Genomic DNA, 144,179 nt, shown 5'->3' on the forward strand with positions numbered 1-144,179 from the left:
ATGCTTCACGTCGTAGTTTCAACTCTTTCCTCACATTACATGTCTTTTACATGGATGCATGCATGCAAGCATGGTAATCTATTTCTTCACTTGCACGGTTACACTTGAACAATGCTGGACTAAAGCTTCATCACCTAATAAACTCTTTCTAATTGATAAATAAATCTTCTATTATTGATAAAAACTAGGTCAAAAATTGAAACCCAAGGCCAATGTTTAAAACAATTGGCTTATACCACATTTTTTTCAATTCCTTCCTGGTTTCAATTATCCTCGAACTACGACCTCCTGTGCATCTGGAAAAATAATTATAAAATGCCATGTCCAACAGAATCTTTATGCGGCTTTTCATGCAAAGGTGGAAACTTCAAAAATGTTCATCTTTTTTTATGTCCAAGATTGCCATGGTTCTATTGAGAAGCTAATAGAAAACTAACAATGCATAAATGCAAATCAAAGCCCACAACGGCTAGCACACCCATAGAAGCAAATCTAGAAATACATCAATGATCAAACTAAACCTAGAGCTTAATCCAGTTGGTGTAAGCAACCACCGGTAATAGGTGGTATTTCGCAGGGTCTGGAAATCGGACCCTGGAAATTGGGACACCTTTACCTATTCTCAGGCTGTGGCCTCGTACCAAAAAGAAATACAAGAAACTCTAGAGAGTAGTCTCAGCTATCAGTTACACTAAACATAACAACTCAACTCAGTTTCAATTATGTGAGAGAACATTTAGCAATCAGTGCAACAACATACTGAATCTTTATTTTCTCAGTAAAAATACCTACTTCTTTCTCGATCTCTATCTCGTTCCCTATCCTGCCCATAATCTCTATCTCGGTCGTAATCATAATCACGGCTGCGGTCCTTTCTCCTGTCCCTCTCTTTGCTTTGACTACGGCATCTTTCCCTATCTTCACGATCTCTGTTCTTGCTACTTTCTCTATCATCCCGTTCCCGTCCTCTATCTCTGCTTCTTTCTCTTCCATCCCTGTCAAACACACCTGCCAGGTAACCGCTTTTATCAAAACATGGAACACCAATATTATATCAGAGCATCAAAATAGAAATACGTTCCTCTATTCATCTAGTCATTTATTCAAGGTGTAAAACTAGCAAAAACATGCATATAATTTTCCTTCTATGCTCTTATTTACAATCTCATACTCATCTACACTGGTTAAAGCTAATTTATAAGATGCACAAAACAAAAGGCCAAGACATGATCGCTAAAACTAATACAGAGTCTCGCAACCCAAACTGAAGGGCCACATATCTTTCACATTCTATTTGATTAACTATGAAGCATAGCAACCCAAGTTGTGTTTACTTCCTTTATTTTGTTTGTAGGACATGATCACTAACACTAATATGGAGCCTAGCAATCCAAACAGAAGGGTCATATATATTTCACATTCTCTTTGAGAAAATAACCTAGACATGTATACCAATCAGTATCTTAAAACACATAATGCTTATATGAACCAGTTGTCAACATAATGATCCAAATACCTAGTTCCTCAACCTCCCAGCCAGCACGGCCTGAGCCTGGTAGAGGTCGTCCAGCTTCAGCTTGCTTTGTTTTTGCTCGGAACTTTTTCTTGAGATTTCCAAACTCATCATACATCTCACCATCATCCTGAAATTAAAGCATAATTACTAATCAAAAGTAAGATTCATGGTTAAGCTTCTAGTTATAATAATGGAGGTATATTTTACTTCTGCCTCTCGTCGACGTCGTCTCGTTTGCTCTATCTCTTCTTCATCAAGTTCCTTGTAACCACCACCACGTCCTCCTCTGTTAAGCACAAGTTTAACGTAAATTAAGAAGTATTGCGCAAAACCATAAGAATCGGAGAAAACATGGTCCAAAAGTTTGAGAACTGCAGTAAAATGGCATAAGCATCAAGCATTTCACTCCACCTTTTCATTAAAAAAAGCACAGTAAATGAGTCAAATCAATAGAACCGAGGAAACAAATCTAATGCATTGACAACAGAATTAATTTACTTGCTCAAGATTACTGTTGCAGCTATTAACAAGAATGAATATTCAGTACCAGTACCTACTCCAAAATGTCGATAGAGAATCAGTAAATACAGTTTACAAGGATTAGAATACACGATATGGAAGGATAGATGCAATTCAGATCGTAATAGAATAGGTAATCAGTTTTCTCTCCAAGTAGGCGAATGTGTATGTTACTAAATCTAAGAATCTTTCTGCTCCACATCCTGATATTAGGCTTAGGTAGCCAATCGCACTGCATGCATATTCTAGCATGATCAAATAATGGAAACTGATAGACAACCGCATAAAACAATTACTTTCCGCAAACAAAATTTTCAGTGGCACAGTTAATATATATAGGTTGTTTTCCAGACCATTGTTTGTTGTCCTGTAATCTTGAATAAAATTGTTAACCATAAAAAGGATGAACTACAGACAAATATAGGGATTAGGTGTAATGCAATTTCCTTTTATTATCCTCCTTCCAGTAAAGGGATTACTGTAGATTTTTTTGCCCTAAAAAAGGATCAGTAGGAAAAGGTAAAAATGTATTTCATTGAAAGCATAGCAACATTATAGCAACTTTACTTGAGGTGGACTGGCCGGATCAGATGGAAATGTTTCATAACTGATTAATAGTAACCCCGGCAACAACATCTATAATGTCTATGAAACATGGTTTGAATTTTCTTCAATAACAACTAAGACTCAAAAAAGTAACAACAACAACAACAACAAAACCCAATTCCCATATGTATGGGGTAAGGGGGAGGTAGGGTAGTAGGCTGCTCCCAACGCCAGGTTGAGAGTAGCTTCCGTGGAAGACCTCCGGCAGTCAGAAAATTAAAAATATAGATAAAATGCAGTGCATATATAAATAAATACATAGCTAAACAATATTCATATGCAGTCATTAAAATCATATGTGCGTCTGTAAAAGGATAACATATAGAAATCATGTTTTTGAGAGAGGAAAAAAATACGAGAAATGACTACCCAAAAACTAAAACAGAAAATGGCAAGATTATAAGAAAATGAATCGTTCGTACATAAATTAAAGGTCAAAATCACAGCAAGGGTTATCTCATAATAGACTGAAATGTAGACCACAAAAAAATGTAGAAAGCAAATTAACTGCAAAAAAAAATGAATATCATATTTTCAATCAAAATATCCCGAAGATTTTAACTTGATTTAAGATTAGCTAACGTCAAAATATTTATAACATACCTCACACCACCCTCATTGTGACCAGGTTTATTTGTGTTGCATATATTGCATTTTGTGTGCTTAGCCCAGTTGATATTGCCACACCTGTGAAACAAAACTTGAGACTGAAGTGAATAACACTGCATAAGATGGCTTTGCATTCAAATATATAAGAACACAGTTTTTTTTTTCTAAACACCAAACACTTAACCAGAAGGTGCAGGTTTGAGCCATTCTGGTCTCCATAGTATCTATGAGTTTCCATGTAAAATCCAAAATTCCTATTCAAATTCTCTGGTAACTAACCACTGCTGCACCCCAACAAAGATATAGGGAAGGGACATGTGCAGAGATAGACAAACCTGGAAAAGCATGTGCTCAAACATAATATTGAACCTAGCTAAAGCAGAAGTCAATAGAGTACAAATCTGCACTTTGCTATATTATTGCAAGGCGTTACAAAAGCTAGAGTTTCAGCTTGGAATGAATTGTATAACAAAACAGACGAACATAATCGGGATTGTGAAGGATTAACAAGGAGAGCTGGAAATCTAACACACAAGGATTAGGAGAATAGTCACTTAAGCATTAGAAATCATACATAGGGCAAGGCCAATCATTTGGGCCAAAAAGTGCACCAGTGGAACCTGCTCCTTGACCTTGACTTCCAGAGTCAGGGGCAGCATGACCCCTCCCACGACCACCGGCCCCTCCACCACCACCGGATGCACCAGCAGGTCGAGCAGTTCCGCAGCGGTTGCACACACCACGGAAGGCAAAATTGACATTGGAGCAACTGCAATCAAAAAAGTTAAACGATGTACATAGCAATAAAAATTAAAAACATTGAAAGATGTTCGAAAAAGTGCAAGAAGTAGCTGCTCACCAATATTATATCACAGACCTTGTATTTGGACAGAGCCAGTCTCCCTCCTGTTGCCATGTTTTCCCTGAAGCATCACCCCGACCTCTACCCCTTCCACCACCCCCATTCATATCCTTAGCCACATCTAAGTGCAAGAAGTAGCTGCTCACCAATATTATATCACAGACCTTGTATTTGGACAGAGCCAGTCTCCCTCCTGTTGCCATGTTTTCCCTGAAGCATCACCCCGACCTCTACCCCTTCCACCACCCCCATTCATATCCTTAGCCACATCTTCCTCCAATCCACCACCATCACCAACCACAGTTGAAGGATCTACAACAGCATTGCTACTCTTACTCTCTGCTATAAAAACACCAATTATACTCCCATGAAAATCCTTGTTGTTGAACCACTCAACAGCAGCCAATGCAGCATGTGGATCCTCATAAGTAACTGTAGCATCCCCTTTCGGCTCATTTGTCACCTTATCTCGGTATAACCATATCTTAGGTCGACCAGTTCGCTTATCTTTCTAGAAAATCATCAAAAAGAACTACAATAATCAACTAAAAACACAGCTGCATATATTATATATTCTCAAATTAGAAGTTCATACCTTTAGCAAGCCAATTGTTCCGAAGTATTCGGCTAACATAGTTTCATCAGTTCCCTCCGGTAAATTGCAAACATAGACGGAACCATTTGAAAGAGCTCCTTTTCCTGAATTGCTTGCCATCGTTTCTCCAAATTCATCAAAAGCCTTCAAGGAAATCCTAAAGAAATCAAAAGCTTAGCTAAAGTGATAACTAACAACAGGCACGCACACACACACATACACACACACACACAGAGAGAGAGAGAGAGAGAGAGCTTAATCGACGCTATATCGTTGCATCAACAGAAATTGTGAGAACATTTATTATTATCGAAACTAAATGAGAGATAGATCGCAACTTTTCTTTTGGAAAAAAAATCTTTAATTAATTTATATTTGAGAGAAGGAAAAATAATCAAAATCGCAAAAATAAAAGTTAGGGTAATTATGAACAGGAAATACAAGGTAAGCGGTCTAAACCTAAGAATTAAAATCGAGAGAAGGGAGACATAGTATTCTTACTGGGTGACGAAGGCAGCGGTGCCGGAAGATGGAAATGCAAATGTTATGACGTCGCAGAGTTTGTAGATAACGACACCGTATGCTCTTATTTTTCCTCGTACGACTTACGAAAGGATAGAAACGAGGGCTTATTATTTTTATTATTTATATTATTATTACGAGCCCCGGGTTAATTTAATTAATGGGTAAACTATCTATTTGATCATCCACCTATTACTTATTTTCTGTTTTTGTCACAAAATTATTAATATTTTTAAAATCATACCTAATGTTAAGTTTTAGTTTTGTTTTAGTCACCTGCCGTTAAAAAAATAACAGTGAAGCTGATGTGTCATAAAGTAATGTAAAGTCAGCATTGAAAAATAAAAATAAAAATAAAAAATCACAGCAGCATCATCATTAAAAAAGTAATGATCGGTGACTAAAACATAATCAAAATATAATATTAGATATGATTTAAAAAATAATAATAATTGAGTGATCAAAATAGAAACTAAACAATAGGTGGATGATCAAATAAGTAGTTTACCCAATATATATTTGGGGTTAATATTTTACCAAAATTTTCAATTTATTATTTTTTTCTTTAATTTATCTTTTACTATAATTAAGTTTATCACTTTATCACGTAGTTTTCAAATAACCTAATAAGAAATTATCATATAATAAAATTAAGGTTCAATGATTATTAAGGCCTTCGAACTTTTGAAAAGAAAAATCAATTCACTCTATAATCTTTTTGTTGCACTCAATTGTGATCTTAAACTAAAAAAATAATAATTATGACCCTTTAATTAATGAGAATTATTATTAACCATTTTAGTACTAATGTAATAGTACATGTATAAATAATAACATGACAAATGAATTTAATTGATTTTTTTTTAAAAATTAAAGCTTAATTGATTTTTTTCAAAAATTTAAAGTTATAATAACTTGTACCCAATTCAAATGAATCGAATATGTCACCAATCGATTCATTTCACTTACTTCCAACCTATAGTGATATTTACAATTCTTTATACTAATCATTCATTTAAACATTATTGATAACACATCAAACGATGATTTTAGTGATACAAGTGAGTGTTATTTTATTTGGAGATCTCAATTCAAACAGTTGTATTTATAAAGTATATGTGCATTATCGATGACTAAGAAAATTTCTAAACAAATTATACCTTATAATCCATAAAACTGAACTGACAATTCGTATTCATCATGGTAGTTATTTAAAGCAAATTATGTTATTTAACTTATAGTTCATCATAAAAATCATCATATAACATGTTTAAATATGGAAACTAACCATCATAGTGGTTTTTATTAGTATGAGGTGATTAAAAGATATTATTTGTTTGAAAGACTCTCAATCATTTGATATGAACACTCGTACATCCCTATAAACGTCAACTCTAGAAATAATAATCGTCCCTTTAACCATTGAAATCGTTTGATTTGTGCCAAAAACTTTAGGATATTAACATACCTTATATGTACATAAAACATACATTGCATGCTTGCTAACAACCGAGGACTGATACAATATTTTATATTAGGGAAGAACTTATAAAGTTACATGGAACAAAAACAAATTATTAATAAAAATACAAAACAAAAATCTAAAATATATAAGAAATTAAAATTTTTAAAGGGCAAACTGCCCCCACTCACTTTTTCAGTTTATCCCTACGAACAACTGCACTTAATGGAGGGTAAATCCCAAATCCTAAAACGCATAAACATAGTAAATAACATTTATATCACATGCCAATAAGCAACAAAAAAATATAAAAATTTAGACTTCAATGATTCAATCTCGAGTTCTAGTTTTTTCTTTAGAAGTTTTAACACAAAGTTCTTCCTTAATGAAAAAAATGAATATATTTATTATCTAATTTTAAAATATATACTTAACCTTTTTGTAACACCCCAAATTTAATCAAAAGATTAAATCGAAAAAAAATAAAGTCAATTGAAAGACATTTGGGGACCAAATTGCTAAATTTATGAAATTTGGAGCCGTTTTACAAATTTTGAATCAGTCCAGTGACCTAATCCGAATTTACGCTTGTGGGTAAAAGGAATTGAACCCGTGACCTAGGGCCAACCATGCCTCTGCAATAGGTTAGGTTACCATTAGCTTTTAAAATAATAAAACAAATATTTAACCCAATCATACTAGATTTAATTTCCAAAATCTAAATCCACCCTTAAACCAACCCAAATCCGTAAAGGTGTGTTTGGTTCACGGAATGTAAGATTATCAGTGAGAATAAAATATTATCAGAGAATAAGATTACTGGGAATGTTGTATTTTGTATTTGGTTGGTTTAGCAGGAATGCAAGATTACCGTGTTTGATTAAAGGAATAAAATATTATTAGAATGTATATTTGACCAAATTGTCGTTATTATATATTTGTTTTTTTAACAAGTTGGAAAATATTTATATATTTTTTTAAAAATTTAAATTCATAAAATTTATATATTTTTTTTACAAAATTGAAAATATAAAAAGGTTTAATGAAAAGGTAAAATTTTATTTTAACCCCTTAACTTCATATAAAATTTTAATTATAGATTTTTTTGTAAATCTAAAATAGTTTAAGGATAAATTTGTAATTTAACCTTCGTAGAATTTTTATTATTCGATGACAGAAGAATGATATTTTTGAGAAAAAAATTTAAGAGCATTTTAGTCCAAAACGCCTGTAATCCAACAATACATAAGGGAAGGGAGGTAATGACATTCCCAGTAATGTACCAAAAAAAAATCCACTATTGGTAATAAAACATTACCGGGAATGACACTCCCGGCCAACCAAATAGGGGAATGTGAATTCCATTCCCATGGGAATCCCACATTCCCCGAACCAAACAGCCCCTAAATGTCTCAAGCCTCCACCGCCGCCCTCTCATTGCCATTAACCAGTTTTCGGTCTGTTGTGGCTTGCACTGCCCATACCAACAGCTCCGCCATCGTCGTGCGACCTCAACCCCAACCGTCATTTTCCTAATAAGCCAACCATTCATCGTAGATCAGAGGAAAATCGTTCGACCTCCTCCTCCGCCCGTCTCCACCACTGTCAGTCGTGTTCGTCACCGCTCCTTCCACTAAAAGTATCTTGCTCGTTCAATGAAAACCTTGGTGGTCGATTGACGTAAGATGTCGCCATTTGTCGTGGAAAACACCTTGAAGTTGTCGAAAACCTAAACCATCATCGTTGGATTTCTCTCTTTCGACCGATCAAACAGTCTACTCCTCTCACCGCTACCACCTCCGTGCTCCCCAACAATTTGCAACCAAAATTGTCCCTTTGGAATGTCGTCGTCGTCGTCAATCGCGCTACCATCATCGCCAATACCCTCATTCATCACATCGTCGTTAGTAGGAGGGTTTGGGAACCTATTTTTTAAGCTTGTATGAATAGGGGTTTGAGTTTGGGCTAAAGCGTTGGTGTGACCCGAACCCATTAGCTAAATTGGTGGACCTAATCTAGTAGATCTGGGCCAGCATTCCCAAACTAAGTTTACTCGAGCTAAGTCGACTCGAAACATGTTGACTCGATTGACCGTTGACTTTTGGGTTGACTTTGACCAAAAAGTCATTTTTTTAAAAGACATATTTTATGCTTTTGAGGTCCGTTTTGCCAAATTCGAACTCGGTAAGTTGTTTTTCAGCGTTTTATCTTCCAATTCGATCCGTTTTTTGCAATTAAGTTCTTCTTCTAATGTAATTCATTTTGTTTATATCTGAGACATTTTTGGGCTTTGGATTCAACTTCAAGAGCGATCGAGTGGAGTTTAAGTGATCGATCGAAATGGCTCAAAAATCGAGGTAATACATTACTACTTTATGCATGCTTTATGGAACATGTTGGTATTAGTTAGTGCATGGATGAATATGTTTGGTTACATGTGCATAGTTAATATTTCTAAACTCAATCCGTATACGATATAAAGTAATTAAACTGAATAAGACTCAGTTACACGTATAAGACACTAGAAAACTGATAAGAAATAATTTCAAGTTCAGTGATTATCCAGAAAATAAATTAACCTCAGAACCTCTAAATTTTATTTATGCTCATTAAAAGTTTTAATATTGAAAGTACCTCGTTAAGAATTTTGAAATTACCCCTTGGAGGTAAAAATGGCCCGAACTAACCCTGATAGTGAAGGTACCCTGAGAATTCGTTTAATTTGATAAACTACTAATTCACCTGTTAAATTTTTGATTTATTCAGAAAATTTCCTAATAATCAGTTCATAATATCTGAAGAGGTATTAATCCTAGAATTCCTGATTTATGAGAAAACACATGAATATTAATTTACCGAAAGCACTCTTATGGGCAGCAATGTTCGAAATGGTTGAAATAAATGACAAGTTCTAGTTAAAGGGTGAGACTGAATTGAATGAAATGACCGAAATACTCTTAAACCCTAAAATGACCAAAATACCCATAAATTGTAAAATGATCAAAATACCCCTCAAGCTCTAGGATGACTGAAATACCCCCAAGCTCTCAACTGGCTAAACTAACCTTGTGTACCAAAATGACCTGAATTAAACAATTGCGTTTGGATAAGTTATGAGAATACATGTAAAGCTTTAATTGTTGTAACGCCCTTAAGGTTCATAGGGTACGACCTAAGTAAGCCGACCATCCTTGATATTGTTACAATATGAGAATAAAATAATTATAGCTTGATTACCTATTTGTCTCTGCAAAATCCGTCCAATGATAGCTTTGAAGGTGATCAATTCGATTGGATTTGGAAGTCTGATAAGATGCTTGAAATTTGAAATTCTGTAAATCGCCGGTTACCCTTATTAAACTAAATTACCAAAATTCTCAGGAATCAAATGAATAGAATGCAATTGTGAGTTTGATTGATGGAATCACCTCAGGAATATATGAATCTTAAATAATTTTGATGCAACAGTTCCTGAATACCCTGCAATTATATTTAAATACTTGATAATCCCGATGCATCTCTTTCGGAATGAGTGATTAATTCGTTAGTTATCGACCCCTTTTTAATAAGGATCTCGTTTATGATATTCAATCAGTTTGCAGAAGTTTCATGGTTCCCTACCTGATAAACACCAAGTACCTTCGGAAAATAACTGGAACCTCTAGTGTGTTCCCTATGTGCCATATGAATTTTTATCTTTTCTGAAATATGGTTTATCGAAGTTATTGATTTATTGTTTATAAACTATGGCTACATGATATATGATTTTTGGTTACCTATTTTCACTGAAAAATATAATTATGTTTGATTTATGGATCGTGGAATTTACTGTTTACTGTATGAATCGATTTATTGAGATATTGTCTGGGTAGGATTTTGGAGTATGAAGGTTCAACTCTGATCAAGCTGGTAAATCCTTATGGACATAAGGTGACCCTTGGGTAAGTTCCTACGCTTCGGCAAGGGTAAGTTCTTACTGTAGGCTTCATTGCTTTGTGCATGGAGTAAAACTTTAATGTATGCTCCTATGCTTTATGCATAGGGGAAAATATTACTATATGCTCCTATGCTTTGTGCATAGAGGAAGACCTTACTGCAGTCTCCATTGTTTTGTGCATGAGGAAAGACTTTACTGTATGCTCATTTGCTTTGTGCATAGGAGAAATCTGTATGGACTCAATGTGCTACCTTAGGTTGGCTCCTACACCCAATTGACTTAGGGTAAGTCCTTATGGATGTAGTTCTCGGGAACTACATATCAGTGTTCTGTTTGAGGGTATTACTATGGTTTTAAAAATATGGTTTTAAACTACAATTGTTTCTAAAAGATCTATACACATTTCTCTGATTTTGTTGGAACCACTAGACTCCCCGACTCAGTCTCATGAATTTGTTTCTCTCAACGTTCCCTTTAGAATGTAAGCTTCTCGACTGTTACCTGAAAGATTAATTAATGAATTATGAACTCACCGCCAAAACCTATGGTTATCGGTACCACTAAGAAAATTTATGCTTTACCTTGTACCTGATGACCTATTACATTTATTTGGTAGTTATGTATTGTTGAACTTCCCAAAGCTCACTCTGTTATTTACCATTTCAGGTTAAATAGTTTGATATGTGCTTTTATCGATATTAGTAAAGGAGTTCCAGCGGCGTTACTTACAGAATATGGTGCATGTAATTAGGAGGCATGTCAGTTGTATTTTATTTTTACATTCAAGTCTGAAATTTGTTTTAAATATTAGATATGATTGAATCTTGTTTTTAATATATGAATGATTTTCTAAACTTCTATTTTTATTTATAAATTGTTTTACTATTTTAAATGGTTTATCAAAAATTTAAAAAAAAATAGATTTTCAGTATGGGTCGCTCCGGTGACTCTAATGTATCACCTCGGATCAGATCGGTTCACCCGTATCTATCTCGGGGTGTTACACTTTTCTTCTATACTTCAATGAGTTCTTAATTTCGAGTACAGTGTTGTAAATGAAAAACTTAAAACTTTGAAATCGATTTATTAGAATATATATAACAGAGATAATTGATTATAGTTAGATTATTTTATATATCTAAAAGTACAAAGCAGAAATGCAATATATAATTCAATTATGCTTAAAATCATAGTTTTCTTACTCTTTATTTGACTAACTATTTTTTATTAGAATTTTAAAATAAACCGTTAATGTTTTTAGTCTAATAATGACATCTTTTATTTAAAATAATGTAATAGTTATTTCTAACAAATGTCAAAATTTTAACTTAAAAACACAATTAAATGAACCAATAGAGTTAAACTTAGAAATCAAATATCAATTTTTAAATTTATTAATAGGAGAGAAGGAATTGTGGTGGTTTTTGATGATTTCCAATTTAGATGAAGAGTCACAAACAATTATTCAGTAAAAAAAGAAAGAAAGAATAAACGAGTTGAAGAAGATGATAAACAATAGATAAAGATTTACAGAGTTAGGGGCTCTTTGTTTGCCTCTTAATGGAATCATTCAGCGCTGAATGTTGAACCGTTCAACATTTAGCGCGTTTGTTTCGTACCTCTGAATGATTCAGTGCTGACTGATTCAGTAAATCACTGTTGAATGATTCATCACAAAAGTACATTCTGAATGATTCAGAGTCATTATCAAACAGCATATCACATTTAGAGCTAATTCATACAAAGCCTTTAAATCATTCAGCATTTGAATCATTCAACGCTTAATCATTTTGAAGTAAACAAACAACCTCTTAATCCATCTTTCTCTAACCTTATGTGGTAGGCTTAAGGGGTAAATAGATATGATTATCTTATAATAAATTTATTTTATAAATTATATGAGTCTGGTATTAATCATGTCAAGATACTACCATGTCAAGATACTGTAGTTAGTTGAAATGACAGTGAAGGTATAGCGAGAAGTCCAAAGAAGATACAACAAAGTTCAAATTTTGGCAGAAAATATGAACCCTACGCCTTAAGATGCCAAGAATTTTGTGCTCTAAAAAATGAAATAGAACAAACAAGAAAACATCAACCTTTTGGCAGATTGAAATATAATATGATATATATATATATATATATATATATGGGATAAGGTAATTAGTTGAATGACATGATATTTCTTTCAAAGAAAGGTCCTAAACTTAACACAAAATATAATCGGATTAGGGGTGTATTAATGACAGCAACCTTGACTGATTGAAGGTTTAAGCTTAACACCTTCAATGGCAGCCACAGTGTTAACCAATATCGATCATGTTGAAATACTTGAATGAGTTTTGAGTTAAAGCAAACACTTGATGGCCGGTAAATTTTGGGGTCGGAGGATCAATCAACCTTCCAACGGGGGAACTTCGACATCTTGGATAGCTCTCAGGTTCGCCTTGCCACCGTACTCGACCGGCACAGCTTCTTCACCTATCTCCTCTATGAAGGTTTTCTTCTCATCTTCATTGGTCAGAATCACAATCTGCATTCACTGTGTTGTCAACCTATTGCATTTTAACATACTGTGTTTACTATTAACATTAAAAGATTACTATGAACTAATGCAACCGTAGCTCGACATGAATCAATCGAACTAAGATTCAATTTAAAAGGATAGCAAATTCCGGGATTCAAATGTCATACCTGCTAAATGCAAGCATTTAAAAATGAATGTATGAACCACGTAAGCTATGTTCTGGATTCCCTAAAGACGATACAATAGCAAGTACCTTTTCAAGTGTTGCTTTCTCAATGAAGCGAGAAACCATCTTCCAAACACTAACGAAAAACCGCGGCATGTTCAAAATGTAGCACTTTGCCAAGCGCTCCGGGAAATATGCCTGCATTAGGTGAAGATCAGAACCAACGAAGCAGCGAAGAAAAACGCAGTGAAGATTACCATGTCGAACAAGCGTATCAGGAACATTTTCAAACATGATATCGAAATATGATCTTCCAACTTCTAACGACTCTCCAAATGTATTGAAAAACTTTAAAAAGAAGATGAACATAACCATGTCTGAAAAATACACATATCCCACACTAGGTGCAGTAACATATGTTAAAAGTAAAATAAGTTTCCATGGAGTCTAAACTCAGATTGCTTATGCATTTCTTAAGGATATGCAATATTGTTGAATACATTTTGATGTTTCGATATAACAAATTAAGTATAAATGAATTTTAAGATTTTACAAATGATTTTCTAAGTAAATTCGATTTAATTACTCGAATATCAAAATATTACTCCAAGTCTTTCAAAGATCAATTTCAGTCCTTACTAAAGTGTAAAATTGTGTTTTAATCTTAAAATATTTTTGAAACAATTTTCACAAAATATTTCGAACAAAAAACGAGCCTAAAATCAATTTTTCAAAAGAGTGTACCGATGCACCAATCCATGCATCGATGCACCATTGAATAAATTGAAAATCGAATTCATTTTATGCATCGATGCACATACCATGCATCGATGCACTCAGGTTTTTATGAAAACATCGAATGCATTTTATGCATCGATGCACTCAGGCTATTTTAAAACATCGAATGCATTTTATACATTGATGCACTCTTAGTGCACTGATGCACTAAGGGTCCAACGATTGAAATATTTGAATTTTACACATAGTGTACCGATGCACTAGCCCTATGCATCGATGCACACACGCTCCCAACTGATTTTATTAATTGTTTTCACACTTAAACGACTCTAATTACTTCATTAATGATCCCTAACATTCAGAAATGATTCAAGGAGTATTTAAACAAGCTTAGAAGCCATTGATCAACAACAAGAATTAAGAATTAAGAGATAATCAAAGAGAAAGCATCAAATCTCAAATTTGAGCATTTCAAGCCTATTTTTCATTCAATATTCATTTTGCTTTCAAGAACACTACTTGTACTCAATTGTATTTATTCTTGAGTGTTCTTTTCTTTGTTCTAGAATTGTGCAAACACGTTTACCTTGTGAGGTTTTTCATTAAGTTTGCAAATTTGTAATCTTCTCTTTGAGAAAGAGTGTTCTCAAGAATTGGGATATATTCTTGAGGGAATTGTAAGGTTATCTCTTTGGCCTCAAAAGAAAGAACAAATTAGTGAATTTGTTGGAAAATACTTAGTGTGGATAGCTAAGGTAGTGGACGTAGACTTTGGTTAAGAAAGTCGAACCACTCTAAATCGCTGTGCAAATCTTTTCAATTTTCTGCAAAAGTTTCCACCGAATTTTTAATTGCCAATTCACCCCCTCTTGGCCGATTCCATCGATCGATTAACTCAACAATTGGTATCAGAGCCTCTCTCATTTGAAGGTTTAATTACCTCTTGAGTCGATTCGGGAATAGTTACATCGATTATCAAGTCATCAATGGCCTCTACTTCAAACTTCGACTCCGGTCTCGATTCGATGCCCGTCAACAAGCCTCATTTCTTCAATGGAGCTAATTATGCCTATTGGAAGAATAGGATGATGTATTTCATTCAAGCAAGTGACATGGGAGCATAGAATGTTGTAGAAGACGAATATATCAAGCCTCTCACTCATCCAAGATTGTGGAGTGAAAGAGAGACAAGAATGTTCCAGCTCAACTCCAAAGCTATCCATATCATATTTTGTGCTCTTGGACCAGATGAATACGAAAGAGTTTCATCTTGTACAACCGCCAAAGAAATATGGGATAAACTACAAGTCACTCATGAAGGCACGGACGAGGTAAAAGAATCTAAAATTAGTCTTCTAATACATAGCTATTAAAATTTCATGATGAAACCAAATGAAGATATCAAAGCTATGACGGATAGATTCTCAATGATTGTCAATTGTCTCAAATCATATGGAGAGATCATTCCAAACGAAAAGCTTATGAGGAAGTTAGTTTACTCACTTCCAAAATTATGACAATCAAAGAAGGCGACAATCATCGAGGCTAAGAACCTAAAGTCCTTAACTCTTGAAGAGCTAATCGGTTCCCTCCTCACTCATGAAATGATGCTTGAAAATAAGGTGGACCTGGATAAGATTGACAATACACCAAAGGAGAATGAGAGGAAGAAGAACGTGGGAGTTTCTCTCAAATAAACAAAAAAATGAGAGTGATTCGGATGAAGATGACGATGATGAGGAGATGTCTTTGTTTGCCAAACGGTTCAGAAAAATGATGAGGCCAAACTGAGGAAGAAAATTCAAACGAAATGAAGGCTTCAAGAATGAACCAAAAGAAAAGGACTCGATCATTTGCTATGAATGAAAAAAACCGGGGCATGTCAAATATGATTGCTCACAATTGAAGAGAAAGTGTCAATCAAAGAATAAACACAAGGCTCACGTGGCTACATGGTGCGATGAAGAAGGTTCCGATGAAGAGGAATAAGAAGTAGCAAACTTGTGCTTGATGGTATTGGGGAGAGATTCTAAGGTAACCTCTAACTCATTTGATTTAGATGATTTATCTTATGATGAGTTATTAGATGAATATAATGGGTTGACTTTGGATTATGAGAAATTGTTTTTAAAATACAAAAATGATATTTCAAAATGGAAAATGAAAATAATCTCATATCCAAGACCAACAATGATCTTGAAAGTAAAATCAAAGATTTACAAATCAAACTAGAAGAGTTTGAAAAGAAAAATTCTGATTTGCAAAATTTACTTTCAAGAGTCAATGATGATCATCAAAAGGAAATTGATGATCTTAAAGCTTCTTTTGATAGTGTTGGATCAAAACGTTTTGAAAATGGAGAAAATTCAAAAACCAACTTTGTTAGAAAAAGTTTTAGAAACTACAATCATAGAGGTCCCCAAAGAACCTCTAATAGAAAAATCGTTAGAAGTATATGGGTTCATAAAGAACTCATTACTACTAAAGATAAGGTTATCCTACACAAATGGATACCTAAGGGGACTAGGATTTTGGAAACTAATGAATATGTACCCAAAAGAATTTGGGTACCAAAAATAAAAAATTAATCTATGTTTGTAGGAAAATGAGCATTGCTACAAAGCACGGGAAACAAATTCAAACTCATGGTACCTTGATAGTGGATGCTCAAGACACATGACCGGTGACAAAAGTCGGTTCATAGAGCTCAACGCCAAAAATGGAGGAGATATGACTTTTGGTGATAACTCAAAAGGTCACATTAAAGGTATAGGCACTATAAGTAATACCTCTTCCATACAAATTAAGAATGTTTTATATGTGAATGGATTAAAGCATAATCTATTGAGTATTAGTCAATTGTGCGCTAAAGGATTCAATGTCATGTTTAATATTAATGGTTGTAAGGTCATTGACATTGCATCTAATCGGATTATGCTTGTTGGTCATAGAATAGGAAACATTTACATGGTTCATTTAGATTCCATAGATATGACTCATTTATGCCTAGTTGCTAAAGATGAGCATGATAGTTGGTTATGGCATAGGAGACTAGGACATGCTAGTTTGAGTGTTTTGCAATGGTTAATTCAAGGAGATTTAGTTCGAGGGTTGCCTAAACTAAAATTTGATAATGATAAAATCTGTAATGCTTGTGCTAAAGGAAAACAAAAGTGAATTTCTTTTAAATCCATTAACGACGTATCCACTAGTAGAGTATTACAATTGATCCATTTAGATCTTTTTGGGCCATCTAGAACTACTAGCTTGGGTGGAAAACAATATGCATTTGTATTGGTAGATGACTATTTTAGATATACTTGAGTTCTATTTTTAAGTACTAAAGATGAAGCATTAGAACATTTTATCACATTTTCAAAAATAATCCATAACGAAAAAGGTTACTCTATCACTAGTGTTAGAAGTGATCATGGCACTGAATTTGAAAACCTTGGATTTACGAGTTTTGTAATTCTAATGGTATTAGCCATAATTTTTCAGCACCTAGAACCCCTCAACAAAATGGAGTTGTTGAGAGGAAAAATCGAACTTTAGAAGAAATGGCTAGAACCATGCTTTGTGAAAATAATTTGCCAAAATATTTTTGGGCGAAAGCCACAAATACCGCTTGTTATGTTGTAAATCGAGTAATGATTAGGCCAATTTTAAAGAAAACTCCATATGAAATTTTCAAAAATAAAAAGCCTAACATTAGTTATTTTCATCCTTTTGGATGTAAATGTTTTGTTTTAAACAACGGTGAATAAAACCTTGGCAAATTTGATGCTAAAAGTGATGAATGAATTTTTCTGGGTTATTTCTTAAATTCTAAAGCTTATCGAGTATTTAATAAAAGAACTTTAGTTGTAGAAGAGTCTATACATGTTATTTTCGATGATAATCCCCATCCGTGGAAGGATTCTTGTGTTGATGATGATGTAGGTATTATGCAAGCAAATGATGTTAGGCATGACGTTGGAGAATCATCATCAAAAGAAGAAACAAAAGATGAGGAAACTCATGATCCTCTCGAGAATCCAACCATTGAAGAAAGGGAAATATCTTATCCAAGAGAGTACAACTATGTCAAGGATGGTGAAATTATAGGTGATCCATCCAAAGGGGTAACTACTCGATCTTCTCTTAGAAATATTTGTAATTATGTTGCATTTATTTCATGCATAGAGCCTAAGAACATTAAAGAAGCATTAAAAGATGAACATTGGATTATGGCTATGCAAGAAGAGTTAAATCAATTTGAGAGAAGTAAAGTATGGACATTAGTTGAAAGACATAGTAATAAATCTACTGTAGGTACTAGATGGGTATTTAGGAATAAGCTTGATGAAAGTAGTAATATAGTAAGGAACAAGGCTATACTCAAGAATAAGGTATAGATTTTGGTGAAACATATGCTCCCGTAGCTAGGATGGAAGCAATTAGAATGTTATTAGCATTTTCATGTTTCAATGAATTCAAATTATACCAAATGGATGTTAAAAGTGCATTTTTAAATGGTTTTATAAAAGAAGAAGTGTACGTAGAATAACCTCCAAGTTTTGAAGATTCAAAATTTCTTAATCATGTTTTTAAATTGATTAAAGCTCTTTATGACTTAAAACAAGCTCCTAGAGCTTGGTATGAAAGATTGTCAAATTTTTTAATTAAAAAAGGTTTTTCAAAAGGGAATGTTGACACTACATTATTTTTAAAGAGAAAAGGTAAAGATTTATTAGTAGTTCAAATTTATGTTGATGATATAATTTTTAGTTCTACTAATGATATTCTTTGCCAAGAATTTTCTAAGCTAATGCAGGGTGAATTTGAGATGAGCATGATGGGGGAGTTCTCATATTTCTTGGGACTCCAAATAAAGCAAAGAAATGATGGCATCTTCATCAACCAAGCTAAGTACGTCAAGGATATGCTCAAGAAATTTGGATAGGAAAATGGGAAACCTTATGTCACTCCAATGAGTTCCTCTACAAAGTTTGACATAGATGAAGGAGGTAAATGTGTGGATGTTAAATTATATAGATCCATGATTGGTTCATTGCTTTATCTAACCGCAAGTAGACCGGACATTATGTTTAGTGTCTGCTTATGTGCTAGATTTCAATCATGTTCTAAGGAATCACATTTACTAGCTGTTAAGAGAATCTTTAGATACCTTAAGGACACTCCTAGTTTAGGACTTTGGTATCCTAGAGACTTTAGCTTTAGCTTGCATGCCTTCTCTGAAACGGATTATGGAGGATGCAAATTAGATAGGAAAAGCACCTCCGATACTTGCCAATTCCTTGGAAATATGCTAATTTCTTGGTTTTCAAAGAAACAAAATTGTGTTGCATTATCCACCACTGAAGAGGAATACATTTCAACCGGTAGTTGTTGTGCACAAGTTTTATGGATGAAACAACAACTTTTTGATTATGTAATTGAAGTAGGTACCACTCCTATCAAGTGTGACAATACTAGTGCTATTTGTCTCACTAAAAATCACATCCAACACTCTAGAACTAAGCACATTGAAATTAGATATCACTACATTAGAGACCATGTCGCTAAGGAATATATAGTTCTAGAATTTGTTGATACTTTGTACCAATTAGAGATATCTTTACAAAACCTTTAGACAAAGAAAGATTTTAGACACTTAGAAGAGAATTAGGTTTAACTGACCTATCTTCACTTAGTGTTTAAAATAATTTTAGCACTTTTAAAAATAAATGAAAAATGCTTATAATAATAATTTTTTATTGCATTCTTTGCTATTAGTTAGGGGGAGTTTATATTCTTTGGTGAAAATTAATTTTATGTTCAAATGTAGTTTAAGAATTAAATTAATTGATTGAGTATGATTAATTTTCAATATATGAGTTGCCAATACCACTAGAGCTAATTAATTTAGCATGTTAAGTGTTTAAAACGGATTTTTGACATTTTTGTGCATAATGCATCGATACACTGAATAGTGCATCGATGCATCCCTTTGAGTGTGCATCGATGCATCCCTTTGAGTGTACATCGATACATCATGAAGATGCACCGATGCACTCCTTGAATGTGCATCGATGCACAAGGCCATGCATCGATGCATCCATCGGGTTTTTGGATAAAAACCCTATTTTTCTTCATTTTCTCTAAACCCTTTCAAACTCTCTTAGCCGCCGTTCGACCCTTTCTCTCCCTAATCTCAAATTTGCTTCAAAAATCAACATTCTAAGGTTATAATCCTCTTTTCTTCAACCTCTAATCATGTCTATATCATTAAAATCGTGCAAAACATCACTACATTCCATTCAATACGAATTTTTCAAGGTAATATTTCAAAAACCTCTATTTTATTGATCTTTTGAATTTAGGACTAGTTTTGATTAGTTTTAGGTTGAACAAAATATCGGGTATTGCTTATATGATGTTTCTAAACTAGATTTTACAACTAATTTCATCAAAATCTCACAAATTTTCAATGAATTTTTGAAATAAAAAATCAAAAATCCTAATTTAATTTTAAATTTGATGTTTTTTATTCAATTATGTTGCTTTCATGAAAAACTATACATATTATATTTTTCAAACATTGTTTTCTAACTAGTTTTTCAAAAACTTTGCCCATTAGGACTCGGTTTAGATAACCTTGAATTATTGCGGACTTAATTGAGTTTTGGGATTGATTATATAGCATACATGTGTTTTATATTTACAGGTTACTCATCTTATTACATTCCTTAAACCATGTCTAATCCAAAACGACCTAGGTCTTCTTCATCGAGTCATTCAAATCGACCTCTCATTGCTCATCAACCTTCAAATTCAAACTATCCCAATATGACCATTATAAGTTCCTGTTTTAATATTCGTGAACGTCGTAGAGAAGAACTCTACCATAGGTACATGAATTCTTTCCAATCTTATAAAATCTGGGAAGAGTGTATTCCTTCTGTTCAAGCCATGATAGATATCAACTTCGAATACCTTCCAACTCTCAAATCCTGGAAGTTTGATAAATTGCTTCACCTAAAACCAATCGTCTATCATCAGTTAGTCCACATTTTCTATTCTAAAGCGGTATGTATTCAAAACCAGACTCAATGTGGGACTATAGGAATTAGATCCTACCTTTTAGGATAATATATTCATATTGACTCTGAGTCTATCGCTAAACAGTTTGGGCTAGATGACAATGGCTTATATAATGAAAAAGAAACTGTGGCATATCCATATCTTCCTAATGCTAGTGTTAGTACTCTACGATCTCATCACGATCGATTTCTCTATTTGATTATCTCTTGGTGGTTTAGATTATCCAGAGGTAGGTACTACACTCTTAGTATTAGGGATTTATGGTGGATACATTGTATCCAACATAATAGGAAAATCAATTTGCCACAAATCATTTTTAGTGAACTAGTAGATACCATAAATGATGTCCCTTCTAAACATGTCGAAACTTTAGTTTATGGGTGTCTACTTAGTAATCTTTTTATCAAACTCAGTCTTAACGTCTCTCTTGACAATCTCATTCCTCTTCAAAACCAAATCGATCTCACCTCCTTGAAGAAAGCTGATTGGAAACAGGATGAGGAAAATGGTCAATGGGTTTATCGACCCTCTAAGCAAACACTGGGAGCAAGTTCTTCACGAGCACCTCCTGCTCCTAGCTGCTCTCGTACTCCACCTCCATCGGCTGCAGACGATGATCCCGAGCTTCAAGGGCTATTTCAAGATATTGACGATCCCGACAATGCGTCGACACAACAAGAGGATCAAGTGCCTCCATATTTCCGTTCGTTTTTTGAGACATTTGATCTACGGTTTGCTTCCATCGAATCTCATTTAACTGCAAACAACGAAGCGGTGAATCATCGCTTAGACACTTTGGAAGCTCAAAAAATGGAGTTTCAAAGGGAGATGCTTGCACGTATGGATGCTCTTACTCTTGAGATGCAAGCACAATTTCCTCCTCTTCCCGATCCTTCTATGGACGAGTAGACCTTACTTTGTTTTTGTTTTGGATCAACTTACAATTTTACTTGTTAAAACATTTTGAATGCTTTTGGATTATTTTACTTTGATTGTTGGATGTTTGAATTTGTTTAGATTTATATTTTGGTTGCTTTGGATATTAGATTTTAATATATATATGTTTGGTTTGAATTTTCTTTTTGATATTAATACTTATTTTTGCATCATTAGACATATATGACCAATTATCCATTACATGTTTATGAATATTGATTATGAAAACTAATGGCTAATCTCTCTTTTATTTCTGATCTTAGCAGCTTAAGCTTTAATTTTATAAAGAACAATTGGCTTAGTTTTTTTAAAAATCTTGTTTAAAAACGTTTTAGAGTCTTTTTTATTTAACAAAAAGGGGGAGAATATAGTAAGGGGGAGTAAATTAAATTTTCAAAATTGTTTACAAAAATTATGTTCAAAGAAAATCTTAAAATTACTTGAATGTTTTGTTATATCAAAAAGGGGTAGATTGTTGAATACATTTTGATGTTTCGATATAACAAATTAAGTATAAATGAATTTTAAGATTTTACAAATGATTTTCTAAGTATATTCGATTTAATTACTCGAATATCAAAATATTACTCCAAGTCTTTCAAAGATCAATTTCAATACTCACTAAAGTGTAAAATTGTGTTTTAATCTTAAAATATATTTGAAACAATTTTCACAAAGTATTTCGAACAAAAAACGAGCCTAAAATCAATTTTTCAAAAGAGTGTACCGATGCACCAATCCATGCATCGATGCGCCATTGAATGAATTGAACATCGAATGCATTTTATGCATCGATGCACATACCATACATCGATGCACTCAGGTTTTTATGAAAGCATCGAATGCATTTTATGCATCGATGCACAAGCCATGCATCGATGCACTAAGGCTATTTTAAAACATCGAATGCATTTTATGCATCGATGCACTCTTAGTGCACCGATGCACTAAGGGTCCAACGGTCGAAATATTTGAATTTTACACGTAGTGTACCGATGCACTAGCCCTATGCATCGATGCACACACGCTCCCAACTGATTTTATTAATTGTTTTCACACTTAAACGGCTCTACTTCATTAATGATCCCTAACATTCAGAAATGATTCAAGGAGTATTTAAACAAGCTTAGAAGTCATTGATCAACAACAAGAATTAAGAATTAAGAGAGAATCAAAGAGAAAGCATCAAATCTCAAATTTGAGTATTTTAAGCCTATTTTTCATTCAATATTCATCTTTGCTTTCAAGAACACTACTTGTACTCAATTGTATTCATCTTTGAGTGTTCTTTTCTTTGTTCTAGAATTGTGCAAACATCTTTTCTTGTGAGGATTTCCTTGTAAGTTTGCAAATTTGTAATATTCTCTTTGAGAAAGAGTGTTCTCAAGAATTGGGGTAAATTCTTGAGGGAGTTGTAAGGTTATCTCTTTGGCCTCAAAAGAAAGAACAAATTAGTGAATTTGTTGGAAAATCCTTAGTGTGGATAGCTAAGGTAGTGGACGTAGACTTTGGTTAAGAAAGTCAAACCACTCTAAATCGTTGTGCAAATCTTTTTAATTTTCTGCAAAAGTTTTCACCGAATTTTTAATTGCCAATTCACCCCTCTTGGCCGATTCCATCAATCGATTAACTCAGCAAATATTCTGTCAGATTAAGTGATGAGAGGGATAAAAAACAAAACTGTTAAAACAATTATATAAATTGCCATTGCCTTCAGCAAAACTTGACAAGCTATTCTCTTTTAATGTTTACCATGCATTACCCTGGTTCTATTTCTCTCATATAAGCCACATAAAGCAAATAAGCAATGTTCTTTTGGACATGTTTCAGAAAGCATACATTACCTGTAAGAACTGAAATCCAGTTATTAGTCCACGTGCATCAACATTTTTGTATGTAATGTTTTGAAAATCAAGAACTCCGATCAACTTCTCGTTTCCGGTTTCTCTTCCTTTCACACTACTGAAATCGGGACAACTCAACGAGTCAATAATATAATAATAAAAGAAGCTAAACAACATCAAACATGTGTAAACATGAGTCTTTGGATCTTGTATACTAAAACAAATCCATTTGTTTTGGGTTTTCTTTACTGTCAGAACACTACCTTGCTATGGTTTTGTCTAGCAGATACACCACGAACTCTGCAACAAGAGATACACAAAAAGACATGTAAAGAGTAAATTTTGCATGATAAAAAGGAAACTTGCTTGCAAAAAACAGGTGTAGTATCTCCTAATTTAATAATAATTCATGAAGTTCATGTGCAAATATAAAATACTTTAAAGCACTACAGATTCAACTGCGACATTCATGAGCTGCCTAATTATAAAAATAAATAAATAATAAACAAGATTAAAATAGTTTTCAGACTCCAGATTTATGTGGCTTCCCCATCATGTCCCACCTTAATTTTAGGCAAGGTTCATCATAATTCTACATGGACAAAGGTAAGACTTTATGTTAGGGGACTGACTTTTAAAATGTTAGGAGAGAAAACAGATAATGAATACACAAAAAATTATATCTAAAATATATAATAATTTGAAATTTTTACGGACCTCTCTCTATCCTTCCCTGATTCTACCTTACGTATGAATTATAGGCAATTTTTTTCTTTCATAATTGAAAAAAGTACAATAAATTATAAGGAAAATTGAACAATCATGATAAAGAACAGTGAAAGCAGTGAGATTAGGCTAACAAATTACTCTTGAACTGGAGATGGTCCTTTGGTGGATAATGTTTGCAAGCTTGGACAATCATCACTGGATATCCTGCTCTTGAAAGACCTTGCAAATAAATCTTTCTAGCTTCTAATTGATCAGGCACTTCAGATTCTGCAATGAACCCATTAGGAACTAAAGAAGACCTCCATTTCAGCCACTGGACAAACATCTTCGAAGCTTTATCTGTATCCATTGATCTTGCGATCAAGAACCTCATGAACGTGGGATCCCCATATCTCTAAAACAAAAAAAAGGTGTCAAAAAACACTGAATCGAAGCATATAAATATTATCATTTCAGTCAAAAAAGGGTAGCTTTTATGCACCTCTGTTGAAAACCCAAGTTTCTCAACTAATTTCCTCATCTGGGTCAGCTCAAGCTCATGGCTTTTCTCCATGTTAGATCAAAAGCAACCTGCTTTGGCTTGATGGAGAGAAAAAGAAAGGGAAAAAGAGAAGTTGATGATACAATGGAAGAAACAGGTGAGAAGAAGATGAAAAAGGAAGAAGGTGACAAAGAGAATAGGCTGTGGTCCGTGGAGTTGGCAGTGACAAGTGATATAAGGAAATGGTTGGCTGTTGCTTCTGGAGTTTGGGTTCCATTTTCAAGCAACTTTTATCTGAGTTTTTAATAGGATTAATATAAAAATAAGTAATCAAAATAGGACTCGAAAAACGTTGTAGTATTTTAAAAAATCATTAAAAATCGGTGTCTAACATTTTTTTGTTATCGTTTTATGTGTTTGGATATTAATTGCATTTAAAAATCTTCGTTGCCACCGTTGGCCGTCACCAACGCCATTAATTGGCCGAGCAACCAACGAATTGTGACTGACTAAACACCCACGACCAAAATACTCATATTTTCGCAACCGACCGAACACCCAAAAATTGTATAAATGAAAGATTCTATTTTTAGGGTTTTGAAGGATTTATATTTAAGAATTTATATATTTAAGGAAATTTGGTATTCGATCGATTGCGAAAGTATGAGAATTTTCATCATGGGTGGGTTGTCGGTCACATGTCGTTGGGTGTTCGACCGATTAAGGGTGTTGGTGGTGGTCTGCGGTGGTAAAAGGATTAAAATTAAGATTTTAAAAGTTTTGAGTTTTCTTTTTTAAGATTTGAAAAAAATTAGTTTTTTCAAAAATATATTTTTTATTTTAAATAAAAATTCTCAAAATTACTGGATCATGACATGTGTCATTTATTGAAGATTTTTAATGACGATTAATGCTCGGACACCTAAAATGATAACGGAGAAAATATTAGACAACTATTTTTAACAAAAAAAATCTTTAGGCACTAAAAACATAATTTAAGCATAAGTATTTTTAATAAATAAATAAATTCTGCCCCTAGAAGAATGGAAAATAATCTTAACTAATTATTTACCTTAAAAAATAATATTAACTAATTATTTTGTTTAATGTTTATTTTAAAATAAAAACAATGTTTAATGATTCACATATCCGTCAAGATAAGGATGAGAGATTTAAATTCGATAAGTTTTGATTCGATCTAATTTTTTAAAATTAATACTTTTATAAATTTAAGTTAGATATATTCGAGTTTTGAATTGGATTAGAAATTAAGGTGAAAAATATATGATGTGAAAGAACTATAATTATCATTTATATGTTTAAGGATAATCGTAATAATGCACATCTCTTTATATTTTTTTCAACTAAATTCTTATTTTATCGAATAAGATGTAATCTATATATATTTATGTTCGATTGTGTATAGTAGCGAGGCTATAGCTGGTTGAGGGTGGACATGTGATCACCATAAAATCTGAATTTTCTTCAATTAGCTACTTATTTTACTAATAATACTAACTCTGAAATATTATTTATGTCCATCCCATTTAAAAATTTTATGTTGTTAATATATGCATAACCACCCAAAAAAATATTTCAGAATCCACCATTGATTGAGTGAAGATTTTATCCCAAAAAGCGAATTAAATTTCAAGTCAGGTGAAGTTTCTCATAATTGGAAGTGGGTTGAGTTTTGGATGAAAGATATAATTTTTTGTTGATCATGTCATATTAACTGGAAATTTGATCCAATTTAACTCTTGTTTATCATTAACAAGTATAAAACATTAATATATATTTTATAATTAAATTTTAAAAAAATGTCTATTAACATTTTTATTTTTATATTAAATTGATATTAATTTAAGGGTAAAGTACATGTTTAGTACCCAATTATCATTTTTGTTCTATATTGGTCACTCAATTATTTTTTGTTTCAAAATCATACTAAACATTACATTTTAGTTTTATTTTAATCATCTATTATTAAAAAAAAGTAAATGAACTATTGATATAGCATTTTATTTACCATTCAATCTGATGGTGACAAAGAGGACTGAGACTCAAACATATGTCATTTGGGTTATATATCAAAGCTCAAACCACTAAGCTAGACCCATTACTTGATTATGAAATGCATCATTTAAAATTTAACATATTGATTGTAATGAATTACAAAAAAAAGGTAATAATTTTATCATTTTTCAATAATTTCATATATATATATATATATATATATATATATATATATATTAACTCGATTTATTTTTATTAACAAGTATATGAAATTATTTGATAAAATTAACAACAATTTTTATATATAACCATTACATTATTTTTTTAACTTAAGCAATAATTTTAATTTTTTACATATATATATTAACTCAATTTATTTTTATTAACAAGTATATGAAATTATTTGATAAAATTAACAACAATTTTTATATATAATCATTACATTATTTTTTTAACTTAAGCAATAATTTTAATTTTTTAATAATAATTTCACACACACACGTATATTTATATAAATCAATTTATTTTTATTAAAAATATATGAAATTATTTGATAAAGTTAACAATAATTTATATTATATATAATCATTAAATTAAATTTTTTACCTTAAATAATAATTTTAATTTTTTTAATTAATAATTATATATGTGTGTGTGTATATATATATATATCATCCTCAAATTATGACTCTATCTCTAAATTAGTCCTCAAACTTTTGAATACCATCCTCAAATTCAACCAAATATGTCATTAGTTTCAACCCTAATTTAACCTAATTTTTTTCAAACATATGATAATATAACTTGACTTACGATTTTATTAACAAGGGATGTGATTAGTGTATACATATAGTTTGTGATAAAAGTGGAATGATAAAAAAAATTTGGGGACCGATTTAGAATGAAAGTCATAGTTTGAAGATGAAATTAAAATGTTCAAAAGTTTAAGGAGTAATTTAGAATAACAGTCATAATTTAGTGATGAAATTAGAATATTTAAAAATTTAAAGATCAATTTAAAATAAAGAACATACGGATGCGTTTAACTCCATTGGAGCTAATCTCATTTAATGAATTATTAAAATACAGATAGATGTTGGGGAAGTTCGTTCGTGAATTAAATTGAGAAGGTCGGCGGCCCCTTCAAAATTTCGGCAACCTCTAATTCAAACCAAAAGTCAAAAGTCCTATAAAAAATGGCAATATTTCCTTCTAGAGATAATAAATACAAGTCCTAGAGTTTAAATTCTAACAATTATCGAATATATTTAAAAAAACAATTATCGGATATATATTTTTATTTTGTATTAAATAAAGTTTTAACTTTTAATCTATATTTAAATAATATCTTATTAAATATAATTGATAATATTCAATTGAATCTTATTTGTTAGAAAAAAATGTAATTATTAAGTATGAAAAATTCTAGAATGGATGTTACATGGATAAATAACATTAATATTGTAGGGTAAAATTTTGAAATGATCACTAAATTATGTTAAAAGAATTTTTTTAGATATTAACTTTTCAAAAGTTATATAATTGATATTAAACTCTATATTTTATATAAAATTAATATTTTATTATTTTATGATAGTAAAAGAAAATCAAAGATATTAAAGTACGTTAATTTTCAAAAGATATCATCTCTTATTATGAACATGATTAATTCTTTTATCATGTCTTTATCTTATTTTAGTTATATTTCTGTTTTTTTTAAGTTTTCTATCTTTTATTTGAAATAAAATTACTTAATATAAATAAAAATAAAGACACGTTTTAATACATTAAATATAATATTTTTAAAAAAATTTAATAAATATTTTATAAAAAATATTAGATCTAATCCAAAATAAATTAAGTTTGATGTATATTTTTATAAACTGACTGATAATAATAATAATAATAATAATAATAATAATAATAATAATAATAATTCAATATTTGACATAGCACATTTTTATTATTCTAAACCCTAAAAGCGACAAAAGCAACATTTTTGGTAGCAAAATAACAAAATTTAGCTTGCTATTAGACGACGATTATTCTTTGTAGGGTAAATTATTACCCAACGCTAATTTTTGATACCCAAAAGTATATAAAATTATTTGAAAATAAAATAATATACTAATCAATTAATTTGAATTAGATACTACAACGATATATTACAGGGATGATCCTCACAATTCAATTTATTCCATTTATAATGTCAAAATTTGAATACCTAACTTTTTTTAAGGAATTGGCAATCAACAGTGTTGATTGTAACGTCAGCACAATAAACTGTTACGTCAACCTCGTAACAGTCAACAATGAAAATTGTTGATCAAAGGGTCACATTAGTTTGATGATCATGTTGAGAGCAAAAATAATTTGATGGTCATATTAATTTTTTTAAATGTTTAAGGGCGTCTGATACCATTAAGTTAGGAAAATAAAAAGCGCTTGGATTTGTTTGGATGTTTAATGAGTGAGATATATTAAATTATTTTTATAAAAAAAATTAAAATTTTGTGGGATTAAAATGTAAAACTTAAACATATAATTTGTGTTTGTAAAAAACAATGTTTCCATTTTGTGGGTTCAATGGACCCACAATCCCATATATGGCTTCACCATTGTTCAATCCTCAAGTTATGTTGTCAGTTGTTTTATGTCTATATTATATAAAAGTATGAAAAAAGAAAAATATTATTATAATAACATTAATCATAATTAATAAAAATATTTTTTTAATAATTTTTAAATTAAATTAGTGTTGAATTGACTCTGACATTAACTTAATCAAGAGTTTAATATATAGTATAAGTTATTATTGTAATGAATATATTAGTTGTTCTTTTCTGTTCAAAAAATATATTAATTGTTCTTTACAAAATATTTAAACTCAAACTCGACTAACCTACGCATTACTTTTTTTTAAAAAAAAATAAATAATATCTAGTTTTATTGAATAAATAAAGAAAAAATACAATAAAGTTCATAACCTTAAAAAAAGAATACTATACAAAATCCAAACCAGACTAAAACATTAACCTATCATTCTCTTAGAACTATTAAATAACAAAAACTAGCTGCTGAATAAAAAAATATGATCATACGATTACAGAGTTAATAAAATTAACAAAACAATTCAAAACAAATAAAATATATAAATATTTGTCGACGGTGAACAATCAACACTAATATAATAATAGAACATGACAACACATTGACAGATGACTTTATCATAACTCAAGTCTGATAAATCCAAGATGATTGTGAACACTTATCAGTATGAAAGAATCGACCTAAGTGACCAAAATAGTGGTAGATTGTCAAAATAATCAAATAATTGTTAATTGTACTTCAAGAACAAACGGAAACATGTTATTTTTTTATAAGAAAAGAAAAAATATTTATTAAATAAAATAAAATAAGATAAAGAATTTAGATCTGCAAAATAAATTTGTAAAATAAAACCTAAAATGAAAAAGGAAAAGGAAAAAAAAAACAAGAGAAAAGAAAAGAATATGAAAATAATGAAATGAGTCCACAATTAATCTTCAAACGGTCACATGTGATAGTTAATTATTATTAATTTTGATCAATGAAAGAAGTTTAGAGTGAGAAAATTTTAAAGGTTTTATCGACCTTAATATATTAACTAGTTTTATTTTGTGTGTATTTTTTTATTTTAAAAAGTATACTATTTGTATGAATCAAGCAAGATTAGTTGATAATGAATTGTTGTTATACCTAGAAATCGAGTATCACATTTGTAGAAGTATGTGAATATTCATTATCAAATTATTAAATCTTTCGAACAAATACTACCTTATATTCACACCAGATTAATAAAAAAAAGTTGTACCATATTTGGGAGAGATTTGTTTTATGTTCAATCGGCTTATTTAATTGTTTTCGTTAGCTGCAACTAATTTAGTTATTAATATGATTAAGACATAGTTTAATCTAATATTTTATTTTTAAAAGCAAATTATTAATGGATCACAGATTCTCAAGTATATTTTGTCTTGTATATTTACAAGGTAAATTACTTATAAGTCACCCTATTAGTAGGTTTTTAATTGGATCACACAGCTTTAAAAAGTTTTAAAGAATATCAATGAATTTTTTTATTTTATTTCGTATTCACTGATAAATAATTTATAAACAAAAAACGTAATATAATAACAAATTTTATTGACGCTTATGTATCATTTTAATTTAAGCTTCAATATAAAAAATAATCATCCAAGTTTAAATACCTAATCTAAATATTGTAGCTAGGGGTGCTTAATGAGTTGAGCAACTCGTGAGCAACTTGAATTCAACTCAATCAATGTTCGACTCGGATTAATTTGATTTGAACTCGAACTCGACTCGAAACCTTAACGAGTTGATTCGAATGAAGTCAAACTCAACTCAATAAATTCACGAGCAAATCATAATTTTTTTATAATTAAGTAATTGTGGATTGTTACTTTGGTTTTAATATCTTTCAAGTTCAGATTTTGAATTTGTTTCATACACTCTTTTAATAATTTTTTGGGTTAATTTTGTTAATTTATGTTTATATTAAGCTCTATGTAATATCAGTAGATTTTACCTATAGTGAGTTTAACGAGCAATGAGTCAAGCAATAAGCTTTTTTACGAGCACGATTCAAACAAAATCTTAACAAAAAAGGAATCGAGCAACAAAATTTTTTAACGAGCACGAATCGAATATTGTCCAACTCGTGATTGACTCGCTCGAATAAGCACCCCTAATTGTAGCAATTTAATCCTAGCACTAAAAATTAAAATATACACAGAAAATTTAGAAATTTACATTAAATAAAATTGCTTTGAAAAAAATATTTTTTAAAATTAAATTTTCATTAATTAATAAACATTATAAATGAATTTTATAAAAATCTTAAACATCAAATTTGTAATCACCGCTTTGAATTGCAGCTCGCAAGTCACAACCACCTCTCAAAGTAGACGAAGACTCCATAGCTAACCCATAAAAACCACCTCATCTCCTCCACAAAGCCAACAGTTCACATGAGCTCCACCAAACCACCCCCTCACAACCCTAAACCTCACCCTTCAACCTAACTTCCACCACAACCCCACACATTGCCTAAATCAAATACATTAAGCCATTCCAATAACCGTTTTCCTACCATGAACCACTAAATATACCCAACAGATCAAAATTGAGAGCCAAACCCTACACCCACAACCTGCAACAAGGAAGAAGAAAAATAAAAACCATGAAGGGCAGAGATCCGATGAAGCTTTGGTCGGAACTTCATGGTTAGATTTGAGAAGACTTTGAGAAATCGTTGGAAAATCGTTAAATCGTTTGACACCACTCTGCACAATAATGCTGGCAAGATGCTATCATATTTGAACATAAATACATACAAGCTATCTGTTTTACACCACTTATTTTTCCTGCAGACTAATTACCACATAATCGTTCTAGAGTAATGCCTACGTTGTCACCCGAAATGTACAAAAAGAGCTGAATACAGTTCCTGCTCTTTTGGAATTTCCATTTACCAAGTAGCTTCACAGGAATTACTGTCTATAGTAAAAATTTAGACTTCAACTGTAAACTTTCCCAGCACCTGGCTCTGCAAGATCATCTCTAACGACACAGAAAACTAAGATAAGGTATTTGTTCTCACCACACAAAGCAAACATGTATTAGAAGAGCACCAGCACTGGATTCAGTAAATTCTCAAATACTAAACATTGTCTAAATGCATGCCATTAGTGTTCTAAAAAGAAGCAGGATAACGACTCTTACTTATGGGAGGCTTCAAAAAATACTAACCACAAGATGAACACCCATTTTTCATAGTGCTCCGGGAAATTATACTTATGTTGCTCGGACTTAGATGCGAGTGCCAAACACAGTTGTGTCCAAGACATGTTTATTTTTCAATTTTGTTTTCCAAGATTTCCATAAATATGGAAAATATCCCATCCCACACTTAAACCTGATGTTTGTTGAAATAAGCATTTAAAAAAAAATAAAGATTCAGAACAGCATAGTGTTGTAGATCAGATAAAATAGCTTCGATGTTTACTTTTTTCCGACGATTTCCGGCGTCTTTTGGTTTCCTCGCGCCGTGTTCCTCCCCGCCTAGTAGCCTTCGACGAAAAGTTTGAATTTTTATGATGGTTTTTTCAAACGTTTTCTTTTTGTTACTTGGCTTGGTTTGCTTCGATTTATTGTGTATGCTTCCTTGTGGTTTAATCTTGTGTGGTTGTTGTCTCCGTTGTAGGCATTTATAGGGGGGGCCGTCGGGGCCGTTTTCGGTTGTTTCGGGGTCGTTCCCCCGTTCCGATTTAACCGGGCTGTTGTGGGTTGTTGTAATCCTGTTTTCAACGGGATTTCATGCTCTCATGCACTACGCCGGCCGTTTCGCCGGTTGTTCCTTGTTTGACCGGTGTGACTCGCGGCTCTCTTGTCCTATTGCTTCAGGGTTCACAAAACCCTAATCTTTACTGGGTTGGATCAAGCCCAAATCGGGCTTGCTTGGCTGGGTTAGGCTGGCATGACTCGGTTGTGCTTCATTGGACCTGAAAAACAAAAATCAAAAAAATTAATAATAATAATAATAAAATAAAAAAATAAATAATGTTAATGTAATATATAATAAAAACTAAAAATAATATGTTTTCAAAAATTATATATTATATATGTTTTCAAAAAATCATTTTTAAAACTATATATTATATATGCTTTCAAAAAGTGTTTTCAAAACTATATAATATATATATTTTCAAAAATGTATTTTCAAAACTATATAATATATGTTTTTAAATCGTATTTTCAAAACCATATTATATATTTTCAAACCGATTTTTAAAATTATATATTATATGCTTTAAAAACGTTTAAATTGTATGTTTTCAAAAACTACATTATATTATTATATATGTACAAAATAAACTCCAGATGAAAAGGAGTGAATACACGTAGTTTGATGTGATACTCATAAATAGTCAAAAGTTGATTACTAGCTTTCCCATGCAAAGACACAGTAGTGTCGCCTTCAAAATTAAGTCAAACAAAGCAAACGGTAAATTTTCATTGCAGAATGAATGAAGTGGCAAATTACTTTTAGTGAAAGACACGCCACACAAAAGCAAACTAAAGACCAAATCAACTTATGCACATGCATGCTGTTAGGCAAATAAAATTTATTAAAGACCAAATTAAAATACCTATTCAGTGGAAACACTCAAGAGATCATGTGGAGGAAAATGTTGTAGCATTTGTATTCCCACTTTCGCTTTATCCCCAAGCTCCATATTCGGCTCCTGCTTCACTCTGGTACCAATATTCTCACAAAGAACCTTTCCATGGCTAGAGCTACTCAAAGATGACTGAAACCCATCAACAGCAAACCGGGCAGGGAGGCAAGTCCCTTTATTAATATATCCAAGATTATTAAAAGGTGCTTGATCAAGCAAATCTCCAGGCTTGGTAGAACCGTTGGGATCGTGGACATTACTCGTGCTACGTACAAATCCTGGCAAATTCCTGGATGCTTTAAATGTCATGCTTGAGGTTTGAACTTGCTGACTGGCACAATTGTCAGCATTTACCGAGCAGGATGAAACAGAAGGAGAAACAGAAGCAGGGGGTATATACCCACTAAGAACACCAGTAGATTGGACATTCACATTAGAGACTTGTCCAGTAATCAATGAAGAACAATTTGATTGATACGGAAGAAGATTGTAATCAATAACAGCAGTTCTACTAAAGCTTCCATTCTGTGTCACAGAAACAGGATTATTTACTGCCTGAAAACTAGCAGACGACTGAGAGGGTGCAACATGGCAAGATGGCTGCACATTGATCGAACAGCGAAGCTCGGGAACAGTAGATTGCTGCTGTGGTTTCTGGAGTTGTTGCTGCAACAAATCAATAAGCATGTTACCATTCTGGGAACTTAACCCTCCATTATTACCGGGTCCTGCTGTAGGGATGTTGTTAGAGAGCCATGCTTTGAATCCGGAAGTAACATCTTCAACAGGTGCAAAGGATTGTGGGAAGTGTATGGAACTGCTGGATTCACATTTTACAAAAGGTTGAACAAATGTGATACCATGGTCAACTTTAATGCACTTGGGCCATTGAAGGGATGCTTGAAGAAGAGCTGGCTGGTCCATAGCCATAACTAAATTACCAGTTGATCGACCTAGCGGCTCAGCTTGGAGGGCCACTAAGGTTTGTGGAGGAATTTGTCCAGAGGCAGCCAATACTTGGATGTTAAATCTCCCAAGTGAACCAATTTTGACATTTGGTTCTACCGGCCCACAAAGTGGAGTAGAAATAGCACCTTGTTGAGCCACTCCACTTATTCTCTTCAAGTATAGTCTGAATTTCTGTATATAGGATCGTAATATCTTAGGTAAATATAGTTTTTTTCAACAGGAGCAAAGAAGTAGCTAAATATATCAACCACAATTAGGTACTTTGTACTTTGATGCATATATAATTTCAAAAGAACATAAATATTTATAGGCTTCAAGCTCCTGAACAGGTTATATGTTCAGATTCTACATAAAGCAGCATGCAGGTGGTCTGCACTGCTGGCAAAGACTCGTATCACAATCATTAGTTAAAACCAAAGAGCAAAAAATTATCACTGCTACAAGCATCATCAACCAATATAATTTTCTTTTTGTATTCATAACTCAATTATGAGACCCAGATCCAATCAGATCAAACATGAATCAATTAATCCTCAAAGGAGATACTATTATAATTTGGCAAGATGTCAACAACAACATTAATGCTATGCCTGAATGTTGTGGGCCAAACCTATGTTTTAAAGTCGATTAGTTTTGATTCTCTAATTAAGGGTTAGGTAATGATTTTATTTCTTTCCTTGGGATTCTTGATTGTGATATTATTTTAGTTGATTTATTTCCTTTCTAGAATAGGTTTCTTATTTATGTGATGACACTGATCCTTAATTAAATGGTCGTATGGAATAATAAACCCTAAACACAATTTCCATAAAAAAAAACCCAAACTAGATCAAAGTCTCTCTACCAAGTCCTAAGGTTTCAGTCTCTCTTAGATGAGCTCAACTGTTAATCATAATAGGTCGTCTTAAAATCGAGATATAAGGAAGACAATTGACGTGGACTTCCCCACCAATCGTCCTGTGACACAATCTTATTAACGAATTCCTAAAATTTTGCCATCAGAACCTACCACAATGGTCAATTACGTACAAGCACTGTTACAAAAAGGGCAAGTGTTACTGAATCCCCGGTGGATGCTAAATTTACAATCTGAACACCGGGGGATGGTGACACAAGCAGTAATACAATCCAACTTAGATTGAGCGCCTTTCCCACTAGTTGCTGGAGGGGGCGAGGCACCACCACCGCTAATGTGAACATTTCCTCGGAAACCAACAAACTAATGAGGCAAACAAGGTAAGCATGGAAACCTTCCACAGATGTGTGAGGCACAACTTTGGTGTCATGAGATTAAGTTGGAGGGGTGCGTGATGAACTGGTTAGAATTTCAAAATTATTGCTCCCTTCGTTTTGGTCTTCCAAAAGGTAGCGATCCTTGGGGAATTTGGTTAGTTTGAAACATGCAGAAACTGTAGAGCTTCATCAGCGAAAGTTTCAGGAAAAATTAGCACGGGCTAGTCAGAATGTTTGGGTAGACCATCATGTGTTATTCACAATTTCATTCAATTGGATGTTCAAATTTACAAAACCCCGATTTAGCCATAGCTATGAGCCTTGCTAGAGCCTTCGTACAGAAGCATCAAATGCCACATCTTGAAAATAACAGTAGAGAAACTTAGCAAGGTAATGAGGACAATTTTGATTCACCTGCTAATAGGACAATCTTGACATCCCAACTTTTTGAAGGCAGCAATATGTTAGGGGTACTAGTACTACTGAAGCAAATCTGGTAAATTCATCTACCGCTGGTATAGAAAAAAATTATCAAGAGTAGACATGACGTAGTGAGGGGTGAAGGCTTATATTTTATAATTGTAATGAACCGTACACAGTTACTCAATTAGACATCACTGTAATCTCTTATCGGTTGGAATTAGCTTATCCAAATGACGTAGAGCCAGAACTGAAATTGACACTCAACCAAGCTGATTTATATTGTCAAGTTTATCTGGACTTTGAGCAAGAGGACAAGCTCTATTTGCGAGAAGGGGAAACGGACGAATGTTTTAAAGGCCATTAATTTTGATTCTCTAATTAATATTTCTTGATTGTGGTTTTATTTTAGTTTATTTCCTTTCTAGAATAAGTTTCCTCTTTATGTAATAATTATGGTCCTTATTGAAAAGGACATATGGAATAATAAACCCTAAGCAGAATTTCTAGAAAAACCCTAAAGAGATTTAGATCTCTCTTTGATGAGCCCTAAGGTTTCAATCTCCCTTTGATAAGCTGAGTTGTTAATCACAATAGACCATTGTAGGAACCGAGATAAAGTGAAGACAATTGACTTCGACTTACCTGTCAATCATCCTTGATCCTGCTTGTGCATTCTTAACACTGGACAAAGTTATATTCAGTGCTCACTTCAGCAAAAACAGCTTGCAGGTAGTCCCACCAGCACTCAAGGCAAAGCCTCGTAATATAATCCAACATACAACCAACTATGACTTGCAAATGAAGTAAAAAGTGAATAATACAAGCCTTGTTGACCATTGTGGTTATTTTTTCTTTTAAACTCCATTATGAGACCCATTGTTGACTCATATCTCATTAACTTTACATCAAAACTTCCCTGCACATATTCGCCCGACAAATATGATATTGGAAAATCGATAAAACTTCAGTCTTTATGGAAGGGGGTAATAATGTAGTAGACTAAATGTAAATTAAAATCCGAGAATGGGTGATGTCTAAGACAAGATTTTGAACCTAGAACTGCATGGAGGAAGAGCTCTAGCTCTACTAAATCACAACAGAGTAAAACCAAAAGGAAGAAACAGACCATATATTCTCACTAAAAAATAGAGCATAAAAAAATTGGTAATGCATAATTTCATAATAATAAGAACCAAAACGACATATCAACATGAAACCATTGATATCAAGCCAAAATCTAAATGAACTATGAAGGTGCAAGCAAAACAACAATCAACTTCTTTTAATTAGTTCATTAAAAACAAAGCAGAGAATCAATCACCAAACTCTCAAATATATTTATGATTAGTTCAACCTAGTAGTGGCCGATATAGAAAATGCATGTGAAGAACCACACTTGCAAATGGCTTGCAACATTTTCTCTGGTTAAGCCAGGCACATTCATCAGCTCAAGAATTCTCTTGGGAACAGCCTCTGAAATGGAAGCCACAATGTTTTTGTTCAGCAAGAGTGAACCAAAAAAAAAACACACCAACTAATATTAACATTTCCTATTTTGGAGATTAAACAGAATTCAAAATGCTACCCCCTATCCGCATTCAACATTGTGAGAAAAATAAATAAAAGGATCAAACCATTGGAGATCTTACTATCAACCCCCAGCTGATTTACGGCACTGACAAATTGTTGATGCAGCTCCACCGACCAAACGAGCCGTGGTTTCTTTGATGTGGATGGATCATCATTGTCAATTTCACCATCATCCTCTTCTTTTGTATTGCTCCTCTTTTTCTGAGGTTTCAGTGATGCAGCAGTTGCATCATTGACAGAAGAATCATATTCAGCATCATCATTTCCTCGTTTATTCAGATCAGCATCATCTAAGCTCCCTGAATGTTCTAGTTCTTTATTCTCATTCCATTTCTTCCTAACAACATGCTGCCATATATTCTTTAATTCTTCCTCACGTATGGGCTTAATCAAATAATCACAAGCCCCATGTCTAATTCCTTTCATAACAGCACTCGTTCTCCCATCAGCCGACATCACTACAACAGTTTCATCGTGTTAATAAGCAGAAGCAAAATTTAATCAAAAGTCTTAACAGGAAAACAAAAGAGTATTTACTGATTACTGGAAGATCCATTTCAAGCCCAACATGTTCAAGGAGTTTATAACCATCCACATCTGGCATATAAACATCACTTAGTATCACATCAAAACACCCTTTTCTCTCCCGTAAAAGGTTCAGGGCAACTTTGGCTTGGGAGCAAGTAGTAACTGCAAAAGGAAAAGGAAATTTTATTTAAGAAAAGAAAAACTTTGAACAAACAACAAGGCATTTCATTATCCTCAAAAATAGCAAAATTAAGTTGAAACCATAAAAAATAGTTAAGATTCTTTCCAGTGTTTGATAGCACGGAACCTAGTACATGTAAATGCAAATTTTAGAAAATAATGCTTACTTGTCGAACCAGACCGTCCAGGGAGAACAACATTCTGTTTTACCACTGAGGACAATTGATCGGTTCAAATTTGTCTAGTGTTTTAGTGATTTGATAATCTTTAATGAAATACGATTTTGTCTTTCCCCGTTCGCTTAAAAGTAACAACCACGATAGTATATACTAAGAACTAAGCCTAATTCGAAATGGAAGTTCTATAAACAGAAAATGCACGGAAATATATATTAAAAAAAATAAAAAAGCAAAATTAAGCACCGATATAATGGCAACGGCGAAGCATCTGCTCGAGAATTCTTAAGCAAGTAAAGTCATCGTCTACAACCAGAACCCTCAATCCAGCCGGGAACTGATCGGAGATCATAACCTCCTCCGCTTTGCACGAAGTAAAGCCACCGTCGCAGCTGGTAGTAGCGGCGCTAGTACTCACATTCGACTGCATCACTCTCTGCATGGCAACCTTAGCCAGAAATACACAACTCACTCACACATTAAAAAAGAAAAACTAAACTTACAGTACCAATCCCTCGTAACCATTCTAATTCATCAAAACGAAGCAACGAACGTCAACAATCGAAACAGAGGGAAACGGGAGACCCTAGAAATGGGTGAAATTGAGAGGCTTAAACCGGGATCGGATCGAGGAGTGAATAAGCTTCTTTTAGTGTTGAAACTTGAAAACAATTTGGTGATCCAAATAGTTCTCTTTGTTAGACGGAAGCGAATAAGAGAAAAAGTTGTCCTTATCTGCTTATACATTTGAGGATGGAGAGATCACGTAAATATGTAGCTAGAAAACGAGGGAAATCATTGGACCGAAAGGTGGGACTCATATGCGCAATGCGACAATCTATCATTATTTTATCCAAGTTACATCATGTAGGTACATATATATTATTAACAATTAAAAAAATATTCTAAAAAGATATTATTATATAATTATCACATACTATTTGTCTACACTAAATTTTGTCCGTTTTCATTATTTATTATATTATTATTATTAATTATTTTATATATACTATTAATCTTATTATTACATTATTATATAATTTTATTATTATTATAATTATATTATTATTACATAACCTAAAGGCCCAGTTACATTAAACCCGGAGCCCGTTTTCCCAAACCAGAACCCAAATACAATAACCCAAGCTAAGCCCAGACCCGATTCAAGATCCAGGCCCAAATGACCAGAAGGCCCAAGCTCAGTAGCTAGGGTTTCATCACATTTTCCTCTAGCCGTCAGTCGATCTTAACAGTCCGATCAAAAGAAATCCGAGGGCCCAGATGTATCTAGCAGAAGCCTTAGGGTATCATTACCACCCTAGGGCCTATTCCGACCACCGCCTTCAACTGCTCTAGTCAGCCGATGACACACCATCACCGCCTCAAATAGAAGACTCCAAAAGATAAATGACAGCATCACACCTCACCATAGCCTCATCATTGCAGCCGAGATTTGAGCCCTATAAAAGGACTCGACCAATCACCTGCAAGCAGGGGGAATATACACGTCAAAAACCAATAGAGAAAGCAAAGCCAAACAAAGACAGACATAAACAAAAGGAAGAACGAGAGCTATATACAAGCAACGATCCATAGTAGCTAATAACGAATCGAAAACAGAAACAAAAGATCGTGAGACTTACCTTTACCTTCGGAGTCCCACGCTTCACTGGAGAGTCGAAACACCGAGAGTAAAAGTCCAGATCTAGGCTGAGTGAGAGTCTTTTAGGGCCAAAAGGGTTCGAAATTAGGTAAAGGACATCGAAAGTTTTGATTTGGGGTAATTTTTCGATTTCTGGCAACCGTGGATGGTGGCCGGCGGTGATTGGAGTTGACAGCATAAGGTGACCGCCGGTAGCTAGCATCTCTCCGGTAGGAGGTTTTTAGTGAGAAGCTAGAGAGAATTCTCTCTTCTCTATTTTAGAGAGAGAGAAGAAAGGAGAGAAATGAAGAAGAAGTGGCCTAAATGGTCGGTTAAGGGTATATTTATACCCTCCCTAAAATGACACCGTTTAAGGGAGGGGCTTCCATGTAATTTGCGCATGGGCGAATCATGCCCGCAGTTCATGTACTATGCCGAAATCAGGTTTCTATATCTTTTAATTTTATCTTCACATTTTATTTTATTTGTATTTTAGTCCCTGCCACATATATATATTTAGGATAAATTATATGTTTAGTCCCTAAATATTAATAAGTTTATATTTTGACCTATATATATCAATTTAATGGAAATTATATTATTATTATATATTTTTAATAATATTTCGAATTAGGTTAATTAATTCTAATATTTTATGTTTTAATTATTAATTATTATTATATAATTAATTAATATTAGTATTTATATTTTAGGATTATTATCATACATAATTTATAATTTAATCTATGTGAATATAATATTCAGTATTATAATATATTTTTTTAATATTTATATTAAATACTATTAAATTCATGATTTATTCAAAGATGCTAATTAATAAACAACGGTACCAATTTTGGGCGTTATGGGGGTGCTAATCCTTCCCCATAATTAACCGACTCTCGAACTCATTTTTTTCGTAAGCATACCTGAGTTTTATTATTTTAATATTATTCTTAGGAACTTTATTAGAATAATATAACATTTTGGTGACCAATCTCACCAAATTAAAAGATTGGTGGCGACTCTACAACTTGGTGTTTCATCTGATTCAAGGAAGATAAACACTTACTTTTTCGAGACTAGTTACGCTCTTTGAAGTGTACTATTTTTACTCTCCGTCGCCGGGTAGAGAAACGTCTCGACAGCTTAGTGACTCTGCTAGGGAATTAAGAAGGAGAGAGTCCAGCCACCAGTCTATTAATTAATTGTCTTTGCAATAAAATTAAATTTGTTTTAATTTAGTTTTTTCCTTGATTATTTTAATAACCATTTTCTGTATAAATAGTTGTACTAACTTGTTTGTTAGTGTTTTCAGATTAATTATGTCTTTATTGGAATCGAGGAATAAATTTTGTGAGTTATGTGATTATATGATATGTTTCTTTTTTCTGTTTTCTGGTTTTCACCTCCGTATGGGATAGGGGGACCATTCTTTGAGCTCACACCTTATGTTCCTCGTGTGGTTTTCATCTCTGTATGGACATAAGGGAGTGTGTTCCTTCAAATTGAACTCGATTCAAAAGTTTGTAATGGACCAAGATTGAGGGTTTGGTAGTCTAAGGGGACTCCAACAAGGATAATTTGATGACCCTTTTAACCATAGAGCCAAACCCAGCATATAGTCAACTTAGAACTCTAATCTTGGAAATCCCTTGAAGAGAATACACAAGGAAAAGTTCTTTATGAGAATTTGCGGTTAGGCTTACTTCTCCAAACATGCAAGTGAAAGATGTAAGATCCAATCGACTGGTAATACAGAGCATGGAAAATGTTAGACAGTATGCCCATAAATGGAAGGACATAGCTGTATAAGTACATCCACCCTGTAACATCCTCCATACCGGGTTATTGATTAAATTGTGATATTTAAAAATTCAGTGACCTAATTAGATAAATTGAAAAGTTTAAAGAATTGATTGAAATGTTTGGTGTAGGATCAATTAGCAAAGAAGGAGGAACTAAAGGGGTAAATAAGTCTTTTAACAATGGAAACAATTAAATATTAGTTGATGATATTTTATACCCACGTGGAAGTTAGTGGGGAAGACCAGAGTTTCCAGATTTCTCTTCTTCTTCATTCTTCTTCTCCACCGTGAAGCCAAGCTAAAGGTGAGTTTTCTTGTTGATCAAATCATGGATGAATTTAATGTTGCTTATTGATCATTAGATAATAACTAAGCTTAAGGAAAGCTTAGGTTATCTTAAAACCATAAGATGAGGAGTATATGAAGAATTAAAGAAAGGAAGTAGAAAAGTGAAATCTTAGATTAGAGTTCATAAAAGAATTATAAGTGGGATTTGACTTGTCATCAAGCTAATTAAGGAATATAAAGTGTTAGAATAGGGATTAGAACATGTTGGAATTTGAGTGAGATTCTTAAATTCTATAGGGAAGACTGGATTTTTAAGTTTTAGAGGTATTGAATGGATAATAATTAATTTAAGTAAGTGTATGCAAATTAGGGATATGAAAGGAGGTGAATTATGTAGTGTTGAGGGGATTATGAAGGGATTTCGTGCTAAAAATAACATTTATGGGCTATGTGCATCGATTCACATTCAATGTGTACCGATGCATCAAGGGTAAAATCCCAGAAATTATTCAAGGTGTATCGATGCACATGAAGTGTATCGATGTACTCCTTTAAAATAAAAACATCGAATGCAATTAGTGCATCGATGTACCCCCTTGAGAAGAAAACATTGAATGTAATTTGTGTACCGATGCACGAGTAGTGCATCACACATTAAGGAGTGCATCAATGCATACTTTATTAAAAGATGAAAATAGCTTTTCTTTTAACCTAAAAATGATAGTTTAGAATATATAATTAGTATACTGATAAGTATCAATGTATTACTATATAGATACAGAGCTTAAATAAGTTCCAGAACAATTGCCCAGCAAGATCGATCGAGGGAAAGGCAAAGAAATATAGGTGAGTGCATATGCATAACATGATTTTCGTAGTGTATCCAGTTCTAGACTTGTGATAAGTCTAGATTCAATATATTGATGCATGATTCATTTTATATCATGAAATGTAATAGAAATTCATACTATGTGTATTGTGTAATATGTTTTAAATGAATATGTATGCAAAGTTATATGAACTATGTGATGAAGGTAAGGAAAAGGATATGTATATGTGATATACTATGTAGATTGAGAAAAGCTCATGTTATGTAGATGAGAACTATAGGTATAATTGGCATGCCAAGAGTAGAGAGTCTATGCGGTCATTCGAGAGATATATGTATTCCTTGGAACATGTGTGATGTCTTTTGAGACACGTACTTGATCATTGGCATATGTATATGATTCTTAAGGAATTTTCTACGTGGTCATTAGAGACATCTTATATAGCACTACGGTGCAATTCTACGCGGTACTTCGGTGCAATTCTACGTGGCACTTCAGTGTATTTAAACGAGCTGTGGTGACAACATAGTGCATAACCTCACAGTACTCACATACCTTAGGTTCTCAGTATGGTATCATGGGCCAATAAACTTATTAATACGAATTCATGAATGTTAATGGAATATGCTTATAGGTAATGAACATAGTGATATAAACTGCATTGTTAAGTATAAGACTTCATCTCATTTCATCTTATTATGACATTTTCATTACATTTCCTTGTTGTTATTATTATTATATTGTCTCACTAAGTCGATGACTTAGCGTGTGAGTGTTTCACACGTAGGATCCGAGAAAGTAGACGAGACAGGTTAAGCAGTAGGACAACATTACTCCTGCAACTATCAGATCAGAGGCAACTTAATCAATAAGTCATTTTGTTATATAAATGAATGTTGGCATGTAATCAAAGGGTCAAGTTGTGTATGCTCTGAGTATTTTGATAAACTTGTATTAACATATATATATTATTGTATTTTAATAATATAAGTTCAAATGTTTTATCATTTTTTAGAATATTGTTTTTTATAGTCAATGTGACATCATGGACTCATATCCGGGTCGGGTATGGGTTGAGGGTGTTACATTTAATGGTATCAGAGCTATGGTTTATCCAATTTTAGGCATAATCCAGATTCTATAGAGTTTTTAAATGGAATACATGCCAACATATAGTGAGAACATCTGATCTGGCATAGTTTGAGTATGTTGTTTTGCTAATAGAACAATGTGTTTATTTTATTAGATGTTCAGACATAATAGCTCCTGAAGTGAAGCGGGAGAAGATAGGCCTGCTGAAAGCAGTAATTCACCTGGCCTGACCAGGCAAGGTGAAGGACAGACATCTTAGGGAGTGTCTGTACAAGACCAAGACACTTTCTTCAGGACGTTGGACGCTATTCTGACGTGTCTTCAACCTCCTGCCCCACCAACTCAAAGAATGAATGTAGCAAAAGAGTTGAAAAGTTTGGGAGCTCCTGAATTTAAGGGAGAAGCCGAGGAAGGTCCGGTTGTGGTAGATCTCTAGTTAAATGATTTGAAAATCATGTTAGATGGTCTCCACTGCTCTGAAGTGGAGAAGTTAGATGGAGATGTCTCTTTACCGAGGGGTTAGGCGAGAATATGGTGGATGAACGTCACCATGAGGATGTCAAGTGACCAGTTGACTTGGTCTTTATTCTTAGAAGAATTTAAAAACAAGTATATTGGAGATAAGTTTATTCGTCAAATGAAGCAGGAGTTTATGAACTTGAAACAGATGAGCCGCTCTATATATGAGTATGAATGTGAGTTCAACAAGCTGAGTCGGTTTGCATCTGAGCATGTGCCTACTGAAAAAGATGCTTGTGAATGGTTTGTGGAGGGCTTACGCCCTAGATTGAAAGAGATGTTGATAGTATTAAACTTGTCCTCGTTTCAGGAGGTGATCAATCGTGCAAAGACTCTTGAAAGGGCTTAGAATGAGAGATTCGGGGACTCAAGAGTTCAAACATCAAAGAGGACAGGTGCTTCTTCCAGCTCAGCACCACCAAAAAGAGGAAGAGACTCAGGATTTCGATCATAAGTTAGATCAGAATTAGTTGCATCATCTGCTAGGAGAGTAAGTCAGGCAAGGCCTAGACAGACACAGTTAATGGGATATAGTGTTGTGAGATCTAATTAGGGTCAAGCAAGACAGTGTCAGCATTATGGGAAGAACCATTTTGGGACATGTCGGATGGCTTCCGGAGCTTGTTTTCAATACGGAGATGCCAAAAATTTTATCCGAGATTGTTCGTTAATGGTTGGAGTGTCTGTATCATCTGAGAGAATTGGTTCTCCCTCACAGAGAGGTCGGGGAAGAGGTAGAGGAAAGAACCAGTCCGAATCCTCTGCTCAACCTGATATTTGGTCAATAGTACATGTATACAATTTAAAGACAAGTGAAGACCGTGATGACCCTGATATTATAATAGGTACTTTTCAGCTACATGATAAATTAGTATTGGTACTGATTGATTCGGGTTCTAATTATTCTTACATTACAAGTAAATTAGTAAATGAATTGAGGATCCCCTTAGAAGCCATGAGTAATGAGATTATAGTAACTAATTCTTTAGGGCATAGTGCTCGGGTGAACAAAGTCTGTAAGGGGTGCCCTATAAAGATTCAGGGAATTGAATTCCCTGCTAATCTGATGGAATTACCCTTTGATGAGTTTGAAATAATTCTGGGAATGGATTGGTTGTTTTGTTACTATGGGCATGTTAATTGTAGATCGAAAAAGGTAACCCTGAAGAGTCCAGGAGGAATAGAAGTAAGTATGATCAGTGAAATGTTTAATCCTTTAACAAATGTAATATCAGTAATGTCTGCTAAGAAGCTATTGCTACAAGGATGTCAAGGTTTTTTTACAAATGTGATAGATACAAGAGCTAAAGAGAAAGGATTAGATGAGATTCCAATAGTTCGAGAATTCCCTGATGTTTTCCCTACTGAGTTGACATGATTACCTCTAGATAAAGAGATAGAATTTTAAATTGAAGTAATGCCAGGAACCGCTCCAAGTGCAATGACACCTTATCGAATGGCTCCGAAAGAATTGAAAGAGTTAAAGAATCAATTGCAAGAATTGCTAGAGAAGGGATTTATTCGACCAAGTGTGTCACCTTGGGGAGCTCCAGTGTTATTTGTCAAAAGGAAGGATGGGTCAATGCGTCTCTGCATTGATTATCGACAGCTTAATAAGGTGACCATCAAGAATAAGTATCCCCTCCCGCGCATTGATGACTTGTTTGATCAGCTAAAGGGAGCTTCAGTATTTTCAAAGATTGACTTACGTTCTGGTTATCACCAATTGAAGATTCAGGAGAAAAATATTCCGAAGACGGCTTTCAGAACGAGATATGGTCATTATGAATTCATCGTAATGCCATTTAGAGTAACGAATGCACCTGCTTCTTTCATGGATCTCATGAATAGGATTTTTCAACCCTATCTAGACCAGTTTATAGTTGTCTTTATTGATGACATACCGGTGTACTCGAAATCTATTGAAGAGCATAGTACACATCTTAAGATAGTTTTGTAAATTCTTAGGGATAAGAAACTTTATGCTAAATTGTCCAAATGTAAATTTTGGCTAAATGAAGTAAAATTTTTGGGGCATGTGATCTCTGTCGATGGGATTATAGTGGACCCTCAAAAGGTAAAAGCTATAATAGACTGGGAAGTTCCAAAGAATGTATCAGAAGTCCGGAGTTTCCTTGGACTTGCCGGTTATTATCGAAGATTCGTGAAGAATTTTTTGATGATAGTGATGCCTTTAACGATACTGATGAGAAACAACGTACCGTTTATTTGGACTTTTGAATGCCAATAAAGTTTTGAAGCTTTAAAGAGAATTATGACAGAAACTCCTATATTGGTTCAACTGAAATCTGGCAAGAATTTTGTCGTATACAGTGACGCGTCACACAATGGGTTGGGGTGTGTATTAATGCAAGAAGGGAAGGTGGTAGCGTATGCATCGAGACAGTTGAAACCACATGAAAAGAATTACCCCACCCATGATTTAGAAATAGCTGCAGTGGTGTTTGCTCTCAAGATTTGGCGTCATTATCTGTATGGAGAATGATGTTACTTGTATACGGATCATAAGTGCTTGAAATACATGATGACTCAAAAAGAGCTTAATTTGAGACAAAGGAGATGGGTTGAGTTTTTGAGAGATTATGATATAATAATTGACTATCATCCCGGAAAGGCTAACGTGGTAGCAGATGCCTTGAGTAGAAAGACGTTTGCAGCTTTACGAGCTATGAATGCAAGATTATCTTTAACTGGAGATGGCGGTTTATGTGCAGAATTAAAACTTAAACCAGCATGGTTGGACCGAATAGGAGAATTGCAAAGCCGAGATGAAATATGCTTAAAAAGAATAGAGCAAGTAAAGAATAAATAGATTAAAGATTTTGAACTGAAGTCCGATGGAAAATTGTATTATAATGAAAGAATTGTGATACCAGACGATGAAGAGTTGAAGAAAGATTTATTGACAGAGGGTCATTGCAGTCCATTGACGATGCACCCGGGTGGAACCAAGATGTATATGGATTTAAAAGATCGGTATTGGTGGCCAGGGATTAAACGAAGCATTACTGAATTTGTGTCCAAGTGCTTAACATGTCAGAAAGTCAAAGCCGAACATCAAGTTCTGTCTGGATTATTACAAACACTTTCCATTCCATAATGGAAGTGGGAAAATATAACAATGAATTTTGCTTTGAGGTTACCCCTGACTCCAAACAAAAGAGATTCAATTTGGGTAATTGTTGATCGATTGACTAAGTCAGCACATTTCCTTCCCGTCAGAACAGATTTCTCTATGGAAAAGTATTTGGAATTGTATATTAAAGAAATTATTAGATTGCATGGAGTGCCTGTTTCTATAGTTTCTGATCGAGACCCTCGATTCACCTCGAGATTCTGGAAATCCTTGCATGGAGCGTTGGGGACTTGCTTAAACTTTAGTATCGCTTTTCACCCCCAGAAAGACGGACAATCAGAAAGAACTATTCAAATATTGGAAGATATGTTGCGAGCATGTGTCATTGAGTTTAAAGGGTCGTGGGAGAAATATTTACCACTGGCGGAGTTCGCTTACAACAATAGCTATCAGTCTAGTATTAAAATGATACCCTATGAGGCGTTATATGGGAGGAAATGTCGTACGCCATTAAATTGGTATGAGCTCAAAGATCAGAATGTACTCGGTCCAGATTTGATTCAAGATATGGAAGAGAAAGTTTGGGAAATTCAACATAACCTAAAAGTGGCATTTGATCGGCAAAAGTCCTATTTTGACAGTAAAAGAAAAGAGATTGAATTTGAAGTTAGAGATAAAGTGTTTCTCAAGGTGTCACCCTGGAAAAAGATATTACGATTTGGCCGGAAAGGAAAGCTAAGTCCTATATTCATCGGGTCATATGAAGTTGTTAAAAGAATAGGACCAGTGGCATATCAGTTGTCTCTGCCACCAGAAATGGAGAAAATCCATAATGTTTTCCATGTGTCCATGTTACGAAGATATAGGTATGATCCCTCTCACATCGTTACACCAGAACAAGTATAAGTTCAACCTAATTTAACCTATAAAGAGGAACCAATACAAATATTGGCTCACAAAGTCAAACAATTGAAAAATAAAATGGTTCTGTTGGTCAAAGTTCTTTGGATAAATCACAAAGTAGAAGAAGCAACGTGGCAACGTGAAGAGGATATGTGATTTTAATACCCCCATCTGTTCGTGCAATGAAAATTCGATGATGAATTTTCTTGAGGGATGGAGATTTGTAACATCCTCCATACCGGACTAGTGATTAAATTATGAGATTTAAAAATTCAGTGACCTAATTGGATAAATTGAAAAGTTCAAACAATTAAATATTAGTTTATGATATTTTATACCCACATTGAAGTTAGTGGGGAAGACTAGAGTTTCCAGATTTCTCTTCTTCTTCATTCTTCTTCTCCACCGTGAAGCCAAGCTAAAGGTGAGTTTTCTTGTTGATCAAATTCTTGATGAATTTAAGGTTAATTATTGATCATTAGATGATAACTAAGCTTAAGGAAAGCTTAGGTTATCTTAAAACCATAAGATGAGGAGTACATGAAGAATTAAAGAAAGGATGTAGAAAAGTGAAATCTTGGATTAGAGTTCATAATAAGAATTAGAAGTGGGATTTGACTTGTCATCAAGCTAATTAAGGAATATAAAGTGTTAGAATAAGGATTAGAACATGTTGGAATTTGAGTGAGATTCTTAAATTCTATAGGGAATACTGGATTTTTAAGTTTTAGAGGTATTGAATGGATAATAATTAATTTAAGTAAGTGTATGCAAATTAGGGATATGAAAGGAGGTGAATTATGTAGTGTTGAGGGGATTATGAAGGGATTTCGTGCTAAAAATAACATTTTTGGGCTATGTGCATCGATGCACATTCAATGTGTACCGATGCATCAAGGGTAAAATCTCAGAAATTGTTCAAGGTGTATCAATGCACATGAAGTGTATCATTGCACTCCTTTAAAATAAAAGCATCGAATGCAATTAGTGCATCGATGCATAAGGAGTGCATTGATGCACCCCCTTGAGAAGAAAACATCAAATGTAATTTGTGTACCGATACACGGGGTAGTGCATCGATGCACACATTAAGGAGTGCATCGATACACTGTAGAGTGCATCAATGCATACTTTATTAAAAGATGAAAATAGCTTTTCTTTTAACCTAAGAAATGATAGTTTAGAATATATAATTAGTATAATGATTAGTATCAATGTATTACGATGTAGATACAGAGCTTAAACAAGTTCCAGAACAATTGCTCAGCAAGATCGATCGGGGGAAAGGCAAAGAAATATAGGTGAGTGCATATGCATAACATGATTTTCGTAGTGTATCCAGTTCTAGACTTGCGATAAGTCTAGATTCAATACATTGATGCATGATTCATTTCATATCATGAAATATAATAGAAATTCATACTATGTGTATTGTGTAATATGTTTTAAATGAATATGTATACAATGTTATATGAACTATGTGATAAAGGTAAGGAAAAGGATATGTCTATGTGATATACTATGTAGATTGAGAAAAGCCCATGTTATGTAGATGAGAACTATAGGTATAATTGGCATGCCAAGACAAGAGAGTCTACGCGGTTCTTCGGGACATATATGTATTCCTTGGAACATGTGTGATGTCTTTTGAGACACGTACTTGATCCTTGGCATATGTATATGATTCTTAAGGAATTTTCTACGTGGTCCTTAAGGACATCTTATATAGCACTACGGTGCAATTCTACGCGGCACTTCGGTGCAATTCTACGTGGCACTTCGGTGCATTTATACGAGCTGTGGTGACAGCATAGTGCACAACCTCACAGTACTCACATACCTTAGGTTTTCAGTATGGTATTATGGGCCAATAAACTTATTAATACAAATTCATGAATGTTAATGTAATATGCTTATAGGTAAGGAACATTGTGATATAAATTACATTGTTAAGTATAAGATTTCATCTCATTCCATCTTATTATAGCATTTTCATTATATTTCCTTGTTGTTATTATTATTATATTGCCTCACTAAGTCGATGACTTAGCGTGTGAGTGTTTCACACGTAGGATCTGAGAAAGTAGACGAGACAGGTTAAGCAGCTAGACAACATTACTCCTGCAACTATCAGATCAGAGGCAACTTCATCAGTAGGTCATTTTGTTATGTAAATAATTGTTTTCATGTAATCAAAGGGTCAAGTTGTGTATGCTCTGAGTATTTTGATAAACTTGTATTAACATATGTATATTATTGTATTTTAATAATATAAGTTCAAATATTTTATCGTTTTTTAGAATATTATTTTTTATAGTAAATGTGACATCCTGGACTCGTATTCGGGTCGGGTATGGGTTGAGGGTGTTACACACCCATTAAAGAAGATAAGTCAATTATGCTCTTTTTGAGAATGAGAAACTTGATAATCCAGTAAGAAACCACCAAAGAAAAGGAAGAGGTAGATGAAGTTGGACATTTTACCAGAAGTGGGAGATGTTATTCTAAGGATCCTCAGAAGCAATGTCCAGTTGACAAAGGGAAAAAGGTTGAATTGCAACTGAAAGAGGATGAAACTGTCATCAATGAACCTATAACTAAAAATGAAGCTGTAGAATTCTTGAAGTTTCTCAAACACAGTGAATACAGTATTGTTGAGCAGTTGCACAAATTGTCAACTCGTATATCAGTCTTAGCACTTTTATTAAGCTCAAAAGCACATTGTAATGCTTTGTTAAAAGTGTTAATTCAAACTTTTGTGCCAAAGGAATTGCATGTAAACAAATTGGATAGGCTAATTGCAAATATACAGACTGATAATTTCCTCTCTTTTTTCGAAGATGAAATTCCTTATGAGATAAGTGGTAACCCTAAAGCTTTTCACATCACAGTTAAGTGTAAAAGACATATTTTATCTCGAGTGTTAGTAAATAATGGCTCAGCTTTGAATGTAATGCCATTAGTGACTTTAAAGAAATTACCAATTGACAGCACACTCATGAGAAATAGTCAAAGTATTATCCGAGCTTTTGATGGAACCAAGAAAGAGGTATTAAGAAAAATCGATATTCCCTTAACTATTGGTCCAACTACATATGAGATAGAATTCCTTGTAATGGATATTATACCCATTTACAATTGTTTTCTGGAAAGACCCTGGATTCATCAAGCAGGGGCAGTCCCATTCACATTGCACCAAAAGATCATTGGAATTTGTCAACGCCACATTTGTAGATGTGGGCAAAAGGATGCCTAAACCTAAAATTTTGAATTGCACTAAAATAGGACTTAGATTGACCTTATGAAATGGGGCAAAAATTGGAAAATGATTAGGAAATTATTTGTAAGGACCAATTAATCCAGTTCTTCCTATCTCCAAGAAAGATCGATTTGGCTTGTGATATCAGCCGACCATGAAAGAGAAACAGAGGGGTATTATAAAAAGTCAAGAACTGAGAAAGGCAAAGTTAGCTGAAGAAGATCTCACATGGGAACCAATGACTTTTCCACCATTGAATAATACTTTTGTGTCTGGAGGACATGTTTTCCAAGAGAATTAGCAAAGCAAAAGGTTGATTATTGAAGATGCTTTGAAAGAAATGAGTATCAATGTCCTATTAGATGATGAATATGTAGAAAAGAAAGCTATGGGCATTTACCCCGCATCATCGAACTTTGAGTTAAATAATTGGACTGCAGAAGAATTACCTAGAGTTTTCAAATCTTTTTCAGAGAACTCAAATATCAATGAAATAGATGCTGATGATATTGATCCGGAAATTGATTTTGAGAAGCTTATGTGTCCTGAGGAAGTTGAGGGTTATGATGAAGAATGTGATTTACCTTCCGAGCTGTTAAAAATTGTGGAAAAATAAGATAAGCAAATTCTACCTCATAAGGAACTTATTGAGATCTTAAATTTAGGGACTGATGTGGACAAGAATGAGGTAAAAATTGATACTACTTTATTTGATAGAGGACGTCAGAGCTTGATTAAATTGCTACAAGAATATAAGGATGTATTTGCTTGGTCATAAGAGGACATACCAGGATTGGATACATAATTGGTAGTACATAAATTACCAATAAGACCCGAATGTAAGCCAGTGCAACAAAAGCTGAGAATAATGAAACCCGAAATTTTACTCAAGATCAAAAAAGAAGTAAAAAAAGCAATTTGATATTGGGTTTCTTAAAGTAACCAAATACCCTGAATGGGTAGCAAATATTGTCCCTGTAACAAAGAAAGATGGTAAAGTTCATATGTGTATTGATTATCGAGATCTTAATAGAGCCAGTTCGAAGGATAATTTTTCTTTGCCACACATAGACACATTGGTGGACAATATTGCTAAGAATTCTTTATTCTCATTTATGGATGGTTTTTATGATTATAATCAAATCAGGATGTACCCTCATGATATGGAAAAAAACAATGTTTGTCACCTTATGGGGAATATTTTGTTATAAAGTGATGTTGGTTGGACTAAAGAATGCAGAGGCAACATATCAAAGGGCTATGGTAACATTATTTCATGACATGATGCATAAAAAATAGATATTTATGCCGATGATATGATTGTCAAAGCCAAGTCAGAGGGAGATCGTGTTGAGAATTTGAGAAAGCTTTTCCAAAGATTAAGAAAATGTCAGTTGAAGCTTAACCCCAATAAATGCACATTTGGAGTGACATCTGGTAAACTATTAGGATTTGTCGTAAGCCAAAAAGGAATTGAAATAGATCTAGATAAAGTTAAAGCTATTCAAGATTTGCCACCCCCACGGACACAGAAGGAGGTTCGAGGATTTTTGGGTAGACTAAATTATATAGCTCGATTTATTTCACAGCTAACTGAAAATATGATCCTATTTTTCGCCTCCTTAAAAAGAGTGATTCTGGGACTTGGAATAAAGAATGTCAGGAAGCCTTTGAGACAGTTAAGAAATATCTATCAAGTACCCCCATCTTGGTACAACCCATCCCAGGAAAACCCTTAATTCTTTATTTATCAGTCTGGGAAAATTCAATCGGGTGCGTATTAGGACAATATGATCAAACTGAGAAGAAATAAAGGGCAATTTACTATTTCAGTAAGAAGTTCACTGAATGTGAAACAAGATATTCTCTAATTGAAAATTTGTGTTGTGATTTGGTATGGACCACTCGAAGGCTTAGACAGTACATGTTGTGTCACATTACAAGGCTTATATCTAGATTTGATTCTTTGAAGTATTTAATGGATGTACCCGCATTATCTGGAAGATTAGCTCGTTGGTAAATTCTGTTGTCAGAATTCGATATCCAATATGTCAGCCAAAAAGCAGTAAAAGAGAGTGCAATAGCTGAATTTATTGCAAGTAGAACTTCTCAAGAATATGAGCCAATAGATTTTGATTTTACTGATGAAGATTTGATAGTAATTTCAATGGACGAATCAGTTACATCTCCTGATGAATATTGGAAGTTGACTTTCGATGGTGCTTCGAATGCTTTGGGGCATGAAATTGGGGCGATTTTAGTCTCACCAAAAGAAAAGCATTATTTGTTTACTAGTTGACTTAATTTTGATTGCACAAACAATATGGCTGAGTATGAGACATGTATTTTAGGTCTTAAAGCTGCAATTGAACGTAGAGTAAAAATGCTCAAGGTATATGGGGATTCAGCTCTGGTAATTGACCAAATTAGAGGAGAATGGGAGATAAGAGATACTAAGCTTGTAAAATATCAGAAATTGGTTCTGGAACGCATCAAAGAATTTGAAGAAGTGACTTTCTATTACATCCCAAGAGAAGAAAATCAAATGGCAGATGCCTTGGCAACTTTGACAGCCGCATTTAAAGCAGATGAGTATTCAAACATGATGTCTATTGAAATACATACTTATGAATATCCAGCTTATTGTTTTAACATTTAAGAAGAAGAAGATGAGAAACCTTGGTACTATGATATCATGTAATATATAAGATATCAGAGTTATCCTGAACAAGAAACTGAAAATGATAAGAGAATTATTCGAAGAATGACATCAGGATATGTACTAGATGGTGAAATTTTGTACAAAAAGAGCCTGGATCAAGTCTTATTGAGATGTGTGGATACCAAAGAAGCCAAAACAATTCTTGAGGAAGTGCATGAAAGAATATGTGGTACTCATGCTAATGGGCATACAATGGCTAGACAGATTATGAGATTTTGATACTATTGGTCAACTATGGAAACTGACTGTACCAATTATGCCCGAAAATGTCACAAGTGTCAAATTTATGGAGACATGAAGCATACTCCTCCTCATCCGTTGTATGCAATGACAACTCCTTGGTCATTCTCTATATGGGGCATAGATGTTATTGGGCAAATTTTTCAAAAAGCTTCAAATGGCCATCGCTTCATTTTTGTAGCAATAGACTATTTTACCAAATGGGTAGAAGCAGTTTCTTATGCGAACATCACTCAGTATACAATTTCTAAATTCCTGAAAAAGAAATCATTTGTCGATATGGTTTGTCGGAGAGAATTATTATCGATAATGCTTTGAATTTGAACAACAAGATGGTGAAATCAGTTTGTGAACAGTTCCAAATAAAGCATCATAATTCTACCACTTATCGCCCAAAAATGAATGGAGCAGTTGAGACAGCTAATAAGAATATCAAGAGGCTTATAGAGAAGATGACTGAAACTTATAAGGATTAGCGTGAGAAACTACCATTTGCTCTATTAGCTTATCGAACTTCAGTACGAACATCAGTACAAACATCGATTGGTGCAACTCCATTTTTATTAACCTATGGGATGAAAACATTCCTACCTATTGAGGTAGAAATTCCTTACTACGAGCTTTATCAGACATAAAACTAGATGAAGCCAAATATGATCAGTTGAATTTGATTGAAGAAAAGATATTGAAAGGCATTTGTCATGGTCAAAAATACCAGAAGCATATGATACGAACACATGATAAGAAAGGTTCTTGAAACAGGTAATGTCTATTCTGTCTCTATTGAAAAAAAGAATAAACAATGCCTGAACATGAAGCATTTCACATTCTTAAAAGCAAGTAGCCTGAGAAATCAGAAAGGTTGGAGAATTGAACTTGAAACATTTACCTTCGGAGCCTCCACGCTTCACTATAAAGTCAAAACACCGAGAGTAAAAGTCCAGATCTAGGCCGAGTGGGAGTCTTTTAGGGCCAAAGGGGATCGAAATTGGGTAAAGGACATCGAAAGCTTTTATTTGGGGTAATTTTCTAATTTTCGTCAACCGTGGATGGTGGCCGGCGGTGGACGGACTTGACGGCGTACGGTGGCCGCAAATAACTAGCATCCCTCCGGTGAGAGATTTTTAGTGAGAAACTAGAGAGAATTCTCTCTTCTCTATTTTAGAGAGAGAAAAAAAATGAGAGAAATGAAGAAGAAGTGGCCTAAATAGCCGGTTAAGGGTATATTTATACCCTCCCTAAAACAACACCGTTTAAAGGAGGGGCTTCCATGTAATTTGCGTATGGGTGAATCATGCTCGCAGTCTATGTACTCTGTAAGTCTTCCATTATAATAACCGAAATCAGGTTTCTATATCTTTTAATTTTGTCTTCGCATTTTATTTTATTTGTATTTTAATCCCTACCACCTATATATATATATATATATATATATATATATATATTTAGGATAAATTACATGTTTAGTCCCTAAATATTAATAAGTTTATATTTTGACCTATATATATTATTTTAAGGGAAATTATATTATTAATATATATTTTTAATAATATTTCGAATTAGGTTAATTAATTCTAATATTTTATGTTTTAATTATTAATTATTATTATTATATAATTAATTAATATTAGTATTTATATTTTAGGATTATTATCATACATAATTTATAATTTAATCTATGTGAATATAATATTCAGTATTATATTAGATTTTTTAATATTTATATTAAATACTATTAAATTCATGATTTATTGCAAAGACGCTAATTAATAAACACTGGTACTAATTTTGCGCGTTATGGGGGTGCTAATCCTTCCCCATAATTAACCGACTCCCGAACTCATTTTTCTCGTAAGCAGACCCGAGTTGTATTATTTTAATATTATTCTTAGGAATTTTATTAGAATAATATAACATTTTGGTGACCAATCTCACCAAATTAAAATATTAGTGGCGACTCTAGAACTTGGTGTTTCATCTGATTCAAGGAAGATAAACACTTACTTTTTCGAGACTAGTTACACTCTTTGAAGTGTACTATTTGCACTCTCCGTCGCCGGGCAGAGAAACGTCTCGACACTATTCAAATAAAAAAATCATAATCTAATAATTAAATTAATTAGGATAAATTCATTAGGTGATTTCAATAATAAAGATAATGTAATTTTTTTTAAAAGGCTCAGATTTAAATTAATAAAATGTATGTGAGTTTATTATCAGTTGACGAGAAAAATTATATAATAACATGTAAATAAAGTAGAGTATGGAAACAAGAGTATTAAATTTAGGGGTTTGTAAAGTGAGTCGGTGCATGGATTTAGGTGATTAGTAGGTAAGACCTTTGCTAGAGATCAAGTGAGGATGAAAGCTTGATACTGTACCATGTGAGGCCACTAATTAATGTGACTCATCAAATTTCTTCAAGTTCGTGATTCCTACATTTAAATCCAAACACGGTTCATCAAGTTAATTCTTGATCATAGGTTCGTAATAACTACATTTCTTCGCAGCATGTTAATCTACTCACATGGCACGAACTTCTCCTTTTTCCTTCAAAGAGATGAATCTGAGAAGTGGGATTTTGTGTAATTTGTTGGGATGATTGCAATGATTTTGCCTCTGAAATGATGCATGTGAAAAGTTTGTAGAGAAATAAATTGAGAGAAAAAAAAGGAATACGATGGATTCGATGGTTATTGGGTCGAAGTCTCATAGTATAAACATTGTCATATATCTAATTAGCTGAACCTTATTCTCATATGTCATGGGATAAGGGGGAGGTAGGATAGTAGGCTGCACCCAACGCCAGGTTGAGAACAATTTCCGTAGGAGACCTTCGAATTATGAAATGCCCTCCGTGGGACTCGATCCCACTACCCCAAGGTTAAGAACCTTGTACTCTACTAATTGAGCTGGATGGTCATTTCACATTGTCATATATCTAATTAGTACATTATTATATTTATGTTATTTCTTTTACTAAGAGTAAAAATTCGTATGAAGGAAGAATTGTTATAATATTATATTTTTCTATCATCAAGTAATTCATCTTATATAATAAAGAAAGGACGTTGAACACAATCACAATTTCAATCAGGGTAAGCTACGTATTTAATACTTAAATTATCAATTCTGATTTGTTTTTAATACTTAAATTTTTAATTTTTTCAAAAACATATCAAAAGTTTAGTTTTTGTTTCATTTTAGTATCCCGCCCTTAAGTTTTGAAAAAAAAAGGAAAGTCTGTGTACCAAAACACATTTAGTACATAAATCATACTTAAGTTTTAAAAAAATAAAAAAAATTAGGTACTAAAACGGATTAAAATTGATAGTTTAGGTATTAAATGCGTTAAGTTTTTAAGGACGATGTATTAAAATGAAACAAAAAGAAAACTTTAGGAATGATTTTAAAAAAATCAAAGTTTAGGTACTAAAATGAACCAAACTGATAGTTTAAATACTAAATACGTAATTTACCCTTCAATCAAATACCTACCACAGCACTGTTCAATTTCAGGTAGTCGATTTGGGTTTTAGTTTAAATATAATTTTGTGGTTTGGGCTCAATCGGATTTTGAGGTTTCAAAGTTGAGACTGACTTGGTGTTCGTTACATTTTCAGGTTGGGTTTTAGTTTCATTTCAGGTTCAAAGGAAGGGATAACTTTTAGGTAATGGTTGGTTCAGCTACGAAGCCATTTTGGTGATTTTCAAATTTCTTTATATTTTAAATACTTTTTTTATCTTTTATAAAAATATTTATTTTCGTTTTTTAAAGTTTATTATACTCTTAAATTTTATAAATTTATCCATTAATATAAAATTATGTGTTTATCCCTAAATGTATAGGCATGTTTAGCTGGAGGATTCGTGTGTATGTGCTAGGGAATGTAAGGTGTGGAGAGCATGTTTGGTAAGAAAGTACATGTGTATGTGCTGGGGAGTGTTGGGTGGTAGGAGGAGCTGTGCGTGTGTGTGAGTGCTTAGGTAGTTTTGGGGCAGGCTGGTGGAGAGTAATGAGCATATTGTTGCTAGTAGTTTGTGTGTATAGGGTTGGATTGAAGGGAAAACGGACTTGGATAGTCTCCCTTTAAAAAAATTAAATAAAAATATTTTTTTTATATTTTTAATTGATAATTTATTTTCTTCTCTTATAATTTTTTTAAATTTATCCACTCTTAAAATTTTAAAAATTCGTACTCTAATATAATATCATGCGTCTATCCCTATATAAGTGTCTATCCCTATATAAGTGAAGGGTTCGTGTGAAGATGGTGTCTAGTTTGGTGATGGTTCAATGGATGGTGGCCTATGGCCAGACTATATTGGTTCTGCTTCATTTCCCAAATTTTAGCCGAGCAGAGGCTAGTAGTGGCCTCTTTTTACCGTTTTTTAAGGTATATTTGTAGCCAACTCAAAACTGAAGCCAAGCTTCGGATTAAATAAATAAAGATTTTGTCGTGATTAACAAATTTTATAGATAATCGTTTAATATAATGTTTGATGAACTGATCGTAAATGGTTCATATAACATTTGTTTATTAAATTAAATAATAAATAAGAATAAATTTTTTATGTTCATTTAATAAACAAATAAATACAAATAAATGTGTATTTAGTTTGTTTATATTTACAAACAAATTCGTTTATTGACTTGTTTATAAACTTGCAATTAAAAGGATAAAAATAAGAGAGGTTTAGTTGTCGAAAGGGCTCAAACCCGTGCCCCTTGGCATTAGCTCAACCATGCCCTTGCTATTTTGTCTAGGTTATGGGTAAGTTATAATTTATCTCGAAATTTCTATCAAACTCTTCTGAATATCGAATATGTATTATTATTTTTATTTAATTAATATTTCTAAACATATAAACGAATATGTTCCTAAATGTTAAATGAATCAAATACGAATTCTTTCAAAAATAAACAAGCAAACATAAATCAAACATGAACACCTTCAAAAATAAATAAACAAAAAACACGAACGCATCGTTGTTCATTCAAGTCTGGTTCATTTACACTTTTATTAAGATGTACGGGTGTTTGAGGATTATAGAGATAATTTGAGTGGGAGGGAATTGAGATATTGGGTATCGGGTCGACTTGGTTAGGAACTTAGGATTGATCGATTTAAGTTTAATATTAGGCTCAGTCAAAGTTTGGGTTTCAAGTCTGGATTTCATGTTAGAAAAGGTTCAAAATTTTAGATCTTGGTGAGCTTGAGAGTTTGAGGGTCTCGATTGATTTTACATATAGATCTGATAGATGAGTCCGAACCAATATGATACAATTATTTTTCTTTTATCTACGACCGAGCAATAGGAATAAGTCAAAAATAAAAAAAAAATAACAAAATTTATCTGATTATGAGATAAAATTTGAATTATGAGAGGATGATTTATTCATTCAGATTCAAGGAGGTAGAATTTAAAAAATGATGATAAGCTCCTGAGATAAGATTATGGAAATAATGAATAATAATCCTTATTTGATTTTTCTCTTTCGGAGAACTTATCTTTTTCTTGTCAAATGTGAGGATGCATTAGTATTGAATGTATCTATATGATTCATGCATATGTCTTGAATGTTCAATTTTTTAAGATTATATCTTAGAGTTTAGATAGATTTATATCTTAAGAAAAACTTAAAAATATCATTATGAAGAATTTCGTAAAATATTCAAAACATAATATCTTTTTTAAGAGAGGTCGTGAAAATTATCTCAAGAAATATACATTTATATTTCAAAGGAGACGTGATTTATTTTTCAAATGAGTGAGATATATCTCAAAAGAGACGATGTTTATGTTTTAAGATAAATTGATTTATATCCCAAGGGAAATGAGATTTATGTTTAAATAAAAACAACTCAAGAGAGAGATTTATGATTTAAGGAAAATAATTTGTATTTCAAGGGAACGGCATTTCATGTCTCAAAGGAGACGAGACTTATATTTTAATGAAAAATGACTCTAATATTTTAAGAGAAACGAAATGAAGTGAAATTAATTTATATCTTAAAGGAGACAGAGTGAATATTTTAAGTAAAACTTTCGACATTTACAATTTTAGAAGTATCTTAAAAGGATTACAGAAACATTTTTAGGTAAAAATCAAAAAATAATTTAAGAAAAAGTCTTTAAAAAGAGGATTATTGAAAATTTGATAATATCTCAAAAGCAATTGAGAGACCAAATTAAGAATTTTTAAAATTTAGTTACTAAAATAAAATTAAAATTAAATTGGAGTGATGAAATTTATAATTTACTCTTGCAAAAGGCAGCGGTAAAAATATTTGGTTGGTGAGGTGCTGAGTGGGTAAAAAAGGGAGTAAAAATGAACTAATAATAAAATAAAGCGCGAGAAGGAATTAAGAGAAAACAAAACAACATTCAATAGTGTGTTCAAAAACTGAAAACTCTTTAATCCAAACCAAAATACTTTTATTTCAGCTAATATTCTTCAATTATGTTTATTTTCTATTTCTGAATTTTCTGGATTTTTTTGTGGTTTCACATGTCTTTCACATCTTCATCCGAAACATCTATAGCGGCGTCTGAACCTCACGCGCCGCTCCTCCGACCTAGTCAACCTGATGGCTCGGCGCCCCGCCGTGTCACACTGGCCCAGTTATTGGGGCGAGCCACGGGACGGCGTGGCGCTTCCATACTGGTGAGGGAGACGGCGGCACGTGAGTTGGAGGAGCGGAGTGCCGATTGGGGGTACTCGAAGCCGGTGGTGGCACTGGATATGCTGTGGAATACAGCGTTCGTGGCGGTGTCGGTGGTTATGCTGATCTGTACGGCGGACGAGAGACCTAATACTCATATTAGACTCTGGATCTGTGGCTATGCTTTGCAGTGCTTCGTTCATGTTGTTTTAGTGTGGTTGGAGTACAGGCGAAGGAACAGTAGTAGAACATCTGCTAGGGATGAGGAGAGTGGAGATGCAGTTTCTGGAGATGTTAATGATAGTGAAGATGATGAAGACGTTATTGGAAGGAATCTTTTTGGTTCAAATGAATCAAGGTCAGTTTCTTTTTGTGTAATTTGACTTTTTTTTGTGTTTTTAAGCTACAAATCTTGATTGGAGTTTTTGTTTGTTTAATTTTGGAAATTTTTAATGGTTTATTGTTCCTTAGTTGAATTTGGAGGAGGATTCAAGTTTTCTTTTAGGATCGAATTTGTTTTGGAGCATGAAGTATTATGTTCTGAAAATTTTGATGAAAATGTTACTTAATTTTTGTATTAGATTGGATTAGGGTTTGGGGTCAATTTGGAATTCTATTTCTTTTTTGGGATGAATTAGATTAGGGTTTGAGTATCATATTGGCTTTTCAGGTTTAGAAGATTTGAGTCTCGGGTTATTCTCAAGGAATTGGAAGGCTATGTTTTGGTGTTATCATTTATTCTATTTATGCCATTTTTTATGGTTTGCTAATATAATTGGTTAAATTATCATTATCCTTTTAGTCTTCATTTTCATGGTGAGTGCTATGTTGAAACTTAGGGAATGTTTCTGGGCAGTGAATTAGGCTGCATCGGTTTTTTGAAATTTGAATGCTTCCCTGATTCAAATACAAGAACCAGAGTCATATGGCATTGGAAAAAGTGAATGCCAAACTGCCATTATCTATCTAAGGGACTTAGCATTGAGCTTTGGATGATGGTATGGTAACTCAAAACAGCACGTACAAACACTTTTTTTCAGCCTTTATGCACGATGGAGAAGCTTGGGAGATAATCGTGTCTTATCTTGTAATCAACAACTTTTCTACTGGCATTATATTTTATTTTAGATAGTTTTCTATTTTGATTACTGATCAATCCAAGTCACCAAAGCAATGAAATTGTTGGCAAACTATCATTTGAGTGGATTTTTTGTACTGTCCATCTAGGTTTGCATTTGTTTGCTGTTGTGGAAACAGTAACTTGGCATGATCAAGTTATTATTCTTGTACTGATTTGATGATGTAATGGGCAGTGTACCTAAACGGTGTGAATCATTGAATACCATGGCATCATTTATTTGGTGGATGGTTGGCTTCTATTGGGTAGTTTCCGGTGGTGATATCCTTCTGCAAAACGCCCCACGATTGTATTGGTAAGCCAACCTGTTTTTTTTTTTGCAAGCACCTTATTCTTCTGTTAGGTTTACATATTTCTTAGTTGCATATTGATTTCCTCCTCGATGGAAAAGAGAAATACATACAAGAGTTTTTACCTATAGTTGCCAAGTTATTGAAATATTCTACACCAGTTATCATCTCATTCTTATATAAAATCTATGGTGTTGTCTCCTTGAAACGCAATCATGCTGTTACCTTTAGAATTTCTTTCCCTGTTTCTCAATTTGTTGCAAAAATAAAGTTGATTTTTAGTTAAGCCAAAAAAGAAAAAAAGGTAGTAGAGTACTTTTACTTGTTAAGCATTTTGGAATTTCAAATACCATCTCCCTAAAAGAATATCTAGTCTTTTCCTATCTTCGAATTTATATGGCTATGTTCTCCAGACTGTATTTTCTCTAAAGCAGATTTGTCATACAATAATTCGGCATGGATATGGGATATGATTTTTCAAATATCTGGAAAATTGTTTATAGAAAACAGAGCATATGTGGTTGGATGCATACCTGTATCCGACATTAATCCTTATTCCGGGTAACATAGGTTTGTGGCATGTTTACTATGGTGTACGGATCTTTAATTTGTGACTTTTGCAGGTTGGCTGTGGTTTTTCTGGCATTTGATGTATTCTTTGCAATCTTTTGTGTTGTTCTGGCCTGTTTAATTGGGATTGCTCTCTGCTGCTGCTTGCCATGTATCATTGCAATTCTTTATGCTGTTACGGAGCAGGTATCGAAAAACACATGTTATACTTACTGAAAATTTTATAGAAAACTTGGCAGTGGTACTTAATAGCATTTTCTTATCTTGTGCTTTATATTGATCAGGAAGGTGCATCAGAAGCAGATCTTAGTATCCTTCCAAAATATAGATTTCAGATTATAAACAACAGTGAGAAGGGAGCAGGGAAAATGATCCCCGTAGAAATGAGCAGCGGTTACTTCGCAAATGAGCGCATACTCTTACCTGAGGATGCAGTAAGTTGCAACTCAATCTGATACCGTTCTGGTGGCTCCTTTGCTCAATGTGATTCCTTTTAGGTGACAGCTTTGCTATTCAAATCATCTGTTCTTTTTCTGCAGGAATGTTGTATATGTCTGAGCTCGTATGAAGACGGGGTGGACCTCCATGCTCTCCCTTGCAACCACCATTTTCATTCAACATGTATTGTGAAATGGCTTAAGATGAATGCAACATGCCCTCTCTGCAAATACAATATTTTGAAGGGAAATGAACAAGTATGAAAGAAAAGGAGAGCAAGCCTTGGATGTTGTCGGATTAAGTCGTCGGTGATACTCTCTGTGTATGTACAGAAGAAACCTTATGTTACGAAGAGCCGCAACTGAACATGCTGTTATATATTCATTCTTGGCTTCATTTTTTTCGTTTAAACGGCTTTCAGGGGTTGGCTTGATTCCTATCTGCCATCTGTGTGCCAGTTTTTCCAGTCTTGTTGAAAACAAAGATGATATTCATACTTCAAATGCCATCGGTTGTGTTTGCTTCAGTACTATAGTTGATAAGAATGAATGATTAGTGACATACTTATATTTGTTTGCCGCATTGGTTTCTTCCAATCATAAACTGTAAATCTTCTCCAGTTGCATTTCAGTTTTATATTCTATTTATATTCTATTTGAGAAAAATTGAAATAATAACTTAACCCAATGAATTCAACTTTTTTTTCATTAAAAACTAGAAAATATTGAAATGAAATACAATTTGTTTATAATTCATACAACAAAATAAAGTTTTGACTTGGCTCCTCAAAATGGGGTAATTAAAGATTCTTCAAGTTCTCTAAATCCTCGATAAATGGTCTCAGTCCGACTCTGTGGAAGTGCTAATCTCCTCACCTCTGTCATGTACCTGTAGAATCCCAAAAATTCAATTCTAAAACCTCCAACTAAATATATGCTACTAAACGGAACATGAACAAACTGACCTGTTGGCTGCGCTCGTGATCTTGTCACCAACCCCTTGATTTAAAACCAGTGTCTTTCCTGGTGAGAATGTTCCACCTAATATTAAAGATGCGCCAGCAGCAGTTGTGCCCATTCTCTGTGCAAATACAGACAACGCCCATTCACGAAGTACCACTAGCACAGATCGAAGAAGGCGTAATCTGAAGTTTGGTGATGACAAAATATCCCCATTTGATAATAATTTATCGTAAGTGTTCAATGTGGGTTCGGCTGCACCCTTGCAAGCAGCAAGAAGAGCTCTTGCCACATCTTCATCCCCAATAGATTCAGTTCCAGATTCCACCCTCTACTACTGAGTCAAATATGTTCCAGAGAAAAACAAGTATTCGATAAAACAAGGACCGATTGCCATTCAACAAAGCTATTGTGATAAGAATCGAATAAATTCTTGCTTTTCACAGAACTAAATTGAAACTAGCTAAGAGGAAGGTATACCAATGCAGCCTTTCTCTAGATGAAGGCATAGTGTGTCCAGAGGTAAAACGGCTCCATCTCCAGGATACACTTTAGAACCAACCCGCTTCAAAACAGAGCAAGCCTTGCAACTCCACCCCTTTAAAGAGCTTGATTGACGAGTCTAGCCCAGGTTTCTCAGATAATGCTACTATCAGCATCACCTGAATAGTTAGCGAAGTACAACATTTCCAGGCATATCTAAAGGCAGAAAAGAAAAGGCAAAGAATCTCATTAATAAATAATAATAATGTAGGAACAGAAGTTATCACATGATTAAAGGGAAATAGTACTAGAAAAACGAGCAATTGAGCTAAGCTCATGGAAGCATTATCCTAGAAAAAAACCCAATTAACCTTAAAAAAGGCCATGTAAAACAATTCCAGACAACATGCTAAAACATTTCGAAACACAATTCAGTTTAAGAAAATTTCAATTTATCTAATTATAAGTGAAGAATACTATTATATGGATATAATTCTCTATCCACCCCTCATTTTGTTACTCATTTGTTCCTTGTCAGATCCCAAGATATGTGTGCATATATCTATTTATGAATATATTCTTTTCACCTTTATTTTTATATACAAAATCTCTACTGAGAGTAAAAGAACAGGGAGAAAGAGAATTAAAAACCTGAACATATACCTCCCAAAGTTCGAAAGGAACTGCATATTCATTATTCAACTGAGTAATGCTCTTCAAATCTGAAGATTACTCCTTGACCTTCTCTCGTGCAGCATTTGCTAAATTGGCATCACCATTAGACCTGCTGTCAGCAGCAGATCCATTTTGAACAGATTCTGATGTACCAGGTGTAGATTCTAACCTGGTAGCAATTGCCTCCAGTTCCTCTTTAACTTTTATCTGAAACCGAAGAACAGCAAGTTTCCCTTCGAGTAAGTCCAGCAGTCCACTGTAAAAAGCACCCCGGCTAGAAGCTACCAGACCATCATTGTTACTAGCACTCTTAGCCTGGAAAACTGCATTACTTAGGTATTGACGCCTGACATTGACAATCAAAACAACTATTAGACAAATCATTTTGACAAGGAATGAATTTCTTTTTCCCCTCTTACAGCCACAATTAAAAGTTCTTTCAAAATCAATTATAAAACTAGTGTTGAAAAGCCACAAACTGTATGTTGGATGCATTTGACTAATTACTACATGTCATCTGTGTGCATAGCACTCCAAAAGCTGAATAGCAGCTCTTCCCCTTAATCTAGTATCAAAGGTTAAATGGATTGAAGGATAAGAACGCATTTCATATTTTCAATACAAGCAGATATCAGATCAGAACATGCTTATAGAGATGAATTTACTGATTTACAACCCACAAGAAGTTTAATAAGATATGTATAAAAATTGAAAAAATGAAAGCTGTCTACCTCTGTTCAAGACTAGGAGAAGTGCTCCCATTGATTAGTGTCTTTCAGCCAGCCTCAACAGTACATGAGCTGCAAGCAAATGCTGTCGCTTCAAGACATAATAACGAGCCAAAAGATCAAAGTATTTGGCTTGATTAGAATGAATAGGAGCTCCCGGTGAACCCACTGAAGGGGTTGCTGATGTCAATGCAGATAGAGTTTGAACCTATATGGAAGATGATAGAAATGTTAAAAGGAAAAAAGTTATTGCAGCAATTCATCATCAAAGCTCTGAAGAAAACTGTGTTCACAGGTTGACAGTCAACTCTGAAATAAGACACAAAAGATCATAGCAAAAACTAAATAAAATAAAATAAAACCACCTCTTGTACAGGTTCACAACCAGCAGTCTGCAGAAAAGGCACCAAATCAGTACCTCCATATTCCAACAGCTCATTCTCTAGACATAAATCAATCATAGTTCTATAGAAGAACTCATGAAATAATCTGTCAGGTGATTCAACACTAAGCTGAACAATCTGGCATATATATTTTCTCCGTGAAGCATTATCAAGGAGAGATTGCACTGCAGCAGGCCTAGCAGGAGACCCAAATTCCCTCTGTGAGACCTCAACTTTCAGAGAACGTAAAGCACTAGTAATTATCTCATAGCACTGTTCACGCTGGGCAATTGCTTATTCTCTGATTGCTTGATCAATTTGCTCATTGAAAGCATCACCTGCAGGATCAAGTGCCTGAGCTTTCTGTAGGGGTAAGCAAACTACAGCTTCATAAAATCTGCAGCAAAGTCTCAAGTTAAAGATGCAAGAATCTAATTTAAACAATATCTTGTTAAAGAAATCATATTCTAGCCTCTTAATTGAATGATGAAATCACCTTAAGTCCTCAAACCGTTTGCAAACAGTTCTTAAATCAGCAGATTCTGGAACTTTACTTAGGAATTCAAAGGCCTCCCTGGCAAGATTTTCCTTCACATCAGGATCCGGAGTTACAGCAGATCTTTCAAGACATTCCACAACCAAGAAAAACTTATAATCAGACTCCTTGAAATAGCTTGGACATCCCTCACGCAATTTCCCACTTATATCATCCACGGTTCCCCTGCCATCAGGGCCAACTGGAACAATATTTATTAGCACAATCCTTCAGAAACTCTAATATACACTTTGAAGAAAAGAAAATCTTGGGAATTAAGAAAAGAACTCATATACTGAACTTCTATGATACTTTATATAAGATTCAATTACCTCCATCAAGGCAGAAATAAGTCTTGTAGCAAGGCAGTCACCCTCAGAACAAACAAGTTGGTGGAATGTCAACTGAACCAATTCCTGGCGGATATTTGCATCGAATCCCTGGACCAAGTGTGTTACATGATGCTGAGAAACGAGCTGTAGTAAAAACAGAGCATCAGCAGACCTAAGAAGCAACTGACGGATGCACTCCATTGCTCTAACCTGTAGCACAAGACTTTTGTAAGAAACAGATATGAGGCCCAGGGCCTAGTACATGATAAATGGATGTATCAGGGAATTCCACATCACCTCCATTGCAGCCAATTCAGCAGGACTATACAGCAATTGCTGTCTTTTATTTGATGTTCCACTACCATTAGACTCCACACTCCGGGAATAAGCACCAAATAAGTTTCTCACCATGCTCCTATCACTGGTTCCTAATTCTGAACCAGTTCCATACAGAATAGAACCAGTCATGTCACCTAAACCAGCTACAAATCCATAAAGCCCTCTTCTTTTGTTCCTTCTAGACCTTAAGAACATCTCCAAAGCACGAATCTTGCTCTCAAGGACTTGCATAGCCCCCAACAGAAAGTCTGATGCAATCAACCCATTTTCTGATGCTGCATCATAACAACCTTTCACAACCATAACAGGGAGCTCACAAACAAGAAATAGAAACCTTGATGAGGCCAGGCAGAGCCCTTCATGAGCACCTGAGAACACTTGCTCGGCCTCCTGAATAACCTGCCCCATGCTGAAACCCCCAGCTGCTGTTCTAGTATTTGATAATCCACTAGTACCTTAAACTTGTGGCACTTCAACAATTCTTGGGTCCTCAAATGCTTCAGCTGCCTTTTCAGCAACAACATTGCTTATAAGATTTTCAGAATGAACTACCTTTGCAGCTAGCATCAAACACATTGCAGCTGCTTCACCAGCACCAAAACGATTAAAGAAATCCTCTAAAATGGGTCTTGGAGAGTTCGACTCTAACAATCTTCTCAGAATATCAACAGGGCGATTGAAAACTACTTCCATCATGCCCATGGTACTGAAAACAACAATTCTCCTCCTTGGTAGTATATGTCGAGTTGAAAGGTCACCCCTAGCCCACAACTTTCCGGATGCCTTTTCACAGGACTCAACTGAGCTTTCAAATCACAAAAATTCAAGCTCTGAATACAGTGATAGCACAGTGGCAGCTGCATCTGGTAAGGGAGGAACATCTGCCACAAAGAGCATCCGCCCTTCAACAGGCAAGGAAGATACAGATTCTCGTAACGCTCGGGAACTCCCAACACTTGCTCCTAAACTACCTGACACAGATGACCGTGAGCTTGAATCTCTGCTCACAATGAGAAGAGAAGACATGGTTGGTGGTGACGGATCAGAAAGAACAAGAGTTCCAGCAGAATAGTATGCTGTTCCAACCTTCAGCGAAAGATCCTCAGTCTGAGTCCTACCAGCCAATGACATTGCGCCAAAGGTAAGTCCACTGCTGACACCTAAAGGAGGTGAAGGCCTAGTGGTTACAACTTTTAAACAGCTTGGCCTGTGGTGATGATTGTTAAATCCACCCAAACCTCCAACAGTACTGTTACTTCCATTAGATAAGGAGGTGGAAAGGTACATTCTTCTACCATCTGATAAAATAGCAACAAGATGAAGCCACTTTGATTCTAGCATGGATAAAGGGGAAATTGAAACAATAGATGGTTTTTCTGATCGATTTGATCCTCTTGGTGCTGTTGTTTGTCTACCTCCATGATGTGCATCTTTCTGATTTAACAAATTCCTTTCTTCAGCCACTTTCTGATTTAACAAATTCCTTTCTTCAGCCACTTTCTTCAATGGACTGTCTCCACTTGGCCCCTAACAAAAACTTGAATTTTCATATCTTCAGTTCTTGTATATAGAATCTGCCTTTCGTTATCAACAACCATTTCAACAATGGGGTCTACAGCTCCAAACTTAAACACATTTGGTATAACCCACCTGAAAACCAACAAAGATCTCTGCTTTGAAAGCATATTTAAACACTTGCCAAACGAGAAGTATTCAGGTCCTCATTATGAGGTTATCTCACAATTTTATAATCAGAAGGGGGCAAATCATGTAGATTGAGAACTAAATGCGTAGGTAAAATTATAGAAAAAGCAAAATGACCACATGAGCCAAAAGAATTTAAGTAGCAGAACACACCTTGAAATAACACTCCCTACACCTGCAGTGAGGCAAACTTTACGGCAACGCTTATGCCAGCCTGAACCAGCTGTGTAATGCAGCTCATAGATGTGGCCATCTCGGCCAGCCATGAAAATACGACCCTTATCAGTACAAGTGATACAAGTCATGGTAACTCCATCAGAAGGTATTGTATACTCTGGCAAAGACTGCAGTGTAACTTCTGCATAAGGATCAGTATTATCACCCCCTCCAGCGCAGCATACTCCTACAAGAATCAACTGATAACAAGCAAGTCTGGTAAGAGAAACATAAAAAGTCTCACACTTCTCTTGCTAAAAATGGGGTGCTTGAATAAAAAGTCTTCACATATTTCTCTTTTAATAGTTTTTATCAGTTTTATTATAAAATTTAAAGGAAAAAAAAGGACCAACATCCTCATAATAGATAGAAAAAGGCATTATATTCTATCAAAAGGTTTTCCTTGAAAAAAGAAATAAAGCCACAGCCACCAAAATTTTATTAGGGTAAAAGAATCTTCAATAAAACAGCTTCTAGAAAATGTATTTTAACATGTTTCATACTTCTTTTTTGTTAGCTCTCCATTTTCTTTTTTTTCACTGAATTTCTACTCTCCCTCTTCTCTTACTTTGCACTCTGCTCGTTTTTCATTTATGAAACGGAGGACAAATGCTGGTATGTAAGTAGAAAATAAAGCAAGTATTACTCTAATTTTGTGTTCAAAACAGAAAGCCTTGCCCTTATTTTCTCCTTCATAACAAAATCATTTTCCTTTGCCTTTGGTCCAGAAGCCAGATTTTTTTTAAATAGATCAGGGAATGGATTAGACTTGAAGCAATCTTTTCAATTCATTTAATGAACTTTACTAAACCCTATTTTATTACATATAATAAATAAATTCTTTGATATTATTTATGTATATGTACCTTACTTACTCGGGCAAGTGCATTTTTGCATATTGCACCTCAGGCAATACAGGGGTCAAAACACCTAGACTGCACGTATGCCCTTCCCAACATTGGATACAACACAAAAGGAAGAAATCCATGTCCACAGAAATCATTTAGAAAGAGGATACCTTATCAATCCCATATTTGAATCATAAATAGGACATTCGTAATATAAAAACTTCCAGAGGCATATAAAAGCCAAGTTTTTACCTCGACAGGAGTTGCTAATATTAAAAGATACTGTATAGCTTCAATAAAAATGCCAGATCTACATTTAGCGAGGCCAAGAGCACATATAGCTTGTTCCTCCACATTGTATTCAGGACATTGACCATCCCTAATCAAAAGTAAAGAGGTGATGCAGGTGAAGTAAATAAAAATCAAATAAATGGACAAAATAGAGAAAAAGACATACTTTGTTTCTAAAAACCATCTCTTTATGGGTGAAGAATGCAGGTCCTAGATTCAACTGAACAAAGAAAGGCTCCTGGAATTGTGATTCAAGTGGAGAAAAGGTGGAGACTATCCATCCATCATGATGCACACAAGCCATTGAATAACAAAAATGTACTTGGCCAACTAAATGCTGGATACATCAAATCAATACGCACAGTAAGAGCCTTAATATTTCATCCAACGAGTGATTTGGCTTAACAACACTTGTGGATTGCCTTTTATATAAATTGGAAATGTTCTAGTGAGCCCTTTCGACGTACCGGAATCAATCACGCTGGGATCATATGGGAGATCTTTTAAGGTTAAAATAAATTTGGGGTCGGTTTTTAGAAAACAGGCTGTTATTACAACAATGTCATCAGAGGTGGCTGCCGACAGTGTGTACAGTGATGTTGCAGCGTCAGAGGAGGAGTAAGAAGGTCGGGCTACAAAAGTGGTTGGTAGAACTGATATGTTAGCTGAGGATTCTAGGTGTAGGGTGGACACGTGGTTGGAAGGGGTGGAGTTGATAGTTTATCTGGCGGATGTGGGGGACAGCAATTAATGCGGCAGGTTAGAGAAGGTCAACCTAATAGAGAAGGGGTGTCAGATACACTAGATTATGGGATAAATTATAGAGGGGATTTTGCGGGGCTCGGGTTGAGAAAAAATAATTTGGAGGGGAGTGAAAAAGCCCAGTCTGAAGATTTTAGTGAGCCCATCTCTACCAATTCAAGAATTATTCTGTCTGGGCCAGCTTTAAAATTAACAAACATGGGTTATGGAAATAAGAGTGAGGTTCAGGTAGAGCCTCAAGGAGTTCTAGAGCAGAACGAGGGAATGGTTCTTCTGATGTTGGTTTTAGTGGTTTTGCAACAGAAAAAAATTTAAACAGAAGGTGTTCTTCATCCCCGCCAACGAACCGAAGACGATCGAACAGTGCTTCTATTGTTTTCTGTGATAGAGTGTACAATAGGTCAAGTAAGAAAAATTATAGAGTTGACTCGGATAGGGGTTTCTCTACTTGGATGTTTCGATAGAGAATGAGGAGCTTGTTTCTACCTGGCAGGTTAGTAAAATGTTGGGTATAACCTTTAAGGGAGGGAAGATCGCCTTTGCTAAGAAGTTTTCGGAATTGAATCCGAGTAGGGGTGAGGAGGGTGGGAATTAATCCTAAAACTCTGGATAAGGTGTTTAATGTATTGTAAACGGTAGGGGTCTCATGTGTAACTTGAAATATCAGGGGATTATGAAGGAAGGAAAAGGCAAGGGCAGTTAGGAAGGTGGTAATTAACAGGAAACCTTTGATTCTCTTTCTGCAAGAAACTAAATTGGAGTTGGTTAAACCGTCAGTGAGAAGGAAGTTAAGGGGTAAGTACCTCAAAGGGTTTGATGTGTCGCCGTCAAAAGGAGCATCTGGAGGAATACTAAGTTTATGGGGACGAAAATTGGTTCTTACCTTAGATGCAAAAAATATCATTTAGGTTTGTGGCGATTAAAGGTACAATCAAGGAAAGCAATGAGGACTGCTGCTTTGTAAATGTGTATGGTCCTACAGTAGACTCGGCAAAAGGAGGCTTTTTTAGAGGAATTGCTCAGTTTCATTAGTACATTGGACTGTCCCTTGTGTGAAGGAGATGATTTCAATGCGTATTTATCGCAGGATGAGAAGATTGGGAAATCACAAAATTCGAATTCACTTGGGCTCTTTAGGGATTTTGTGTTTCAAGCAAATTTAGTGGATTTACCGTTGGTTGGAGGGAGTTTCACATGGTGTAACAATAGGTAAGTTCCTTCGTTTGTGAGATTGAATCGTTTTTTAGTTTCTAACATTTTTTTACGGCTATTCCCAGACATTGTACAGGTATTATTGGCAAAATCACTTTCGGATCACAATGCAGTGGCATTGGAATCGAGTAAGATAAATTGGGGTCCGAAGCCTTTCAGACTTTTTAATTACATAATGGATGAGGTGGGTTTTAAAGGCACGGTTGAAAGGAAGATTAAAAAGTTGAAGAAAGGGAAATGGAGGGTATCGAAATATTAATTAAAGAATCAAAGGAAGTGATCAAAAGGTGGTCTAACAGTAGCCTATTGCAATTACCGAGATTGATAGAGAACCTGGAGAAGTCCATTTCTGACCGGGAAACACTACTACAACAAGGAAATTCAATGGTTTTGATGGTGGACATTGCAAAAGATAAGAATGAGTTATGGTCCTTGTATAAAAAAGATGAATTAATTTGGTTCCAAAAATCAAGGGCGAATTGGACTCAGGATGGTGATCGGAACTCTAGATATTTTCACCAGTGTGCTACAAATAGAGGGAGGATCAATGCACTAAAATATTTGGATGTGAGAGGTAAATTGATTGTGGATCCGAAACAGATAAAGTCATTCATTTTTGAATTTTTCAAGGCAACCTATAACTTGAAGCCTACGGTGGATGTGGAGCATTTGGATCTGAATTTTAAAAGGCTTTCTGAGGATCAAGTTGTACTTCTAGAAAGAAATTTCTCGGAGAAAGAAATTTTGGAGGCAATTGCGTCATCGAAAAGTAATAAGGCGTCTGGCCCGGATGGATTGAACATGGGTTTTTTCAAGAAATTTTGGCCAGTTTTGAAAGAAGACATTCTGAAGTTTTTAAAGGGTTTCTATGATGGGAAGAAGTTAGGGAAAGGTGTGAATCATTCTTTTATCACACTTATTCCCAAGAAGCCGAATCTAGTTGGCATTGAAGAGTATAGACCCATTAGTTTAGTAGGGGGTTTATATAAGATTTTGTCTAAAGTCTTATCAAGAAGATTAAGGATGTGCATACATGTGTTGATTGGCCCTTCACAGTTTGCTTTCATCCCAGGGAGAGATTTGCTACTGCTCATTCTTAGCAAATGAAGGCATCGATTATTGGAGGAGGAAAGGGAGGAAAGGCATTGTGTTCAAAGTGGATTTTCGGAAAGCATATGATACTGTGGATTGGGACATCTTGATCAAAATAATGGAGTTTATGGGGTTCGAACAAAGATGGCGGACTTGGATCTTAGAGTGCTTAACTTCAACTTCAATTTCGATTCTTGTGACCTTTGCTCTTTAAAGCAATTGAGTTGGGGTTGTTCGACGGTTTTCAGATAGTCTGCGACAATTTGTCTTTAATGCTTTCTCATTTACAATTCGCAGATGATTTGATATTTTTTTGCAGAGCCTCAAAAGGTCAATTGAAGAATATTAAGGGGGCTTTGGTTGTCTTTGAGTTGTGTACAGGTTTGCAGTTGAATCTTTTGAAGAGCATGCTATTTGGTATTAAAATAAAAGATCAAATTGTTGAGGATTTGGCAAGCTCTACTGGGTGTTTACGTGCGCTTTTCCGACGGATTATCTGGGGCTACCTTTGGGCACAAGGCAAAATTCTATTTCTCTTTGGGAATCGATAGTGAATAATTTTTATCAAAAGCTTGCTGGGTGGAAAATAGGGTCTTTATCCCTTGCGGGAAGGGTTGTTCTAGTCAAATCGGTCTTGAACGCACTACCTAATTATTATATGTCTCTTTTTAAAATGTTTGTGGGTGTTCGGAGAAAGCTGGAATCTATAATGGCCAATTTTTTGTGGGGGTCCTCAGTTCAGAAGAGTAGGATCCACTGAGTTAATTGGTCGACTGTTTGTAAAAAGAAAGATTTTGGGGGTTTGGGTATCTCGGATTTAAATCTGAGGAATAGGGCTCTCTTGGGAAAATGGGTATTCAAGTTTGGGAGTGATAAGGATTCTTGGTGGAAGAAAATGTTTTGTTGCAAGTATAATGTTGATAGAAGATCTATTGTTTTGGACAAGAATTTACCTCCCAGTGCGTCTTGGATTTAGAAAGGAGTCATTAATAACTATCGGTCGAATGACACCTTTGGATTATGCTTTCGAAATCACCTTATGCTCCGGGTGGGAAAGAGAGATTCCATTAGGTTTTGGCATGAAAGCTGGTTATGCAACATTCCTTTGAAGACTAAATTTTCCAGGATGTTTGCTTTGTCGGTTAAAAAGGATGGGGCCTTTGCCGATTATGGATGTGTTAGCAATGGGAGGTGGGTTTGGGACTTTCATCTGAGGAGCAATTTGATTGATAGTGAAACTGACCAATGGATGGAACTGATGTTGTTGTTGGATAATATTTGTCCTGGTTTGGAGGGTGAAGATTGTTTCGTTTGGATAAGAAATGGTGAGGGTGTGTTTTCGGTTAAATCATGCATTAGCTTAACTTCTAGCTTGTTTGAGCCAGATGTGTCATGGTCTAAGATTGTTTGGAGTGGGTTAGTTCCTCCTAAAATGGAGGTTTTTCTTTGGCAGGTGATCCACCAGAAGTTGGTTGTTAAGTTTGTTTTATTGAGTAGGGGTGTTCAAGGAATTGAGGATTCTCAATGCAATGTTTATGGCTTGGAGCCGGAATCGGTGTGTCACTTGTTCTTTTCTTGTAAAGGGCTTTGGGAGATTTGGGTGCGATTTTCTGCTATCATGGTTGGAGTTAAGTCCGAATTCAGATATTTGGAAATTTCTATCGGGTGTTGGTTTGTGAATTGTTTGGAATTGCAGGAATCATATAGTGTTCGAGAATGACAGGCTGGATAAGGCTAATCTCTTCTTTTTGGTAAGGTATAGGGTGGCTTCTTTGTTCTTGGCTAAAAACAATGATTTCCCTATCCATGTTGACTGCCTTGTGGGTGACTTAACCTTGGCTGATGTGCACCGTTCCCCTTCAAAGTTTGGTTTGTCTAAGCCAAAGTGGTGTCCTCCCCCTTCGGGTTTCTTTAAAATGAATGTGGACGGGTTGTTAATTTTGACTGGAGGTGTAGTGGTATTGGTGGTGTTCTCAGGGATGTTGATAATAAGAGGTTGGGTTCTTTCTCAAGAGCGTCCGGACCAGGCCCCCTGATCCTTGCAGAGATTTTAGCGATCCAAGCAGGGTTAGACTTGTTTTTTGACTCAATGTGGAGGGATAAGGGGGTCTGATTTTAGAGAGTGATTCCTCTCTTGCTTTGAAGTGGATCAACAATTCGGAGACTTTCTCGGTTCACTATGTTGATTTGGTTAGAGATATTCAGAAGACTGTGTTGCATTTCAATGTTATAACTAGGCATGTTAAGAGATGTATTAGTGTGAGGAGAGGTGTTTTGGTTCGGTGAGATGGGGGTTGTTTTGGGTGTTTTAATGGGGGTCTTTGTAATGTATCTGTTTTGGTTTTGGTTGTAGATCTTATATTTGGTAAAAAAAAATCGGCACTCTTTTCCTCCTTCTAATGACTATTGAGTTGTTTGGTGCTTGATGGTTAATAAGGGGTTTTTTAATGAGGACTTGTTCTTATAAAAAATTAATAAAGCTTAAATAAAATCTTTAAGCTGCTACCCTAGAACATGATGAAAATGAAAAGGATTGTAAAATCACGCCATCGCTCACCTATACTGTTCTCATCATTCAAAAGTGGCGTCTAAGAAAAAAAAATAACAATGGAAATAGACAATTCACGACGGGGCAATAAACCAGATTCATCCCATATAAATGGCTAGATAGCCACCAAAAGTAGATAACATAATGAGTGTAACTGAATATGCACAAAACAAGAATGACAGAAGGAAAAAATATGAGTAAAACCAACTCTCAAAATACAAAACCCTCATTCCTCAGATATATATTATTACTAACTGTCAAGAAAATTCCAGCACCGCATTGCCTATTGCCTTCAACCAGGCAAAATCTAAGTCATCCCAGCCCATTTTCCTAATGAATTCCTTTTTAGTGCTTTTCCAGATTGACTGCACACCCTAATCCACAAATGCTAACTTAGATATAGCCTGGATCAAAGAAACAACATCTTGCTAAGAGATATCCACAACCATAAATACAACAAAAGACGGCTCACGTTTTAGCAAACCACATCCGACATTAAATGCTTACAAGTTTCCAAATTTATTTCCAATTTACAAAATTATGTAAAAAAAAAAACTCTTGCCTCTATATAAAAGTAATTTCTCTAAATCCAAGAGATTCTTATTCATTCCAAAAAGAGAGCTGACTAACTGAATGCGAAAAAACCAAAACAAATAAAAAAAACATTGGAGTTACAATGAATGCTTAACACCTACATAGAAGAACATAATAATACCAAACATATTTCAACCACTGGAATTCAACATAAAAATGGAAGGACAATAAAGCCAACTTCATATTATATTGGGACAGAAAAAAAGAAAAAAAATCATGAAGACAAGTGAATGAAATCAAAAGTCCCCAATTGCCCATCAATTTTTAACTGAATAGCAGAGATAAATACTAAAGAGATGGTTTTTATGGGGTAAAAAATTACCTCTCTGGGGTGAGTGGAGTAGGGATGACTGGCGTATCTGGAAGCTTCCAAGGCTTCCTCGAGGTCCAACTGGGTCGCCACTTCACGGCCAATACGGTCGCTGATGACGAGCCCCGCATTGGTGACATCGCGCAGCACAATCTCCTCCACCCACGACATGGTAAAAACCCTAGAATCAGAAAGGGATAGAATGTGATTAGATTGGGAAATAAGAGCCCCAATGTTTTTGTCATAACCATTTTTTTGTAAAACAATTAAATATTATTTTTAAAACGATTACGACTTTAATTTAGAAAATTGGTGATTATGAATTAATTAAAATTAAATTGAAAATGAGTCGCCATCGACCTTTGGGTTAGGTAGGTCGAATACCTAAAAACGTCTTTTAAAAACAATTTTAAGAAAAATAGTTTTATAAGACAAAAATTTGAACTACGTTACCAAAGATTCATTTAAAACAGGTTCGGGAGTCGGTTACGTGTGGGGAAGGATAAACACCCCTACATCGCCCAAAATTGGTACTGTGTCGCTTACACATCGTTGTAAATGGTGGAATTTATGATTCGAATATAAAGTTAAAATGTGATCTATTTATTGAAATTTAATTAATTTACTTCGAATAAATTATTTACAGAAAATTCTTTAACTCGAAAAGAAATATCAAAATTAGTAATCCTCCATCGGAAAAATTAACTCGACTATTTCTTGTCAATAAAAAAATATTCTCTTATTGATAAATATGCGAATCGAATATAAATAAAATTAACATTTGCATTCGAATAAAAGGAAATAAAGAGTAAATTAAAAACACACATAGCATCATTAAAATAAATTAATTAGTAAAAGAAAATGGATTTATTTTAAGTTCGTATTTGTTCGAATGTCGTATTGGATTGTACCGCTTCGATCAAGTAGTACTTTCCACGCCCGTTCTACAAATTCGCGTTCTTGAAAAATTAGTCATATGTAATCACATTGAATAAAATGGAATAAACATTAATAATATATTTTCATACATGAATATACAAAGGGAAAAATTAAATTAAATTAATAAGTATAAAAATGTATATGATGCAACATGCGTATGAAATAAAATAAAATAAATTAATATATTTGAAACATGATATATGTACATAGATATTATAGCATAGGTTAAAATATACATGAAAATATGACATACAATAACATAAAATAAATAAACTTTATAGACAAGTAACTAAAACGCATAAATCGAAATATACAAGCAGAATTAAAAAAAATAAAAAATAAAAACGTGATCAATCAGTGGCTAAAATGAAAAAGAATAAAATCAGTAGTTAAATTCATAATAAGCAACATAGTATACATAGTGACCAAATTGAAACACAATAAAACAGAATGTCAATATCAGAATAAACAAATAACATGAACCTCCTGGTGACTATAATGAACAACATGGTAAAGATAGGTATCTAAATCGTGATTAACCATAAATCTAGTGACCAAAATGAAAGTACCATAAATTAGTGGTCAAATTAGAATAAAAATAAAAATAAAATCAATATGCCAACAACTAGGGACTAAAAAGAAAGTTAACAAAACTTCCTTACGAAATCAAAAATCATCAAAGACATCAATAACCAAATAGGGACTAGGATGAGCTCATTCACAAATCGGGGCTCAAAACAAATTATTTACCCTACACACATTAGTGAACAAATAGTGATTAAAACGAAATGTGAGCAAATATTATATCAAAATGAAACAAATAGAAACATAATATGATGACCAAATGAATAATACACAAGATTAACAGCTAAAATCTAAATATTTAAACATACAAAATACTAATAAAATAGGACTAAAATAAAAAAGGAAAATATAAATGCCCAAAATAAAATATTATGAGATTTCATTAATGGCTACAACGAGATGTTACAAACCAGGAGGGACCTAAACTAAGATTTACCCCCCAAACCTTGAAGAAACACGCGTAAGTTTACAAAGTCACAGGGATTAAAAGTGTAGTTATACCCTTTTGCGGACGCTCAGACTCCCTTGGTCAAACGACGCCGTTTTGCTTGAAGGCTATAAGACCCAATAAGGGTTCTGAAACCCTATTTCCCATTCACTTTCCTCTCTCAGCCGCTCTCATCTCTCCCTTTATACTCTCCCCTTTCCCTCTTGCTTCCTCACCACGAGGAGACAGAGCACCAAGGGCTCTCTGGCCACCGTAGATCGGTGGCCACAGGGACTAAATAAACCCCAAAGACCTCCGGTTCCTCACCCTCTGTTACCCATGGTTCAACCGAGCCTCATAAGGCTCGAAGAACACCGCAGCATCCTCTCAATCTAAACTCAACAGTTAGGGACTCCAATGAAGACCCTAGAAAGGTAAAAATCTCCTCCCTTCATCTATATTTTTTTTGTCTCGAATATATGTTTTTTTCTTCTTCTTTTTTTCTCTGGCCTCCCGAATCCTCTCTTGTTCTTCTCTCTGTTTTTTTTTTACCAACCGAATGACCCCCCCCCTTTTTTCTGATATCTGCTTGATTTATGGCCGATTTTGCTTCGTTTGGTGAGATGATGATGTCTAGAATAGCCCATGTCCTTCTCTGATTTTGTAAGATATAAATCCCGAATATTTAGGGATTTATTGGTATTTTAATTTGGGGTTTGGTTTTTGGTTGATTTAGTCACTGATGGGGTTGCTGTTTGATTGATTTTTCACTGTAGATGACGATGGTGGCGCGGGAACGGCGGCTGGACCATCGGAGTGGGCCGGAAAAGTGACGGCGGCGCGGCTGGAAGTCCAACAGAAGCGGCGGCGGCGGCTGAATGATGATAAGTTTAGGGTTTAAAACCCTAATTACTTGGGCTCGTGTTTGGGCCTTGGTTGGGCCTTGTTGTATTGGGCTTTGGCCTGCAAAAAAAAATATGTAATAATAAAATAATAAGATGACGATAATAATAATAATAATAATAAAATAACGATAAAAAAAACCCGGACAAAAACGGGTGTCTACAGCTGCCCCTCTTTGCACATTCTTGTGTTAACAAGAATAGGGCAAAGACGACAAGAAAACACGTTTTTGTCTGGTTCTCCTCTTTTTGGTTTGAAAAAAAATGGATAGTTCTGTTGGTGGGGACGACACTGCTCATACGCAATGAAGAGGTCTGGTCATCTAAGGGTGACACGGCTCATACGTGATGAAGAGATCTGGTCGGGAAATGACACGACTCATACGCAATGAAGAGGTCTGGTCATCTAAGGGTGACACGGCTCATACGTGATGAAGAGATCTGGTCGGGGAATGACACGACTCATACGTGATGAAGAGTTCTGGCTATCTAAAGGTGATAACACGGTTCCTACGTGATGAGGACGGCTGGTTATCTAGGGTGACACGACTCATACGTGATGAAGAGATCTGGTCTGGGGATGACACGGTTCCTACATGATGAGGACGGCTGGCCATCTAAAGGTGATAACACGGTTCCTACGTGATGAGGACGGCTGGTTATCTATGGTTGACACGGCTCCTACGTGATGAAGAGATCTGGTCGGGAAATGACACGACTTCATACGCAATGAAGAGTTCTGGCCATCTAAAGGTGATAACACGGTTCCTACGTGACGAGGACGGCTGGTTATCTCTAGGATAATGGTTTCAAAGGAGACCAACTCAAAGATGTGTTTCAATAGAAACAAACTCAAAGATTGGATTTTGATAAAAATTGTCTTAAGGGAGACGAAATTCGTTTCAAGAGAAACGATCTCAAAGATATTTGCTTTATTTCAAGTGAAATAAACTCAAAGATAAGTTTTTCCAAAGCAACTGTCTCGAAAGAGACAAAATTCGTTTCAAAGGAAACAACCCAAAGACGGCGTTTAAAGGGAATTGTCTCAACCGAGACAAAATTTGTTTTTTAAGGGAAACGTTCTCAAAGATCGGTGTTTCATGAGAAATTGGCTCAAATGAGACAAAATTCATTTCAAGAGAAACGATCTCAAAGATGTTTATTTTGTTTCAAGGGAAACAGATTCAAAGATGGTAAATTTTGTTTCCAAAGAAATAAACTCAAAGATTTTTCTCAAAGACTGTCTCGAGAGACACAAAATTTTGTTTCCAAACAAAGAGATTCAATGATTTTTTTTTTTTTTTTTTTTGAAAAGACATTGTCATAAGAGACAAAACTTTGTTTTTCAGAAAATTGTATCTTAGTGAGACAAAATTTTGTTTCCAAAGAAACAGACTCAGATTTTTCTTCAAAAGAAATTGTTTTAAGGGATAAAACCTTGTTTCCAGAGAAACAAACTCAAAGATGATCTTGTTTTAAGAGAAAATGTTTCAAGAGACAAAATTTTGTTTCCAAAGAAACAAACTCAAAGATTTTTGTTTCAAAAGAAACAATCTCAAAGATTTTTTTCACACAATTGTCTCAAGAGAGACAAAACTTTGTTTCAAAGTAAATAGACTCGAAGATTTTTTTCAAACGAAACAACTCACAGATTTTTATTCCAAAGGAACAAACTCCAAGATTTTTATTCAAAAGGAACAAACTCAAAGATTTTTTTTTTAAAGAGGAATAAACTCAAAGACTTTTTCAAGAGGAGCAAACTCAAAGATTTTTTTCTCAAAAGAAATTGTCTTTAAGAGATAAAAAAAAATCGTTTTAAAAGATTCAAATATTGTCGATTTTGTTCATATGGAAATAATCTCAAAGTTGTTTTCAAAAGTGTTTATTTTGTTTCAAATGAAACAATTTCAGGACTTGTTTAAAGGGGAAACTGTCTCGTGCGAGACAAATCAACTTTGAAAATCTCAAGTGATATTAATTTTGCTTTAAGTACAACAACCTTGAAATTTGTATTATGAGAGAAAATGATGTCTCAAGCGAGACGAAATTTGCTTTAAGATATAGTCTCAAATGAGACAAAATTTGTTTTTAGAGAAATTGTCTCAAGCGAGACAAAGTTTGTTTTTGAGAAAACGATCTCAAGTGAGATCAACTTTGTTTAATGTGAGACAAATTCGAAATTTTGATCTCAAAGGAAAAGGTCTCAAGCGAGACGAAATTTGTTTTGAAAGAAACAAGAATCTAATGGTGAGATTAATTTTGTTTTTAGTGAATCAAATTCAAAATTTGTATCTCAAAGGAAAAATGTCTCAAGCGAGACGCAATTTGTTTTAAAATTCTCAAAATTTGTGGAAAAATGTCTCAAGCGAGACGAAATTTGTTTTGAAATAGATACGATCTCAAATGAGATCAACTTTGTTTAATGTGAAACAAATTCAAAATTTGGATCTCAAAGGAAAAAATGTCTCAAGAGACTGAATTTTACTTCAATAAAAAAAACCTCAAAGATGATAGATAGTCTTCTTGTTCCTGTAGGTTGAGGAAATGTCTTGATTGTTGACTTCAAGAAGTCAAATCATTGCTTCTTCAAGTTAGGGATTTCTGGTCATTTCTGAGCTTTGATTTCCTGAGAGATCAAAATGATGTATTTTTGAATGACTATCTTGGATGTTATGATGGATGTCAAGATGAAATTTATTTGATTTTTTTTTGTCCAATTTGTCCCCACGTGAGGAGAAAAATGTCTTTAATATATATGATAAATGTTTGATGCAAATTTTATGTATTATGTATGTATATGTATATATGTGTATGTATGTATTTTCTCGATCTGGAAGGAGAATGGTTGCGAGAGTATTCTTCACTCTATCATTGATTCAGCTTGTTTGCATTTCCACTAGGGTGTACTCTTGCAAACTTAGACCTGAGATAATTTGTTTTCTTTGCCTCATCAAATTTTGCCCCAAAATAGCTTCTCTTGCCCAACTTCGACTCTGAGCTTCGGAGATATATTTGTTGAATTCTAAGATATTTCCGTCGGAGCGATTATCTTATTTGAAAATGTTTTTCTTCTTCTTGAATTTTCAAAATTTTGAAAAATATTGCCTCCTTCTAAGTTTCACAATTGAAGCCAATCATAAAACATGAATTCATTGGATATCAAAAGAATCAAATGCTCTTTTAATCCTTGATAGTTACAAATCTTTGGCAAATACCAAGATCGACAGGTGGGTTTAGAGGTTGGCTACCTAAATTCTAAGGTGTGTTTCATCCATTGGTCCTCGTGAAGGTAATGACATACCCCTCTTTCTTGATTTGGCACTTTAATCAGAGGCGAACAAAATGACACAACTAGCATAGTCACTTGCTAAACTCTTTAGAACACTTTTGTTTCAGTTCTCTGAAATCTTCAATTTGTTCAAGCCTCGTAGACTTACCTAGTCAAGGTAGTGCAGAAATATCGGTCTAAAAACGAGAATTCTAAGTGCTCGTGTGAAGTCGACTATAACAGGCGTTCCTCAACTCCCTTAGTCCATATTCATCGAAACTCCTTATTTATTAAATTTGATTTAATTTGCCATTGTTTGGCTAGCTGAATTCAGCTTTATTGTACATATATTTTATAATTGCCTTTATCAGGCTAGCTGAAGGATTCATGTCGTCACAAAGTCTTCGACTTGACAACCACAGTGGAGCATACACCGGATTGCCAAATACCCGATCAATGTCATGGTTTGAATGTACTCTATTCATAAAGCCAGGGCTTTCGAGTTTCCTCTATTACCAATTGCTTTAGCGGAATAGCTCAGCTTTATTGTATACATATATATGTTTTTGTTTGTTTGTTTACGTATTCCATTTCTTAAGCTCGCTGAGGAGAACCTGTTATAGTCTCGGTGTTTGTTGAAGGTCAGAAAATCTCATCGTTAGAGTTCAATTCCCAAGCAACTGACCTAAACTAGATTCATCTACTTGACCATTCCATCTGAGAAGATTATGATCATCATTGAACGTCATAAACAGAAATAATAACTAATTAGTTTTGCAATCTCATGTGCTAGTTGCCCCATTTTATCCGCTCCTAACACATACCTGAATGCCAAACCCTTTGATTGACTCTCTATGTGAACAGAAAACTAGCTCGGTCCCTGCAAGAAAATGGTATGTATTCTGGTGTACCTCTGGATTAGGATCAAAGGGGTCACTGTTTTGCAGGGTTCAATCTTGTCATTTGTCAAAGATTTACAACCTCAATTATTAAAATGCTTTTAATTAAAATGATATTCAAAGAATTCAAGATTAAAATTTGCTCATTGTCATTTTTTTTAAAGGAAGTATTTTATTTACAATGTTCGAACGTCAAGTGACTTACAAAAATTTAAACATAGAAGAACGAAAGAAAAACAAATTCAAACAAGATGTCATGCATGAGAATGCAACAAAATCTCCTGATGGATGCCCCGACCGACTTCCGATCAGAATGCCCCATTACACATTGAACGTTAATGTCCCTGAATCGATCAGATCTTGGACCTTGCACTTTAATGCCCTACAATTCTCAGTGGTATGCCCTGAGATCCCAATGTGATAGCTGCATATGGCATTAATATCATGGCCTTCAGGATATGGGTCAGTTCTTGGTTTGGATTGAACTGGAATCACCAGGTTGTTCTCAATTAGAGCTGGGAGCAATTCCTCATATGTCATCGGAATTGGATTGATGCATGTCTTTTTACGAAAAACATTATGAGACACGGTCCCCAGATTGGTTAAATCCACTAGACTGACCTCAGCTCTTTCCTCAATGTCAGTATGGCTAGTACCACATATCTGGCCATTATTAATAGCTCTTTCAATCATTTCTCCACACATGACAATGTCAGAGAAACTCTTAGTGGCAACCCCTATCATGTAGTCGATATAAGGAGACTGTAATGTATCTATGAATATAGTGATGAACTCTCTTTCAGTCATTGGTGGATGCACTTGAGATGCAATATCCCTCCATCGTTGTGCGTACTGTCGAAAACTCTCATAATTCTTCATCCCCATATTCTGAAGCATTGTTCGATCGGGGGCCATATCAATCATGTGCTTGTATTGGCCCAGAAAAGCACTAACCAAATCCCTCCAGGAGCGGACTTGAGAACGACTCAGTTGGTGGTACCACCTTGAAGCAGGTCCAATCAAACTGTCTTGAAAACAGTGGATCAACATCTGATCATTGTTAGTGTATCCAGTCATTCTTCGAATAAACATCGTGAGGTGGGCATTGGGGCAACTGGTTCCCCTGTACTTTTCAAACTCGGGCATCTTGAACTTGGGCGGGAGCACCAAGTCGGGAACTAGTACTAGTTCTGTTGCATCCATCCTGTTGTGAAAGGTTTGTCCTCTCATTCCCTGAAATGTCTCTCTGCACCACTGTTTCAGATTCTCTGGGATCTCGTTCTTGGCTCTTCTCGTCGCTTGGTGACTAGAAATCCTGTTGGGCGAGATAATTGGTTGCGAACTAGCCTGTGCTTTCACACATTTACCTGTTTCACGGGTCAATGAAATCTTTTCTTTGCCTTTTTTCTTGGTTGAGCTCAGCCATCTTTGCTACCATTTGGTCAACTAGGTCTTTTTGGTTTTGTAAGATACGATCCACGGTGGTCTTTTGCATCTGCTCCATTTTAACCTCCCACTCAACTTGCATCTTTTGCAAACTCTCGTTCAGCTCTTTCTTTAATTCCTCAAATTTTGCATCCATTCTCAGTACTGTGTGAATGCAATTGCACAGTTAGAAGTGCTTCCTCAAAGTTTCCAGCAAGGTATGATTAATGCATGTAAACATGCTTAAATGAATGTTATGCAAAATGCAACGATGCAAATGCAAATGCAGAAATGTGGATCCCAACAATGAATATTTTTAGAACAATTTTCACCAGAAATAAAAGTTTTCACATTACAAGACAGTCCACTTTACAGACTTGACTTCTCTTAGATGTTGAATCTGAAATGGGTCGCTGCTTCATCTGGGATCTTCATCCTTGAAAATGATGCCCCTCAAGCGTTTTGTAAACAGACTCTTTTAATGCCCCGGCGATGCTGAAGTCAGTGCATCACTCTTCGATGAATAACGTCGGAACGATCGTAAATAATAATCTACTGCTGGATCAATCCCCAGACTTCAGTCTTAAAAGTTGCACGATCTTCGAGCTCACTGCTTTGTCTCGGATCTTTGTGTTTGGAACTGATGCCCCTAAAGAATTCTGTAACCTAACTCTGTTAATGCCCCAGTGGTGCGGAAGTCAGTGTATCGCTCCTTGATAAATAGCGATGAAATGATCGTAGATAAAATCGACTGCTGGATCACTCATCGGATCATTGGCTCATCATTTTAGTCTCGAACGTTGCACGATCGTCTTGAGCAAGTCTCCTTCTTGTACTCTGTGCATTTCTTTTTAGCCTTCGGTGCATGTCTGTGTACGCGACTGCTTGGTTGAAAACTTTTATCTCTTCTTGTGAAAATTTTCTCTCGACTATCCCCTTGCTGATCAACATTTTCGCATTATGTTATGATGATGCAATGTAAAGAAGAATGAAAAAACAAAACAACAGAAAATAAATAAGTTAGTGCACACAAAGAAAAGAAAAGAAATTAGTTAGTACAGGTAAGACAATCGATATATATAAAAATATTATTTAGAGATGAATATAACACCTACCCCATCATGATATCTACCCAACATGCTTTCAATAGATAACAATCCTACCCGGACATGCTATCTACCCAAAATTGATTTAATTTCAAGAAAACAATCCTAACCGCATGATATTTAGTTCGCATGCTTTTATTCTAAAAGAATAAATATATTCTACAAACTTTAAAACAAAAGATAAGGGTTTAGAAATATTCCTCCTTTGTGTACACCTAGTTTGGGTACCTACTGACGGACAAAGGTTCGGTATGACTATACCTAGGGTGATAGTTCGACGGTTCACTATATGCTTGGTTTCGGCTCTAACGGAAAAGAGAACTCGAATTGTCCTTGATGTCGGTGCCCCCTTGGGCTGCCAGACCCTCAATCCTTACCCATTACAGGTTTCAAACGGACCGAGTTCAATTCGAGGGGATTCACTGCCTTATACCCATACGAGGAATAAATTCCTACGAAGGTATAAGGTATGTATCCCATGGGTTATTTGCTAAAACTCATACGAAGAATAAATTCTTACGAGAGCAAAGCATTCACCCCAACTAATTTGGATCGAAGCTCGTGTCTAGAGCTTATGTTATGCTAATGCGAGTGATGTGTGTGAGGAGGAACATACCTACCTTCGACCCAAAAGGAAAACAAAACAAGGAAAAATGATAAAATCCTGACAAAGCTGAAAGCCAAAAATAAAATGTTAGTACGACAAAAAACGAAGCAATTAAAAATTTCAATAAACGGATCATAAATTAACTAAAAACTAGAAACCATAATTTCCACCAAGATGACAATACGTAAACGACATACAGCCTGACTCTCTAAAAAAAGTCCCCAGCAGAGTCGCCAAGCTGTCATAACCATTTTTTTGTAAAACAATTAAATATTATTTTTAAAACGATTACGACTTTAATTTAGAAAATTGGTGATTATGAATTAATTAAAATTAAATTGAAAATGAGTCGCCATCGACCTTTGGGTTAGGTAGGTCGAATACCTAAAAACGTCTTTTAAAAACAATTTTAAGAAAAATAGTTTTATAAGACAAAAATTTGAACTACGTTACCAAAGATTCATTTAAAACAGGTTCGGGAGTCGGTTACGTGTGGGGAAGGATAAACACCCCTACATCGCCCAAAATTGGTACTGTGTCGCTTACACATCGTTGTAAATGGTGGAATTTATGATTCGAATATAAAGTTAAAATGTGATCTATTTATTGAAATTTAATTAATTTACTTCGAATAAATTATTTACAGAAAATTCTTTAACTCGAAAAGAAATATCAAAATTAGTAATCCTCCATCGGAAAAACTAACTCGACTATTTCTTGTCAATAAAAAAATATTCTCTTATTGATAAATATGTGAATCGAATATAAATAAAATTAACATTTGCATTCGAATAAAAGGAAATAAAGAGTAAATTAAAACACACACATAGCATCATTAAAATAAATTAATTAGTAAAAAAATGGATTTATTTTAAGTTCGTATTTGTTCGAATGTCGTATTGGATTGTACCGCTTCGATCAAGTAGTACTTTCCACGCCCGTTCTACAAATTCGCGTTCTTGAAAAATTAGTCATATGTAATCACATTGAATAAAATGGAATAAACATTAATAATATTTTCATACATGAATATACAAAGGGAAAAATTAAATTAAATTAATAAGTATAAAAATATGATGCAACATGCGTATGAAATAAAATAAAATAAATTAATATATTTGAAACATGATATATGTACATAGATATTATAGCATAGGTTAAAATATATACATGAAAATATGACATACAAATAACATAAAATAAATAAACTTTATAGACAAGTAACTAAAACGCATAAATCGAAATATACAAGCAGAATTAAAAAAAATAAAAAAATAAAAAACGTGATCAATCAGTGGCTAAAATGAAAAAGAATAAAATCAGTAGTTAAATTCATAATAAGCAACATAGTATACATAGTGACCAAATTGAAACACAATAAAACAGAATGTCAATATCAGAATAAACAAATAACATGAACCTCCTGGTGACTATAATGAACAACATGGTAAAGATAGGTATCTAAATCGTGATTAACCATAAATCTAGTGACCAAAATGAAAGTACCATAAATTAGTGGTCAAATTAGAATAAAAATAAAAATAAAATCAATATGCCAACAACTAGGGACTAAAAAGAAAGTTAACAAAACTTCCTTACGAAATCAAAAATCATCAAAGACATCAATAACCAAATAGGGACTAGGATGAGCTCATTCACAAATCGGGGCTCAAAACAAATTATTTACCCTACACACATTAGTGAACAAATAGTGATTAAAACGAAATGTGAGCAAATATTATATCAAAAATGAAACAAATAGAAACATAATATGATGACCAAAATGAATAATACACAAGATTAACAGCTAAAATCTAAATATTTAAACATACAAAATACTAATATAAATAGGACTAAAATATAAAAAGGAAAATATAAATGCCCAAAATAAAATATTATGAGATTTCATTAATGGCTACAACGAGATGTTACAAACCAGGAGGGACCTAAACTAAGATTTACCCCCCAAACCTTGAAGAAACACGCGTAAGTTTACAAAGTCACAGGGATTAAAAGTGTAGTTATACCCTTTTGCGGACGCTCAGACTCCCTTGGTCAAACGACGCCGTTTTGCTTGAAGGCTATAAGACCCAATAAGGGTTCTGAAACCCTATTTCCCATTCACTTTCCTCTCTCAGCCGCTCTCATCTCTCCCTTTATACTCTCCCCTTTCCCTCTTGCTTCCTCACCACGAGGAGAACAGAGCACCAAGGGCTCTCTGGCCACCGTAGATCGGTGGCCACAGGGACTAAATAAACCCCCAAAGACCTCCGGTTCCTCACCCTCTGTTACCCATGGTTCAACCGAGCCTCATAAGGCTCGAAGAACACCGCAGCATCCTCTCAATCTAAACTCAACAGTTAGGGACTCCAATGAAGACCCTAGAAAGGTAAAAATCTCCTCCCTTCATCTATATTTTTTTTGTCTCGAATATATGTTTTTTTCTTCTTTTTTTTTTTCTCTGGCCTCCCGAATCCTCTCTTGTTCTTCTCTCTGTTTTTTTTTACCAACCGAATGACCCCCCCTTTTTTCTGATATCTGCTTGATTTATGGCCGATTTTGCTTCGTTTGGTGAGATGATGATGTCTAGAATAGCCCATGTCCTTCTCTGATTTTGTAAGATATAAATCCCGAATATTTAGGGATTTATTGGTATTTTAATTTGGGGTTTGGTTTTTGGTTGATTTAGTCACTGATGGGGTTGCTGTTTGATTGATTTTTCACTGTAGATGACGATGGTGGCGCGGGAACGGCGGCTGGACCATCGGAGTGGGCCGGAAAAGTGACGGCGGCGCGGCTGGAAGTCCAACAGAAGCGGCGGCGGCGGCTGAATGATGATAAGTTTAGGGTTTAAAACCCTAATTACTTGGGCTCGTGTTTGGGCCTTGGTTGGGCCTTGTTGTATTGGGCTTTGGCCTGCAAAAAAAAAATATGTAATAATAAATAATAATAAAATAATAAGATGACGATAATAATAATAATAATAATAAAATAACGATAAAAAAAACTCGGACAAAAACGGGTGTCTACAGTTTTCATTTTAGAAATACAACTGTATCTTAATTCGTTTGTTACATGGAATAAAAAGGCGGAAGGGGGAAGGTTAGTGGAAATAAAGAAAGGAAAGAGAGATGGAGGGCCAGCACATAAAATTAGGGGTTTATTCCATCAAGGGTTTTTCAGTGGCGGGCAAATTAAATTATTTTTCTACTCAAACTCTTATTTTCAAAATATAGAATCAGTTCAAAAACTTTGATATAGTTGTTTTAAGATTTAAAATTTGTTATAATATATGGTAAAAAAAATTATATTAATAAATAATTTGATATTTATTTTTCACTCGTGTCTAAAAAATTATATTATTTTATATTTGATTTTATCTGTTAATGAAATAATAAATTTTAATATTAAATCATTAGAAAGAAAGATAAAATAAATGAGTTGAAGAAGATGAACAATCGAGAGAGATTAGAGAAATATAAATTCATCTTTTGTTCAACCTTTGATGGTGGTTCGTATACTTACACTCATAATTGAGAGTACATCTAGTAATGGAAAAATAATTTAAAATCATGGTTGAGAAAATGATTTTTAATATAACTTCATAAGCTTAAAATTTTACCTTTTTTTTGTGAAAAAATGCTTTTGAGTAAAATTATAGTTTTATCCTCAAATATTATATTTTCAATTTACAACATACTGTTTAAAATTAACATTTTATTTTTTTAAAATTACTTTATAACAGTAATCACAAATAATTAAATTTTTAATTACACTTTTAAAATTATTTTTCAAAAGTAATATTAAACTGAAGTGCTAATGTTTGGCCTAGGGTGATGATAGTAGTTTGTAGGTCGACACATACAACTCTAACTATCATATAATAGATTCAGTTGATAGATCATATGAGACTGTTAGTGTCATCTCAAAATCTTATAGTTGGTCGAAAGATATGAAATTTTAAATACTTTAAAGAGCTTCCAAAGCTCTAGAATTCAATAATAAGAGGAATAGGCATAGAAATAACAACGATAGCACCAAAGACTAATGGATCTGGTAGTTTATATCATATAAATATCCTTTTTGATTTTCTCTTCATATCGGTTGATGACTATCAAGTTTTGTACATTAGATTTTGAAGGAACAATTGACAGAGTAAACACGGGCAACGAAGTTGGCTCTGAAGCTTTCGCAAGAAAGGGCAAAGGTTGGATTCCCTTCTGGCGACCGTGCATCAGCAATACCCTTTTATTTTTCTAGAGAGTACATAAAGAATCTGCAATATGTTTGATACGGGAACTTTGTAGAATCACCCCTTAAAAGTCTTTTTGTTAATATAATATAATTATAAGGTAATATCTACGTAATCTATATAAACTTACATACACACGCAGGTAAAGGCGTAAAGCTTCTCTACTGTGCTAATGGGTTTATATATTGCGAATGCTTTTAAGAACCTGAAACCAAGCAAATACCTTTACATCTTAATTATGCCCGACAAGCAAAGGCTTTTTCCTATTGGATAATTTATGCAAAATTTTCATGCCTTTTACCTGTTGCTGATATATATTGAACCAAACCTGCTACTTTATTTGGTGCAACCATTTTACATTTTATATCATTATATCTTAGTTATGTTGTCCTCTTTATCCTTCATTCTTTGCAGGCAATGTTTACATCAAAAAGATATTAATAGTTTTATAAGTTTCTATAAAGAGGAAACTATGGTGTCAAAAGCAGACACGTAATTTGCTACAATCAAACGGGGCAAGGAGACCGAGGAAGCTGGTTTAATCTATACAAAAGTCATACTGTATTCTATTAATAGAAGAAAAACTATTATGAACAGGGAAGAAGAAGAGAGGAAAGAGAAAGGGTTTTGTCCATAAACATGTTGGAGGATACCTACAGGCTACAACAGATAGAAGAAAGATCCAGAAAGTAAGCATTTCTCCTCTTCTTCAGGTGATGTGCCATACTGGCATGGCAATTTCTATGAATTCCCAACTGATATGGGTCGTTTAGCTAACCCCAGAGGGGACCGGGACCTTTGCCTGCTGATCTCTCGAACCACCCGTCTCATATCCGGCTTCTGCAGAGATGGATGCTTGATCTTCTCGAACTCCTGCTTTATCTTCATCACTTGGCTATGAATCGGTACACCTTTATACTCATCCTCGTCTCTTGTAACCGACTTGTTTTCATGGCTGCTGCTCATCTTCACCTGCTCCATATTCTGAACTTGAAAATTGAAATCAAACCCTCTTTTATCCTGATGGAGAAACTGATAATCCTTCACACCAAATGCCTTGTATACCTGTTTCTTGGGATGGTTTTAAGGGTTTATATAAATGGTGGGAGTAATGAAAAAGACTTGATTTCTTCATGGAAGGAAGCTGGTGGGCAGGGGCGTGCCAATTTCTCCACTTGTACTTTATTTAGATGACTCCTTTGAATATCCAAGTGTACCCGTCTTCCCTTTGAATTTTGATGGAAAATCTGATATACAAGTGTCATATTTCATGTGCAAATTGGCCAAGTGTTTGTTTTGTAAGGGAATAGGTGGCCGAACCGGTGCTTCACATTTGGTATGTGTTCTAAGGTTCGTGTGTATGGAAAAACGTTGGTGGTGACTCGTACAATAAAAATCTATTGGACTCTTAAAGGGAAAGAAAAAAATCATGGGACTCGTTGGGAAAGTTACTTGCCTATTCTTCTTTATAATTTTATCGAGCTATATAGACTAAATTTATTTGGTGAAAAGTTATTTGTATGTTTTGAGTTTATTATTTTAATAAGTTTTATATTTGTTCATTTATTAAGAGAAAATGTATTCATTTAATTATATATTAATTCTATGTACGTTCACTCGTACTTACACGATTAATTTCGTTGTTACTTTTTTTCGTATTCAAAATTACTTACTTATATTAGTAGGAGATTATTTGTATTACAAATATTAACGAGTTATTTTTAGAGAATTGTTTACCTATATTTAGGGAGTGGTTAGAGTGGATAGTAATCAATTGACAAATTTACCCGTTTACCCGTTTACCACTACTATAAAAGAGATAACTATACATACAATTGTTGGTTTCTATATCTTTTTTCTTGGAAAATTTTTGCTATGAGAGAGTAATATAAGCGAGTTCCATTTTTTCATTTTAAGTGTATGAAGTTTGAAATATTGTGTTACCTTGAAAGTAACATCCAATTACGAGAGGTTATACAAATCCGAATAAAATTAATTTTAAGAATATGGTACGTGAATACTGACGTTTTTATTTTGCAACAACCTTATTTTTTTTAACAGTTATTTGCCCATTTTTCTTTAACACTTTCATTGGTCAACTTGGAAACAACATGGAAACATGTTTATGGGAATCTAAACTACAAAAATTTCGACACTGAAGTGGTGTTTGATTCGCTGAAATGTTTATGAGGGAATTAGAATCTATGAAAGAATTGGAATATGAATCTGAAACCTGTTTTGTTGGCAGGAAATTGAATTGGAATCCAATTCCATATTTTGTTTGGTTCGCAGACATGTTAGATGAATTTGATTTCAGTAATGTAAAAGGACAGAATTATCCTTCTTATTTTTTTACTTAATTTTAGTTTGTTTTATAACTTACATGTAACAATATATTATAAAAATTTAAAAAAATATTAAAATTTCATTTTATTGATTATTCATTTTAATAAATTATAAAAATCATACTAATAAACATCATAAGTTAAAATCATCTCAATTAGTGATGGCCATGGGTCGGGTTGAGTGTGGTTTTTGATCCACCCGACCCGACCCGAGAACAAGAGAACCTCCACCCGAGACCCGACCCGACCCAACCCGAAAGAATAAAAAATTATTTTTATTCAATAAAAACAGTGACTTAATTGAAAAAATTATATATAGAGGGGTATTATTGTAATTATTCCTAAATATATAAGGTAAAATTATATATTTTTTCGGGTCGGGTCGGGTATTTTTCACCCTAAACCCGAACCCGACCCGAATATCACACTTAAAAAAACCCGAACCTGACCCGAATATCACACTTAAAAAACTCTGACCCGGACCCGAAATTTAAAACAAAATCCAACCCGATCCCGATTTTTTTTAAAAAAAAACGACTCGACCCGAATATCAAACTTTAAAAAACCCTACCCGAACCCGAATTTCTTTTTTAAAAAAATCCGACCGATCCCGAAATTTAAAAAAAATATCCGACCCGAATACCAAAAGATTAATGAGGGTAGTATGGTCAAATTTCATATTCCCTCTTCCAAATGATTTCAATTCATCATATTATGGATGAAATTTACTTTCCCTCCCTTGATGGAATTAGATTCCAATTTCTCATTTAAAAACTTAAATCAAATATAGAAAAGTGGTGTAATTTCTCCTAATTTCAATATATTTCAACGAACGAAACGCCACCTAAGCGATGACACGGTTGAACTCAGTATTTGTGGTAGCTCTATCACCAATGGGATTTAAACTCGTGTTCAACCAATGAGTTGACTCAATCTTCTGCTGTAATCTGTTTTCGTGTTGATACGGCTTTCTTCTTACCTTTTCTAGATAAAAATGGTTGGTTGTCGTCAAACCAGCTTTTCAGCTTTGATAAACAACCATTTATTCCATATGTATTTTTTGTCTTCTGCTAACGATCAATTAAGATATGCTCAACCATGTAATGGAAGTTCCAAGTTGAATTTACAGTTTAAATTTCATTATCGACAAATGTTTATTAGCGTTTAACCGGAGAAAAAAGAGAGAATAAAAAGTTCAAAATTTAATTCATTTATTTCATATAATCATCTTTAAAAATGGTTTAATATTTATTTTATTTTATATTATACATAAATTCTAAATTTGATATTTTAAAGTTTTTTTTGTCAAATTCAGTTGTTCGTTAAAAGTATTGCATGACACGTTGTCACTTGTAATAAATGATTTTTTTAATTTTAAAAATAGCACAAAATTCAAATAATATAAAAAATGTTAAAAAACATTTTTAACATATTATATGAAAATCATTTTTTTCTCTCTTTTTCTAAAAGGAGTCGTTAGTCTCTCTTTTTTATATTTGTGACCGGCAACGACATTAGTCTTGGTATTGATTGCTAACCGTATGTATTCATTATTTTTCATTTATTTTATTATAACATATTTTGTTTTTTCTTATTTTTTTTATTTTTAACGATTCTATCTTTTTGACACATATTCTTCTGTCTTTATGGCACGTTTTCAGTTGTTTGGCCATTATTTTCATTTATTTTTTTAGAGTTGGATTTGACATTACCACGACTGATCAAGATGACGCTTATTTGTTATCATGATGATCTTCACTGCATTGGACCATCGAGTTGAATTTGTATATGTGTTTCGCATTCGTGGATAGTATTTTTCACATAATTTTATTCTCTTTTGTGGTTCGTTTGCTGATGCAGTCAAATCTATTCGTATTTATCTATTGTTCGAGTTTATTTGGTTAGATTTTTTAACATTTTCTTTGTACGGTCATTGTATGATTTTGAGTGATTGTTTTTCTTTTCTTTAAGAAAATATTCTTATTATATGTTTAGTTTACAGTTGTGATTATAAACTTCATTGTAATTTAGATATTTTTTTAATAAAATTAACGGCTTTTATAAAAAAAAGAAAATTATTTTTAAAATTATACTAATTCCTAACTATATTTTTTTTAATAATGTAATATAAAACACAATATGAATATAATATTTTTTTCTCTAAATTGAAGACCCCATTACAATAATATTATTTATTTTCTATATTCCAATAAAGTTCCAATTAAATATTAATTATTAAAAAGTTGGTATAAATTTAGGATTCATTAATTAAATGAACGATCAAAAATATTTATATTATCTTAATTTATATGGGTTTGAATTCAAATATTTATTTTGAAAATATAATATTTCTCTACTTAATAGAAAAATAATTTGTATAAAATTGGGTTTTTTATTACAACTAAATTGTCTTAAACCACCCAAACATGAATAATAATTGGGTAAACTACATGATCGATCACTTCCATTTAAATTTTGTATACTTTTTCTTATTGAATTCAAGAAACATAATATTTAGTCACTTTGTTTTTATTTAATTAAGATGTGGTCATTGAGGGTTAATTGTCGTTAGACTTTAACGAATTACTGACATGACACAATAAATATATAGAATTAAAAAAGATATAAAAGATATATTAAACAAATAATCACTTATGTTTAAGTACATTTTCATTTTATATACAACCTAATATGCAAGTTCTGAAATTCACAAAATAGATGTTATGACAAACAAAACCTATTATAGCATATAACATCCTTTAATCTTTTATAAAAAAAATCTAAAACTCAAAAAGGAAAAAAAGAAAAGTAGCAAATCAAAATCAAGAGAAAATGAAATATTGTCAAACTAAGAAGCTAGGTTGATTTCTTCTCTTGGAATTCAAGTGTTTCTTTGATATAGAACATAGTTTATATCCATAGCAGGAAATGACCATCCAGCTCAATTGGTAGAGCATAAGGCTCTTAACCTTGGAGTTGTGGGATCGAGTCTCATGAAGGACATTTTATAATTTGGAGGTCTCTTACGGAAATTGCTCTCAACCTGGCGTTGGGGGCAGCCTATTATCCTACCTCCCCTTATCCCATTACATATGGGAATAAGGGTCAGCTAATTTTTTTTTTATATCCACAGCAGGTGACTCCATCCTCCCATTCACTATTCTCACCATAATTTTCATTTTCTAATGTTTAATTCTCTCTAAAACAATCCTCCATGAGAGGAGACTCATCAAGATCAAAGCTTTCAAATGCCACATTTTTTTATTCATTCTTCAAAACAGTCCATCTCCTTCATTCTCAACCTCTTCAAATCAACAATCATTTACAGTCTCTTACCTCATGAAAACTTGAGGGTTGTCCCCATAATCTACTTTATCAGTCTCCAAACGTCTCCACTTTAAAACCCTAAATCAACTTGACTCTATCATCGTCATCTTAAAGAACCATAGATTCTCCAAAATCCAAATCGCAACTATCATCGGGAAGGTTTCATGTATACTTTCATCTAATGTTGAGAAAATCCTTTTACCCAAAATTACATTTTTTTTAACTCTAAAGGCATTTCAAGCTCTGATCTTACCAAGCTCTTTGCTAAAAATCTATATATTCTTAGAATTAGTTTAGAGAAGAAAATAATCCCTTCTTTTAACTTCCTTAGCAATTTGTTTCAATCGGATAAATGCTACCTTTTGTGTTTTAAATCTATAGCCCCATATTTTTTATATTATTTTGATTCTTACATTTTGCCTAATCACAATATTCTAAGGCAAAATGAAATGTCTGAACTTAACATAGTTAAAGGACTTCGTCGAGTCCCTAAGACATCCTTTGTTGCTCTAGTTGTGTTGAAAGATAATGTTGAGAAAGTAAAGAAAATGGGATTCAATCCTACTAGGTATACTTTTGTTATAGCTCTTGATGTATTGGGTTCACTGAGCAAATCCATTTGGAAGAGAAAGTTTGATGTTTATAAAAAGTGTAGTTGGTCTGAGAAAGAGATTTTAGATATTCATGGGCAAATGAAAATTTACTTAAACATTAGTAATTATTTGTTTAGTTTATCCCTTTTAATTCTATATATTCATTGTGTCACTTCTTAATTAAGTAAAAATGAAAATGACCAAACATTTTGTTTTTTGAATTCAGTGAAGAAAAGTGTAAAAAAAATATTAATACGATAGTTTACCCATAATAATTCAAATGTTTTACTCTAATGATCCGAAATGTAATGAATCTGAAATATCGTTCTTAAAATTGAAGTGTAACGTATAAATTGTTCCCGGTCAATTTTTTAAATTTTGTATTTGATTTTTTGGGTAAATTATATGTTTAGTACTTAAACTATCAATTTTGTTTTGTTTTAGTACGTAATCTTTCTTTTGTTTTAAAATTGTTGAACCTATATTTTGATATAACAATTTAAGGGGAAAATGTTTTTGGACTTAATTGAATTTGTTCAAAGTTTTCAAAAATAATTCAAAGTCCATTAAACTATAATTTGAGCACAAAATAGTTTTCGGGGTAAGTAGTACCGATACTGTTCTTACAGTATCAATACTACATGAACAATATCGATATCGTTCATGTGGAACCGATACTAAAGATAAGAGAAGTATCAATACTCTCTTGGTAGTATCGATACTATTAGTTGTTTTCCAAAATGTTAAAATTCCATAATGCAAAATTAGTACAAATACTCAAGTGGTACCAATAATACTTTACACAGTGATATCGATACTGTGAAACCCTAGTATCGATATTGGTCAAGCCCAATAGTCTTTAACGGTTAGTTTATTTAAATATTATAAAGAAAGTATCGATACTCATTAAAGGAGTATTGATACTCCTCGTACTGGCAGCTTAATTTGTTTTGCATAATATTTGTCCCCGACAGCTTCAAACAACCTCCGGCAGCTAAAAACGACCACAAACACATTTCAACATATAAAAACAAGTTGATAACACTTGAAAAATGTTGCAACACCAATCAAACTAGATCAAGAGAAAAGCTCTTTCACTCTCTTATTTCCTTTTTCTCTTATACACAAGTGTTTGAACTCATTGTAAATCTTTTAATTATTTTCTTGTGAGCTTCATTCTTGTAAACATCTACCTTTTTGAGGTTTACTTGTTTACTTCTTTTATCCCTTTGTAAAAAAAAAGAGTGGTTTTATCTTAGCATTTGAAAAGATAGGGACTTGTAAATGTTACTATTGACCTTAGAAAAAGAAAGAACAAATTAGTAAATTTGTTAGAAAATCCTTAGAATGGAGCTAAGGTAGTGGATGTAGACTTGGTTGAGAAATCGAACCACAATAAATCGTTGTGCAATTTTTCCTATTCTTTCTCCTCCATACCCAAAATTTTCAAAAGCCCAATTCACCCTATCGTGGAAACTTTTTCGATTGTTCATTTAGCTTCAATATTCTTAACACAAAACCATACCTAACGTTTACTTTTTGTTTCATTTTGGTACCTTGTCATTAAAAACTTAGCGAAACTGTTACAACATACACTTTTTATGGGTAAATTACATCATTCATCACTCAACATCTTCTCACTCCTATTTTGGTCACTAAAGTTTATTTTTTTAATTTAATTATCTAACTTTCAAATTACTCCTAATTTAATCACTCTAACTTTCAACATCTTCTCACAAGACCAGCCGATCATTTTCTCAAGTCTATCAAGGAGCATGTGCGGATCAAACTTAAAGATAAAAATATTAATAGACTTGATTATGTAAATTCTAGACTTTGTACTTCTTGGAGTATAGACTAACTTTGTTTTGTTGTATATTGGTGTTTATACTCCCTGTTTTGGGATGAGTGCTGTTTGATGTACTTTTTCTTGGATAAATAAAATTCAACTTATCCAAAAAATAATAATAAAAAAAAGTCATGTCACAAAAATCATTAATAAAATAAATTAGAATGATTAAAACATGAGCAATTTGAAAGTTGAGTAGTTAAATTAAAATATTTTAAACTTTAGTGACCAAAATAGAAGTGAGAAGATAGTTAAGTGATGGATGAAGTAATTTACCCATAAAAATACCACGTTCATCATTTCTGTTAAGTTTTTAATGGCGTGTTACTAAAATGAAATAAAAAGTAAATGTTATGTATGATTTTGAAACAAATGAAAGTTTAGATACTAAAACGAAATAATACTAATAATTTAGGTTCTAAAACGAAACAAAATTGATAATTTATGTACTAAATATATAATTTACCCTTATTTTTCGATTTAGTACTTGAATTTTAAAATAAATTCTTAAACTAATTCTTGGTGTTAATGTGACATTTCAACATGCAATTAAGTTGTGATATATGGTAATTAATGTTATTAATTGAGGTGTTAAAAAAATTAAACCTGTAATATATGATTCGTTGACTCAAATTCTCGAGCCGAGTATTTGATCTGTTATTATTCATGAGCTTAAAAATAGGAAATGAGTTACAAAATTTCACTTAAACGGGAACCCGACTATCTGATTTTTTTAAAATTTTAATTTTAATTTTCAAAAATTTGCTTCAAATCCAAACGTTAAGCATTCATTAACCATTGGTTCAATTATGGTTTCGGTGTATCTACTATGCTTAAATTTTGAAATTTAGCCCTTACACTTTTATTTATATTAAATTGATAGTCTATTTTCATAATTTTATTACTTTTTCTAATAATTAACACAATTATCTGTTTAGATGAATTGACAAATCCTTGATGTCACGTAAGTTGTGAATACTATTTGTATTTACATGTCTGAATTATATAATTTAGAATTTCAAATTTATTTAATTTTAAAATTTTTAAAAAAATAAAAATTTGATTGGTTTGTAAAAAGAAGGAATAAGTATCATATAATCCGAACTAACATGTTCTCAAGTTTACAGATACTCGATTTACGGACATCCAACCATCATGGGCCAGATCTTTGGTAGTTAGAAATCTCTTATACCTTAAAATACGAATACCCGAATATGAACAACCCTATATGTTAGCATTTTGGACTAATCAATACCATGTCAGAAACTTGATTAGTTGTTAAAATGTCAATACAACAAAAGTACCAATTAGAGAAAAATTTTTAAGCTCGCATATCAAATTGATCCAAAAAAATCTAACTACAAATTTAAACTTTTTACCAAATTCAAGGGTCAATTTGTATATTAAAGTTAAACTTAATTAAGAGTCTACATTATTCATAATATTATAATTTCTTGAATATTCATAATATTATAATTAAATATTCTGATTAATTTTAAAATATATTCTAATACATCCAAAACATTAAATTTAAGATCTCATAATTTATGGCATGAATTCAAAATATCAAATTATCTCTAATATCCTTCTTGGGATAACTTTTATATAATAATATGCTAAAATTACCCTTAACATCATGGCTTATGACATGGTATACTTTGACCAGTCCAAAATCTCAAATCGACTAATATCCATAACGAGTATAACTTCTATACAATGGTATAGATATAGATGTCTACATCAAAAAATTGACCCAATTGAATCACAAGTGGGCTTTATTCCTAACCCTACATTATTACATCCATATAGGAGAGGATACCCTCGAGATCATTAAATTATGAGTTTAACTCTATTTTGATCACTGAATCAATTTTTTTCAATTAAATCATTAAACTTTTAATTCAGTTTCAATTTAGCTATTAACGAAATTGATGATAGGGTAGTTAAGTAAATTTGTATAATAACACATGTTAATTGAAGTATAATTTTTGTCAACCATAAAATATATATTTAACTTGAATCATTGGTTCATTAATAAAATATATATTTTATTAATGAAAATAATGGAAGTAATCATAATTACAATGCGTTCAAGTATTGTGAGAAAAACGGAGACAATAGTCATAAAAAAACTCATACATAAAATAAAAATATTAAATCCAATGATGTGAAGAAAAACAAAATCTTCTCTTGAGAATGACGTCCAACACAAAAAAAAAACTCAGTAACCTTCATAAAAATTCATTGTCTATGTTGAATGAGATGTTTTACGAAGTGATAATGGAGTATTGAGCGAACCAAACTATCTTACAGGTTGTTTTGCTACACAATTCTAATTATATTGACAAATAACCTTTTACAAACGAGGGGATATGGATATATGTGACTACCGACAAACCAATTAGAAAATAAATGTCGCGATAGTCATTTTGCGAGCACCAAAACAACCGTAAAGACACGTGAAAAACGTATTAAAAGTCATAAGGAACGTGTCACAAGAGAAAATAAAAAAAATGTCACAAAAGAAGAGAAAAACATGTCACAAAGACATATATTCTTATTTAAAATTGAAAAGAAAACTCAATAAAAAAGGAAAACAAATAACATAATACAAAAAAAAAAACAAGAGAAATAATAATCATCGACGATCAATAATTAACATTAAGATTTGTGCCGCCATCGACTAAAACCCTAAACAAAATTTAAAGGAAAAAAGAAAGACAATACAAAATATTGAAAGTAAATGTAGATTAAGAAAAATGAGTAAAAGTTAACTTTAATAACATAGATTTTAACGTCACTTTATCCCCATATTTTTGCGTGTTCTTATTGTCTTTCATTTTATTTTTACTTGTTAGTGTCCAACTGTCCGTTCTAATTTCACAAAGAGAGAAAAGAGTATTTCATTGCATTCTTATTTTTCAACAAGATATGACGAAGTATTATCTTTCACTAGTGTAAAACTAAGTCAATTTTACACACATCCATAATTTTTTATAATTAATATTTTAGAAATCGGACTACTAAATTTATGAATATAATTATACCTGTTATACAATTCAATATTTTAATATATATTTTATCTATATCTCCAAAATAATATCTTTATTAATAAATATTTGATAATATCTATATCATGTCGATCCAAAATAATATTTTACAATCTTCAACACCGAATCAAATTTGATACATTTGAGGCTATTCACTTACAAGATGAGGCGAGGATGAGTCGGATTTCATATTCTTTATTACTTTCCACGTCAGGATGAGGAGCTTCAAATTTCTAGTCGCGTTCCATTGTCAGATTTATTATAAAAAAAGGGAAAGAAATCGTGTATTCTTAAATTCTGACAATGGCGAATGAGAGGAAGTTTTTAAATATATCAATGTTCCAAGAAGCTTAAAATAATCAAATTTAGGATAACCATTTAATTCTATTTCTTTAATTTTATTATCATTGCTTAAAATAATCAAGTCACTTATCGTTAACATTTAACGAGAGATCTAATGTAACAATGAATAAAGTTAATATAATTACACATTTAGTCCTTGTTCCTTACACAATCTATCAAATTAGTAATAATTTTATTTAATTCAATATATTTAATCCTCCAATCATATGATGATATATTTCATGACATCATTGGAGAAATTTTTGAATTTAATTTATATTTAATTTTAATAATTTTTCCTACAATCAGATGATACATGTGATACCATATGACGAAAGGAAAATAAATTGAATCCAAAAGGTTGCTAGAGAGAGTCGAATCTAAGTCTCCAAAGTAAATAAAACTACCTCTACCACTACACCAGGATCGATATTTGGCAAAATATTTACAACAGTGTTTATGTATCTTAAACTATAATGAAGGCCAAAAAAAATAAAACAAAAGTAATAATAAAACAACTTGAACCTAGGTCTATTACTAGACATAGAGCAGGTTGGGTAGATTTTTTGGCCGCCCCAATCCCGACTTGAAAATATATTATTTATACCTGATCTCGTTCCGACTCGATTCAAATATATTAATATTTTAAAATAATTAAAGTAATATACTAATAATCATTTAAAATATTTAAAATGATTAAATTAATATATTTTACCTTAAACCTGACCTAATTCGTGATTTTTACCGAGTCGGGTCGGATCGATGATTTTTCACCTTAAACCTGATCTCACTCCGCCTGAAGCTATCTATTATATAACCCACTCCGCCCTATCCCATACCCAAAATTTCAAACAAAATCGACCCAAAGATGACAATTTAATATGAAGTCGACTGATTTTGACTCGATCCGATCCAATAGGGGTTGTTTTTTTTTTAAAATTCGGGGTCTGAGGCGGGTTATATAATAGATAGCTTTGGGGCAGAACGGGGGCGGGTTTAAGGTGAAAAATTATCAATCCGATCCAACCAAGTATAAATTATTAGTTTATCCCTTTTATATATATTTGAATCGGGTCGGGTTTAAGATAAAATATATTATTTTAACCATTTAAAATATAATAAATAATTATAAATATATTATTTTAACTATTTTTAAATATTAATATATTTGAATCGGGTCGAATGGGGTTGAGGTATAAATAATATATTTTCGGGTTGGGGTTGAGGCGACCAAAAAACCGCCCTGCCCTTCCCTGTTCCTATCCTTAGTAATATGCCAAGATTCGAGTTGTTTTATTGTTACTTTTGTTTTTATTTTTTTCTAGCCTTCATTATAGTATAAGATAAATAACAAATATTGTAAATATTATATCAAAAACTAGTGTTGGTGCAGTGGTAGAGGCTGCTTCTTAATTCAATTTATTTTCCTTCCATCATATAGTGCCACATGTCATCATCTGATAGGAGGAAAAATTATTAAAATTAAATATAAACTAAATTTAAAAAGTCATCCAATGATCTCATGAAACGCGTCGTTATATGATTGAAAGATTAAATATATTAAATAAAATAAAATTATGACTAATTTGATAGATTGTGTAAGGAATAAGGACTGAATGTGTAATTATACTAATTTTTATTAACTGTCACGTCAACTCTTCTGTTAAATGTTAACGGCAAGTGACATGATTGAATGCATTTAAATAGTTAGGTGACCTGGTTGATTAAATCTTAAAAATGGTAGTCAGAAATCAGAATGAAAATGGGGCAATAGTCAGGTGGCCAATGATATAGTTTACTCAAAAAATTATAAAAATAATATAATTAATATTTTATTTTAAATAATTTACCTTTAATTTTTTAACTAATTTATAATTCTACGTTAAATCCTTTTATTGTTAGTATTACTTAACGGTCCTAGACGAGTGTCGCAGACACATCCATATATATATAGAATTTCAAATGTGTATGAAATGGAAACTTTGAAGGACTCGGGAGGCAATGAAAAAAATGAGTTTAAGCACCGACATATGAAAACCAGAATAAATGAGTTAAATATTCTCCAACACAGAAAAACCAGAATAATTTCTTAAAAGTTTTCATAAACCCTCTCTCTAGTTTACTACAAGTATACTTCGGTTCTCTTGTGAAATTACTGACGTCAATAACGAGTAACTAAGTATATCTATTTACAAGTAGAAATAAAAAGAGATTATATTTAATAAGGAATAGTAATCTACTGTTACTAATGCAATTCTTTATTTCTGAGATTTGCTAAAGATAATTCAAGCTTCAAGTGTTGAGTTTAGATGGCACGAGTTGTTAAGTCGGAAGAACTTAAGTAACTATTCATGATCAGATCATGTTGTACCAAATGAGATTGACCACCGACATAGAGAGGACTACTACTTTGCATTTCGGGTAACCATAAACACCTAAATAGGTGTCTCTCTTACCCTTGTGTTAAACTTGTTTGTGTATTGTCAATGATGGTCATATGTAGTCCGCTACATGTACTGATGATGTGTATGCATTTGCTATTTAATTTTATGCTGTCTTTATTTCAGAGTTTCTCATATTTATTTTATATTTATTTTTAAGTATTGTATTTTAATTTCAGTTGTGACTTTGTAATCATTTCATTGGATTTATTGGTTATCTTTTGAAAAATGATTTGTATTTTAAATTGTGTGACATCTCGGATTTGACTGTAACATTTGGATCGAGTCTGCGGTGTTACACAAATCATATGACTTATGCTAACAGATTTATTTTAAAACACTGAATCAATTAAAAATGTGTTTTTTTTATTACTACCTCAATATTAGGAAAAGAAACGAGGGCCCGTGTTAAACGTATCAAGTTTACTGCCAATGATTTTCTAATAGATTCTTCACAGTACGAACAATAGTAGTAATAGCCATTTCATAATTCGCTAGAGCACAAGGTTATTAACCTTGAGGTCGTGGGATCGAGTCCCGGAGGGCATTTCATAATTCGGAGGTCTCTTACGGAAGCTGCTCTCAAACTAGTGTTAAGGGTAGCCTACTATCTTACCTCTCTCTTACCCCATACATATGGGAAAAAGGGACAACCATTTTTTTGTTTAACAACAATAAGATTTTCTTTTAAATTATTACAAAACTGCGATAAAACAAAACGTTAGTATTGGTTGAGGAAAATAACTCAAACGAAATAGATCAAACCGAAATTCTGTCATGAAAGAACCATTGTTTTAGAAGTAAATTTGTCTTAACCATGAGATTAGCACATCTCTTTAATATTCGTATATTCAAATATTAAAATGGAAATCAGTCGATAATACTTTTCTCGGTAATAGGAATATAGCTCTAAAAATATTTTTCTCCTGATTGAAATTTTACATTCGAAAAAACACAAAAAATAAAGAGGATTTTTCGTTTAAAACGGAGAGATATTAGAAGTGAAACCAACTCCTATCTATAAGTTCAACTTGAAGACAAAAAGGTAAAAACCTAATAATAATTATACCAAGAAGGTCGTGTTTAAAAAGAAATATATACGAATCGAATCAGACCATGTCATATAATTTCTATCCAATAAAGGATATTTTGAATTACCAACAAAAAGGACCAAAAACAAAAGGCTAGTTTAATGTGTAGCTATCAAAGAAAAAAACTCCAACTACCCCATTAATGGTAATTAAAGTAGGAAGAGTCGTCCAAGTCATAATAAATTTTGTATAAATTTGAAAAAAAAAATGAAAAAAAAGGAAAGAAACAAAGAGGCAGAGACGAAATAAATTCTCAACAAGTGGGCGCCATGCACGATTTTTCCACTCCATGTGAAGTCCGACCATTTCAAACCACAATGGATCAGATCACCAACTCTTTCTTCAGTTCTAGCCCACATATTTCTTTTTTCTACTTAATATTTAGTATTTGTTGCACTTTTTTTATTCTAATTAAAAAACAATTACCCTTTTGAAAGAAGTTGTTTCAAAAGAGTTTTTAATCCGGACTTTTTAAGGTCAAATTTATAAAAGGCCAATGCAATTTTACCAAGTTTGTACTCAATTAGATTTAAATATATATTATCGATGAGAACAAATGAGTTACGAGGATTATAGTCTCATTTTGATTTAGACAAAAATTGCAACCGATGATCAAACGGTCATTGGTCGGTGTTTGGGTTTTTTGTCTCCATGAGGAGGTAGAAGAGATATGAGTGGGAAAATGGATTTTATATCTTTCTCTCAATCTTGATCAAGAGTGTTTTATGGTTATCCTTAATGTTGATGTCAGGCGTAAGATCAATATGACTACTCGTAGGATGGTAGATTCAGTAGATATGGTCAGCTGATAATAAACTCAACTCTAATAGGTTACATGAACATGTCAAATATCGTGTCAAACAATTATAGTTTTCCAATGAGTGTTTGACGGTTGAGATCCTTCCTCCAAAAATATTCCTTTAAAAACTCTAAAATACAGAAATGATGTATAAAGATTAATCTTTTAAAGAAAATTTAAAAAAATACAACAATGAGATTCAATAATATATTAAATTGATAATTTTCAAAAACCATCAATCTAATTAATATATGAGTGAAGTCGATAAATTAACCTATTATTTATGCTTTGATTGTATGAATGATTAAATTATTTTTTATTATTTATGAAAAAAATTGAAGAATCATTTTAACCAGAAGCACAGCCGATCGTATATTTTGTTGACGAAGTGGTATTATGTTTCATAAGTTAACCAACTCTCGCGCCCACAGCAACTTTAAAAGAATCGGATCAACACTCTAACAAGAGGGCGTTAGAAACTTGAGGTTCAATGTTCCTTGGATATTTGCATACAAATTTTCCTCTGATAAACTTTGAAAATTTCGGGTCTATTTTGTTCCTTCTTGTTCGGATAATGACAAGTTAGTGTAGTAATTTACATTCTCTTAATCCCCCCTCAAATGGCTTATATTCGACATGAGATAGGTTGAGAGGACGAGTAGAGATAGTCATCCCTTGAAAAATTAAATTGTTATTATATTTCATATATTTTATTTTGTATTTTCTATCAAAAATCTGTTTTAAAATTTATAAATTTTAATTTTGATGAAAAAATATTTTTTTATATAAAACTTAAAATACTAAATATTTTTTTTATTAATATGTGATAAGTACAAGATAATATATGTTTAAAGATAACTCTCAACCATTTGACATTAACCGCTCACACTCTTCGCATTCATGGTGCTCGAACTCGGAACGTCAAGGAATAACAATTCTTTTACCACCAAAATCGCTTGGTTCGTGACTCTAAATACTTATATTAAAGACAGTTGTATCTAAACATATTCAAACTAATATAACTTATCAATAATTTGTCTTTTGACATGTATTGTCACAATTCTTTTGATAAATTATTATAAAAAAGGATAAATTACATATTCAGTCGTTCATCTATTATTTTGTTTTCGTTTTAATCATTTAATTATTTTTCTAAAATTACACATACAGTTATATTTTATTTTTATTTTGATCAGCTGTCGTTAAAAATAATTAGATGACTAAAAAAAACAAAGTAATAAACGTATAATTAAATAAGTAGTTTATTCTATAAAAAAAACTTTTTCTTCTTCTATGAGGTACGTTTTTGTAACACAAATAGGCGTAAATCTTCATAATTATACATATTTGTTTCAAAAAGATAAAACAAAAATTGTAGTATCAAATTAAAGTTAAACTATTCCACAAAATAGATATTAGCTTTTTCTTCCACTCAAGCTTTTTCCTTTTTGTTGAAAGCATCCTAAACTATTCTATATGTTAGATGGAAGGCATCATAAAATCTGTAGCTTCGTTATGCTAAAATTGGGTATAATGTGTGCAACTGACTATTGGAATATATTCAGCAAGTCTTGAAACATAATTTCTCGGAAATTTCGTTTCACCCGTTCGTTAATGGGCATTTGCAGCGTTTTAAAATGCGACTCTTCAGGCAGAATCCTCTCCAAAAGTTGTCACCACCCTCACACTTCCCATGGCATCTATTTCCATTGTGGTGGCTGACTAAGCCTATAGCTATGCTAAAAAGCTTCTTTTTTAGCATAAATTGAGATGACAATGATAATTTAAGACATAAATTGAAGTATACTTTGAAAGAAAGAAAAATAAAAAAGTATACCATAAATTAAATCAAAAGTTTAATATGTTATTTTCTATTTTATAAAATTTTAATATGTTATTACATATGTATCATTTTTATGCTAGGTTTATTTTGTATTTTCGCTTAATTATTTGGTTTTTTTATATGAATAAATCGATTTTAGTGGTTAAATAATTATTATTATTTCTTGAGGTCTCGAGTTCAAGTACCATGAATATCAAAGGTATGAGCGCTCATTTAGTGTCAAATTGTTAAAAGTCTTTGAACATATATTACATTGTACTTACCCGTATTAATAAAAAACTAATTGATTTTTCTTAATAAAATTACAAAGAGAAGCAAAAAAAAGTGGAAAACCTTGAGCAAAAATAGTATTACAACTAGCATTTCTTTTAATTCACTACTCAAGTAGTAAAAGAAGCAAAGTTTTTACATGCATACCAAATGCCAATTTCACAATTTTATTCGTATGTTATTATCCCATTAGACATGCATGCAGACTTTTTACTTGAACACTACTATTATTAATTATAATAAACAATTATTCAAATGTAATATAGTATTTGGTAAAAAAAATTATTATTTACGAATTCTTTAATTATTATATTTAATTAAGTATTGTTGTGTTTCCTTGAGATCATATTTGCAAGTTATATTTCCGTTGTTATTTCTCTCTCCCAAATTTTTTGTAATTTCTCAAAATTTCCAAAATTCCATAACTTTGGCAAGTTATAATTCCTTGACATGATTACTTATAAACCTAAATAATCTACCAACTAAATTTACAATTTTACAGTCAAATCTATTTACTCTACCAACCTAGAAATATTCACTATCATCTTAGGTGTAATATCAACATTAAGGATTTGTATAGAAATCATCATATAAGACCGTAAAAATGGAGATATAACACTCTCTCAAATTCTCTTTTAATTGTTCATCATCTTTTCCAATTTATTTATCATTTTTTTCTTTATCAAATGATCGTGCGTAACTCTCTATTTAAATTAAAAAATAAATTAAAATTATCTCAATCTTATTTCTTTCACCAACAAATATAATAGATGATGTACCTCGGCCGATACTGACTACCCTAAAGTAATAGTTTGATAAACCCATTATTTTATTAATTAGTGTAGATGTGAATACAGTTTTAAATAAAAATAGAAACAAAAACAAAAAAAAATCCAATATATATCCAACCCTATCTTGCTATCCTTAAAACTGTAGCCAGACAGATGAGGACGACATAAGACACACGGCCGCTTTCTGCTTTTTCTTTTGGAAAAAAAAAAACAGCCCGGCCCCGGCTTAAAGAAAAGGCATTAGCCGAAGATAGCCAATCATCGCACACGTGACTCAGATGCCTTCATCAAGTCAATCCCTCTTTACTTCAGATCAACCGTGTACGTGTTGGCTACAACTCCACTCTCTCAAATCTGTCAATTAAATAAGAATAAGAATAATAAATATGCAATAAGTATGGATCAAATGATTTTAATAATTAATAGATTGATTGTTATATTTCAAAATTTAAGGTTTGAATATTTTATATATAGAGATAAAAAAAATTATTTTCAAATGAATGATAATAATCTTTAAACATATACTAGTTTATATTCAATTCAAATTAATAAAAAAACAATAAATAAATAAATCAAATAATATTCATTATATTTTCAAAAGTACGGAAAAACCTTTTCTGCTAGTGAAACGACATCGAAGCTCATAGAATGGGACGCGTCTCAATACCTACCGTTTTTTATTATTAAAAAAACATCATTTTCATCTATTATTAAATTTATTATTATTTACTCACTAACTTCTGTTTAATTAAATTAATTACATAAACATGTTTACTCACTTCCCCCCTTTATTTTTCTATAAATACCCAACTCCATGTTCATACATTTTCATCTTTTTTGTTGCCCTTTTTTACCTGAAATATTTGGCTCGATCCATTCTACGATAAACCTGTTTCTTATTACTCCCAAAAACGAATCTCCTTTCTGGGATTGTTTCCATTAATTACAAAAAAAAAAATCTTTTCGAATTTCGTTTGGAGCTGCTGAATTTGGTTGCATCAATAGATTGTTCAATCTGATTCTTAGTTCTTGTTTAGTCGTTTGTTTTTCAATTTTTCTGAGGATGGTTTGCTTGGTTTCTCGTTCCGGAAGGCACTTGCAGCGATATGATAACTTGGGCCGCCGCCAAGTTGTCGGGTGAGTATTTTTTCTTTTCTGAAATGGGTCAGATTTTTCATGCTGGGACTGTTTCCAGTTCATTTTTACCATAAACGAAACCTCGTTGATTTCTTCAAATTTGACGATCGCAGGTGCATTCCCTATAGATACAAATCCACCAGTGATGGAACCACTGGTAATGATCTCGAGGTTCTTGTAATATCTTCCCAGAAATGTCAAAAAATGATGTTCCCCAAGGTACACAAACATGAAAATCTTCAAAAAAAAAAATCAACAACTTTCCTTAAAAACGATGTTTCCTCAGTATAAATCTTTGGGTTTTGATCATCAGGGTGGTTGGGAGCTTGATGAATCTAGAGAAGAAGCTGCACTAAGAGAATCACTTGAAGAAGCTGGTGTTCTAGGCATTGTTGAGGTTAATATTTATTTAATCAAACTCTTAAATCTTCTTCTGAAATTCTTTATACTAAAAAAGTCTTCATCTTTGAAACAGTGTGAATTGGGGAAATGGGATTTCATAAGCAAAAGGCATGGCACATTTTATGAAGGGTATATGTTCCCTTTGCTGGTGAAAGAAGAACTTGACTTGTGGCCTGAGCAAAATCTGAGACAAAGGACTTGGGTAAGCTTTTGTATTATCAAAAATGGCTTCCAAGGTTCAATTGATTGGTTTCAACTTTCAAAAATTGATTCTTTTCCCCCTTTTGATTTTGTTTAGATGAATGTTAAAGAAGCAAGGGATGTTTGTCAGCATTGGTGGATGAAGGAAGCTTTAGACATATTGGTCGAAAGACTAAACTCAATGGATCAACAAAATGAACAAAAATTTCCCAATTTGTGCACTGATTTAGCAGCAAAGATTAGTAGTTTGTAAATACGGGAGCAGTTTAGATTTAAATCTTTTGTTGAAAAGAAAAGAGGATCAACTTGAAGCAGATGTTGACTAACAAATACATGCACTCACAGCTGGGAAATGTTAGGGAAATAACTGTAAGAGAAAATAACCTCAGTGACCAAAAATCCCATATAATATAAGATTTTAACTATTTTTTTTCGGATTTGCCAAAATGACCAACAAAATCGCAATGCGATCGCTAATTCGCAACGCGATCGCTAATTCACAACGCGATCTCCATTATCGCAAATTCGCGTTGCATTTTCGCAATGCGATAATTGAAAATCGCGTTGCGATGGTCTACAGTATCGTTGCGATTTTCCCAATTCGCAATGCGAATAAGTAAATCGCAACGCGAATTGGGAAAATCGCAATGCGAATAAGTAAATCGCAACGCGAATTGGGAAAATCGCAATGCGATACTGACTATCGCAATGCGATAATAAAAAATCGCAACGAGATACTTACTTTCGCAACGCGATACTGACTTTCGCAACGCGATTTACATAGCGCCATTCGTATTAACGCGTATTTTTTTTTCAAATTCCAAACACGTATTTTTTCTTAATAAATCGGAAAATGAACCGTCCACAGTAATCGCAACTCATAACCTCAAACCCAAAAACACAACACTCAGTCCCATCTCCATCTCTCACTCTCTACGGCGAAATCCGTCCCCATCTCCGAAGATTTCCGTCCCCATCGCCGGCGAAATCCCTCACAACCATTCACAGTCAAAAATCCCTCACAATCATTCAGAAATGGAAAATCAACCTCCGAGGGTTAGTTTTTTTTATTTTTATTTTGAAATTTTTGCATTATTTTAGGTTTTTCATATTGAGATTGATGATAAGTTTACTGGTAATTTCAATAATAGATTAACCATTTCACTTAGATTTCTTATTAAATTCATTCGATTGCTGCCAATACTGCTAAACTGTTTAGCCTGTGAAGTTAGTATTTGTCTTTGCTTTGTCTTTTGGTTGAAGTAATGCAGAAGAAGAATAGTTTCGAGAATGAAAATCGCAATGCGGAAATAACTATCGCAACGCGAAAAAAAAATCGCAACGCGTCGCGTTGCGATTTTCATTTCGCGTTGCGATTTTTATTTCGCGGTTGCGATTTTCATTTCGCGTTGCGATTGTCTGGTCGCGATAGTCATTTCGCGTTGCGATTCTCTCGTTGCGATAGTCATTTCCGCGTTACGATTCTCATTATCTCGTTGCGATTTTCATTTCAACCAAAAGACAAAAACAGTGTTGCAAATTTTAGTTTCAAGAATAAACTACTATTTATGTTTATTGTTTTGTTTTTGGTATATCTTGACAGTGTAATTTTTGGTATATCTAACTTGGTATGTTTATTGTTTTTTTGTAGAAATTTTTTTCGGCTTCATTGACATTAAGGAATAAAGTTAGCCTAGCCACTACAATTGCTTCAAAGCTTTCACCTGCACAAAGAAAATTGTTTGAAGAAACCTGCTTCGGGCCATGGCTGAGAGTACAGCATCCGGGTGGAGATGCTAGTTTGACCCATTTGTGGCTTCAGACCATGACTAGCGATCTACCCGACAGTATACAACATGGTGAGGAAGAGATATGGTTTCATTTTCCACCGGCGTATACTTGTTTTGGGCGGAAGGAGTTCTGCTTAATCACTGGTCTACGATTCGGACACGATGATGTAGGCCGGTACACTCGTCATATCACCCGCCCATCATGGTTATCCAGGGTTTTTCCTGATGAGTCAATAGAGAAGCCGAACTTACACGTCGACGACATGAAGAAATTGTTTAATAAGAAAGATGGTTTTACTCGGATGAATGACGTCGATGTTGTCCGAGTATGCCTTCTACTACTTTTGTATGCCGGCTTTCTAGGCAGAGAGGCCAGACAACCTATTCCTCAGGAGCTAATATTATTGGTAGAGGACCTAAATGCATGGAATCTGTTTCCGTGGGGTTCGTATATATGGAAAGCTACCTGGACTAAGTTGTCGTCTGCCTTTGATGACCGCAAAAGTTTGCGGGGCGATGGGTCGAAATACACTTTGTCAGGCTTTGTTTGGGCCTTTAAGGTAAGAATTTCTATATAATGTTTTCAAAATTATAATTAATTATTTAACAATTACTAATGTTTGTTATTATATTGTTTGTAGATTTGGATATTCGAGGCTTTCCCCTGCATGCGGACATATGCATTAAAATCCTCAGATGATATTCCTAGGGCTATTTCCTGGAAGAGGAAACGTATGTTGGATTGGGAAGACTTAATACCATATTCGACAATAAATAATGTAAGTTAACACAAATACTATCATATATAAACAAGTTATTAATAGTAGACGTTTAACTTTGTTTTAGTTTTTATATTTTTAGGAGGCCAACACTCCATTAATGAGACTGACACCCACGGAGGCTGAGCTTGCCACTGATTGGTGGCAAGCTAGTCAGCGTTTTTTTGATGGCACGAATGATGAGCAGCCTCCACTTCCTCCACTTTGAGAGCCATCACCTCACCCAGAGCCATCACCTGATCGACCCGACTATACACCTCTACAACAAGAGCCATCACCTATCCCGTCACATCATCGAGTCTCTTCTCCACCATCACCTCATGATAGGCGACCGACAAAGATGCCACGACTTCTATCTCCCTGTTCTCCACCTCCACGGGATGAGTCAAGGGAGTTACGTGATGAGGTCAATGCCTTGCGTGAAGAGATCGGTACTCTACGCGATAACGATGGTGCATGGCGTGTGGAGGTGTCTACTTTACGTGGTGAGGTTGCCGCTCTACGTGAGATGGTAGTATCGTTGCAGAATGAGGTTCATACTCTACGCAACGAGGTAAGTTTAAGATTTTCCATATTTAACTTGATGATAAATTTACTCGTAATTTCACTTAAATTAACCATTTCACTTAGATTGCTTAGTAAATTTATTCGGTTGCTGCCAAAACTGCTAAACTTTTTACTTTAACACTGTGAAGTTAGTATTTGTCTTTGTTTTGTCTTTTGGTTGAAAGTTTGAAATATTTATCTTTGTTTTCACTGTTTAAATATCATGTCTGTTTATTTACTGATATTTGTATTTTTATTTAGCGGACCGATAAGGTGGATGCTTTACGTCAGGTTTTTCTTGCACGACAGAGTTCACGCATCAGACGGCGTGCACGTGCTATTAAGTCTCCGTATACCCCAATAGTGCGAAGACACCGCAAGAAGAAGCCCAACTCGCCTATCATCCCTCAAGAGTCCACTCCTATCGTTGAAGAGGCCCCTATCATTCCTCGAGAGTCCCCTCCCACCGTTCAAGAGGCCACTGTCATCGTTGAAGAGGTCCCTCCCACCATTCAAGAGCCCGATTCACATGGCGTCATATGTAGGATTCTTGAGAAACCCTCTGACGTGCCGGAAATGATGGATTCAAGTTGGCTCTCGTATGAGTTACCGGCTAGTACCATACCGGTATCTGAAGAGGAGAGGAAACAACTACCGGACACAATTCTGGATAACACCCTTTGGGCTAAGACCGTAGTTGATTTTTATCTACATGAGCGAAGCCAGGGGTGTTTCACTGACATATGCAAGCTCAATGATGATATCTATTTGTTGCTTGATCGGTCTTGGTGGGGCGTATTATTAGGGGTCGAAGACAATGGCTATTTCGATGGAGGGGTAAGTCTTATATTTTTCTTATATTTTCATTTGATTAATTTGTTTAAAAATTAATGTAATTCACTAATATATGTATTTTTTTGTAAAACAACATATCGATGCGTGGGTGTCACGTCTACTAATAATTAGGAAACTTAAGGAAAATAAAAGAAATACACGGTATACAATAATGCCGACGGCTTTTAACGCAGTTCACTTGAAGAATCAACGAGATGAATCATTTGCGTTGGGCAATGGACAAGCTAAACTTTATCCTGCATGGTGGGAGGTCGATAAGGTTAGTGTTTATTTTAGATTGAGTTTAAAGGTATTCATAAATAAGTGCGCAAATGAATGAATTATTACTTATGATTGCAGGTGTTTATCCCTGTTTTGGAACGTAACCATTGGCTTCTCGTCGAGCTTCAGATCCCATCCCTTAAGGCAATAGTATATGACATCATGATAAATTGCATATCATTGGCTGATTTAAGAGATATTATTAAGGGATGGAGCTCTTATTTGGCTAAATACTTGGATGCGATAAATTATTGGACTCGTTCTGGAAACAAGAAGCCAAAGAAGCTCAATATTACAGTTAGCAGAGACGAGACCGCACCACAACAAAAGAAAGGACCCAGAGGGGATTGTGGTCCTCTCGTATGCTTGGCGTTGGACCGTTTGATCACAGGAAGTATAAAGTATCTACCTCCCACCGATATAGATAGAGCTGCAGTAGGCTTGTGGTTTCGACATTATATGGCTAGATCGATATATACGAGACGCTGCCTACCTGCATCCGCGTTATAAAAATGTCCATAAACAATTGGTATGTTTATAGGCTTGTGGTTTGAAAATGTTTGGTTAAGTACCTAGAATTCAATAATTTGCTGTTTGTAGGTTTTAGATGTGTAGAAAGTGTTGTTTGCGCAAATGTTTGGTTTATGCAGGTTAATCTCAGAAGTGAGCTGCGTGAAAATGATGTATGGCTGCAAAAGTTGATTCAATAGTAGAAGTGTTATTTTCTCTAATAATTATTGCTTATTTTTTGATTGTTCAATTGATTTGTAAAAGGTGATTTGTAAAAGTTGATTTGTTTAATTGATGTTAACATAATTCTTATTTGTGCTTGTTTAATTGATTGAAATGTAATGGTTGATTTTGTTGATTTCAATCTGCATTATGTTGAAGGCAAAAAGTACTATCGCAATGCGAAATGAAAATCGCAACGAGAGAATCGCAACGCGAAAATGAAAATCGCAACGCGAAATTAAATTCGCGTTGCGATTTTCATTTCGCATTGCGATTCCCTCGTTGCGATTTTCATTTCGCATTGCGAAATTAGCGTTGCGATTTTCATTTCGCATTGCGATTCTCTCGTTGCGATTTTCATTTCGCATTGCGATAGTAATTTTCGCGTTGCGATGGACATTAAGATGATTGCCTATTAAGTGATAACAACTGGAACAGATCATAGCAATTTTCAAACTCAAGTTACTAATACATGCCTAACTGAAAATGTTAAAAGTTCACACATAAAATCTACATAATACAACGTTTGCATTTAAAAATCACCTAAGTTAATAGTCCCAAAAGGTGAAGCCAGTTGTTATTGGGATTTTAAAGATGATTGCGATTTTGATTGCCTTTTTCTTGACACCATATGAGCTTTGGATTTTGATGATGATCCATATTTTGGTAGAGGAAAAGATGATTGTGATGGCACTGGTGATCCACATGTCAACCTTGTATGACCACTTTCCTTGCACCGACTACATGTCGATCTCTTCTTCTCTTCACCCTTAGACGGTATACGATCGTGACTTTTTGGTCGGCCAGGTAGCCTTCTGTCCATGGTTGGTGGCAAAACTGTTTGTAAGTCATCTGGTATGTCCCACTCAGAAGGATGTGAAATAGGGTAGACAATCTCGGCATAAGTCTGTCGATATACTTATGTAGTGTAGCAATCCATTGCGTATGTGCTTGAATCATTTTGGTTTAGATGAAGAGCAACTTTTATAACATGGCCACATGGATAACCAGATGTTTGCCATTTCATACAACTACACGTCCTTGCATTTAGATCGACAAGCCCATTTAAGTTATTATCCAGTACTTCAAACAAAGTGTTTGAACATGGTTCAACTCTCCATGACGTTGACTTCACAACACGTTTCGTTATCTTTTTTTCAGTCCATGGTGTAACACGATGTTCCAATGTTCCTGTAAATTTAAATAAATAATACTTAGTAAAATATATGATAAGTTACGAATTCAAAGAAATAATACCTGCATGGTTTCTTTTCTTGTAGTACCACTGTTGAATAGAGGCTCGAAAAAACTCCATTAACATAGTAATGGGTAATTTCCGGGAATGACGACTTAGAGCGTTAATTGATTCTGCACTATTAGACGTCATGAAACCATATCTTGCTCCAAGTTGATGTACTCTTGACCATCTTTCAAACCCGACATCTTCTAGTGTTTGAGCACACTGAGGCAAAACACGTCTTAAACAGTTTATATGCTTATTGAAATCCACTTCCCGATAAGCCTTTACAGCTTTCCAGTATGTCCATTTGTGCTTTTTTATACCAGCAGACCTTGATTTTAGATTTCTATACAAATGAACACCACAAAGTCCATGAAAAGCATATGGGAAACACCTTCTAACAGCGTTGTCAATTGAGTTTGCCCTATCGGATATGATTGTTAGATTGCTAATAGGACCTATGCAATCCCTAAGATACCCCATAAACCATGTCCATGAATCAGAGGTTTCAGATTTGCCAACCCCGTAAGCTATTGGCAATATCCCATTGTTAGCATCCATGGCTACTGCTAATAAGTTTACTCCAAGGTATCAACCTTTCAAATGTGCTCCGTCAACTATAATAACTGGGCGCATGCAAGTAATAAACGAACAAATCTACAAAATAATATACACAAGAAATATAATCATTTAAATTTTAAATGCATGTAACTAACAGAAATGAGTCAACAGAATTATATTGATTTACTAACCGCAGCACCAATGGCGATAAACATCAACTCAAAGCGTCCATCTCTATCTGTTTTGATATGAGTTACCGACCCAGGATTTTTCAGCTTTAAATTGTGACAATAAGCCGGCAGTTGGGCAAACGATGCTTCTGGCGACCCCCTCAACAATTCCAAGGCATAACATTTGGCTCTCCAAGCTTGAGAATATGATATACTAATCTTGAACCGAGCATTCATGTCAGTCATAATTTCATGTCCCCGATATACCCTGCCATTCAAAAACATTAACTCAGCCAGAAAACCACCCAACACCTTTTTGTTTGCCTGTCTATGGTGAGGAAAAACTTGGGTTCTTGAACATGTATGTTTATCAATAAAAGTCCTAACTTGAAACATTGCGCAATCTTTTATCCTCTTTGCAATCATACGCCACGTACAGTTTTTGTCAATCGTACACCTTGTTTCGAAACGATCTTTGCTTGATTTGTTAACTTTTAGTTGATAGCCATCTTCCACACATTTCGTATACAAAGCTATCTTCAAGTCTTCCTTTGTAACATACAATGTCAGTTGAACTTCTAGGTTCAACAACATACAATGTAACATCATCACTTGAAACATTAATGTAAGCAATGAATCGTTCAACATCTTCATTGTCGGTTAACAAATAAACTTTACCATTTCTCTGATAAGATAGCCTAAATCCACTTATGGGCTCTAAATTCAATTTCTTTGAAACACGTAACATTAGGGTTTCATAAGTTAACTTCTTTAATGACAATTTTAGTTGAAGATTCATGGGTAAAGGCATATATTGTATAACACCATGAACATTCTCCCATGACCCTCCAAAACACAAATCTATCCAAACATGATCAACATTAGATGATTTCATGGTTGTAAATAAACAAACGAGATGCGAAACTAAGACCTGTTGCCGGATGGGGAAGGATGTCGATGGATATTGGAACGAATGTCGCCGGAGAGAGTGATAGATGGAGATGGCATGAGTTGCGATTTAGGGATTTAGGTTATGAGTTGTTGCTGCTGCGTATATATATACACTCAAAATTTGGCTTGCGAAACTAAAACCTGTTGCGAACTTTGAAACTCGCATTGCGATTCTGTATTATCTCATTGCGAAAGTCAGAATCGCGTTGCGAAAGGCAATCATTTGACCATCGCAATGCGAAATGCAAATCGCAACGATAGAATCGCAATGCGAAATGAAAAAGGCAACGAGGATTAACATGCATAAACTTTTAACAATTATTATTGAATTCTAGGTACTTAACCAAATATTTTCAAACCAAAAGGAGTATATATGTTAACAAAACTTGCATTATGTGTATTTTATGTGTGCACTTTTAACATTTTCAGTTAGGCATGTATTAGTAACTTGAGTTTGAATATTGCTATGATCTGTTCAGTTGTCATCACTTATTAGACATTCATTTGACTATCGCAACGCGAAAATGGTTATCGCAACGAGAAAATCGCAATGCGAAATGAAAATCGCATTGCGATTTTCTCGTTGTGATTTTCATTTCGCATTGCGATTTTCATTTCGCATTGCGATTTTCTTGTTGCGATAGCAATTTTGCGTTGCGATAGTCTGTTTTGCCTTCAACATAAAGCAGATTGAAAATCAACAAATCAACTATTACATTTCAACACAAATTATGTACACATCAATTAAACAAATCAAGATTTACAAATCATCTTTTACAAATCAATTAAACAATCAAAAAATAATAATAATTCTTATTTCTTCATCAATTATTGAATCAATGAATCAACAACTTTGTGACCCCGTACATTAATTTCACGCAGCTCACTTAAGAATTAACCTGCAGAAACCAAACATTTGCTCAAACAAGACTTCCTACACATCTAAAACCTACAAACAACAAATTATTGAATTCTAGGTACTTAACCAAACATTTTCAAACCAAAAGGAGTATATATGTTAACAAAACTTGCATTTGACTTACCAATTAACAATGGACACTTTCATAACGCGGATGCAGGTAGGCAGCGTCTCGAATATATTGTTCTAGCCATATAATGCCGAAACCACAAACCACTAGCGAATTTTTTTTATTTTTCCTAAGCTTCCTTATTATTAGTAGACGTGACACCCACGCATCGATATGCTGTTTTACAAAAAAATACATATATTAGTGAATTACATTAATTTTTAAACAAATTAATCAAAATCATATATAAGACAAATATAGTCTTACCTCCCCATCCAAATAGCCACTGTCTTTAACCCCTAATAGCACACCCCACCAAGACGGATCAAGCAACAAAAACATTTCATCGTTGAGTTTGCTGATGTCAGTGTAACACCCTTGGCTCCGCTCATGTAGATAAAAATCAACTGCGGTCTTAGCCCAAAGGGTATTATCCACAATTGTTTCCGGTAGTTGTCTCCTCTCCACTTCAGATACCAGAAGGGTACTAGCCGGTAACTCATATGAGAGCCAACTCTCATTCATCATGTCCGGAACCGGTGGGGGTTTCTCAATACTTCGATATATTACCCCATGTGAATCGGGCTCTGGAATGGTGGGAGGGACCTCTTCAACGATGACAGTGGCCTCTTGAACGGTGGGGGGGGGAATCTTGAGGGAGAATAGGGGCCTCTTGAACGATTGGAGGGGACTCTTGAGAGATGACCGGTGAGTCGGGCTTCTTCTTGCGGAGTCTTCGCACTATTGGGGTGAACGGAGACGTAATAGCACGTCCACGCCGTCTGATGCGTGAACTCCGTCGTGCAAGGAAAACCCGACGTAAAGCATCCACCTTATCGGGCCGCTAAAAAAAATTAATACATAAATCAATAAATAAACAGACATGATATTAAACAAAGACAAATATGTTTCAAACTAGCATTGTATTCACCCAAATCATTATTCTATCATAGTTCACAAAATGCTCAGATAACATTCCAGAAGTAAACACTTATATAAACATTTAAAAGGACAACATATATAAACATTCCAGAAGAAGAATAGTTTACTTTCGCAACACGAAACTTAAAATCGCAACGCGAAATGACTATCGCAACGTGGAAATGGCTATCGCAATACGAAATGAAAATCGCAACGACAAAATCGCAACGCGAAATGAAATCGCAACGCGAAACACAAATCGCATTGCGATTTTCATTTCGCGTTGCGATTTTGTCGTTGCGATTTCATTTCGCATTGCGATTTTGTCGTTGTGATTTTCATTTCGCATTGCGATAGCCATTTCCGCGTTGCGATAGTCATTTTCGTGTTGCGAAAGTAAACTATTCTTCTTCTGCAAATTGAAACTTGAATGGATTGCATTACTTCAACCAAAAGACAAAAACAAAACCAAAAACAAATACTAACAAAAACAGATTGGCAGCAACCGAATGAATTACGAGTATGAAAAATCTTAAACTTACCTCGTTGCGTAGAGTATGAACCTCATTCTGCAACGATGCTACCATCTCACGTAGAGCGGCTACCTCACCGCGTAATGTAGACACCTCAACACGCCATGCACCATCGTCTTTGCGTAAAGTACCGACCTCCTCACGCAAGGCATTGACCTCATCACGTAACTCCCCTAACTCATCCCGTTGAGGTGGAGGTGGAGAACAGGGAGATAAACGTCGTGGCATCTTTTCCGGTCGCCTATCTTGCGGTGATGGTGGAGAAGAGGCTCGATGATGTGACAGAATAGGTGATGGCTGTCGTTGTGGAGGTGTATAGCCGGGTCGATCAGATGATGGCTCTGGGTGAGGTGATAGCTCTGGGGGAGGTGATGACTCCCGAAGTGGAGACTGCTCATCAACCGTTCCATCAAAAAAACGCTTACTAGCTTGCCACCAATCAGTGGCAAGCTCAGCTTCCATGGGTGTCAGCCTCTGTAGAGGAGTGTTGGCCTCCTAACAATATAAAAGCTCAAACAAAGTTAAATGTGTACTAGTAATAACTTGTTTATAAACATATGGTAGTATTTATGTTAACTTACATTATTTATTGTCGTATACCGTAGTAAATCTTCCCATTGCAAGGTTCGTTTCCTCTTCCAGGAAATAGCCCTGGGAATATTATTTGAAGTTTTTATTGCATATGTCTTCATGGCGGGAAAGGCCTCAAATATCCAAATCTACAAACAATATAATAACAAACATTAGTAATTGTTAAATAATTACTTATAATTTTGGAAACATTATATAAAAAATTTTACCTTAAAGGCCCAAATAAAGCCTGTCAAAGTGTATTTGGAACCATCGCCATGCAAACTTTTTCGATCATCCAAGGCAGACGATAACTTATTCCATGTAGCTTTCCATAAATACGAGCCCCACGGAAACAGGTTCCACGCATTTAGGTCTTCTACCAATTTGATTAGATCATTTGGAATAGGTTGTCTGGCCTCTCTGCCTAAAAAGCCGGCATGCAAAAGAATTAGAAGGCATACTCGGACAACGTCGACGTCATCCATCCGAGTAAAACCATCTTTATTATTCAAAAATCTTGTCAGGTCTTCTACGTGTAGACTCGGCCTCTCCAGCTCAGGAAAAACCCGGGATAGCCATGATGGGCGGGTAATGTGTCTAGTGTACCGACCTACATCATCGTGTCCGAAGCGTAGACCGGTGATTAAGCAAAACTCCTCCCGCCCAAAACACGTATACGCCGGTGGAAAATCAAACCATATCTCTTCATCACGACGTTGTATAGTCTCTGGTAGATCTCTAGTCATGGTTTGAAGAAACAGGTGTGTCAACATCGCATCTCCACCGGGATGTTGTACTTTCAGCCATGGCCCGAAGCATGTATCCTCAAACATTTTTCTTTGTGCAGGTGAAAGCTTCGACGCAATTGTTTTGGCCAGGCTGACTTTATTTCTCAAGGTCAATTGAGCCGAATAAAAGTTCTACAAAAACAATAAACATACTAAATTAGATATACCAAAAACTACACTGTGAAGATATACCAAAAACAATAATAAACATAAATAGTAGTAGTTTATTCTTCAAACTTAAATATGCAACACTGTGAATTTCGTATTTGTCTTTGTTTTTTGGTTGAAGTAATGCAATTCATTCAAGTTTCAATTTGCAGAAGAAGAATAGTTTCTGAAAATGAAAATCGCAACACGAAAATGACTATCGCAACGAGAGAATCGCAACGCGAAACTAAAATCGCGTTGCGATTTGCATTTCGCGTTGCGATTCTTGGTTGATTTAATAAGCAATCTAAGTGAAATGGTTAATCTATTATTGAAATTACCAGTAAACTTATCATCAATTTCAATATGAAAAACCTAATAATAATGCAAAAATTTCAAAAAGAAAATAATTAAAAAAACTAACCATCGTTGGTTGATTTGGTTGATTTTCCATTTCTGATTGTGAGGGTGGCTCTGAGAGATTTAGATAGACGAATTTCGCCGGAGATGGGGACGGATTTCGTCGGAGATGGGTGAGAGAGTGAGAGATGGAGATGAGACTGAGTTGTGATTTTAGGTTTTAGGTTATGAGTTGCGATTACGGGATATACTGTGGACAGTTCAGTGTTCCAATATATTAATATTCATGTTTGGAATTTAAAAATAAAATACTTGGCCAGGATACTAATGGCGCTTTGAAAATCGCATTGCGATTATGTATTATCGCGTTGCGAAAGTCAGTATCGCGTTGCGAAAGTAAGTATCTCGTTGGGATTTTTTATTATCGCATTGCGATAGTCAGTATCGCATTGCGATTTTCCCAATTCGCGTTGCGATTTACTTATTCGCATTGCGATTTTCTCAATTCGCGTTGCGATTTACTTATTCGCATTGCGAATTGGGAAAATCGCAACGATACTATAGACCATCGCAACGCGATTTTCAACTATCGCATTGCGAAAATGCAACGCGAATTTGCGATAATGGAGATCGCGTTACGAATTAGCGATCGCATTGCGATTTTGTTGGTTATTTTGGCAAATCCGGAAAAAATTGGTTAAAATCGTATATTATATGGGATTTTTGGTCACTGAGGTTATTTTCTCTAACTGTAAATTATTGGGGATACTGAATCTGTGCTCAGCTAATGGGGAAAAAAGTTTTACATGGAGAATCAGATTCTATGTCCAGTTTTATATTTCGCCCTTCAAATTTTATATTTAATTTGATATACAAATTTATTCCAAATTGAATTTATAATTTATAAGTGACATTTGATTTATATATTATGTTGTCTACAACTTGATTAAATGATATAATCATGTTTACTTTTTCTTTAATAATTATACGTGAGTTGATAATAAAGATGGGGTTTTTAAGTCTTTCAACATCTAAGTTTAAATAAATTTGTTGAGTGATTTTAGTGTTAAAAACAATATCATTTTTTTAGATATAGATTCGAGTAATCACGTTTACATGGTGTGTGTACGTTATCAATATATTAAGAAAATTTTGAATATATATTATCTTATAATATAAATATTATATATGAATTATATTATAAGAAAGTTTTGAATATGTATTATCTTATAATATAAATATTATATATGAATTATTAATTTAAATTTATTCTGATTTAATTTATATAATATCAATTGCGTTCAATTATTTTGATCTAGATTAAATATATTTCAATTATTAATGTAAAAATGTAAAAAATAATTGACATTATTATTATTATTATTAAAAAATACCTTCTAGAAAGTAATTGAAATAATTTTAAAAAATAACCTGAAAAAATTGGTCCGAATTAGCTCATATTAAGAAGTAAAGAAATAGTGGTATTTGAGGTATTCTAACTTAATAAAAAAAACAATGTGATTTTTATTTTTTTTATTTTACATTGGATGTGGTCTTTAAATGGAGGAAAAAACTAATTTCATCATTTAACCAATGAAATCAAACATTGATCGTGACAGTGCTAACTAGTGACGTGATAGTTTACGACTTTAATGTGGTGGTTTATGGTGTTGACATGCAGTTCACGGTGATTGATGACACGATAGATGAATTAAATTATTTTTTGGGGTCGAGTTCGAGGATTAAATTAATTTTTTTAAAAGTTCAACGGCTTATTTGTTTTTTTTAAAATAATTTAAATCTTAATTTTAAAATAAAAAAATATTCAAATATTTTTAAAAAATAAATATAAAAAATACTAAAGATACTATTAGTACTTAGTAGCACCAAGTCTTCAGCTCTGACCGGTAAGCATGAAACCGATGTAGAGATCAAGGCTTCTCCCGAGCAGTTCCACTATATGTTCGCCAACAAACCGCACCATGCTTGCAATGACAAGATTCAACAAATATTACTATGCTTTTCGATTGATTTCTTGCTCTCTTTGTTTGTTAATAATATTAAGATGGAAAGGCTAAAAAGGCGAAGGATGTAATCCAAGCTGTCACGAGGGGGAGCTTTTTATTTTCTGCTATGTTTTTGGGTTTGTTATGTATCAAGTTGAACATATTATGTGCTAAATATAAAGTATGGCCTATAACTTCTTTACATTCTTTTAACGAGTTCGTTTAATATTATGGATTTAATATAAAGAATTTAAATCGATAAACGTTAAAGAAAAACTGTATAAATGTTAATGTAAAAGATGATACGACAATATTATCTGCTAATGTTAATGAACGGGAAGACTCATATCTATTAAGTAAAATATTTTAAAAAATAAAACATTAATAACTATGTTGATAAAAACAAATGAATTATGAAAGCTATGATTTGAGCAGAAAATTGTAGTCGATAATAGATCGTTCGTTGGCCAGTGTTAAACTTTTGTATCTCCATAAGGATGTAGAGAGATGAGTGAGGGTGATGTGGTTTCATCCCTTTTCTCAATCTTAGTGGAGAGATCTTATAGTGATTCTTAGAAATTATGTCAGGCATTGGATCATTATGGTTACTTGTGAATTTACAGACTAGGTGGATATGATAAGCTTGCAATAAATTTAGCTCTAGTAGGTCATGTGAACTTGTCAAAGATCATGTCAATAAATCACGATTTCTCGAGAGATGTTACATTTTCAAGTTCATTCTTTTGGAGATATTCTTATATCTTCTGAAGTTTCTAGGTGTTAGAGATTCAGAGATGCTTTTAGGTCCTCCGGAGATAATGAGATGTGAGAATAAAATATGCAGAGGACCTTTGGCGAGAGTAAATATTTGTCCTCCCTTAGATGAGGGAATATCATAAAGTCACTTAAGACAGCCATGAAACTTTATATGCGTTTAATAGAACTTTTTTAGGGGAAACGTCACAAAGTATGGGACCCCATGTGTCTAGCAGGGTGGAACGAGGCGTTGTTTTAACCATTCGAACACAAACATAATGTGAAAATGTAATCCAAATTTTCCCAAGAACATTCCAATTGTCATTAGAAATGGCAAAAAACAAACAAACAAGATATATATATATATATATATGTGTGTGTGTGTGTGTGTGTGACATGTATTAACACAAATAACATGTACAAAATTTCATCAATTCTTCCGAGTTTTGAAACGTGACAAAGACATTCTATTTGTCATTACAAGAGAAGAAACGCCAGAGATATCTAAAATCATCGATTATCATCATGAATTAGGTGTGTTAAGTTAAAAATGATCTGTCTATAGTTACCTTATGTTAGAAAAAGAAACAAACAACCAATTGCGCGTTTGCTTATGGTGTTCCAATGAATCACGAGGCTTTTGCAAGCTTGTTAACATGTCTCAAATACCACAACGCACCCTCAGCTGCACGATCGGCCGCCATTTTCTTATTTGGTCGAGGATCACTAAAGCACTCCAAAATTGTCGTCGATGATTCTTCTTGCATCTCAACAACCACTTTGAAAGTGAATCTATTCAACACATGAATTACTCAACATATACATTGTTACATGGGAATCAACTATATCATTACGTAAACTTAATCAAATCAGAAAGAACCAACTATTATATTCAAGTTTCAACAATTTAGAATGAGTGGTCTCAATGGTAAAAACAAATGTTGTTCTCTTTAGAGAATCCGAGTTCAAATAGCTGAGTTTGCAAGATGTATGCTTTGTCAATAGACTAAGAAAAACTTTAAATATATACTATATTGTAATCACATCGTACTTTTCATGAGATTACTTACAATTTCATGTGGCAAGGGCCTTCCTCCTTGCAACATTCATACAATGGATGTTTCCAATTGTTTGCAGCGCATATCTCATGCAACTGTGATTTGGCTGCAGCCCTTCTTGGAGCATCTAACAGCAAAACAAGATCATACTAGATTCTAGAACCTCTTCTTTAAAAAGAAAAAAATTAACCTATCTTTTTTAAATGCTAATCTAATAATGAATTTAAAATAGACAGAGTGCATAATTCACCTAAAAATTAAAGAAAATAACAAATTTCTCTAAATGACACTAAATTAAGTGGCACAAATTTTGTAAAAATTAACAGGAATAAATTATGAGTAAAAAATATAATTAATGATAAATGATCTATTTGGTACCCACTTATTATTGTGTCTCTACTTCTATCACCAACATATTATATTTTTACAAAATTATACCTAACATTGCTTTTGTTTCTATTTTAATATCTTGCGGTTAAACTTGACCATTAATTTAACGGAATTGATGATGTGACATTAAATAATATTCCCTCTGTCTCACTAAAAATGTTCCTTATTGACTTTTTAAAAGTCAAAATTTTTAAAACTACTTGATTAAAAGTTTCTAAAATATTTTTTTTGATTTTTATCAATAATAAATTTTAAATAATAATGAGTTAAAGTTGAAAAAATTGAACCCAAAAAAAGTCAATAAGGGAGTAACAATTTTAGTCTCAAAACTTACACATTCCACATTAGACTCAATTCGAAATAATTCAATAAATCTTTAATATTTTGAAACCTTATTAATTTGGTCCTTAATTCAATTACGAAATATAATTAAAATAAAAAATACTATTATAAAAAATATAATTAAAATTAAATCTATACGTGTAATGAATTTTTTTATCGTGTTTATTTTTACGCAATTAGATTTAAAAATAAAAATATAAATGTATGAAAGGTCAGTAAAAAATATATAAAAGGAAAAAAGATAAAGGCACTAGTAGACAAAATGGAATGCACAAAAGACATTATTTTTCTTTATTGATTACATTCATTGTTAAAAAAGAATTTTTAGATTATTTAATTTAGTATTTAAATATTTAACGTTATTGTTAAAAAAATATTTTTAAAAATATAAATTATTATTTTGACATAATATTATAAGTTATATATATATAAATGATATTAAAATTCTTTATATTATAATATATGAAATATATTAACTTAAATTATGATAAAAATATATAAAAATATTTTTATAATAAATAAATAATTTATAATGACTGCATACTTAATAAAAGTACATAAAATTTAAAATAAATATTATCTAAAAAATTCAACATGATAAGATATAAAACTTTTGAACCCGTAAATAATTTATCAATCATACAATTATATCTTAGTAAAAATTATAAATTTATAAATTATAAAATAAACACGTTATAAATAACAAAAAAAATATTAAACCATAAATTTAACCCCAAAAATACTTTTTAAACCCTAAAATTTATAACTTTTACCTTTAAATTACAATTATTTCTCACACGCAATTTTTTATGCAAAAACGTATATCTAGTATTAAATTTTAGTGAGTTAATTGTATCACACATTCTTAAATTATGATCTTTATTTTAAATTGGACTTTAAATTTTTAGATATTTTAATTTCATTACCAACTTAAGCATCTTGTTCTAAATTAGTTCTCAAAATTTTGAACATTCTAATTTTATCCTCGAACTATGACTTTCATTCTAGATTGATCCCAAAATTTTGAACATTTCAATCTCATCACAAACTATCAATATATGCTAATTACATCCACTGTTAGAAAAATATTAAACCAAACTACTATTATATGTTTAAAAAAAATAAAATTTAGATTAAACAATGGTTGAAAATGATTACATATTTGAATGAATTTAGGAATAAAATTGGAAGATTCAAAAGTTTCAAGACTAATTTAAAGCGAGAAGCATAGTTTGGGGATGCAATTAGAATGTTCAAAAGTTTGAGAACTAATTTATAATTTGAGTCATAGTATAAGGATGAAATTAAAATATTTAAAATTACAAATACCAATTAAGAATGAGGGTCCTAGTTTGAGAATATGTGACGTAATTAACTCATTCTAAAAATTATTTTCGCCGTTAAAAAACTTTCTAAATCTAATTAGATTATCTGCAGATAGCCTAGTACTTTCATAAATAGATTTTAGATTTAAAAAAAAAAATAGAAACAAATAAACTGAAGAACAAAACTTCTTAGAGATTCCAAAATCGACAGAATCTTTACCTTCAACAACCAAATTACTATGGCGAATCTCAATCACCTTGTCGAGGTTGAACTCCTTGGTGTTGTTTGAATTTCCGTCAGCAAAATCAGTTTTGGGATCGAATTCTACAAGCTTCGAATCTTGTTGGGAGCTTGGATTAGCGACGATAGGGTGATTTCCGGAACTGGGATTCTCATACTTATCCTGGAAAAAAAACAAGGAGAAATAACAGAGAGATTGAATAATTGATTAATTGAAGAGCTTAAGTTATTTACCAGATAGGGTGGGGAGAGGATTGAAGGATTTAGAGGAGGAAGGTTCTTGAGATTGATTCTGGGGTTTTTGCTGGTTTTTGTGTTGTTCATTTTTGGGCAGATGACAAGAGGGAGATGCTCTTCTTTTTTCCTAACCTAAAAGTTTGCTGCCCAATCTAAAGACAAATGGCAAGCTAATAAATAAATGGTGTATAGTTAAAGACAACGCCTCCCACTTCTTTAATAACTAACGATTACTCACCTATTCTCATACTGTTAACCTCATATCCGATTGATAATGCAATGTTGGGTGCATGACTCGAGCAAACGTAGTTCGATCAACTTGTGGCTCAGCCAAATTAAAACTGGTTTCATTGAGCCCATATGTACGCTAATGAGAATCTCTTAACTGTTGTGAATCTCATGTTCAACGATAAATGGATTGTTTGTGTCGGCGAAGATATAGAGTTTTGGGTCGTGATGTGGCCAGTGAGGAATTTGATCACTTACCGATGCGTGAAGACGTGTTTGTTTTATATGAATTTGTAAGGTGTTTTGTCAAAAATAAAAAAAATTATATAGACGAACATGTTAAATTTAATTTAATTTATTTAATGATATATTTTTATAATATTGATAAATATTATTTATAATTTATTTTTTAAAATAAAATATTATTTATAATATAAATATATTATTTATATACATACATGCATGTACACGCACACACACTTAAATCACATTAACATGATCAAGCCTTCCACCCATATTTGATTTAGACTTTGAACTACCCACTTGAATTTTCATGAAACATACATAACCAAAACACAATCAAACGGTATTAAGATCAAACTCCATACAAAATCAAATATAAAATATCTAAAACTTGGGTGATTAGAATCCTTGTTTAATTTGTTGTTGCTCTTGGCCAAAATTCTCATCATCTTTTAGACTAGGACAATTGCTGCAATACCTTCAGTAGAAGCTCATTTTGTCCGGGGTTTTCATTCGAGTTTCGATTTGTTTTTTTTATTATTTATATATTTGGGGGCTATATTATTATTATTGTCAATTACGTATGAAGTATTAATTACCATATTACTATTAGTTGGATTTATCGATTAATATTGTTTAATTAAACAAGTTAATTATTAGGGTGTGTTTAAATGTTATACGTTTTATTATATAGAGTATATAAATAAATAATTAATATTAAATATATATGTATCGATTGAGCTTTAACAAAATACTATTTTACAGGCCCTAATTACAAGACAGCCCCTCACTTGACCCAATTAGAGGCCCAAATCGGAGCAGGCCTAAACTCGTTGCAAGCCTAGTATTATTGCCCAATTGAAGAAAACCCTAAACCCAATGGGGTTTTATGTGGGAAGACCTAGTGCCGCTAGAAGCCTCCACCGTTGGATCTGATGAGAACCAACGACCAGAATGCGAAGACTATTAGGGTTAGGTCACAGGTTTCCAGCGCCACACAGTAGAGGCCGTTGGATCTGGTTTCAAGATCAATGGTTAACAACACTCTGAAGGTCCCCAGGTGGCACGTGAAATACACTGAAGGTTCCTCAGCCCCCCAATGGCCAGATCGTACGCGTGGAGACCACACTCGTCGCTCCAGATGCCACCCGATCCTCCATGGGCCAACTGTCTCATTGGTGCAACCGTCTTGGATTTTACCTGCAACAAACAAAATAACAACAACAGATTCCTTTGGCCACGTAAAACCTCCAACAGGGCAAGTGAAAACAAAAAGAGTAAATCAACACATATATGGGGATTTCATCAACATAAGGGAGGTGGGGGAAAAAAGGAGAGGAAAAACGAAGGCAGAGAAAAAGGAAAAAAATTAGCAACAAAACTAGAGAGCAACCAATGCAGAGAAAAAAACGAAAAAAATCATTTTTTTCATCAACCACATATAGAAAAGAAAGAAACCTCAAAGTTTTTTTCTGTTTATTACCGACTCATCAACCAACAAGAAAAAGACCCAAAAAAAAGAGAAACCTTACCTTTCTAGTAGGAAAATCGTCATCACCGTCCTCTAAGAGCCGTCCAGGGTAAGTTTTTTGTGATTCCTAACCACTGTTGAGTAGTTTTTTGGGTTTAAGGGTTTAGTTTGGAAGAGGTTAGGGTCTCAGGATCTAGTTTTCTTAAGTGAGTTTTGGTTGGGGTTGGTCGTATGTTGGGTTTGAAACCTATTGACTCCTCATCGGAGCCCTCGGGGAGGTTGGAGGCCACGGTGGCCGCTGGTTCTACTGGGGTTGAGAGGAATGAAGAGGGAGAGTGTAGAGAGAACAGTGGGGGTTGTTTAGTAAAGGAAAAAGAGGCTGAAATGAAATGTGATTAGGGTTAGATTCATACCCAAAGTAGCATATATATACGACTGACAGAACGGCGTCGTTTGAACAGCTACCAAAACGGCAGCATTTCGGGAAATGAGAGAACCCGTGTTTTGAAAAAAGGGTAACTGCGTGTGAGCTCCCTTGTGTTATTGAACTGTTGTATTTCGGTTCCTGAAACGGATATTTCTAAGTCTTTTAATTTTGTCTTCATATTTCATGCGCTTTTCATCTTAGTCCTTTGTCAGGTTATTCTAACTTTAAGTTTTTTTTTACATTTGATATGTAATTTTTTATTTTATTTTAATACCATTTATTTCTTTGGTTATATTATGTTTGCAGCGTCTGAGATTTAAGATTTCTTATACTTGTTATCTTGTTGTTCGCTTTATTTATGATTTTGACCTTAAATCTGTTCCCTTTATATTTTAGTCAATGTTTGAGGTCCTTTTCATGCGTATGTATGCAGGGTTAGTTTAGATTTGCTTTGAATGTATGCCTGGTCACCCATCGCACCCTATATCATATGACCACTTCTTGCGAGATTAAAATATATGTAAAATGCATCTCTTTGTTCGCTAATGAACGTACGATGAATATTTAACTTTCTTAGGAATAAGGTTATTCTATGTATACATGGATGAGAAAACATGAATGTAGGCTAATCACATGTTCAAACCATTATGATATGTATGCATGTACACATATTTATTTTAAGCATGTTGTTTGTACGCATAGATTTAGGTGTAATTTATCCTTTCAAAATTGACGTGTGATATCTTCATGTGCATAACTCAACCCATATCAAATAATCGAATTAATGGTAATATCCTTTCATTTTAAAATTGTTGTGAGGTGATTGTCTTAACTTATAAGAATGTCGATTCCGATGACTTTAAACTGAAAGTGTATCACGTTAAGTGAAACCCTAAAATTTTATTTTCACCTAAAATTTGGGAACGAAAGAAAAAGAAATATTCGTTTATTTAAATTATTCGAGAAAAGATTGTTAGAACTTATCTAAGGTTCGATCTCGACGTCTTTAAATAATCGAATACCCTTCTTCTTTCTAAAAAGGATTGATAATTTTTAATTTAATTTGTTTTTGCACATTTGAATATTACAATGGAATTGTAATATTTCTTTATTTTGATTAGAGTATGAATTGATTACCTCAAGGTATGAGGGGTCGTTTCTTCTCGATAGGAAATAATTAAATATTATTAGGTTGAATTTTAAAATTCATAAAGTGTTGTTTTATGGGATCATAAGCTAAATTAAATTCGAATTTGTGAATTTCAATGCAAAGACAATTAATTAATCGACTAAGTACCGATTTAGGGCGCTGTGGGATGCTAATCCTTCCTCACGCATAACCGACTCTCGAACTCAATTTTCTGGTACGCAGACTGCAAATTTGTCGTTTTAATTAAAATTAATATTTTTTTATTAAAACGACAAAATTTTTTGGGTGCCCAATCAAAACCTAATCAAAGATTGGTGGCGACTCCTCGAACCGTATTTTATTTTATTTAAAGGAAATCCTAAATTTTTCGAAGCGAGAGATTTTTTTTAAATCACATTACTTTTTAATTAAAAAGTAACCAAAAGAGATAAATTAAAAAATGTGTTTTTTTAAATCTTGAAAAAGAAAAAAACCGTTTTGACAGCTTGACGACTTCCCTGGGGGCTTTTTTTAGGTTCGTTCTAATTTGGTTTTTGATCCTGTAGATGCTCGTTTTTGTCCGGGCCTAACTAGAGCAAATCCGAAGCAACGATGGGCTTAAAGAAAAACCCAAACCATTTAGAAGCCCAAATCCAACAGAGCAGCTTCTATCACATGGAGATTTCATGGAAACCAAAATAAATATAGGAAGTTAATAAGCAGAAAAGAGGGGAGAGAAATATATTAGTTAGATCGTGAGAGGGATACGTGAGCAATGAGAAAACTGTAAGGGTCGGTTTTTAGGTTGTAATTAACCACTAGAATAAAAAGGGGGGGAGAGATGACAAAAAAAAGTTTTACAGGGGATTGATAAAAAAAGCTACTGGACATTCACAAAAAACACACAGTAAGAACGGAAGGGGGGAATCATTCGAAAGATTACCAAGCATCACAAAACAAAAAGCAAAACGGAGACCATTTTCTGAAGGAGGAAGAACCAGAAAAGTTTTCACACAGAGAGACCGAGAAAGATCAGTTATCACGAGAGGAGGAGAAGCAAAGAACTAGGCTAACTATCAACAATTCCACACTGTAAACGGAATACGAAAGAAAACAATTGTGTAATCTTATAATTCAAAAACAGATAAAGCATCAAAGGTACAATTTTTCCAAGGAATTCTTCCTCAATTCCTTTCGTTTTCCAGTTCGTTTTTGTTGTCTTTGTGTGTGTGCAATTGCTTTGTAAAACTAAAATTTAGAAAAGGATTGGGGACTTACCCAGTTTGTTTAAATACAAAAAGGAGGGGGTCTTATTGACCCCATTTGTTCTCTGTGTGGATTCCATAGTCAAGAAAGAAGTGTAAGGTTTAGTTTAACAATACCAAAATAAAATAAGAAGAGAGGAGTCGATTTACCTAGTGGAAGAGTTGGTCGCCGGAGTTGAAGCCATCGGGGTGGAGAGACTCGAGCGATAGAGGTGGTCGTTTGGCTTCGGTTGAAGTCCAGTAGCAGTCGGGGTTTAGTGTGGTCGTCGTTAGGGGGCCGGCAGGTGGCTATGGTGGTTGAAGTTTCGAGCGTGGGAGAGTGGAGTAAAAACAAATAAAGGTTTTAGGGTTCACGACAATATGAGTTTGGAGAAGAGAGGCAGGGAGAGATGAAGAAGAAAGAGTGAACGGCTGGGTATTTGGTTCTAGCAAATTAACTTAGGTTTTTTAACTTAGGTTATATGTTATAACTTTAGGATAAATTAGGTTCTAGTCCCCTAGATTTAGGCGCACTTCTGTTTTAACAAATTACTTATTATTATTATTTTTAAAGTTAAATAGTAAAGGTTTTTGGTTAAATTAGGATTTAGTCATTGTAATAGTTTGGGTTAATTAACTTTTTAGTCACCGTATTATTTAGGTGCATTCTTTTAAAGAAGTTCTTTATTTGTTTTAATTTTCTGATTTTTTTTTCAAATGTGTAGGCATTATTTATGTAATTTTTCATATTATTTTAGCTTGAGCTGAATAGGATAAATCTTATATCAGACCCTGTTATTTATGTGTATTTTATATTTAGGTCACAAATTTAGTATTTCATGTTTAGGTCACTGATTCATTTCTGATTTATAAATTTAATTTTATGTACATTTAAATTTAGTCATTACATTTATGTATCTATACTTTTTAAATTTTTAGTTTAGCATGTTATGTTTTTGTTTTTATATTTGAGTCATATTTGTACATTGTATGTTAGTATGCATGGTTTATGATCTTTAATTAAAATATATGTAATTTCTTGTATGTTACATTGTGTAATATTTTTTAATTTTGTTTAATTAATTTTTGGCATGACATACTTTTTGCATAATTTGCATGATAGCTTCACGCATAACTCGACCTATTACATAATCGGACTAAGGGTAATACCCTTTTAATTTAAAATTGTCTTGAGCGGCTTGTCTTAACTGATTAGAGAGCCGTTTTGACTATTTTAAATTAAAAGCGTATCCCGGAAGTGAAACCAAAAAAATTGATTCGTCACTTAAAATTTGGGAACGAAAGAAAAGGAAATGTTCGTTTATTTAAATTTATCGAGAAAAGGTTGTTATAGCTTTTAAGATCTGGTCTCGATATTTGTAAATAATCGAACATTCTTTATCTTTCTAAAACGACTTGGTAATTTTAATTTAATTTATTTGAGTGCTTGAATATTGTAAAATTCATATTTGTTGTTTTATGGGATTAAAAGTCAAATTAAATTTGAATTTGTAAAGTTCATTGCAAAGATGCTAATTAATCAGTTAGGTACCGATTTAGGGCGCTGTGGGGGTGCTAATCCTTCCCCGCACGTAACTGACTCCCGAACTCGGATTTTGATAACACATACCTTAATTTGTTGTTTTAATTAAAATTAATTTTTATTTAAAATAACAAACATTTTTGGGTGCCCAATCACACCCTAATCAAAGATTGGTGGCGACTCTTTGAACCGTATTTTTTCGATCGTAAAGGAAATCCAATTTTTTTCGAAACGAAAGGTTTTTAAATCGCATTTGTTTTTAAAGTAAAAGTCAATTGAAAGAGATAATTCAAAAATTGATGTGGTTTTCAAAATCTCACCTTTTTTCACCTTTTAGAAAAAAATCGTTTCGACAGCTTGGCGACTGCACTTGGGATTTTTCTTAGAGAGTCAGGCCGATAGTCGATTAATTAAGTGTCTTTGCAATTGAAAGTTATAAATTTGTTTTAATTTGGTTTTTTATCCATTGTTTGGTTTTTAATAAGTTTTGTTTGCATTTTGATTTAATTCGATTAACAATTAAATAGTTGTACTGATCTGTTTGCTAATGGTTTCAGATTATTTGTGAATTGAGAATTGATTTTTGAGTGCTTTTATTATGTGTTTTTTCGCTTTTCCTCACACACTGCACAATTGCATTTTCATGACATGAGCTAAAATCCGTCTCCATCCTAATTAAGTAGGAGTGAGAGACTATGCCCTCGTGTGGTTTTCACCTCCGTATGGGATAGTGGATCGCTCCTGGAGCTCACCCCTTATGGTCCTCGTGATGGTATTTACCTCTGCATGGACATAAGGGGGTGTGTTCCCTCGAAATTGAACTCGATACCCTAAAGCTTGTGATGGGACAGGATTGAGGGTTCGGCAACCCAAGAGGGCACCATCAAAGACAATTCTAGAACCTATTACTTTAGAACTGAACCAAGCATATAGTGAACATAGAGCCCAAACTTAGGTCGAGTCAAACCTGACCCTTAAGAGTCACGTGAGGAGGGTACACAAGGAAAAGCTTTTTGAGGCATTCATTTTCGTTTTTTCGAATAAATGCATGTGAACTAGATATCACGCGGTTATGTTTATTTGTCAAGCAAGCATGCGAATTAGATATCATGCGGTTAGGGTTTTAATGTTCAAACAAAGCATGGGGGTAGATATCATGTTGGGTAGGATCTACTAAAGCATGATTGGGTAGCCAACATGTGAGGGTAGGTTTTATTTGATATTTATGGTACTTATTTTGTTGTTTATATTATGTGCACTAACCCTTTTTTGTTCTATGTCTATTTTATTTTGATTTTATTGCATTCACATCTTCATGTCATCACAAGGTGTTAATTCACAAGTGATTGACTAATAAGAAGGCTGGTCATAATGAGACAAGAAATTCTTAACCATGTAATCAAAATCTGGAGATCCAAAGGTGTTCAGATGATTCATGAAGAAGAACATTCGACGAATGAAGAAATTTGAACCTGACTGAAGAACGATTCATGAAGAAGGACATCCGATGAATGAAGAAATTTGAAACTGATTGAAGACCGATCCACAAAGAAAGACATCCTAAAGATGTTCCCTTAGGAGATAGATGTAGTAATGCCAAGGACGAGAAGACCCTTCACAAAGATGTGAAGAGCACTTTCCATTGAAAGTGGAGATGGAGATCCCAAGATTCAATTCAAGGACAATCGATTTCATCAAATGTGATAAAATACGCCGACCATTTTGGAGATGCAATGCCAGATTCCATGAAGAGTATGGTTCAAGGAAATGAAGAATCACAATTGTATTTTGATTACATGGTGTAATGAAATCTTGTTGTCTAAATGAAGGTTATTCTATAGTGGTCACTTTTGGGATTAACACCTTTTGCATTTGCATTTTTGCATCCACATTTGCATTCACATCGCTTTAATTTAAGCATTTTTACATGCATAAATCATGAAAATATGAGAGTAACTCGTGAAGGATGATGTGGCAGAAGCTCTGAAATTAAATTGAAGTTACCCTGAGACGTGTTTCTAGAAAGATAGACAACAATGAATGAGATCTTAGCACGAGTTAGTAAGATCGAGAGAATTCAAGAACAGCTCGTAAAGACCCAACAAGAAATGATTGATGAAGCAAGGAAGTTCCAAGTTGAATCCAGGGGAAAGATGTCCAAGTTGATGAGCATGATGATTACAGTGATATATGGGGAGAAATCATCAGATGACCCTATTACACAAGAAAATATGAAGACTTCGGGTGAGAATCTGAATGTTAGTGGTGCAGCCAATGTGATGATAGCAAATGATCAAGAACAGATGAAGACTTCGAGTGAGAATCTGAATGTTAGTGGTGCAGCCAATGTGATGATAGCAACTGATCAAGAACCTGTTAGGGGATGTGGTAATTCAAGTCAACTCCAAAAATTAAGTAAGATTCCAGAAGATGCTACGGAGATCATACTGGGAAAAGCAGAAGTTAAGGGTGAAACTTCTAATCCGAAAGTGGAACCGGACTCAAAGAAAAGAGGCATAGAGGAGGTTCAAGTGCCAGTAAAGAAGGCCAAAAAGAATAGAAAGAAGAAGAAGAGGACACCTCTGATTTTGATTCCGATCTCATATTCAGACTTGTTACCATTTCTCTTTGAAAGTGGGCTCTTAAAGCCTTTTCCTCCGAGGTACAACACTTATTTGCGTCTAGACTGGCAAGGTGTCAAAAGATCATGCGGTTATCATTCTCAAGAGTTTAGCCACTCTACAGAAGATTGTATGATCCTGAGATTTAAAGTTTAAAACTTCATCACGGAAGGGTTGTTATGCTTTGAAAATGGAAAACCTAAGCTCCCCGGAAGCTCAAAACTTGTCGATGAAGGGAGATCTGCAAATCAATGTCTCTCCCAAGATGTTGGTCAAACGTTAAGCCTTCAAAGCGAACGTTCCAGTGGTCAGTCACAAGGTCTTCAATATGATCATAATAACGACAAGGAGAAAGTGAGATCAAAAGAGCTTTCATATAGCCAGATATATCCAAAGTTGCTCCAAGCCCAACTGATTGTCCCACGTCTGGCCAAGCCTTTGCTGCCCCCTTATCCGAGTTGGTATAATGAGGATGTTACTTATGAATATCATGCTGGAGCCCGAGGACACTCCATCGAGAATTGTAGAACCTTCAAGCGACATGTTCGAGATCTTTTGGCTCATGGAGTTATAGAGGTGGATGCTCAGCAGTTGAAAATTAATTGCCAGAATGAAGTTGATGGGGTTAAAATAAGTGAAGTACATGCCAAAGAGAGTGTTGAAAAGGAGAAAAATAAAATCAAGGAAAGCAAGATATGTGAAGCAGAGATAAAGGACTCAACTCTTGAGACCTCTCTGACGCTAAAAAAGAAGATAGAAGTGGGAAGTGACAAGAAGAAAGTTAAAGGAGAGGTAGTCCGAGACTGGCCGCAGAAGATGTCTTGGGAAAATACGACCCTCAAGGTTTTTCAAGTGCCCATTTCTGACTTGTTATCCCCTTTAATCAAGAATCAGTACCTCACTCCAAGGCCATTAAGAATGAAGACTAGCCCATCCGCTTATGGCTACGACCCGAATAGTGCTTGTGATTTTCATATGGGGGCCTTAGGTCATCCCACTGACAAATGCATACCGTTGATGGAAGAGATAGAAAATCTCGTTGATAAAGGAGTCCTGACACGAGAAATGATCGAGATATGGGGAGAGAATGTGGATGAAAACCCTAATCCAATGGGGCACCCGCCATTCTAGGGAAAGTAGGGCCTTTTAGTTGAACAAGTGAAGGTTGTGCTCCACCACAATCGTATTTCCCATTTGCAACATTATGTTTGAACTTGTTTTTCATTATTTCTCAGTTTTTTTATAATGATATTTAAATGAACTCATGTTACTTTAAGAATGGTGATCATTGAATCAAATTCATGATTTGAAATTCTTTGAATATCAATTAAATTAAAAGCTCTTTAATGGTTAGAGTTATAAATTTTTGACAAAATGGCAAGGTTAAAACCTGATAAAACAAGGACCTTGACCTTATCCCAGAAGATACAATTGAACACCATACCTTTTTATTGCAGGGACCGATATAGCCTTCTTCTATCATAATTGAATGAACCATAGGCTTGGTATTCATGTATGCATAGAAGCGGACAACATGGGGCATCTTTTGCGTATGACATTACAAAACTATCTAGACCATACTTTTGTTGACGACGTTCGATGATGATTATGATCTTTACGGATGAAATAGTCGAGTAGATGAGTCTAGTTTAGGTCAGTTGCTTGGGAATTGAACTCTAACGATGAGATTTTCTGACTTTCAACAACACCTAGACTATGACAGGTTCTTCTTGACAAGCTTAAGAAATTGGATCTGTATACCCAGATTATAATAGTATATGTATATAATAAAGCTTGAGCTGTCCCTCTAGAGCAATTGGTTAAAAGCCCCGACTTTATGGATAGAATTCAGCTACCCTAATAAAGATGATTATATTATATGTATACAATAAAGCTGAGCTATTCCGCTAAAGCAATTGGTTATAGAGGAAACTCGAAAGCCCTGGCTTTATGAATAGATTATATTCAAATCATGACCTTGATTGGGTACTTGGCAATTTGGTGTATGCTCCACTGTGATTGTCAAGTCAAAGACTTTGTGATGAGATGAATCCTTCAGTTAGCCCGATAAAGGCAAATTACAATAAAGCTGATTTCAGCTAGCCAGACAATGGCAAATTAAATCAATTTTATAAATAAGGAGTTGCGGAAAAAATTGACTAAGGGAGTTATGGAACACCTGTTATAGTCAATTTCATACGTGCACTCAGAAATTTCATTTTTAGATCGATATTTCTGCACTGCCTTGGTTAGATGAGTCTACAAAGCTTGAACAAATGAAAGATTTCAGAGAACTGAAATAGAATTGTTCTAGAAAGTCTAGTAATTGATTATGCTAGTTGCGTCATTTTGTTTGCATCCGATTAAAATACCAAGCCAAGAAAGAAGGGCATGTTGTGATATTCACAAGGACCGAGAAAGAAATGCAATTTTGGTGGCACAATCATTAGAAAATATGAAGCCAACCTGAAGCCAACTCCTAAACTTTTGACACCTGTCAAAGAACTATAACTCTGAAAAATTAAATATTTATTGATTCTTTTGATAATTTTTGAACTCATGTTTATGATTTGATTTGATTGTGAGCCTGAATTAAGGGGTAATATTTTATAAAATTCTTTCATTCTTTGATCCCTAAAATAAGAGAAAGGGGAAAGCATTTTCAAATAGGACATTTCCAAATGTCAATGGTCCTTGAAGCTGGTGAGGCTCATTCTACCTCTGTTGTAGAAAAAATAAATGATGCCAGAATAATGAAGCATTTCACAGTATTGAAAGCAAGT

At 33.7% G+C, this 144,179-nt stretch overlaps 7 protein-coding genes and 1 pseudogene across 10 annotated transcripts; 3 read left to right on the top strand and 5 right to left on the bottom strand.

Annotated features, from left to right (window-relative positions):
- Positions 1-447: 447 nt before the first annotated feature.
- Positions 448-5,297, bottom strand: LOC120169928 (transcription initiation factor TFIID subunit 15-like). Its single transcript, XM_039177991.1, has 8 exons — positions 5,209-5,297; positions 4,708-4,864; positions 4,277-4,623; positions 3,825-4,019; positions 3,245-3,328; positions 1,724-1,802; positions 1,517-1,643; positions 448-1,008 (listed from the first exon to the last, which is right to left on the bottom strand). The coding sequence occupies exons 2-8, from the start codon at positions 4,825-4,827 to the stop codon at positions 776-778; spliced, it is 1,185 nt and encodes a 394-aa protein (XP_039033922.1). The 5' UTR covers positions 4,828-4,864; positions 5,209-5,297; the 3' UTR covers positions 448-775.
- A 7,543-nt stretch (positions 5,298-12,840) lies between these two features.
- Positions 12,841-25,335, bottom strand: LOC120169936 (SEC14 cytosolic factor-like). Of its 2 annotated transcripts, XM_039178010.1 has the most exons (7): positions 25,136-25,335; positions 24,793-25,048; positions 24,189-24,225; positions 23,926-24,043; positions 13,409-13,519; positions 12,995-13,161; positions 12,841-12,963 (listed from the first exon to the last, which is right to left on the bottom strand). In XM_039178010.1, the coding sequence occupies exons 1-6, from the start codon at positions 25,205-25,207 to the stop codon at positions 13,024-13,026; spliced, it is 732 nt and encodes a 243-aa protein (XP_039033941.1). In that variant the 5' UTR covers positions 25,208-25,335; the 3' UTR covers positions 12,841-12,963; positions 12,995-13,023. The 2 variants fall into 2 exon arrangements, with proteins under 2 accessions (XP_039033941.1, XP_039033936.1); XM_039178005.1 differs by having other exon boundaries at positions 12,841-13,161; positions 25,136-25,334.
- Positions 25,336-32,498: 7,163 nt separating this feature from the next.
- LOC120169949 (two-component response regulator ORR21-like) lies at positions 32,499-39,999 on the bottom strand. Of its 2 annotated transcripts, none has more exons than XM_039178023.1 (6): positions 39,741-39,998; positions 39,148-39,300; positions 38,670-39,068; positions 38,417-38,493; positions 34,366-35,535; positions 32,499-33,717 (listed from the first exon to the last, which is right to left on the bottom strand). In XM_039178023.1, the coding sequence occupies exons 1-5, from the start codon at positions 39,934-39,936 to the stop codon at positions 34,366-34,368; spliced, it is 1,995 nt and encodes a 664-aa protein (XP_039033954.1). In that variant the 5' UTR covers positions 39,937-39,998; the 3' UTR covers positions 32,499-33,717. The 2 variants fall into 2 exon arrangements, 1 of the variants encoding a protein (XP_039033954.1); XR_005520696.1 differs by lacking the exon at positions 32,499-33,717 and adding an exon at positions 34,143-34,187 and having other exon boundaries at positions 34,251-35,535; positions 39,741-39,999.
- A 3,201-nt stretch (positions 40,000-43,200) lies between these two features.
- LOC120169960 (E3 ubiquitin protein ligase RIE1-like) lies at positions 43,201-65,266 on the top strand. Its single transcript, XM_039178034.1, has 6 exons — positions 43,201-43,215; positions 62,394-62,920; positions 63,876-63,995; positions 64,614-64,746; positions 64,845-64,994; positions 65,100-65,266. The coding sequence occupies exons 2-6, from the start codon at positions 62,409-62,411 to the stop codon at positions 65,259-65,261; spliced, it is 1,077 nt and encodes a 358-aa protein (XP_039033965.1). The 5' UTR covers positions 43,201-43,215; positions 62,394-62,408; the 3' UTR covers positions 65,262-65,266.
- LOC120173474 lies at positions 54,249-55,591 on the top strand. The gene is made up of 3 exons (XM_039180632.1): positions 54,249-54,369; positions 54,966-55,151; positions 55,284-55,591. The coding sequence occupies exons 1-3, from the start codon at positions 54,249-54,251 to the stop codon at positions 55,589-55,591; spliced, it is 615 nt and encodes a 204-aa protein (XP_039036563.1).
- Positions 65,267-65,783: 517 nt separating the features above from the next.
- Positions 65,784-79,242, bottom strand: LOC120173484 (annotated as a pseudogene).
- Positions 79,243-113,154: 33,912 nt separating this feature from the next.
- Positions 113,155-114,286, top strand: LOC120169970 (nudix hydrolase 18, mitochondrial-like). 2 transcript variants are annotated; one of them, XM_039178049.1, is made up of 5 exons: positions 113,155-113,297; positions 113,411-113,516; positions 113,611-113,694; positions 113,773-113,901; positions 113,998-114,282. In XM_039178049.1, exons 1-5 carry the CDS (start codon positions 113,224-113,226, stop codon positions 114,151-114,153), a joined length of 549 nt encoding a protein of 182 aa, XP_039033980.1. In that variant the 5' UTR covers positions 113,155-113,223; the 3' UTR covers positions 114,154-114,282. The 2 variants fall into 2 exon arrangements, with proteins under 2 accessions (XP_039033980.1, XP_039033974.1); XM_039178043.1 differs by having other exon boundaries at positions 113,611-113,901; positions 113,998-114,286.
- A 15,029-nt stretch (positions 114,287-129,315) lies between these two features.
- On the bottom strand, positions 129,316-132,653 carry LOC120169986 (ribonuclease 3-like protein 1). The gene is made up of 4 exons (XM_039178055.1): positions 132,488-132,653; positions 132,233-132,416; positions 129,968-130,082; positions 129,316-129,689 (listed from the first exon to the last, which is right to left on the bottom strand). Exons 1-4 carry the CDS (start codon positions 132,575-132,577, stop codon positions 129,527-129,529), a joined length of 552 nt encoding a protein of 183 aa, XP_039033986.1. The 5' UTR covers positions 132,578-132,653; the 3' UTR covers positions 129,316-129,526.
- Between the last annotated feature and the right edge of the window lie 11,526 nt (positions 132,654-144,179).

The sequence above is a fragment of the Hibiscus syriacus genome, unplaced genomic scaffold (assembly GCF_006381635.1).
Source record: "Hibiscus syriacus cultivar Baekdansim isolate YM2019G1 unplaced genomic scaffold, ASM638163v2 tig00003041_pilon, whole genome shotgun sequence".
Classification (NCBI taxonomy): domain Eukaryota; kingdom Viridiplantae; phylum Streptophyta; class Magnoliopsida; order Malvales; family Malvaceae; genus Hibiscus; species Hibiscus syriacus.

Bases quoted from the DNA above. Each gene is read 5' to 3' on its own strand.
- LOC120169928 (XM_039177991.1), bottom strand. From the start codon at position 4,827: ATGGCAAGCAATTCAGGAAAAGGAGCTCTTTCAAATGGTTCCGTCTAT. The intron at 4,624-4,707 runs GTATGAACTTCT...ATGATTTTCTAG, and splicing joins GAACAATTGGCTTGCTAAAG to AAAGATAAGCGAACTGGTCG. The intron at 4,020-4,276 runs GTCTGTGATATA...TTTTGATTGCAG, and splicing joins TGGCTCTGTCCAAATACAAG to TTGCTCCAATGTCAATTTTG.
- LOC120169936 (XM_039178010.1), bottom strand. From the start codon at position 25,207: ATGGAGAAAAGCCATGAGCTTGAGCTGACCCAGATGAGGAAATTAGTT. The intron at 25,049-25,135 runs GTGCATAAAAGC...TTTTTGTTTTAG, and splicing joins AACTTGGGTTTTCAACAGAG to AGATATGGGGATCCCACGTT. The intron at 24,044-24,188 runs GTAGTGTTCTGA...TCCCGATTTCAG, and splicing joins CTAGACAAAACCATAGCAAG to TAGTGTGAAAGGAAGAGAAA.
- LOC120169949 (XM_039178023.1), bottom strand. From the start codon at position 39,936: ATGCAGAGAGTGATGCAGTCGAATGTGAGTACTAGCGCCGCTACTACC. The intron at 39,301-39,740 runs GTGCTTAATTTT...TTCCTTTTGCAG, and splicing joins TCGCCGTTGCCATTATATCG to TTACTACTTGCTCCCAAGCC. The intron at 38,494-38,669 runs GTAAGATCTCCA...CTTCCATTTCAG, and splicing joins AAATCAGCTGGGGGTTGATA to AGGCTGTTCCCAAGAGAATT.
- LOC120173474 (XM_039180632.1), top strand. From the start codon at position 54,249: ATGATTGTCAAAGCCAAGTCAGAGGGAGATCGTGTTGAGAATTTGAGA. The intron at 54,370-54,965 runs GTAAACTATTAG...TTCTGTTGTCAG, and splicing joins CACATTTGGAGTGACATCTG to AATTCGATATCCAATATGTC. The intron at 55,152-55,283 runs GTGCTTCGAATG...CATGTATTTTAG, and splicing joins TTGGAAGTTGACTTTCGATG to GTCTTAAAGCTGCAATTGAA.
- LOC120169960 (XM_039178034.1), top strand. From the start codon at position 62,409: ATGTCTTTCACATCTTCATCCGAAACATCTATAGCGGCGTCTGAACCT. The intron at 62,921-63,875 runs GTCAGTTTCTTT...TGTAATGGGCAG, and splicing joins TTTGGTTCAAATGAATCAAG to TGTACCTAAACGGTGTGAAT. The intron at 64,995-65,099 runs GTAAGTTGCAAC...CTTTTTCTGCAG, and splicing joins TACTCTTACCTGAGGATGCA to GAATGTTGTATATGTCTGAG.
- LOC120169970 (XM_039178043.1), top strand. From the start codon at position 113,224: ATGGTTTGCTTGGTTTCTCGTTCCGGAAGGCACTTGCAGCGATATGAT. The intron at 113,517-113,610 runs GTACACAAACAT...TTTGATCATCAG, and splicing joins AAAAAATGATGTTCCCCAAG to GGTGGTTGGGAGCTTGATGA. The intron at 113,902-113,997 runs GTAAGCTTTTGT...GATTTTGTTTAG, and splicing joins ATCTGAGACAAAGGACTTGG to ATGAATGTTAAAGAAGCAAG.
- LOC120169986 (XM_039178055.1), bottom strand. From the start codon at position 132,577: ATGAACAACACAAAAACCAGCAAAAACCCCAGAATCAATCTCAAGAAC. The intron at 132,417-132,487 runs GTAAATAACTTA...TTTTTTTTCCAG, and splicing joins TCCTCTCCCCACCCTATCTG to GATAAGTATGAGAATCCCAG. The intron at 129,690-129,967 runs GTAAGTAATCTC...TGTGTTGAATAG, and splicing joins GGCCCTTGCCACATGAAATT to ATTCACTTTCAAAGTGGTTG.